The following is a 144,179-nucleotide window of genomic DNA, read 5'->3' as shown; positions in this document are numbered from 1 at the left end:
ATTCCTGGTCCTCCACATTTTATTCATCTCTCCAAATACTCAGTCACAGATTGGTCCTCACCATTGTGCATCACTTGTGGAAAGAAAGAAGTCAAACTGCTGATCATGAAGCATTCACTCTTTTTCTCTGCATGTTTCTGAAAAAGAAAGAGTATTAAGTTGTAAAGTATGTTATTCACCCAAATTCTCTGATTTTAACCCATGGAATGTTTGAGCAGTATATGACAACAATCATCTCCCTTCCTCCAGGTTTTCCTAATGTTTACAAAGTGCCTTTGTTCTTCACAGCATGAAAGATAACTCACTGGGATGAGGCCCCTAATGCTTATCTAAATAAATTACTTCCTAGAAGCCCCAAAAGGAGTTGATAATAAATAGTAGTGGATGAGTTAGAATTAAGCCCTCTTTTTTTGTTTTTTTTACAGTCTTAAAAATTATTCTGTTTTTTTAAGTTCTTTTTTAAAAATTACCATCATTATGTGAGTACAAAATGCATCCCTCCCATTCCAGGAATACAGAGGAAGCTTTAAACTCTTACCTATAGGAACTTCTATCTGTGCCATAGGCTCTCTGGGATTGATTAGCACATGCAACACACTCAATTATTTCTAAGGCTCTGCCATGTAAGCCTATTTTGTCTGATCTTCTTTTTTGTTCTTATTGTTAGTTATGTATCTTTATGGAAGGACCATGTTTTAATGGAAAGAGCAGTTAACTTAGAGTCAGGATTCCTAGAGTTCAGTCTGGGTCTGTGATTTACCAGCTATACAAACTTGTGTGTCATGAGCGTCATGAAAAATTGGTTAATCATACCCTCATTGGAGTGTTAAGATGATTAACATAACATACCTGAAAGATTTTGGTACAAAGGGAGTGCGCAGTAGAAAGTATGTCAGTTCACTCTGAACTCCTAAACTGCCATATTTTAATTTTCCAAGGTAAGCAGAAAATAATTTAAAATGATGTTCATAAATATTCAAGGTATTTCCTTCATCAAATAAACATATCCCATATTCTTTTCACTATTTTATTAAAAACTTACCAAATACAATAAATCATTCAGAATTCTTAACTGCTACATCCTTTTTGCTTTCTGAAAATAGCTCTTCCCAACTCTGCTATAATTTACCTCATTTAAATATTAGTGTAGGATTTTCAAATTCTCCACATAGAATAAATTACCTGGTTTTTGGGACTACAATCTTCAAAACAAATACGACATTGTAGACATAAGCATGGATATCACTAATATTCACTTCCTCTAGTACATCATTAAATTTTTCTGTTTGTATATTGAAGTATGAAGATACTTCATGGCTTCATGCTGAAGTATAAATTCAAGAATTAAGTAGCTATGATTGTTCCTCTTCATATTAGTTTTAAACTTATTTATCTTCTCTTTGAGCTTAATAATACCATAGAACCCATACATCAGAATCCTACAGCTCTTGATTAATGCTAGTAGTTGGAGTCAGTGGGAGGCAGATCAAAGCAAAGCTTTTATGTCTAATACAAACCCATTTCCTAAACTGGAGTTTGTAGTAAGTCAATCTGCCACCTAGGTACTCTCTAACCTCTGGGTTCCTACTATTTCCAGTGGGCCTATTGGTGCTTCTGGCAGCCAATTTAAGTCCATCTTTGGTTTCTTCTAAGAGACTCTATAATCCCACAAGTGATTTAAAGTTGAATTTAAATCTTCCTAATGGTAACAAATTGTAGAATACTAAAGATAATGTCTCAAAGACCTAATCATGTCTTCCTCATTAAATAGCATTGTTTTCTTCTTTGAATTAATTTTCTCTGATTTTAGATATAATATAAATTTATTGTGGAAAATTGATTTATTCAGAAAAAGAAGGAAATGAAAGTCATTTATAATTTTAGATATAAGTACTGAAATTTTAGCATATTTTCATGAATATACTTTATAAGGTATGGAGTATAATTGATAGCATGCTATCAATTATACTCCTTACCTTAAATATTTGCTGTTTTATAACCTTCTGTTTAAAGTTCTTTTTATAAGTTTTCTCATTCCATTTATTTATGGTACTGAGAATTGAGCCTAGGGAAACCACTGAGCTACATGCCAGCCCCTTTTATTTTTTATTTTGAGACAGGGTCTCACTAAGTTGCAGAGGGTGGCCTCAAAATTGTGAATCTGTTACTTCAGTCTCCCCAAAAGCTGGGATTTGAGTAATCTTATTTTTTTAGCTGTAGTCAGATACAATACCTTTATTTTATTTATTTACTTTTATGTGGTGCTGAATATCGAACCCAGTGCCTCTCACATGCTAGGTGAGCGCTCTTGTGCTGAGCCACAACCCCAGCCCCAGACTCATGTTATTTTTAAAGCAGGTGTTTAATGAAACCTATCATTTTCAAATGGAATATAGAGAGGAAGAAAACCTGTGTATTGGATGAGTAGAAATTATACAGGTTCCTCTTGAATTTCTTGGTACTTTCTACTTGTCTTCAGCATTAAGATGATTACAAGGTTGGAGGGCATTATTCTTATTCTGTGTTAATAAAATCTAATTCCAATTATCATAAATTTTGTAATGCCCTTTATATAGAATAGAAAATGAGTGAGTGTGCAATACATTTTTTCCTTGGTTGTGTGAAATAGATATAAGTGTGTAACAACCAAAGCTGTGGACATGTATCCTCCAGGGAATGAACAACAAACTCCTGCCATGGCTCCCTGGTAGCGTCCTCTTCCTCTACTTATCCTATTTCAACTTCCTTAACCCTGCCCACGCTGTACTAACTCCAGATTTTAATATTTTAATTATGTTCTTCTTGTAGTCTTTTGACACCTATGTAATCATGTAGGCCTTATTTAGAACAGTTGTTCTCAAGGACTTTAGCTCGTTTAAAGTAAATTCAATATCAAATGAGAGGATAGAACACATAATTTGAAAGAGAAGCAATCAATTACAGTTTAGTGGCATCATACGTGTTTCTCATTTCCATTTTTTCACCTCTGTTTGCCTTTAAAATTAAAAGGAAATTGTACCTATGTGGTACCCTTTGCTCAATTTTGATGGGAAATAGTCATTGTTGTATGGATATGCAAAATGATAAACAGAAGTCCTTGTCATAAAGATTAGTGTGGAATCATCAATAAGCAGGAGACAATCTAAATGAAACTATTAGAAAACTCATAGTAGATTTGGAGATTCAAAATATTTCCTCTATATGTAGCACTTCTGAAAATAAAAGTAGACACTGTTAATAAAATAACATCATAACTATTCAAGATTAAAATAGAGCATATGTGCAAAGAAAAAAGTAGTGACTTAAAGTAAGAAATTATTACCTTATCGGTCATGAGAATCAGGAAATATTTGAGATAGAATAGGCTCAGTGACAAGTTTTTCATGTCAGAAAAGTTTCCTTGGATGCAACTTAGGGAAAATGCAACCTCAAAGTGTATTATAAAGTAAAGCATTTATTAACTCACTTAACAAGAACTTAATAGATTCAAGACTCAGAGAGGTGATTATCAAGGACCCAAGGGTTTTTCAGGTTTTTTTTTCCTTTATTTTTTGGTATTTATTTATTTATTTATTATTTTTTGCATTACAATTCTTAATACACCTTTATACCACAATTTATCATATCTCTGATTGTATATAAGGTATGTTGACACCAAATTCACATCTTCATACATGTATTTTGCATAATGATGAGGGTCTCCTTCCACCATCCATGCTATTCCCATTTTTCTTGGTTATTGCTACTGTGCTGGCAGTGACAGAAATCAAATCCTCATACTAGAAAAGTCAGGAACATAGATCAGGTCCCTGCCTATTACTCTTCTTAAGGGCAAGAAGCATTCCCAGAAAGTCTGTCTCATTCACTCTCAGTCTAATTTTCGAGACCTGGGTCATATGCCTATCTAAAGGTAGGCGTACATACCATCAGTCACAAAAGGAAATAAGATTTACCATATTAGCCTGAAATAAACATACTTCTTCTTTCCCACCATTCCTGACCATGAAGCTGATAGTTAAATATAAATTGTGCTGGTGAGTTGGATGGGCATTCCTGTGTGGTGCTGTACTTCCTGAGATGAACAAGACTTAGGAAGTAGTTTGAGGATAGGAAAGTCAAAGCTTCTGTTTTGGACTGGTTATATTTAAAGTACCTATTATGCTAGATCTCAGGGCTGGAGTACACATATAGGACTCATTGTTCTTCATTTTAATATCTTTTTTTCCTGTTGGTTATTTTCAAGCTATAAGCTCAGTAAATTAGTGATTATTATTATTATTAGTGATTATGTCCATGTGTACCTGCATTAGTAAAACTATGCCAACCTGTTAACAGTCAATCTTTTGATGCCCAGAATTAAAAAAACAAAAACAAACAAACAAACAAAAAACTATACATAAAACAGGGCATGTTAATTTAACCAGGATTTTTGCTATAGTAGTTGTATGTGTTATATTATCACAGTCATGCTTCCCATATTCTATGAAAATGAAATTATGTTAAGTGAATAATCTTCATACAAGAAGGCACTATACAATGACACAGTTAATGTATTAATTGAAGCCCACTTTGTTAATAATTGTGGCATTACAATACCAGATAAGTCATAGACTTTTTTTGTATTCCACTGTCATATATTTAAAAAATAAAATCAATTAAATATAAATAAATAAATAAATAAATAAATAAATAAATAAAATTCTAAAAAAATTCAATCAATAGCAAGTTTATTGTCAAGAGAACATAAATCTTAAAATAATAAATATTCCAAAACCTAAATAGTTTGCTATGGAAATTTAACTTAGAGGAAGAAAAGGTAATAATTGTGCTAGGATTTTTAAAAAGGCTTTAAATAAGAGGAGACATTTTTGAGAGGTAGTTTGAGATTTTATAGGTATATTATAGAGAGGGCAATTTTAGTGGGAGTGAATGGCAATTGTAGGGATTATTTAGGCAATGGCAGATATCCTTACTTATTTATAGCATAAGAAAGGTAGTCACACACTTTATAATAAATTCCTTTGTTTCTGGATACCAAGGTTTCTAAAATAAAGATTAGTTTTATATCTTTCCTTGAGGAAATTCAGAGTCTATTGTAAGAGATAGTTGTGTATGGGTAATGGTATGAAGAATGTGTATTTTTAATTCCATGACAATTTTTTTAGCCTATAGAAGGATGTTAAATATAATGACCTTTATTATAGTTATTTAGGAATATTTCGTCTATTGTTTATGGGCAAAATGTACTGTTGAGAGTTTCAAAACTAAGAAGCACATAAGATTACCCAAGGAATGGTAGTAAAGTTTAGAATAATAGTCTGGGGCAAAACTGAAAACCAGAATGTAGGAAAATGTAAACACTGTTTAGAAATTATTGGTGGGGGGTGATTAGTGTATTTACCTTCATGTAAAACAGAAATTATATGATTATAATTTATTTAATGAAAGAAAAAAGAGAACCCCTGAGTGCTGGAGAACTTGGGACTACTTCAAGAATCTATCCCCACAATTTTGGGCTTCAAAAAATGAATGCAGAAGCAACAAAGGAATAATTAATCAGGACAATTAATCAGGACAATTTGATTGTACGTAATTAAGAATCCAATTCAAAGTTAGTTTTTTTATAGAAAGGTAATTTATTGACTCATAAAACCAAAAGAACATTTGTGAATTCGACTTTAGACACAGCTTGATCAAGGAGTTAAAACAACCTTTCCCACACTCCTTTCAACTTTTCTTTTACCTTTCAGTTAGGCTTTCTCCACATAAGGACAGTGATTGGCTCTAGATGAATACTCTACCTGTTTAGCAACTCTAGCAGAAAGAGTTCCCCTCTTTCTTCAAACTGGGACAGAAATCTTGGATTGAGTTTGATTAGCCTGACTTGGCTCACTTGAAATGCTGAATGAATCACTGTGGCAGGAAATATTTTGTTTTTAATCAATTAGGCCAATGTTCATTGCTTATACTATTTCCAAAATACTGGATTAACCCTGTCCAGAACCACACAAACTCAAATGGACGGACTGTTGACTCATCACAAGAAGAATACTCTTACCGAAAAGAGGGTGACAGACCAAAAAGACATACATGTTCAACTTTAAATAACTGAGAAAGGAGACTGAGAGGACAAAAGAAAGGAAGAGAGATGAAATAGATGAAGGAGGGAGGAGGAGAAGGACCAAAAGGAGAAGGAAACAGGAGCAGAGAGAATGAAAAATGAGGAAGAAAGAAAAATAGTAGAGACGAGATAGCAGAGGGCAGAGAGGATAAGATTCATATGATGGAAAGGTGTATAGGGACTAATTAGAGGAGCTGTGCACATACAGGGACTGCAAATAAGACAATATTCAGAAGCTTTATATGAGCATTCCAGATTGAAAAGAACGGAGTCCTATGTATGGCCTTACAAGCAGACTTTTTCTGTGACTATAATACACCTGATCTAATCCTGTATTGAGAGAATCACATGTTTCAAGGCCTTTCATATTTTTGTTAGATGCAAGTGTCTTTTCAAAATTTTCTTCAGAGCCTCTTTTACTTCCTTATTCCTCAGGCTATAGATGATGGGATTCAACATTGGGGTTATCACTCCATAGGACAGTCCAATGATTTCATCAGATACTTTGGTGTTCTTTGACTTGGGTTTCGTGTACATAAAAAGGGCTGACCCATAGAATAAGATCACCACAGTCAGATGGGCTGAACAGGTAGAAAAGGCTTTTTTTCTCCCCTCAGCAGAATCAATTCTTAGGATGGAAGAGAGAATGAAAATATAGGATACAAAAATTAACAGCAGAGGAACCACCAGTATAATAATACTTGCCACTGTCATAATAAGCACATTCATTGATATATCTGAGCACACTAGTTTTAGAAGAGCCAGGATCTCACAGGTAAGATGATCAATAACATTGTTACCACAGAAAGGCAACACCATTGCCATGACTGTTTGCACTAAGGAGTTCATGTAGCCTATAGCCCAGGACCACGCAGCCAAGTGCATGTATAACACCTTGTTCATGATGATGGGGTACCTCAGTGGGTTGCAGATGGCTACATACCTGTCATAGGCCATCACAGCCAGAAGGACACATTCTGTGGAGCCCAAGCCAAGGGAGATAACCATCTGCAGGGCACAACCAAGAAAGGAGATGGATATTCTCTCTGACATAAACATAACAAGCATTGGTGGAATGAATGGTGATGTGTAACAGATGTCTAAGAATGAAAGATTTCCAAGAAAGAAGTACATAGGGGTATGGAGGCGAGGATCCAGGATGCTGATGATAATGAGGAGACTGTTTCCTAGTAGGATAATCTTGTACATGATGAGGCAGAGCACAAAGAGAAAATGCTGTAGTTCTGGGTATTGAGAAAGCCCCACCAGAAGGAATTCAGTCACTGCAGAATAATTCCCTATCTTCATGTGTCCTTGTCATTTACAGAGTTCATATGAGGACATGACTCAGGGAAATCTGAATTTTTGATGTAGATATATCTAATCATTTCTCTTCCATTATTTATTTATTTTGATGTTTTAGAACATGGCCTGTAATCAGTAACAGCAGGGATATTATATTAATTTTACTAATGATGAAAGAGACACTGAAAGATAGGTAATACTATGTAGCAGCAAACAGTAGCAGAGATTTGGAATCGTGGTGAGAAGTGCCAAGCTTTCCGATGAACACATAATCTTAGGGCAAACTTCATTGAAATATGGACACATAAAAATCTTCTTATTATCAATATTTTGAAATGATACCATTCTAATAAAGCTCATTTTAATTTAAAGTACCATGTGGATTTTGTGGCATCCCATTTAGCTTTAGTGTGATCCATTTTAAGTAGCTTAACTATTTGAGTTTCAACTAGCTAAGCTACTAGTCTCAGATAGGAGAATGGGAGATTTTATTAATTCTTTGGTAGGTTTGTGTGAGAATTAAATTAGATATCATCCATTAGGTGGCAGGAACAGTAGACCATTTCAACATGTCATCTAAAACTATATGTAAGAATACAACATAATAAAATATAACAATATTAAATATATATTTCTATATTTATAACTGTTAAAAATGACAATTTTTATGTCTACATGTTTTTCTTAGAAGGAAAAGTTGATTTTAAAAAATGAGGATTTAAGTTGGGAATCATAATTGATGAACATGAATATTTTCTGATCTGTGGGACATGTCATCAGTTAAGATTCTGATAATCACTGGAGTGTGGTTTCTAGCAATTTGTAGGCACTAGAGAGTCTGGGCTGCCATTATGCACAGATTTTCTTTCCTTTTCTTTTTTTCTTTTCTTTCTCTCTCTCTCTCTTTTTAAGGGAGGATACCAGAGATTGAACCCAGGGGCACTTAACCAGTGAGCCACTTTCCCAGCACTTTTTATTTTTTATTTTGGACAGGGACTTGCTAATTGCTGAGGATGGCTTTGAACTTGTGACTTTTCTGCCTCAGCCTTTTGTGCTGTTGGGAATACAGTTGTGCACCACTGTACCCAACTATGCGCAGATTTTCTAGGACCTATAATTCACCGTCCTTCACTTTAAGTCACAAAACATTACCTTTCCTCCTAACTTTTACACATTTCCAGTTGATTTTAAGTATCTAAATTCTCCATTCTTTTTTCTCTACCACTTACCTTTTAGTTGCATATTTTATTTTTTTTCTAGGCATATTACTATCATTTCATATCTATTACTTCATTTTTTATATTTGATACTTTGGAAAGCATCCCTGGATCTTCCAAATTATTTTTATTTTTAGCCATAAAGTTTACATAAGTGACTAAACTGATTTTGGCTAACATTTATTGAGCACTTTGTTGTAAGCACATTACACTAATGTAAGTTCATTGAATATATTAACTGACTTAAACTCAGGGCAACTCTATAATTAGTACCATTTTAAACTCATATTTGATATGGAGCAAACAAAGATACACAAATTGAAGTAACTTTCACAAGGCCACAGATATAATAGATGATCAAACTAGAATTGAATATTTTAGTCATGGTTCTAGAATCAACCTTCTTAACCACCAGACCAGACTATATGTCACAGATTCCTATACTGATTTTAAGCAACAGAAACTATTAGAAAAAAATGTGTTACATTTATATAGGAATCATCACAGTTTGTTTTATTTTTGACCTTAAGTATTATGACAGAAAGCTCTGAAGGGTGGATTATAGCCTCCTTAATTTTCCACATATAGGAAGGAATTTCACAATTATGAGGATTAGAATAATCAGGAATAATGGCCTGAGAACCCTTACCATTTTATTTGCCTCTAGCAATCACACACCTGGAATTCTTAGCATTTGTCTTTCCTCTCAAAATCAGTATATACTTCAAGAACTTCAGTTATGTCAATTTTGGCCTTTTGTTTTCTTCTCTGAATTTTGTATTCTTTCAATTTTCTTCACAAATTAACTTTTTCCACATTTTTTATTGGTGCATTATAGTAATACATAATAATGAGATTTTCTCATATTTGGACATGCACACAATATAGCAATATAATTTGGCCAAAGTTTTGGCCTTTTCTGTCTTTTTCCTCCCAATTCATATTTTTTGAAGTTCTGTCTACTTATAACTTTAAACTATATCATTAGAGCTTAGTTGTGTTCCAATTGTTTCATACTTACTTTTAAGATGCTTAAACATGAGTGTAAACCTATTATATAAAGGATTTCATCTTTCATTATTTTATCCCTTCACTGTTGTAGTTGTATTCTCTGGATTGTCATAATAGAAAGAAAAATTATTTCTGATCATATCCATCCCATAACTATAGATTTCCTTTTGTCTTATTTGTATCCCAAGAGTTTGAAGATGTAGATGAAGGACTTACTGCTTGGCTGGTCACAGATAACAAGACTGTCTTCCTACAAGGGAACACAGGGCTGGAAAAATAATTTCATCTTCATTTTTTTTCTTTACATGTATCTTCCTTTTAGAGAGTATCCCTTGGACAGTGATTTTTTGGTGAGGCTAAAAAAAATTATAGTACCAATATCAGTATATTGGAGAATAATCCCTTCTTCCTATACCTTTCCTTTCCTATTGGCCACATGGACTTATTCCACAAAGGAAAGAGTTAAGACAGCTGTTTTAATTTGTTGTAAGGCATTAGTGGAAGAAGAGAGGGAGGATGGGGAAGAGAGAAGGAAGAAAAGTAGAAAAAGTGGTTATTATTTACTATTTAATAAAATACACTAAACATCTGTATTCAGGAGTGAGGTTCTTGGATAAAAGGGATAAAAATGGTTTTTCTTTTGCTCTATTCAAAAAACTTGCAGGTAATTGTGCATATTTTTTTTTCAAAATTAAGGATGAATAAGAGAAAGAAAAAACAGTCATGTTGTCAAAAACATAGTTAACCCATCATAAAAAGTCTATCTTGACTCCCTCAGTTTTCTTTCCTCCTCTCAGTTCTGATTTTTCTCCTCCCATGATGGTGTCCAGTAAGGAGTTACTGAGTAGGTTTGCCTTCAAATAATCTGCATCAGTATCCTCATAAAAGTTACATCGACAGAGGGATAGAGTCTAAGGAAAACAATGTGCTGCCTATGCAACACAGCTTAAAAGACCTACAGCTCATCCTCCAATCATTCTTTGGTCCCTTTGAGGTAACAATTCTGAAACCACTAGTGACACTTCCAGTGCTCTGCAATGACCAATCTGAGATTCTTTTAGTTATCCTCAAGCACAATAGTCATTTATCTTTATGCATTTGTACTGTTTTCTTAAACTGGAAGGACTTCTTTCAATTCAGATATTATATTTTCTAGGAAACTTTCTCACCTCCTGTTATGAGGGTTATGCTTCTGCGATGTGCTGTCACACAACCCTGTGCTTCCTGCTCTCATAGCATACTTCATTTACTTATTTGTTCAACACAAACCATGCCATTTATACTATGATATATAGTAGGGTTCCAATGTGATACTTTCAAAATGGGCACTGAATGAAGAATAAGTATTGTGATTTTAAGAAACAAATAATTTATATGCTATCTAACATTTTAATGTGAAAAATTATTGCAAATTATTTTATCAAATTAAAATATCAATTTTACCCAAATGTATTAGAGCCAAGAAAGTGTTGGTCAATCCAATTTATGAACATATTTACAAAGAATATAAAGTACACTCAACTTTACAATAAAGTGATGTTAATTATTTTTTTTTAATTCTTGGAATTCCACGTTAATTTCTGAAAATTTGTCAATATAATATATGAAGTGAATTGGTTACAAAAGTAAAATACATTGGCATCTAACTAGGTGTTCAAGAGCATTTAATAGAGCACAGTATTCATTCTTCATACAAACTTTTGGTAATCTAGACTTAGGACGATAAATCATTAAGATGATAAAAATCATCTCTCTCAGACTGTCAGTCAATATAATTTCAAGTGTTGGGATGCTGGAGGTATTTTTTTAGAAGTCATTAAAATGTATTATTTGAGTTTTTAATTGAAAGTTCTAACAAATGAGAAAATAAAAAATATTTGTCACTTATTTTTATTATATCATAGTTTAAATTAAATTATGCTTTATTAATTGCTATATGATTTCCTCTAAGATAGTGAAATTCTGGCATATAATGGCCATGGTATTAAGAGTGAAAAGACATGAGTCCCATGTTATATCACCAATGCAAACTGTAGTCTGAGAGAAGTGTTAAAGAAAAATGGAGGACACTGTCATGACATATTGCCTGAGAAAGGAAGTGTCTCAAAAGCACCTAAACCATTGCAGTTTTGTACACAAAACTGCAGTTTTATTAAAAAAAAAAAGCTGCCTAAAAAAATTATCCCTGGGGCTGTGGCTGTAGCTCCTTGGCAAAGTGCTTGTCTAGTGCTTGATCCTTAGCACCACATAAAAACAAACAAATAAAATAAAAGCATTGTCCATCTACAGTTACAAAAATAATTAAAAAGGAAAAAAAAAGAAATTATACTGTGTTGATTGAGGTTTTCTCTGGAACAAGGAACTTGGAGCATTAACAATTTAATCTCCATATTTTCCAAATAATTCTTAATCAGTCTATATTTATTATTATAAATATAAAATATGTACTGTTTCCTAATTTTTAATAATAATTTTAATAAATATAAAATATATACTATGCTATATTTAATAAATATAAAATATATACTATTTCCTAATTTTTAAAGGAAGGGAATAGTAGAATTGACACAAGAACTTTCACACCAGTGTTATTTCAAACCCAAGTAGGAAATAACACAGTCAATGGTCAGGAAATTGGAGAGAAACTTTTTGTTGCTTTGTATCATATAGAGAAATACAACATTTAGTGTTCTGATTTCAACCAGTAAATCTCACACAGATACCCACTATTAGCATACAGCCTGACATAGCCTCAATTATTGTAAAAGGATTCCATTTAGAATCTCAACATCATGTATATCCACAAGACTGGGATCCTAATTAGAATAAGATATACTCCATGTTTGTATAAATATGTCAAAATAGAGTCTACTGTCATGTATCTAAAAAGGACAAATAACACACACACACACACACACACACACGAATGTGATCAAGTTCGACAGTGCTCATAGGAGGCACTGTAAATCATCCTGTAGTCTCTCTCTCTCTCTCTCTCTCTCTCTCTCTCTCTCTCTCTCACACACACACACACACACACACACACACATACACACACACAAATGCAGAGATACTTGGTGGGCAAAAGTAGGCATAATAAAAAAAAAGTAGGCATCAGGAAAGATCAAGGGCTTCTCTTACTATCTTTTCTTTCTGTCAGAAAGCAGTAAATTTTGGTTATTTGTCCTCCACATTTTATTCATCTCTCCAAATACTTGGACATAGATTGGTTCTCAGCATTGTGCATCACTTGTGGAAAGAAAGCAAACTGTTGATCATGAAGCATTCACTCTTTTTCTCTGCATGTTTGCATGTTTATCAAGAAAGAATAGTAGTTGGAAAAGGATACATACTCACCCAGACTCTCTGATTTTAACCCATGGAATGTTTGAACAGTATATGACAACAGTCATCTTGCTTAATCCAAGTTTTCCTAATGTTTACAAAGTGCCTTTGTTCCTTACAGTATGAAAGATCACTGGCAGGAGGCTCCTAATGCTCATGTAAATAAATGACTTCCTAGGAGCCCTAAAAGGGGTTGATAATAATCAGTACTGGGTGAGTTAGAATTTAGCCCTTTTTTTTCAGTCTTAAAATTATTCTGTTTTTTAATTAACATCATCATGTGAGTACAAAATGCATCCCTCCCCAACAGGAATATCGTGGATGGTTTAAACTCTTACATTGTTGGAACTTCTATCTGTGCTATAGGCTCTCTGGGATTGATTAGAACATGCTAAACATTCAGTTATTTCTAAGGCTCTGCCATGTAAGCCTATTTTGTCTGATCCTCTTCTTTGTTCTTATTGTTAGTTATGTATCTTTATGGAGAAGGACCATGTTTTAATAGAAAGAGCAGTTGACTTAGAGTCAGGATTCCTAGAGTTCAGTCTGGGTCTGTGATTTACCAGCAATACAAACTTGCATGCCATGAGTGTCATGAAAAATAAGATAATAGTACACTCACTGTACTGATAAGATGATTAACATAACATACCTGAAAGATTTTGGCACAAAAGGAGTGCACAGTACATAGTATGTCAGTTCACTCTGAACTCCTAAACTGCCATTTTTAAATTTTCCAAGGTAAGCAAAAAATAATTTAAATATGTTCATAAATATTCAAGGTATTTTCTTTAGGAAATAATTATATCCCATGTTCTTTTCACTATTTTATTAAAAACTTACCAAATACAATAAATCATTCAGAATTCTTAACTGTTACATCCTCTTTGCTTTCTGAAAATAGCTCTTCCCAACTTTGCTTTAATCTACCTCATTTACACATTAGTGTAGGGTTCTCAGCTTTTCCACATAGAATAAATTACCTGGTTTATTAGGACTACAATCTTCAAAACAAGTAAGACAGTATAGACATAAACATGGATATCTCTAATATTCACATCCTCTAGTATATCATTAAATTTTTCTATTTATGTATTGAAGTATGAACATACTTTATGGCTTCATGCTGAAGTGTGAAGGCAAGAATTAAGTAGCTGAGACTGTTCCTGTTTTTTTATATTTTTTTTTAGATGTTGATGGACCTTTAGTTTATTTATTTATATGCAGTGCTGAGAATTGAATCCAGAGCCTCACAAATGCTAGGCAAGTGCTCTACCACTGAGCCACAACTCCAGCCCCTGTTCCTCTTTTTAGTATTTTTAACCGTAGCTATCTTCTCTTCACATGAGCTGTACTCATGTGTAGAATCCATACAGAAGAATCCTACACCTCCAGATGAATGCTAGTAGTTGGAGTCAGTGGGAGGCAGATAAAAAGTAAAGCTTTTATCTCTAATACAAACTCATGTCATATATTTGAGTTTGTAGTAAGTCAATCTGCCACCTAAGTACTCTCTTACCTCTGGGCTCTAAGTATTTTCAGGGGGGTTACTGGTGCCTCTGGCAGCCAATTTAAGTCCATCTTTGTTTTCTTCTAGGAGACTCTATATTCCCACAAGTGATTTAAAGTTGAATCTTTTAAACTTCCTAATGGTAGCTAATTGTAGAATACTAAGGACAATGAATCAAAGACCTAATCATGTCTTACTCATTAAATAGCATTTTTTTCTTTTTTAATTAATTTTTTTTTCTGATTTTAGAAATAATATATATTCATTGTGGAAAATTGGTTTATTCAGAAAAGGCCAAAGAGAAAAATGAAAGTCATCCATTATTTTAGATATAAGTATTGAAATTTTAGCATATTTTCATGAATATACTTCATATAGTATGAAGCATTATTGATAGCATATTCTACTTGCCATATTATATCCTTGTGGTTAAAATTCATGTATTTTACATATTTTTGATTTTATTTATTATGGTACTGAGGATTGAACCTAGGGGCACCCTACCACTGAGTTATATCCCAACCCCTTTTATTTTTTTTTATTTTGAGACAGGGACTCATTAAGTTGCTGAGGGTGGCCTCAATCTTGTCTTCTCCTACTTCAGTCTCCCAAGTAGCTGGGTTTTGGCTCATGCTATTTTTAAGCAGGGTTTTAATGAATCATATCATTTTAAAATGTATATATATAAAGGAGGAAAACATATGTAATGAGTGGAAGTAAAACAATTTCCTGTTGAATTTCTTGGTACTTTCTACTCGTCTTTAGCATTTTTAAGCTAACTACAAGGTTTGAGAGCATTATTCTTATTTCCTGTTAATAAAAGCTAATTCCCATTATCAGAAATCTTTGTAATGCCCTTTTTATAGAATGTAGAATGAATGCTATACATTTTTGTAGAATGTAAAATGTGCTATACATTTTTATCTTGGTGGTGTGAAATAAGCATAAGGGTGTATTAACCAAAGCTGTGGACATGTATCCTCCAGGGAATGAACAAGAAACTCCTGCCATGGCTCCCTGGCAGCATCCTCTTCCTCTCCTTACTGTCTTTTAACTTCATGCTATGCCACCTCCAGATTTTAATATTTTAATTCTATCCCACTTATATTCTTCTGGCACCTCCACAATCATGTAGGCCTTAATTACGAGAATAATTACTCTAGAGGACTTTAGCTCATTTATACAAATTTCCATATATATGAAAAATGGGAATAGAACCCATAATTTGAAAGAGAAGCAATCAAATACAATTTAGTGGCATTGTATGCATTTCATATTTCCATTATTTCACCTCTGTTCACCTTTAAACTTTAATGGACATACTACCTATGTGGTAGGACCTTTGCTCAATTTTGATGCCAAATACTCATTGTTATACAGATATACAAAAATGATAAACACAAGTCCTTGTCATAAAAATTAGTAGAGAATCATCAATAAGCAGAACACAATCTAAAATGAAACTATTAGAAAAGTCATAGTATTTTTGGAGATTCAAAATATTGCCTCTAAATGTAGCACTTCTGAGAATAAAAGTGAATATTATTAATAAAATAACATCATAACTATTCAAGATTAAGTAGAACATATGTGCAAAGAAAAAAGTAGTGACTTAAAGGAAGAAATTGTTACCATATCTGGTCATGAGAATCAGGAAATATTTGACATAGAATAAGCTCAGTGACAAAGTTTTGGTGTCAGCAAAGATTCCTTTGTATGCTACTTAGGGAAAAGGCAACCTCAAGGTGTATTCTAAAGTAAAACATTTATTAACTCACTTAACAAGAACTCCATAGCTTGATAGTTTCAAGACTCAGAGAGGTCATCAAGGACACAAATCTTTTCCTGTTTTTATTTCCTCTCTTCCTTGGTTATTGCTACTGTGCTGGCAGTGACAGAAATCAAATCCTCATACTAAAAGAGTCAGGAACATAGATGATGTCCCTGCTTATTGCTCTTCTGAAGGGTGAGAAGCATTCCCATAAGTTCCATCGTATTCATTCTCATTCTAATTTTCCAAAACTGGATCATATGCCTATCTAGAGGTAGGCATAAATAACATCAGTCACAAAAGGAAGTAGGATTTACCATAATAGTTTGAAATAAACATGCTTTTTCTGTTCCCACCATTCCTGAGCATAATGCTGATAGTTAAATATAAATCTCGGTTTTGTTATCAAGAAAGAAAAGAGATTTCTATTGTGTAGGCAATTGTGTCACTCAGCATTCTGGCAGGAAACAGATCATATACTCTTTACTCCTCTTTTAATATTGGGTAACTACTGTTATTTTACTTGCACTTTTTTTTAACATTTATTTATTATTTATTATTTTTAATTTTTAATTTGTTTTAATTAGTTATGCATAACAGTACAATGATCTTGACATATCATACATTTGAATCAAATGGGATATAATATCTCATTTTTCTGAGTTTATAGGTTGTAGAATCACATTGGTCATTCATTCATATATATACACACAGTAATAATAATATCTGTTTCATTCTACTATCCTTCCTATCTCCCCAACCCCTCTCCTCCCCTCCCATCACTTCTTTCTACCTAATCTAGGGTAACACTATTCTTTTTTTCTCTCACATCTTCATACATGTATTTTGTACAACAATGAGGGTCTCCTTTCACCATCCATACAATTCCCTTTCCCACCCACCCCTCTTCCCTATGTAGAGGTAATCTTCTTCCCATGCTCTTCCTCTCTTACCCATTTTGAGTCACCCTTCTTATATCAGAGAAGACATTCGGCATTTGTTTTTTTTGGGATTGGCTAACTTCACTTAGAATAATCTGCTCTAATGCCATCCATTACCCTGCCATGATCTTATTATTTTTTAGTGCTGAGCAATATTCCATTGTGTAAATATGCCACATTTTCTTTAATCCATTCATCCATTGAAGGGCATCTAGGTTGGCTCCACAGTCTAGCTATTTGAATTGTACTGCTATAAACATTGATGTGGCTGTATCCCTGTAGTATGCTGTTTTTAGGTCTTTTGGGAGTTGTCCAAGAAGAGGAATAGCTGGGTCAGATGGTGGTCCCATTCCCAGTTTTCCAAGGAATCTCCATACTGCTTTCCAAATTGGTTGTACCAATTTACAGTCCCACCAGCAGTGTATGAATGTACCTTCCCCCCCCCCATCCTCGCCAGCACTTGTTATTTGACTTCATAATAGCTGCCATTCTTACTGGAGTGAGATGGTATCTTAGAGTAGTTTTAATTTGCATTTCTCTGATTGCTAGAGATGATAAACATTTTTTCGTATATTTGTTGATTGATTATGCATCCTATTCTGAGAAGTGTCTGTTCAGGTCCTTGGCCCATTTGTTGATTGTGTTATTTGTTTTTTTGATGTTTAGCTTTTTGAGTTCTTTGTATACCCTAGAGATTAGTGCTCTATCTGATGTGTAAGGGGTAAAAATTTGTTCCCAGGATATAGGCTCCCTATTCACCTCACATATTATTTCTCTTACTGAGAAAAAAAACTTTGTAGTTTGAATTCATTCCATTTGTTGATTCTTGGTTTTAGGTGTCTTATTAAGGAAATTGGGGCATAGCTCCACGTGATGGAGATTAGGGCCTACTTTTTCTTTTATTAGACACAGAGTCTCTGGTTTAATTCCTAGATCCTTGATCCATTTTGAGTTAACTTTTGTGCATGGTGAGAGATAGGGATTCAATTTCATTTTGTTGCATATGGATTTCCAGTTTTCCCAACACCATTTGTTGAAGAGGCTATCCTTTCTCCAGACTTGCACTTTTTTTAACATCATCTTGACTTTGTTGTTAAACTTCCAGTGCTTTAAAAAAATTATGTTTTGTAATTTTCACTTACAGAATTTTCTTTTGGTCCTTTTTATAGTTAGTATTTTTTTTGCTAAGGTTTCTTGTTTGTTTATTCATATGAGCTATTGAAAAAATTTAATGAATAGTTATAATGTCTACTTGAAAATTCTTACCTGTTTTTTGCATCCTTTGAATTATCTCATGATCACTCTTCATTCATTTATTATCTTTTTCTTGAGTATGTCTAGTAATTTTGCATTATATCTTGAATATTGTGAATGGTACATTGTAGTAATTCGGGATATTATTTTTCTTTTATTTTTTAAAGTGTTTTTATTAGTGCATTATAGTTATACATAATATTGGGGAATCACTTGACATACTGATACATTCATTGAATATAAATTTGCTCTATTTCAGTCCTCAATACTTCCTCTTTCCTGCCCTTCCTTGTACACCTTGTTCCCCTTCCTCTGTTCAACTGTTTTTTCTTCTTTTTATTTATTTTTTTAATCATTGCTACATAGATATACATAAATTTGAAATTCACTGGTATATTCACATATGTACGTTTCATAATTTAGTCAATATAATTGAATTTAGTCAAAATAATTGAAATCCTCCCTTTCCATCCCTCTTAAGTCTCCCTATATTCCCTTCCTCTATTCCACTGTGCTCTCTTCTATTTTTATGGGATCCCCTAACCATTCTACCTTTCATATATAAGAGAAAACATGTGACCCTTGATTTTCTGAGCCTTGTTATTTTGCCTAACATGATGTACTCCATTTCCATCTAAAGACGCCACTGAGCCCACACTGGTGCCGAATTAAGCTTGCTATTCCATATCTTCACGTTCCATTTTTCTCTTTCCATTGCTGTATTTTTTTTGTATTTTCTGTAACAATATTATTTCAAGTTCTTCTGGCTTTTAGGAACTGGGTTGAGAAACAGTTCAAATCCCAATTGATTTATCTCCAAATGTGACTAGTTGTTATTCTCTTGCTGCTTAAAAATTCTATCCTTGGGCTGGGGATGTGGCTCAAGCGGTAGCGCGCTCACCTGGCATGCGTGTGGCCTGGGTTCGATCCTTAGCACCACATACAAACAAAGATGTTGTGTCCACCTAGAACTAAAAAATAAATATTAAAAATTCTCTCTCTCTCTCTCTCTCTCTCTCTCTATCTCTCTTGCTCTCTCTTTAAAAAAAATTCTATCCTTATCCTGTATATTAAGTATTTTAAATTATAATGTGTCTCAGGACCTTTTGTGGTCTTGCCTACTTGGGCTTTTATATGACTCTTATATTTGGACTTCTATCATATTCCTAAAGCTTATAAAATATTCAGATGAATGTTTTTGAAAATGTGTATTCCTCAAGTTTGCATATCAGTGCCTTCTTCTATCCAATGATTCTTACATTTGTTCTCCATGATATCTCAGATTTCTTATGTATCTTGGTCATAATCTCTTAACATATTTTATTTATTATTGATTTTTCTGTTTTTTAAATTTTTGTTTATTCTAATTTGTTATAAATGACAGTAGAATGTGACTCAATTAATATTACACAAATAGAGCACAATTTTTCATGTCTCTGGTTGATTCTTGATTTTAATTCTTATGCTATAGGGGTCTTATTAAGGAAGTCAGGGCCTAATCTGACATGATGGAGATTTGGGCCTACTTTTTCTTCTATTAGATGCAGAGTCTCTGGTCTAATTCCTAGGTTCTTGACCCACTTTGAGTTTTGTGGATAGTGAGAGATAGGGGTTTAATTTCATTTTGTTGCATATGGATTTCCAGTTTTCCAAGAACCATTTGTTGAAGAGGCTATCTTTCTCCAATATATGTTTTTGGTGCCTTTGTCTAATATAAGATAACTGTATTTATGTAGGTTTGTCTCTGTGTATGCTATTCTGTGCCATTGGTCTACAAGGCTATATTGGTACCAATACCATGCTTTTTTTGTTATTATTGCTCTGTAGTATAGTTTAAGGCCTGGTATAGTGATGCCACCTGCTTCAGTCTTCTTACTAAGGTTTGCTTTAACTATTCTGGGTCTCTTATTTTTCTAGATGAATTTCGTGATTGCTTTTTCTATTTCTATGAAGAATGTCATTGGGATTTTGACTGGGATTTCATTAAATCTGTATAGTGCTTTTGGTAGTATGGTCATTTTCACAATATTATTTCTGCCTATCCAAGAACAAGGGAGATTCTTCCATCTTCTAAGGTCTTCTTTAATTTCTTTCATTAGCATTCTGTAGTTTTCCTTGTAGAGGTCTTTTACCTCTTTTCTTAAGTTTATTCTCAAGTATTTTATTTTATTTAATTGAGGCTATTGTAAATGGGGTATTTTTCCTCATTTCTCTTTCAAAGGATTTGTAACTGATATACAGAAATGCCTTTGATTTATGGGTGTTGATTTTATATCCTGCTGCTTTGCTGAATTCATTTACTATTCTAGAAGTTTTCTGGTGAAAGTTTTTGGGTCTTCTCTGTATAGAAATTATATCATTGGCAAATAGTGCTAATTTGAGTTCTTTTCCTATACATATCCCTTTAATTTCTTTCATATGTCTAATTGCTCTGGCTAGTGTTTCAAGAACTGTGTTAAAAAGAAGTGGTGAAAGAGAGCATCCCTGTCTTGTTCCAGTTTTTAGAAGGAATGCCTTCAATTTTTCTCCATTTAGAATGATGTTGGCCTGGGGCTTAGCATAGATAGCTTTTATAATGTTGAGATATGTTCCTGTTATCCCTAGTTTTTTCTAATGTTTTGAAAATGAAGGAGTGTTGTATTCTGTTAAATGCTTTTTCTGCATCTATTGAGACAATCATATGGTTCTTATCTTTATGTCTATTGATGTGATGCATTACATTTATTGATTTCTGTATGTTGAACGAACCTTGCATCCCTGAGATGAACCCCACTTGATCATGCTGAACTATCTTTTTGATATGTTTTTGTATTTGATTTGTCAGAATTTTATTGAGAATTTTTGCATCTATGTTCTTTAGATATATTGGTGTGAAGTTTTCTTTTTTTGATGTGTCTTTGTCTGGTTTTGGAATCAGGGTGATATTGGCCTCATAAATGAGTTTGGAAGTGTTCCCTCTTTTTCTATTTCATGAAATAATTTGAGGAGTATTGGTATTAGTTCTTCTTTAAAGGTCTTGTAGAACTCAGCTGTGTATTCATCCTGTGCTTTTCTTGGTTGGTAGGCTTCTGATGGCATCTTCTACTTCATTGCTTGAAATTGATCTGTTTAAATCATGTATATCATTCTAGTTCAGTTTGGGCAAATCATATGAGTGTAGAAATTTGTTGATACCTTCAATATTTTCTATTTTATTGGAATACAAGTTTTCAAAATAATTCCTGATTATATTCTGTATTTCTGTAGTGTGTGTCATAATATTTCCTTTTTCATCACAGATGTTGTAATTTGAGTTTTCTTGCTCCTTCTCTTTATTAGCATGGCTATGGGTTTATCAATTTTATTTATTTTTCAAAGAACCAACTTTTTGTTTTGTCAGTTTTTTTCAATTGTTTCTTTTGTTTAGATTGCATTGATTCAAGTTCTGATTTTAATTATTTCCTGTCCTCTACTGCTTTTGGTGTAGATTTGTTCTTCTTTTTATAGGGCTTTGAGATGTAATGTTAGGTCATTTATTCATTGGGTTTTTCTTCTTTTAAGGAATGAACTCTATGCAATGAACTTTCCTCTTAGTACCATTTTCATGGTGTCCCAGAGATTTTGATATGTTGTATCAGTGTTCTCATTTACTTCTAAGAATTTTTTAATCTCTTCTTTGATGTCTTTTGCAACCCATTGTTCATTAAATAGCATATTATTTAGTTTCCAGGAATGAGAGTAGATTTTAATTTTATTTTGTCATTGATTTCTAATTTCATTCTATTATGGTCTGATAGAATGCAGGGTAGTATCTCTACTTTTTTGTATTTCTAAGGTTTACTTTGTGTCATAATGTGTGGTCTATTTTAGAGAAGGATCCATGTGTTGCTGAGAAGAAGGTGCATTTGCTCATTGATGGATGAGATATTCTATATATATCAGTTAAGTCTAAGTTATTTATTGTATTATTGAGTTCGAGAATTTCTTTCTTCAGCTTTTATTTGGAAGACCTATCCAAGTGGTGAAAGAGGTGTGTTAAAGTCACCCAGAATTATTGTGTTGTGTCTATTTGACTCTTGAACTTGAGAAGAATTTGTTTGATGAATATAGATGCTCCATTGTTTGGTGCATATATGTTTATAATTTTATATCTTGTTGATGTATGGTTACCTTAAGCAGCATGAAATGTCCTTCTTTATCCCTTTTGATTGACTTTGGCTTGCAGTCTATTTTATTTGACATGAGGATGGAAACCCCTGCTTGTTTCCACAGTCCATGTGAGTGGTATGTTTTTTTTCCAACCTTTTACCTTCAGTCTGTGGATGTCTTTTCCTGTGAGATGAGTCTCTTAGAGGCAGCATATTGTTGGGTCTTTATTTTGAATTCAATCTGCCAGTCTGTGTCTTTTGATTAGTGAGTTTAAGCCATTAACATTCAGGATTATTATTGAGACATGATTTGTATTCCTAGTCAGTTTTGTTTATTTTGGGGATTTAACTTGACTTTGTTTCTCCTTTGATTAGTTTTTCCTTCAGTGTAATACCTTCCTCTGCTGACTTTCATTGTTGTTTTTCATTTCTTCCTCATGGAATATCATTTCAATATGAAAAGTAATATCTATAATATCAAGATTAAAATTAGAATTATTTATGAAATCCATGCCCATGTGGGGAGATTTCTAATTGAGTTTTCCTGATTTTATTCTTCTCAGGATTTGAGACATTTAGAAGATAACCACTTCCTGACTTTTCCTCTAACTTTTCTTGGGTTGGGGTTAGTGATCATACCAGCTTACCTCTGATACAGTTCTAGGGAGGATCTTTCCAATCTTTTGTGTGTCTCAGTACCTACTAATTTCTGTTGGGTCAATGGAGACAGTCCCTGATTGTGACTTAGTGGCCAAGTTATTTCCTTTTTTGGAGTACAGGCTTATGTTCCCTTATGAAGAGAAGGTCCATGTTTCCGGGCTGTCACACCCAATGTGGGCTACCTGATGCATATTTTGGAGTCTGCAGGGGATGGAAATTTTAAGGTAGAGGTATTGAAATCTTTTTGATGTGGTGCTGGCTGGTTTGTGGATGGGTGCTATCTCCTCTTGAGTGCAGAGGTCACAGGTTAATGGGCTTATATCTGGGCACACTGAATGGTGGTTGGCTGTGGAATGCTCCTTCATAAGCCTATTTGTGGGGTATACTGCTGTTGTGTATGTGCACAAGGTTCTCTGCTGGCTGTTTGGGGTTATCTTTGGAATTGCCTTCTGTGGATCTGTACCTTTGAATGATAAATGAATTAATGGCAACTCTGGGATTCACAGCTGTGGATCTTCCTAGAGGTGCTGGGGCACTGGAGTTACTTTCTATTGCTGGGGTTTTTTCTCCAGCTAATGCTTATTCATCAGCCCAGGAGACCAAATCTGCATGCCTGGAAGATGCTGCAGCTGCTGGCTGTTTCTATTAGGTGTGAGGGCACAGGACGCAGGGCTGAGGGGTGCCACTGATTGCTGTGAATGCTGTGCATCCATTGCTTCCACAGAGGCTTCTTTAAATTGGCATAGAGCTTAGTGGCTGACTGGTCAGCTGTTCTTTCAGTGCTTCATTTCTGGAGTATGGAGAAGTTGAGGCTTGTTGCCTGGATCCACTCCATCATCTTCTGTTTCTTCAGTATTGCCGCAGTCTGGCTGGGCACAAAATAACCGAGCCGCCACACAGCCTTGTAGGTTCAAAACAGGAACTCCTTAATTCTCCGCACTCCTGCAAATGAACTCCATGCACAAGGCCTTCTTCTTCTTCTTCCCTACCAACTGGAAATCCCTCCTCCCCAAATCCCTCCTCAGGCACTTCCCCAACCAACGTGAACTCCCCAGGAATCCCCTGAGAACTCCAAAGTAGCAGGCCAAAAGGACAGCAGGGGTCTAATATACAATTGAATACACAGCTTAACATAACCATCATCATCTCAATGGCTTGCTGGCATCACCTCTCAACCACTCTGTTCTGGCAAAAATGCCATGTGTCATCCCTACTTGGCTGTGGCCCTCAACAAGTATTTTCATGGTAGCATCTTGTCCTTTGGTTTGTGCAAAGAATCGCTGCAGAGGTACTACTTTTTCATGGTATATTCTTGTGAGCACATTCAAATATTTATATTAAGTTTTTTAAGTGGTAAGAGATAGATAGGGGTCTAGTTTCATTCTTCCATATGTGGCTAGCCAGCACTATTTATCAAAATGATTATCCTGGGGCCAGGGTTGTGGCTCAGTGGCAGAGTGCTTGCCTACATGCATGAGACACTGGGTTCAATCACTGGCACCATATAAAAATAAAAACAAATAAAATAAAGGTATTATGTCCATCTGCAACTAAAAAAAAAAAAAAGAAAAAAGAAATGATTATTCTTTCTTCAGAGCATGTTTTTAGCCTCTGTTTTGAAAATTGTTATGATTTGGACATGAGTTGTCCTTGTGTGAGACAGTGCAAGAAGGTTCAGAGAAATGAATGATCTGACTGTTAAAAGTCTTAACCCAGTTAGTGATTTAATCCCCTCATAGGCATTAACTGAATGGTGGCTGAAGTAGTAGGGTATAGCTGGAGGAGGTGGGAATCAGGGTGTGGCTTTGGTGTATATATTTTATCTGGAGAGTTGAGTCTCTCTCTGCCTCCTGGTCACCATGATGTGAGCTGCTTCCTTTGGCCACCATCTCCTGCCATGATGTTCAGCCTCACCCCAAGCCCAGAGGAATGAAGCTGGCCCTCTGTGGACTAAGGCCTCTGAAACTGTGAGGCCTCAAATAAATTTTTCCTCCTTTAAAATTGTTCTGGTTAGGTCCTTTAGTCACAACAGCAAAAAAGCTGACTAAAACAAAAATCATTTGGCTTCAAATGTGAGGGTTTAATTTTAAGCTCTCTATTCTGTTCTCTTGCTCTCAGTGTCTGCTTTTCTGCCAGTATCATGTTGTTTTTATTACTACAGCTTTGTGATATATTTTGAAGTCAAGTAGTTTAATGTCTCCTGCTTTGTTCTGTTTTGTTTAAGATGGCTGTTGCTTTTATTTTTTATTTTTTTGTGGTACAAAAAAAGTTGCTAGAAATGAGAGTAGAATGGTTGATCATCAGAACCTGGACAGATTAGAGGGATGGGGTGGGGAAAGGTTGATGAGTGGGAAATTAATTATAATTAGATAGAAATGTGTAATTCTGATGTGCTATTGCACAGTAGGATGACTATAGATAGTGGAAAGATATTGTATAATTTAAAAACCTGAAAGAAAAGATTTTAAATATTGTCACTATAATTTACAAACATTTGAGGAGACAGATAAGTGTAACCTGATAGAAAACATTATACAATGTGCCCATGTATTGAAACATCATTTGGTACCTCATAAATATGTACAATTTTTATGTTTTAGTTAAAAATAATAATAAAAAAGAATTCCACCATTCCAGGCTATCATGGGTAATCTCAAAGGGAACAGACTAAAGGTAAGTCTTGCTTAAATGTTCTACCTTGAATTTGTATCAACAGCAAACAATATAGGTTTACTCTGACATTTGAGCCCTAATACTTTCCAGAGAACTAAATGGAGACTCCAGTAGAGAATATAAATCCTTCTTTGCTTTCTTCAAAGAGACTCTTGTAATCCCAGAAGTGATTTAAAGTGATATTTCTCATCTGTGTGGGAAATAGTAGGTCCTAAAAGTTTAATAATACTGTCTCAAAGAACTAATTGTATCTTATTTATTAAGCAATAGCTTATTTTTTAAAAAATAAACTAAATTTTTATAATTCAATAATACATATTAATTGAAGAAAATCTGGGAAATTTGGGAAACCCTAAATGAAGAAATCAAATTCATCCATAATTCCAGACATGGTAACTATTATTAGTTTAATATGTTCATAGGCATATGGTAAATAATAGGAAAAACTATAATTCTCCTATTGTATTTTCAACACAGAACACTCTGTCAACAATTTACTTCTGACATGAGATAACCAGATGTGTATTTTCTCCACATCAAGCAATTTTCTGACTTCACTGGATTGTCCTACAATTTATTTCAATTCTGACACTACCTACGTGGAGTTTGCATCAGATCCCACAGGTAAAGGGCTCAGTGCCACAAGATTGTCCCGTACTTTAGATGCCAAAAGCAAATCTGAGCCTCAGGGACTTCTGACCAACTGGGTGCATGTTGAAAGTTCCTTTTGGTATTATGTTTTTTTGAGTTCTTTATATATCCTGGAGGTTAGTTCTCTATCTGATGTGCATATGGTAAAAATTTGCTTGCATTCAGTAAGCTCTGTCTCTACCTCATTGATTGTTTCTTTGGCTGACTTTTGATTTATTGATTTCTGATTTATCGATGATTAAATATTTTGATTTATTGATTCTTGATTTTATTTCTTGCACTTTAGGAGTCTTGTTAAGGAAATTGGGGCCTAAACTGGCATGATGAAGATTTTGGCCTTTACAGTGGCCACATCAACCTACTTAATTCTTCTGTTCATTGAACATTGTTTAGAGTGAAAAATTCTCAACAGTTGCATTATGAGCCAGTATACTGAGCATGTCTTTGCATATAGTTAACAACTCTGAGAATTGATTTTCAAATTTTATTTATTGAAGAAAGTCATAACATCTTTCATGGCATATGTTGCTTTTCTATGCTGTATTTCTTCCTCAATGACATTTAAAAATATTTTTCACTGACAAAAATGAATCATATTGTCAAATTTTATTCTCTTTTTTTTAACACTACACATAGTGATTCCATTTAATTTCAGAATTTGAAACAAAAAGTATATTTTGTAATATCCATGTAAAAGAATTGAATTTTCATGAGTTAACATTCATTTCAACAGATAGTCAAGGCAAATGTTATTAATTATAATAACATTTAGTTAATAATTATTTCAAGTCAGAATTTATTTTCCTGTTCTAAAGTAAACTATGGTTTTTCTCAGCCATTGAAATTGTTGCATTTCTATTACTTTTTGTGCCAGGCCATTGTGAGCTTAAGTAAAGGAAAGGTTGGATAAGTTTGGGACCTTGTGTATATACTTGAACAGAGACATGGATAAGCAAAATTAAAATGACTGTGCTTATAGTTATGTCTGTTTAGAGGAACCAATGATACCAGAATGATGCTTATGGGATCTGGGACTCTAGTACTGAAGGTCAAAGTAAAGATAATTGGCAATTATCGAGAGCAAAGTATCATTTTGAACCAAGTGTCACAGATTTCTGACATATCTCTCCATTAAATATTGTCCATTCTAATTTCTATCTCTTGATCATTTTACCTGGGTAGTAGTCATTTGCTCTTCCCAGAGAGTGTGAGCTGGAAAAATTATTGCTGGTTTGCAAGTTATACAATTAAATTGTACTAGCTACTTTGTTTTAATTGCTTCTGAGGGACTTTATCCCAAAATTACTAGGAAGTGAACTTTAAATTACTTTGGGGATTAGAAACATTCTCAAAGCAGCAAACACTTTAAGTTGCTTTGGTGTTCCATTGGCTGATCCTTTAAAGGATCCTCTAGTAGTAAAGAAGACTGTGAAGAGCCCCAGCTTTCATCATTACTGGAAGTCGTTTCTGTTTTGCCACTGGTTAATTGGTTTTTCCAATGCCAGCAACTTGATTTTAATGAGAACTGGGAAGTAGATAGTTCTTATTTATTTTGCTGAAATTATTGAAGTGGAAATTATGAGACTAGCAATCTTGTAAAAATGCAGGACTTCTGGTTTTGGCATTTTAATATAGAAACACTCCATATTCCAATGTAATGGGGATACAAATAATTATAGAAAATTGCTACATTAAGAATTTTCTAGTGGCCTACTCCTTACTGTCATAAGTATTGCTAAATATGCAGGGAGAAGACCCCAGCTCTGGTGTTAGAGCAGAGGAAGCTGACATCTGTGCAAAGAGGAGGTAATACACATTTTCTCCTACCTGAAGGTAAAAGAGTAAATCTCTTGTTACTGAAATTTTGTAATTTGTACATTTATGATTGTAGCTTGACACTGGGCACTAGTGTTTTCCTGAGGTCAATTTATTATTCATTGTGTGCATCAGGCAGGACAATATAATGTTTTACAGATACTTCCTGATTGTTACTCAAAGACAGAAAGAAAAATCGTTCTACCTAACAGTGTTTCTTGTTTTGTTTACCAACATGCTGTAGTTAATATTCTTAGGATGTTGCAGGCACTTATAGTTCCCCCAAATTAAAAACAACCAAAAGTCCTTTTTCAAAAAATACGTCTTCTTTTCTATTTGTCCTTTGAGCTCCAAAACTCTTCTGAAACTGAGGTTAAATTACCTTTGGAGCAGGATTTACATATGCTGCTTTGCTTTAATAACTGAAGAGCAGTCATTTTTGTTAAGGATATCATATTGGTTATTCAGAAAAAATTGTTATGACATACATGATTTTTAAAATGGTCAAATGCTTGTTGGCCAATGTTATTTGATACATTTTAGATTTATTCTGAATTATTTGGTCAAAATACTAATGTGACATTACATTAAAGTAATTTTAAATTCATAATGCAAATGAGTTGCATAATTCTAACCCAGTTGCATGTATTCTTAATCTATTCTCTAAGAAGGACATTTAATTTAGAGCTAAACCTCTTTTATGAGATATGAAAGTCTAACTGATCTTAACTTCAAGGATAGTAATGTATTCTTGTGTTATTTGTATATTCAATTATAGGTCTTTATTGCCCATGAGGGAATCCACTTAAGAAGGTAAACAGTTCTTACAGACACTCCTGCAGCAGATCACATGCATTCTAGCTGGTATAGAATTCCTGTCGGTGAAAGAAAATATTAACATGGGAAAATACAATCAATCTTCTGTGACAGAATTTGTCCTGCTGGGGCTTACAGGTTACCCAGAGCTTGAGGCCATTTACTTTGTGCTGGTCCTTTGCATGTATCTGATGATCCTGTTGGGAAATGGAGTCATCATCACTGTTAGTGTCTGTGACTCCCACTTGCACACCCCCATGTACTTTTTCCTCAGTAACTTGTCATTCTTGGACATCTGCTACACTAGTTCTTCTATTCCCTTATTTCTCAGCAGCTTCTTAACTTCAAAGAAAACCATCTCCTTCTCTGGATGTGGAGTGCAAATGTTTCTCTCCTTTGCTATGGGAGCCACAGAGTGTGTCCTTTTAAGTATGATGGCATTTGATCGCTATGTGGCCATCTGTAACCCTCTGAGATACCCCATCGTTATGAGCAAGACTTCTTATGTGCCCATGGCTGCTGGGTCCTGGATCGCAGGGGCTGTCAATTCTGTGTTGCAGACTTCGCTTGCAATGAAGCTTCCTTTCTGTGGTGATAATGTCATTAATCATTTTACTTGTGAAATCTTGGCGGTCTTAAAATTGGCCTGTGCTGATATATCCATTAATATTATTAGCATGGTTGTTGCTAATGTGATTTTTCTTGTGGCCCCAGTACTTTTTATTTTTATATCATATGTTTTCATTCTCTCCACCATCCTGAGGATTCCTTCTGCAGAGGGAAAACAGAAGGCCTTTTCCACGTGCTCCGCCCACCTAACAGTGGTTATTATATTCTATGGGACCATCCTCTTCCTGTATGCAAAACCCAAGGCTAAAGACTCTTCAGGGGCTGACAAAGAACAAGTCACAGACAAAATCATTTCACTCTTCTATGGAGTGGTAACACCCATGCTCAATCCCCTCATCTATAGTTTGAGGAACAAAGATGTGAAGGCAGCTGTGAAGAATATACTGTGTCGCAAACCTTTTTTGCAAGGAATGTAAATGCTACTCTATTTTTTTATTGTTTTACTCTAAATGCAAGGGTAGTTTTTACTTGGTGGTTCGAAAATAAATATAAGGACTAGTGGTGCCACTAATTTTTCAAATTCTTAATTTTTTGTGCCTGATATTTAAATGAAAGAGAAATGTAGGGATAACCTTTTCCCTTCACAATAGGTTGAAGAAGAGGAGAGACAGAAATTTATGAATAAAAAATTCTCATCCAAATCTCCCTCTTTCTCATGGATAATGAAGTTTAGTTTAACTCTGAAATGATGAGTTCTATAATCTTATGTAAAGGGAAATAACATTTTAATAACTTAATCTCTTCTATGTGAATCAGTTTTATAGTCACGTCATTCTTAGAAAATCTAGTAGGAAGGGTCTTGTTAAGGGTCAGAGTACTATATAAATTCAAAATAAAGTGACCCATAATGAGATAGATATGGTCATATAGAGGGGATGGAGGAACACTTGGGTATTGGGTACCTTGACTGGACATATGTCATTTTCATTGAAAAATATGAAGCTATATCCCCTAGGTCTGATTTCCTTTTGGTTACTATCTGGCAAGCACCCCACCTACCATGAAAAGACACCTGGGGCAATGTCACCTTTTGTTTATCCAGCTGACAGTGAGTTTTGGTCTATCTTGTGTTTAAGTCAGTGAGCAGTGGTATCTTCAAATAAGAAATATTGTTATTATCTTTTAACATTGTTATTGTTTAATGGCTGAAAAATTAGTTTCTAAAGAATTTGACAAGGTTCTCTAAGAACACAATAGTAATTTACTAATGATAATTTAGTATAGTTTAACAAATTAGCTATTTCTGCAGTTACATGAATTTCCTGTAGAATAGGAGCTTTCCTTTCATTCATTCAGTTATTTGTTACTTATTTAATCAACAAGTATTTATTGATACCTGTATTGTCTCAGGCACTGTTCTAACTATTGAAAAAAATAACACAACTAAACAACCTGGAAAAACAAAAATACAGAACATGAGGAAGACTTTTTTTTGTTTTTGTTTTTTGGAATATAGACTAACATTAATTAGGGACAAAAATATAAAAAAAAAATTACTTCTCCCCAGTTGGTCTTGGGTCTTGGTTGGGCTGAGCAGAGTAATGGGTAGACTTGGAGCGATTAATTAATTAATTTATCAAACCCATTGAGTTACACTCCCAGCCCTACTGGGAGTAATTTAAACGTGGTCATATGCTATCTTCATATGAAAGTATTTGAACCATCTTTGAGAAAGAAAGAAAGGGGTTCAGTGAGAAAGAGGGGGCAGTGGAGTAAGGAAGAAAGCAGTGCATACTAGAGATTTCAAAGACAGAGAATGAGATACTGCAAAAATGGAATTAGGGAAAAAGGAAAATAACAACTAAATAGAATTTTGGGGAAGTTTAGATGCTGGTTTTGTGTGGCACTACCTCATTGAGTCTTAGTAATCTCAATAAAGATGAACAATATTCTTTAAGACATTTTGTGATGGATTCAGTTTCTTTTTGCAGTTTTAACATTCTAAGACTGGCTATAGATGAGCATAATTTGGGTATGTAACAGACTTAAGGGGTGATGGTGGTGGTGGTGGAGATTCTCAACTACAGTGTAGCATGTGAAGAGTTTTTGAAGGGAGTATGTAAAATTTCCCTTGAAGTGGGGGTGGTGTCCCAGGAAGGAAAGGGCGACTTATGCTTAGCTGAGTTGGGAAATATCTCAAAAGACATTTCAGAAGGACAAGAACGTAAAAGAGAAATTGTTATAAAGCATCAGAACAGTTGTTTTGCCTCATATGCATGCTGACATTTCTCTGAAGGAGAATTAATACGTTGATTCTGAATTTTGTTTTTGAATCAGGATTTTTCATGTGCTGCAAACTGAATTTCCTTCGAAAGAAACATTTACTCCAAAGTATTTTTAGAGTACAACATTTTCTAAAAGGTCAACCTACAATATTTGGAATTATTTTAAAGATTTTTATTAAATTTTGAATATGAGTTTGTAGTAACATTGGGGCAAAATACAAACCAAGAAGAGTGATGATATATTAAGCAACAATAGCATATATTGCACTTCATTAGCCACCCAAAGTCAAGATTTTATGAAGAGAAAATATTTAGAATAAATTTACATATTTGCTTATGAATGAGAGTCAGTGATTTTTATATATATATATATATTTTTTGCCAATTGATTATCAGAGAATATTGTACACTTCTATGCTTTTTGTCTTGCCCAGACCAGATGACTTTTTCAGTTTGTTTTAGTCAGTCTTTTCTTACCTGTTTCCTCCTATGTTTTAAGGTAAGCTGATATTTTACCAACAGTGTTTGGAATTGTGATTTTGGGGATGGAATGATATATAATATCCACTTTTCTTATTTCAAATACCTGGACTTGTATTTTTACTATCCTTTTTCAATTTTAATTAATTAGTTCATTCAACAGTTAATTACCGTCAACCATTTATTTAACTTGGCATTGGACTTTATATAATGAACACTTAGCCATGGTTCTGACATTGAGATTTCAGAAGCTAACAAATGGTTATAGCATAAAAGAAAAACCATGGTAGTAAAGGTAAGGGTCAGAGCAGCACAGAGTAAGGAATAACCAACTCGAGGGCAATATTAGAAGGCTTTGCAGAGATTGTGACATTCTACCTGTCCCTTCTGACATTGCTAAGATTTCACTAGGGAAGGAAAGTGACAATACAGAGGAAATAGCATTTGTTATTATTGTCCTTAGGTGTGAAAGAACGTGGAGTAATTATAAAACTACATGGTGAATGAACACAGTATGTGTGAAAGTAATGGGAACAAACATGGTCATGAAAAGAAGATGAAATACCTAGCCAGAAACATAAATTGGAACTAGATAAAGTCCCTGGGTAAAATATAAAAATAATGGTAAATAAGTTAATGTATCAAAGATTTTCCAAATGGAAGAGGCCAACAAATATAATTTGCTCAGAAGCCATATGTGTTGGATTTTCTTGGATAAGATTAATTTCACTTTTTTAAATCTTGACCTTGTAAGTTTACTTGTTTGTACTACTTAGACAACTTATTTCTACATTTTGTGAGATCATTTTCATAAAGTGATGTAGTTAGATTAATACTAAAATTTCTAACTCTAGCATTGTTTCCACACATATCTTCCTTTCTTTGCTCTGCTTGTATTTAAAATTTTGCCTCAAAATATGTCAGCTTATTTTATTTATGAACTCAAAGGTGTCAGTTTCTCATCATTTCTTCCAGCACCAGTGTCCACTCATCAATTTTCTTCATATATTCAAGCACCTTATTCCTTAGGTTACAGATAATAGAATTGAACATGAGGGTAACTACACAATAGACCAAGTCTATTAGTTTGTCTGAAAGAGATTTTTGTATGTTTGCTTCATTTACATAAAACATATTTCATAAAACACAATCTCCTCTCTCATGTGGACTGAGCATGCAGAAGAAACCTTTTTACTTCTTCCAGCTGAATTGATTTCAGTATAGCATGGGTGGTAAAAATATAGAAAGCAGAAATTAGCAGTAATGGAGTAACTGAAAACATTCCATTGCCCAACACATACTATCGTTCTAGGAAATATGTATGCACACTACTTTCATTAAAGATACTATTTCAGAAAAATGATCAATGAATGACATTTCTTCCACAAAAGGACATTTGTAATGTTAGTACATTTATGCCAGTTTGTTGAAAAAGCCTAATCCATGAAGAAAAGCTGCCTTCTAAATACAAGGACTCTTATTTATGATGATGGGAAAACTTAGATATTTGCTGATGGACACATAGAAGTCATACGCCATCACTGCCAGAAGCACAGTATGAACCCCATGAACTGGAAACAGACACTTACGTATTACATCCCGTGAAAGAGTCTTTTTCTCTGATAAGAAGTTTATCAGTATTGCAGAGACAACAGGGATGAAACCTAGATGTTCAGAAAGGAGGGGTTATATACTTAGGTAGGAGGAAGTAGAAAACCTAGATGCTGTTCCAGGGAAGGATTATATGATTCCAGTTACATCACTAAACATATGACAGAAAAAAAATTTTTATTTAATTCTGGGTATTCAGAAAGACCTCACAGGATGAACTCAATTTCAATCGTCCAATTTTTTTTTCATTTTATTTTTCAAATCCAGAGTAATTCAGAAAAGGAAACAGTGTGTGAATTAAATGAGTGATTCCATATCATGTGAATTGGTAATTGAAGTAGGAGGTCAGTCCTACAACTATGCTATCACTACCTGGAACAGTGATAAAAACAGAGAGATTAGTTCATGAGGTTCTCCTAACTTATGAAGCAATTGAGCTGCTTTTGTAGCTTGCTAAATGTACAACTTCTGTATTCTATTTTCGGAGACTGTGATGCATGAGATTTAAAGGAGGGAAGAACCCTTTGTATTTTTATTTTATGCTTTTGTTGGTGCATTTTAGTTATAAATAATAGTGGGATTTATTGTAATATATTTGTACATGCACATAACATAATTTGGTCAATTTCACTTCCCAGTACCCCTTTTTTCCCTCTCACCTTCCATTCCCTCAATTACCTTCCTTTATTATCTGTTTTTGTTGATTTGGTTGATCCACAAATTCCACTTTGAGAATAAATATTTTAGAGAAGGCAGGTCTGCTGCAGTCTGGCTGGGCACAAAATAACCAAGCCACCACAAAAGCCTTGTAGATTCAAACAGCAACTCTTTATTCCCGAACTCTCACCGGCACTCTACACGCACGTTCTGGGAAAATACACTCCCTCCACTGGGCTCTGCATACCAATACTCTCAGAACCCCGCAAGAACTCAACGGGAACTCTAGGAGTGGGCGCCTGAGGCAGCAGGATATGCCCTAATCCCAGCAGGATCCGCCCTAAACCTGGAGCCACCCTATTCCAGCAGGATCCACCCTAAACCCAGAGCCACCCTAATCCCTGAGCAGGGTCACCTTTCAACCCAAAAATGCCATGCGTCATCCCTACTTGGCTATGGCTCTCAGCATCTCCCCCGTTCTGTTTAAATAAACAACAAGCAATGTGGCTTAGGGACCGTGCCTGTTAGGTTGTCCAATTCAACATATGGTCCTTACCCGTCATCGGATGAGCTGACCTCTAGGCATCAGCCTCCTGTCTTAGGTTGGTACCACTGCAGTTGGATCATACCCGTCACTGACTACCGGTCCAGCATACAGCCATACTTGTGGATAGGCCTATGCACCAGTGCGGGGGTGAGGTTCTTTGCCTCACCTCTGTTGGCCCCCAAATTTGGCCTTGGTGCCAGTGGGGGGGTGAGGTTCTTTGCCTCACCTCTGTTGGCCCCCAAATTTTAGACCATCACTAGCAGAAGGGAGGAGGATACAGAAATGCCACGACACCAAGCCATTGACGGCTCCTTTGGAAAAATTGTATCACTGGTGACACCATCAGCAAAGATAGGCCAGCACTACCACAATTTGCTGCACCAACAGATAGTTCACAAAGCATACAAGTGATACATAGTCCAGGCAAGTTCTGCAAGCAGTTCAAAGCGGAGGAATCTATCAATATGTCCATTTCCTCCCAAAGTAAATCAACTCCTTGATTGAGCATTACTTGTTGAGTTATTATTCACTGATGCATCAGTTTATACAGTTTACTGTGATAACTATCATAGAAGCTGTAGTTTGGTTTTATCTTTGTCTTCACCGGCACTGGGATGAAGATAGGAATTCTGGCGATGATGCTAAAACGAAATTATGTAACATTCCAACAGGTACTAAGAAAACAATTTTCTGAACAATTTACATTATCCTGAACAGAATTATTAAATATAATGAAAAGGAAAGGTGAAAGTAAACAAACAGATCTGTTAACCTCCTTATTTGTACACATATTAAAACAATCCTCAACAGCTGTTTACCCAATTTAAATTAAACCATTAAAATCATGTGAAATAAAAAATATTCGGATCCATTTTTCATGAGCGCTCCTCATATATGATATATGGACATACGCACATACAGACATACAACACAAAACACAAGTGTGCACAGAAACGTACAACACATAAGACAATAGTAAAGTCCTTGTAGCTTTACACAGGTGAAATCTCTATTGCAATGTTTAAAAACTCCATAGTCAAAAAATAAAACTGATCAGAAAAACATTAACCTAGGTCTGTATGAGCTCAAAAAATAAAATAGAACTTTATGATGTGGAAAAATGCAATAATAAAATAGATATTGAAAAAAGCATCCTGGTTAATCACTGTCACAGATGTAAGAATAGCCAAGCTGGAGCTCTGGATATCAGCTGTTATGGATTTGAGTCAAATCATCTCCTTTTTGGTCTGTAGAAATCACTTTGGTTAGTCTCTCTGGAATCCAAATTGGCTGCTGTTCTCCCTGTGGAAACACACAAACAGAACCCCGACTCCAGACAATCACTGGGTCAGGACCTTTCCATTGTCCTGTTAGAATATCTTTCTAAAGTACCTTAGGCTTATGTACATTTTTTGGACACATATGCCTTTCCGCAGCACTGAGCCCTGATGAATCCAAATTTAAAAGTTTAGAGTAAAAAGGGTTATTTTAAGTTTATCTTTGGGGGATATATACCCCTTCCCAATTCCCTCTTTTTGCTTTAATAAGTACATTTTAATAGTTTGACGAGCTCTTTCAACTATGCTTTGTCCCTGTGGATTGTATGGGATTCCTGTTAAGTAAAACATTAACTGATTTTTCTTCAGGGATGATGTTCCAAAATATCCTATATGCATCCTTTGGAAATTTAAAGATCCTTTTAAATTTAAGTCTTCCAAAAGCATTTTGCCTTAGTTTTTAGAATTACTTTAGTCCTTTTAATTTTTTGATGTGGTTTTAAACCAAATTCCTTCTAGTTTAATGTTTTCTAAATTGGCTCTTGTCTGCAAATTTTAACACCCTCATCTGAGACTTCTAATTTCTGCACCACCAGAAATTAAAGTTGATGGGCTTCTTGAAAAAAAATACTAATAATCTCCTTGGTCTTCTATTTTATCCAGTATTTGACTTTAAACTTCTCTCTTCTACCTTTTTCTGTCTTGAATATCAGTATCTAATAGTTGTCTTAGCTTTTTGCATTTTTTATCTGAAATACCTTTATTTGACATTTTTAACCATTTTTTATCTTGTTTCTATCTTCTAGTTTTCTTTTAAGGTTTTTACATTCACCCTTAGTTGCTTTTTTTCCTCCTAGTTTTTTTTGTTTGTTTCCTATTTTGTGGGTCTAAAATTCTTGTCTTCCTACATCTTTTTTATCTTCCTACATCTTCTCTTTTTTTTCACCTTTCTGTACTTCTGTCTTCAAAGTTTTTCACTTCAAATTTCTAATATTCTTTCTTCAAATTGCTTTTATCCTATTATCTTCCCATTTTCATGTTTTTTTTTAAGTAATGCTTTTAGGATTAACTAGGCTTTGAATGACACAATCTTTCCTCCGTCATGAAGGCATCTTAACCACCTTCAATTTAACCTTTTAAAGCCTTTTGTAACTTACTTAGACATTTTACAACTTTTTACTTTACCACACAAAGATTATCTCATCTAGAAACATTTCTTTTTCTTTTAACCTTCCATATTAAAATATATTTCCACATCTTGAATCTTTTAATATCTCTTTTCTAGCCATTAACCCTTTTTATAAATTCACATTCTGAAACAACTCTTATAAAATTTCTGATTTGGACAAATTACTAAAAAGGATTATTTTAAGTTTATCTTTGGGGGATATATACCCCTTTCCAATTCCCTCTTTTTGCTTTAATAAGTACATTTTAATAGTTTGATGAGCTCTTTTAACTATGATTTGTCCCTGGATTGTATGGGATTTTTGTTTTGTGAGTAAAGCAATTTTTTTTCTGCCATGAAGGTATCTTGACCACCTTCATTTAACCTTTTAAAGCCTTCCAATTATCATCTATACTGCACTTTTAAATGTACTTTTTCACCACCTACAGCTTCACTCTTTTAAACGAGGCTTAGATTCTGTTTAAATCGCTTTAATGTTAGTTTACATGGCTGCCCTTCAACTAAAGGCTTTTTTTTTTTTACTCCATTAAGAATCTTTGTCTCAATCTGCCATGTACAAATACCTTTTTCTTCTTTCTTCCTTTCTCAACCTTTTAAAGTAAGTCTAGTTTCCTCAAAATCTTTTTAAATGGCATTTTACAACTTTTTACTTTACCACACAGAGATTATCTCATCGAGAAACATTTCTTTTTTTTAACCTTTATATTAAAATATATTTCCACATCTTGAATCGTTTTTAGCCGTTAATCCTTTTTAAAAATTTACATTGTGAAACAACCCTTATAAAATTTCTGAATTTAGATAAATTACTCTAAATATTTTCATTTTTTTATGGTACTATAATACTATAATTGAAACCCAACTGAAACTTCTTCTACTCTTTGTATATAAATTATACCTGATAGAATCTTAACTCTTAGTAACCTTGTTTCAGCAAAGATACAGACACAAAGCAATATTAAACATTTTTCCATTCACCAATTTATGAAAACACACATAATGTTTAAATATATTACCTTATTTAATAAGTAAAGAGTACTTGATTTTATATTTAGTGGTTGATATTTTAACACTTTAGCTTTGTAAATTAATCAAATGTCTGTAAAAACCAAGATCTTAGACAAATGTAGTAAACAGAACTAGCCATCTCTTTCTTGTTGAAGAAAAATCCTTCTACAGGATACCATGATGGTCCCATTGATATACTTAATAACTCGTCTTTAAAAAGCCAAGGGCTACATTTTTGTATTGTATCAACATATGCCCTTATTGTTCTTGGTCTTACTGGGGTGCCTCCTTCCTCTCACAATTTCTCTTCCTCGGAGGCGAACAACTTCAAACCTTGAGTCAACCATTTTCCCCAGTTTGCCTGAGAAAGTTCTAGGGACAGGCAACTTGAAATATAAACAAAATAAATCAAAACAAGAACACATTGTTTTTTGAAATGGTCACCCATTCTTTCGCTCTTCCTCAGGGACGAGCAATTTCACTTACCTCCAAGCTTCAGGCGTTCCCCGTACGGGCCACCAAATGCTGCAGTCTGGCTGGGCACAAAATAACCAAGCCACCACAAAAGCCTTGTAGATTCAAACAGCAAATCTTTATTCCCGAACTCTCACTGGCACTCTACACGCATGTTCTGGGAAAATACACTCCCTCCACCGGGCTCTGCATACCAATACACTCAGAACCCCGCGAGAACTCAACGGGAACTCTAGGAGTGGGCGCCTGAGGCAGCAGGATATGCCCTAATCCCAGCAGGATCCGCCCTAAACCTGGAGCCACCCTATTCCAGCAGGATCCACCCTAAACCCGGAGCCACCCTAATCCTTGAGCAGGGTCACCTTTCAACCCCAAAATGCCATGCATCATTCCTACTTGGCTATGGCTCTCAGCACATGTCTTAATATGTTAAAAATATTTACTTTATTCTATATCATACCAATCATTAACAATACCATTGATTTAGGGGTTTATAGTTTACAATATTTTCATGTTTTACTCATTTTATCAACCCTGTAATTCTGTGAAGAAAATGAAATCCAGAGAGGTGAAGTTTACTTAAAATCATAGTGAGTAGGCTGTTATTAAAATTGCTTTTTCTGATTTTAAATCTTGTGTATTTTTTAGTGCATTGTAGTTATACATAATAATATGCTTAATTTTGACATATTCATAAATGCATATAACAGTTTTCTCCATTTAATACCTGGTACCACCCCATTTCTTCCCATCCTCCCTTACCCTGATCCCCTTCTTCTACTCTACTTATTTATAATTGATGCATTATAGTTCTATATAAAATTATAATGAATTGTGGTATATGCATGCACTTTTTATAATCTAGTTAACTTAATTTTCCCCCTTTTCCTCTCCTTCTCCTTTCCCCTTAGTCCTTCCTTCTACTCTATTGATTTTCCTTCTGTTTTCATGAGGTTTATCTTTTTAAACTCCTTTTTTCCCCCTCTAACTTTTGCATAGGAGATAAAACATTTGACCATTGATCTTCTGAGTCTGGCTTATTTCACTTACCATAATGTTCTACATTTTCATCCATTTAACAGAAAATGTCATAATTTCATTCCTTTTTATGGTAGAATAGAACACCATTGTGTATATACAATAAATTTCCTTTATCCATTCATCGACTGATGGCCACTTAAGCTGATTCCATAACTTGGCTATTGTGGATTGTGCTGCTATAAATGTTGGTATGTATGTATCACTATATTATGCTGATTTGAATTATTGTGGATAAATACCAAGGGGTAGAATAACTAGGTTGCTGCCCCTGACCTGCACAGACAGCTGAACTAAGGTCGCTCGTGTGAATTTCCAGGGACACCAAATAAAACACAGACACACACTTTACCTTTAAACAAGCTTCAGGACGGCTTCTCTGCTCTTGGCCTCAGGCTCCCCAAATGGGAGAGCAAGAGAAAGTCATGAGAGGCTGGCAAGAGACAGTGAGCACATTTGGAAGTGGGCTTTTATTGGGAGCACCCTTGTTCTTAGAAAGTTTCATCCAAAAAAAGGCCAGAGGGGCAGGGTTACAAGGGACAAGTGAGTGTAATTCAGCCCAAGGGGCATTGCCTACATCTGAAGACACACCCTCAACTTCCTGAACCAGGACAATGTCCAGATGACTATGAAATGTAGTGCTGGTCAAAGCCTCTGGCCTCAGGACGGAAGGCACAAGTCATTCAGAGTGGCTCCCCACACTAGGTCATATAGTGGTTCCATTCCTAGTTTTTTGAGAAATCGCTCTATTACTTTCTAAAGTGGTTGTAATAATTTGCAGTCCCATTGACACTGTGTAAGTGTACTTTCCATGCACCCCTGATCCTTGACAGCAATTGTCATTATTCATCTTCTTCATGAATGTCATTCTAACTCAAGTGAGTTGAAACCTTAGTGTAGGTTTGATCTGTATCTCCCTAATTGCCTAGGATGTTGAAGATGTTTTCACATATTTGTTGGCCATTTATATTTCTTCTTTTGAGAAATATCTCTTTAGATCTTTCACTCATTTATTGAGTCGATTATTTATTTTGAGTTCTTTTTATATTCTGCTTATTAATTCCCTATTGGAAAAGTAGCTGGCAAAGATTTTCTCCCATTCTGTAGGTTCTCTTTTCATGCTCTTTTTCCTTTGCTGTGGAGAAGCTTTTTGTTTTAATGCATGCATTTTTTATTATTAGACTTTATTGTTATCCAACAATTATGGATGGTGCCTAAGGGCTGGGAATCAGGCATCTTTTAAAATAATATTCTCCAGGTGATTCTAAAGGGCAACCCAGGGAAAAAAACATGGATATGCTTGAGTGATTCTTAAACTTTAAAATTTCTAGCAATCACTTGGGGAATCTTTGAAAATAATTCTGATTCAGTGGGTCTGATGTCAGTCCTGAGATCTTCATTTATTAACATGCTCCTGGGTGATGTTGATGCTGCTTGTCTTCAGAACACGATTGCGTAGCAAGGCCTTTCAGACCATCTGTCTCCTATGTCTTGGAAAGCATCATTGGTATGTTATGTGGATGGCAATTTGTATTCCAAGTGAAAGAACATTCTGGTGACACTTGGAGGTGAGACTACTGTGTGGTTTATTTTGGTTTTGTGTTGCTAGATTCAAGGAATAGAAGCAATCACATTGCTTTCCATGGAGCCTGCATTCTGTTCCTGTCCAAGAAAGTCATTCTTTGTGCACTTGATGAATTGTAGTTAGAGCCATCATTTTCCTAAGGAAGGAATTTTGGTTTGGCTCAAGTACCTGAGATGTGCACCCACCAGTAAGGAGCAAATGATTTTAGTCTTTAAAAACTTAATTGGTAAATGTTAGCAGTTGACCTTCCTGTTTATAGTAAATGAATCATAGAATTGTATTCTACCTCTGCTACAAAATATAGTCCTAGATAAATAAATTAACTCATTCAATGGATGATTAATGAATCAGAATCTTCAGACAATAGTTTTGGTTATTATGTAGGATTTGCTATGTTGGTCATTTGTTGGCAGGTTATGCTACTCCCTAATTAAATCATGGTCCACATAAAAGATGATTTCTTATCCTAGTGGTTCTTGAAAGGACTCTTATCTAATTTAAGTTTTATTTAACTATTCAGGCTTTATAAACAGAGCAGTGAAGAATGGAAAGGCCAAGATTCACTCCTATTTGGTACTGTTTGTGACTGGAATTTGATTGACTGTAAGTCACAACCAGCCTACTATTAGTGTACCCAAAACACTGAGGCTTTGAATGAGCATCAATAGTTAGGTTTGTACTGAAGCTAATAAGAGAAGGTATGAGTCACGTGGGATTTCTTTTCATGTAATTTCTCCAGAATGTTTGGTCCTATTTACTTTCAGACAATAAACAATTATTTTATGCTGATAAGGTTGTACATTTGGCACTCTAACATCCTTGAAGTAATTGCTGCCAAAAGATTTTACTTGAAAACATCCCTATGGGATCCACCCATCTCTTTAGGTGCTTTTCAGAAAAAGATAATTAATTGCACAGAGGCCATTAACTGTATTTCTTTTGCAATGCTAGAATAACTCTGTTAAAAACCAATTGATTGATTCCAAATGTTTGACCTTTCAAAAGAGCATAGTGTTGAATATCTTTTTGCTAGAAACCTTCTCTACATTTATGTTTACTTCTCTAAGTTGGAGTCACAAAATTTGTTTGGATAAAGAGAACAAAAAAATATTAGACTAGGGATAGTTACTAATAAATGATTTCACATAGGCTTTAGGGTATTGGATAACTTGGCTATCATTACATGTTACCCTTCTATAATCATTTGATGATGGAGAATTATGAAATTGTCATAGTACATTCACTTAATGGACTATTTGTAATTACTAAATAGATTTTTTGAAGAATTTATATCATTGAAAAAATACTTATACTAGTATAGTTAAATAAAAGAAAGACAAAAACAGAATTCTGCATTTTTATCCAGAACAAGATTTATCAAAAAAATTACCATGGTATCTTTTCTAAAATTTCCTAACTTTGAAAATTAACACAGACACATTTAGATAGAACAAAACAATTCCACATAAAAGAAACAAATGAAGATGATACCTAATTACATTAGAAAAATTGATTCAGTAAATAACGTAAAAACCTTAATATAAATGATTAGGCAATTTCTTCACATTTGTGTATGTTACACACTGAGGCTGTGTTGCACTTCATGCTCATTGATGTTTCCCACATCCTAGATTGTGGCAGAAAGGATAGTATACTTTAAAATACTTGTTATCGAGGGGCAAATTTGCTTTATAAAATTATCACCTGTGTCTAGCTTAAATGAGAGATTGATAAAAGTATAAGTTTTATTTAACTATTGAGGCTTTATAAACAGAGCAGTGAAAACTGGATAGGCCAGGTTTCACTCCTATTTGGTACTGATAAAAGAACAATTAAAACTTTGCCAAAAAACTTGATTTTTAAAAGTAAAATAGATTCTAAAAAAGAAAACCACAATAATTGGTTGTTGTTCTGTTCCTAAAAAGAAAGCTCAGCCATAAGGTGGAGAGACTTGAGAAGATGGCCAGGAATCAATTCGTGTGATCAGGTTGATCAATAAACATTACAAACAATGAGGAACATTCAGTTTTAACTTATTTCTTCTTATGTGCTGTGATTTTAGTGTTTTGTGGTTAACAAATTATATTCATTATTTGAGTGGAGTAATTCAATGAAGGGGGATCATTACTGCAGGAGTAGAGATCAGATGGCCAAGGGGCGCAGAGTGTCTGGAACTTACACATATTTACCATTGCCAATGTATTAAATATTAATTATGCCAATGTGATTAATATAGGTGATACATATATCCCATTAGGTAAATTTTTTGGAATACCCAATTAGAATGAAGTTACAAATTACCTTTTAAAACACTATAAAAAACTGAATAGCTTGATATCTTTTAGGTTTCCTTCATACAGTTCAAAAATTTCTTAATTTGTTGTGAATTTCAAAATGCCACCTACATTTACAATCTGTTTCAGAGCCAAATATTATTAGTATAGTAAAACCATTTTCTTCTTTTACTGATTTATCAAATATGACTTAGGTACAGCTAGGTGTGGTGGCACACACCTGTAATCACAGAGGTTGGGAGGCTAAAGCAAGGGAGGATTGTGAGTTCAAAGCCAGCCTCAGCAAAAACAAGGCACTAAACAAATCAATGAGACCCTGTCTCCAAATAAAATACAAAAGAGGACTGAGGATGTGGCTCAGTGGTCAAGTTCATTCCATGAAAACCAAAGGGGGAATATACAATATGAACTCTCTCTATATATATGTATATATTATATATATGTAAAAAATTAAATAAATTAACATATATAAAAATTTTATGACAATGCATAAAATATGTAAGATATTATTATTATTAATAACCAAGAATTAATAAAGAATTCATGTAGCCTAATAACTTCCATTTACCAATAGGACATAATAAGATAGATGAACAAATTCATTTGGAATAAGAATCTGAGGAGTATATAGAAACTTGGGAATGGGGTAATGAATGTCCTCAAGACTTCTTATTTGTTATTTAAAATACAGTAATGTGAGCAATATAATTAAGTCTTTAGGGTATTATTCTTGAAGTTTCAAAAAGTTTTGAACATCTTTCCCCTGAAGCAATTTAACATTTTGGCTTAGAAAATTGCAGAAGTCCCTAAGAGCATGAAATATTTAAATTGCCTTCCTGAGCCTAAAAAGATTCTTTAGAGAATTTACTGGGCCTTCACGATGTGCCCCATTCTCAGACTGAACTAGTGAATATTTGTTCTCCCTTCCCTTCTGAACTAGTGAAATTAAACTGTACTTCCTTTGGAAACACTTTTGACTGTAATGTACAGAAAATTTTGAAATAATTTGGAAATGGTAACTTTGTCATCAATATTTTCCAAATTCTATGTCCATCTGGCTCTCCAAAGGTAACACTTTTTTTTAATTTTTTTTTTTTAGAAACCCATCAGCCTCATAGAAACTTTTGTAGACTAGCCTGAAAATCAAAGATCAAGGAAAAATTTAACTATGTGTGGCAGCCTGACTAGGTAAGACTATCCCTTTAGAGATAATTGCTGAAAAAATACTAATAACTAACAAATAAAAGAAAGAGTCAGTCTTTATGAACTGAGTTGAAAGAACACATATGTTGTGAGGCTGGACTATTTTCTACTAGAAATAGTGTGTAGGGAATAGGAATAAAGATTCCAAGAGAAAGGTCTTAAATAATAGGTAGAAAATTGGGGGGGGGGAGGGAAAAACAACCAAAAGAATAGTTGTAAATCCAAAGCAATATGAACTTCTAAAACAGATGGTTGTTTAGGTCTAATAGGGAATAAAGATTTATTTGGTCAGAATGTATTTCCTACTCCTTGCTTCACTACAAGTGTCTACACTTCAAATTTATCATTTTCTTTGGTTCTATGAGGTCACAATAGTTTGCAGATCTGAACTCTTGATCAAAATATAAAGCAGGTTGTTTTCACCAAGGTCTGATTTTGTAGCTATTTGCCACTTAGCACCAATTCAGCTTTGTTGGGTTCACTTTAGCAAATGTTTGTCCATAGTAATCATGAGTAGACAATGTTTTACCTTGTTCCTGTCCTAGAACCTTTACATGGGCAGTTTGGAATGTGTCATTTCTTGTTCTTGAATACATCATTGGATTTGTGAAAAAAGAAAATGAAGAGAAACAATGAGTCATTATCTAACATGAAGAAATTCTGACTTATGTTTGCATAAGTATTTGGAAGCTTGTTTTGAGTATTTCATTTTGCTGTTGTTAGTGATGCATTTCTATGATAATTTTAGATATTATATTTGTATTACACATACATTTAGATTTTAGATGAATGAACTGCAATAGTGTTTATTATCAAATGTCAGTCTGTGAGTTCCTTGTTTCAAACTGCCGTGGACTTTTGTTATAATAGTATAAGATTATTCATTGCAAAGTGAGTAAACTTTTGCTATAGTGTGCATCCATCTCAAATCATAGATGTGATGAAAAATAGTAGATTGGATTGGTTAAGGAGAGATGCCTGACAAAGCGTAACTGAGAAATAATATTTGAAGATACTCTTGTAGAAGGATGATGGAAGAACAAGTCACCAGAAGATGAAGGAAATCAAAATAGTACTTGCCATGTGCTATGTGCTTTACATACATTACCTAATTTATTTTCGGAAGGATCTCATAATGAGGCTATTAAAATCTCCCTGTTATGCATGGGAATATGGAGACTCTGGGAAGTAAATTACCCAAGACCATGGGACTAATGACTGACTAAGATAGTATTTAAATGCATGTTTTTTTTTCTACTAGGAAAAGTGGACCTGACATGATAATAAGTTGTATGGTGGCAGTATTTAGAAGAATGATTCTTAAAGTAAAATTGCTTCTTAGCCACCATGTATCAAGGAGTAGGAATTTGGGTGGTGTTCTCTATAACATAGAATTAAGAAGGCAAATCTTGGCTTGAGATAAAAAAGAAATATTCATATTTAGTGTATAAAAAAATCTCAAAGCATAAAGGGTAAAGTAGACTGAAAGAAAAAGACTCTAATAATGGCTAAAGGCAGAGCAGTGTGGGTAGTTAGAAGAGGAGTGAAATAGGTGAAAGCCCTTAATTCAGACTTTGCTCTTGTATAAAGTTTCATTAGGAAGGGGAAATGTCCTGTGTTAAGTGCCTGTTTGATTCCAGAAATTACTTTTTGTTTTGTGAATTGATTGGATCACTTTCAATGGATTCTGTGCTGAACAAGGATATAACTGGAAATTCGTATGTGTTTATGCATGTATATAGGATCATTAGGAAGGGGCTATTTTTGAGAAAAAATTCACTGAGGTGGTTCATGACCTTCTGAAGAAGGATTTGGAGGTGATGAACACCATTCCTAATTCTTGGGTGATATAATGGGTATTTTAGTAAAAACATTCAAAGTGAGAAGTTTATAGAATTGCCCTGTTGGAAGATATATTCTTAGTGAAGAAATTATTATTTAAAAAATTCTTTGAGGGATGTGGGGATAAGAAAGAATGTAGAATGAAACAGACATTATTACTTTATGCATGTATGTGACTGTATGCCCAATGTGATTCTACAATATGTATACTCAGAAGAATGAGAAATTATGTCCCATCTACTGTCATATATAACTAATTAAAACAAATAAAAAATTTTAAAAAGAAGAAGAAAAGTCCTTACTATAAAAAATAAAACATAAAAAATTCTTTGAATTCTTACAGGTGAAAGAGAGATGATAAAATGGGATGGGAAAACCAAACCATTCTGGTGGAATTTTTTCTGAAGGGACTTTCTGGTTACCCAAGGCTTGAGGTACTCTTTTTTGTACTCATCTTATTAATGTATGTGGTCATCCTTCTGGGCAATGGCACCCTCATCATACTCTCCATACTCGACTCTCGCCTCCACACCCCTATGTACTTCTTCCTGGGGAACCTCTCCTTCTTGGACATCTGCTACACTAGCACCTCAATTCCTTCCACTCTGGTGAGCTTCCTCTCAGAAAGAAAGACCATTTCCTTCTCTGGCTGTGCAGTGCAGATGTTCCTTGGCTTGGCCATGGGGACAACAGAGTGTGTGCTCCTGGGAATGATGGCCTTTGACCGCTATGTGGCCATCTGCAATCCCCTGAGGTATCTCATCATCATGAACAGGAATTCCTATGTGACCATGGCAGCTGGCTCCTGGCTTTCAGGGGTTGTCAACTCTGCAGTGCAAACTGCATTTGTGGTACGGTTGCCTTTCTGCAGGAATAATGTCATCAATCATTTTTCTTGTGAAATTCTGGCTGTCATGAAGTTGGCCTGTGCTGACATCTCAGGTAATGAGTTCATCATGCTTGTGGCCACAACGTTGTTCATTTTGATGCCACTGCTCTTCATTGTTATGTCTTACTCATTAATCGTTTCCAGCATCCTCAAGATCCATTCCTCTGAGGGGAGAAGCAAAGCCTTCTCTACCTGCTCAGCACACCTGACTGTGGTGATAATATTCTATGGTACCATTCTCTTCATGTACATGAAACCCAAGTCTAAAGACATACTTAATTCAGATGGTCTGGATGCAACAGACAAACTTATATCCATGTTCTATGGGGTGATGACTCCCATGATGAATCCTTTAATCTACAGTCTTAGGAACAAGGATGTGAAGGAGGCATTAAAAAATTTATTGAGCAGAATATTAATTTGCAAGTGAATGTATATATTGTGCTGTGAACTAATTGGACATTGTTCAAACTTGAGAATTACATTGGAATTTTGGTTACTTTAACTTTGCTGTTTTGTGTATTATGTTAAAATTATTAGATGCTCATAAAGATTTTTCAAGGTACAAGACAGTAACATAAGATGTAGAGAGAGGTCACCTGCCATCAAGATATGGGTACTTGCAAACTTTTTGTTTTCTTAACATTCTGTAGGTTTTTGCAGTATCAAGGTAGGAAGTTGTGTACCTTTTTATGTTTTTTTGTGCATAAATACAGTATTTCATAGGCAATAATGCATCAAATCCTTAAAAATTAACATAGCTCTCTATTGTGAAAAAAAGTCCCAGAGAAAATACCCAAATGCTTCACTCATATTTTCTATTAGAGAGCTTCTATTGCAGTTTTGCATTAATCTACAAATCTACTTTAGCCATCACATGCTATTTATTTATTTATTTGGCACTGGGTATATAATTTAACTCAGAGGCAGTTTACCATTGAGCTACATCCCGAGATTTATTTTTTTATTTTTTATTTTGAGACAGGGTTTTACTGAGGCTAGCCACTACCTTGCAAGACTATGTTGAAATATTTAAACCTTCAGTTCAAGTAGTTCTTCTAGTTGATAAATTTATTTCTTGTTCTTCCAGTAATTTACCTCTAAACCAGAGGTTGCTTTATAGACTGTAAAATTAATAGCTCGTTGTGTCTCTTATACTTATAGCCAGTCTTCACATATCCTCATTAGTAACTTAACCTCCAAAAAGGCAGTTACCAGTAAGTAACCACTTTGTCACAGAAATTTATTGACTCCTTGATATGCACTGAAACACAATATGTGGATATGATTTCTAGGTGTGAAAAAATGATTACTAAGATTAAGTGTAATTCAATTCCTCTTGTTCAGATAAAGTGTCATTACATTTCTTTAGTTTAACATTAGGAAGAAAACTAATATTTAGCAATAAATTTTAGGAACAGGTCAAATTAAATTTTCCCTGAAAACAAAGGTTGAAATACTGCTCATTGTGGAGATACACAAGATCCTAAAGATCTGCTTCAGGATTTAGAAGGCAATTTAAATATTCTGCTATTAAAGACTATTCTGAACATCTGTGCACAACTTTAAATTGCCTCAGAGATGAAATATGAACAAAAGTTATGAAACTTCAGAAATAATGCCCTGAAGAGCTAACTACAAGAGGTCTATGACTCTATTTCAACTCTAAAATCAGAAGGAAGTTCATGTATTTTCATCGAAATTTCCTCAGCTGAATTCTCTCAATCTTTACTTCCCTCTGTCTCCAAATCCTACACAAATATTTTGGAAGTATAATTATTGACTGTATGAACATAAAATTTTCATTCACTTTATAGATTTAGTTTAGAGTAAAAGTTAACATTTCGAACACTTATTTTTGTTAATTGTAAAGGTAATACATAGTGTAGAAAGAATGAACAATTAAAAAAATTTAAGGAATGGAAGAAAGTAAAGGAAGGCAGGGCGGGAGAGAGACAGGGAAAAAAGGCAAGCAAAGAAGTTATCTTCTAGCAACACACAAAGGTAAACAACAAACACAAAATATTATAATTGAATAGCTTAGTAATTACCACAGCTCAAAAAGATCACCAAGGTCACAGATCTCATCAGAAAACAGATAAGACATGAACAGGGGTAATCTCATTAAAAAGAAGAGCTTGGATGCTCTAATAAGATTTGGATAGCATTAGAGCAGATTATGCTAAGTGAAGTTAGCTAATCCCCCCAAAACAAATAGTCTTTGAAACCCTAGAACAATTAGACAAAAGAAATAATTTAAAGTGAATAGGAAAAGCTCAAACTATCCCTATTTGCCAATGACATGATTCTATATTTAGAAGGCCCACAAAACTCTCCCAGAAAGCTTCTTTAACTCAGAAATGAATTCAACAAAGTGGCAGGATATAAAATTAACACACCTAAATCAATTGCATTCCTATACTTTAGTGATGGATCAGCCAAAAGAGAAACTAGGAAAACTGTCCCATTCACAAGAGCTATCCCATTCACACATAACAAAAACAAAACAAAACATTCCAAAACCAAAACAAGAAAACTTGGGAATTAATCTAACAAACAGGTGAAAGACCTCTACAATGAAAACTGTAGAACACTAAAAAAGAAATTGAAGAAGACCTTAGAAAATGGAAAAATCTCCCATATTCTGGGTTAGGCAGAATTAACATTGACAAAATGGCCAAGGTACAAAAAGCACTATACAGACTTAATGTAAATTGTATTAAAATTCTAATGATGTTCTTCATACAAATAGAAAAAGCAGTCATGATATTCATTTGGAAAAATAAGTGACCCAGAATAGCCAAAGCAATTCTTAGTGAGAAAAGTGATGCAGGAGGCATCACAATACCAGACCTTAAATTATACTACAGAGCTGTAGTAACAAAAAGCCATGGTACTGGAAAAACAGACATGAAGACCAAAGGAATAGAATAGAAGACACAGAGACATACCCACATAAATTTAGTTATCTCATTCTAGACAAAGGCTCCATAAACATACACTGGAGAAAAGATAGCCTCTTCAACAAATGGTCCTGGAAAAGTGGAAATCCATAGATAGTAGATTGACATTGAACCCATGTCTCTTACCTACATAAAACTCAACTCAAAGTAGATCAAGGACCTAGGCATTAGATCAGAGACCCTGTACCTACTAAAAGAAAAGTTGGCTCAACTTTCCATTGTGTCAGCTTAGGAACCAAATTCTTCAATAAGACTCCTAAAATGTAAGAATCAATAAATGGGATCACATCAAACTTAAAAGCTTCTTCATAGCAAAGGAAAAAATCAAGAACATTAACAGAAAGCCTACAGAATGGGAGAAAATCTTTGCCACCTGCACATCAGATAGAACATTAATCTCCAGGATATATAAAGAACTCAAAAAACTTAACACCAAAAACAAACAAACAAACAACCCAATCAATAAATGGGCAAAGGAACTGAACAAACACTTCACTGAAAAAGAGAGATGAGTGGTCAAAATATATGAAAAAATGTTCAGCATCTCTAGCAATTAGAGAAATGCAAATTAAAACTACACTGAGGCTGTGGGGAGAAAGGTTCACTTATACATTGCTGTTAGGACTGCAAGTTGAAGTTGGTACAATCACTATGGAAAGCAGTCTATATAGAAGGTTCCTTAGAAAACTTGGAATGGAATGACCATTTGATCCAATTATCCCACTCCTCGATTTGTATCCAAAGGACTTAAAATCAGCATACAGTGACACAGCCACATCAATGTTTATAGCAGCTCAGTTCACAATAGCCAAGCCATGGAACAAACCTAGGTGCACTTAAACAGATGAATGGGTAAATAAAATGTAGTATATATACTCAGCCATAAAGAAGAATGAAATTATGGTATTCACCAGTAAATGGATGGAACTGGAAAATGTGCTAAGTGAAATAAGCCAGTCCCCCAAAACCAAAGGCTGAATGCTCACTTTGATATGTGGATGATAACCCACAACAAGGAAGGGTAGTGAGGAGAAGAATAGAAGTTCATTGGATTAGACAAAGGAGAATGAAGGGGAGGAAGTGGGGATGGGAATAGGAAAGGCAGTACAACGAATTGAACATATGAATGAATCAAAATGAATGCTCATAAGTGAATAGACAACCATAAATGAATAGACAATTCCACATCATGCACACACACACAAGAATGGGATCTTAACTGGAATGGGTCATACTTTATATATGTATAATATGTCAAAATACTCTCTACTGTTACTTATATCTAAAAACAACAAACAAAAAGAACTTTAAAAGTGATTTTTAAGTCAAACTCTGTTATTTATAAGTAGTACTTGAAACAAAGAAAAAGTTTAAACTAAAAAGTTGTAGAGAGATAAGCAGAAGGAATCTAAAAGAAAGTTCTAGTTAACTTTAAAGTATCAAATAAGATTATATGTTAATCAGTGATAACTGTCATAATTCATAAAGAAGATATTTCAGTAATAAAGCCATATACACAAATCAACACAGAAGCTAAACTCATTTAAAAAAATGATTCTAGATTTACAAGAAGAATTGAATTACAAATATTTATCCAGAATTGATTAAATTAGGGTGGCAGGAAATTAGAATTATTGAAAAGATTGTGATAATACAAAATAAACTTATCATATGTATACATGTTGTGTGTATGTATGTAAAATTATATGTTTCTGAAAGAGAAATCACATTTTTTGGTAGCATTTACAAAATAGCATAAAATGAGAGTTGCCTATGTATGTGTTCTTTTCTCGTGATGAGACATTTCTTTTCCATTTTTTAACTTTTAAAACATATATCATGTAATTGACTGTCAAAAAGTTCATAAGTAGAGAATTATAAGTCCCATTTTCTTGTAATAAAATGAATTATAGGTTCCCCAAAGATCATTTTGTGTATTCTTTCATGAGATAATTAGTAAGCTGCAGCTATAGAGACACAGAAGACACTCAGGAAAATAAAGTTTATTGTACTTACAGGTCCTAGCGACCAAAGAATGACACATCATGCAAGACACATAAGGAAGACACAGGCATGGTCAGGAGGCAGAAGATAGGAGAAAAGGGAAGGTCGATGTCACAGCCTTTATTAAGATTTCCATAGAAAAGTCAAGATTTCCTGTTCAGGGCAGGGTGAACAGCACAGACAACTTCAATAATCTCTTCAGGCTTTAGTGCCAAGGGGAAATCCCTACTTGACTGGCACTTGGTCCTAGAATGACTGAGGCAGAGGGATATTGCTTCCTGGGTATATGGGACAGATAGAGGAGTAATGGCTCTAAACTAGTTAGTTTGAAAGGCATGTTCCCAGCTGGGCCCATTACTATGTCCAAGAATTGGCTAGACACTGGAGGGTCTCCAGCCAGAAAGTTTTTCTTTAAGATGTCAAACATCTTAAACATAATGAAAAGAAAAATTTAAAACCGTGGTTACAGCATGGTATTCAATTTGATTCATTCCTGTTGCTTAGTATTTCCTTAGCACTGTTCTAGACACAGTTGAATTGGTGAACAGAACAAACACTCTTGCTCTCCTAGAGCTTCCACCTGATCCAGGAAGCCAAAATACATAAAAACCAAACCAAACCAAAGTTAATATTGAGTGTTAGCTACACTGGAATAACTAATGTCTAAGAAATTTATAAATGCTGGATAAATTAAACAATTTTTAATGAATTTTACTATTTTTAAGGAAGTCAGTATATGAAGAGTTAAATTTCTAGAGAAAAAGGATCATTTAAATGAGCTAAATATTTTGTGCTCCTCTTCTTCCTTCCTGTGGATTTACTGTTTCTTAATTGTTGCCTCCTAATGGGTGAAGGGCTGATGATAAGAGGGAGAAAAGTGAAAATAGATTTTGAAACTATCTGAAAAGCTAAAATTTGGATTTTGTATCTGCCAACATATGCTGTCCTTGAGAGCCCAAGTCCTTTAATTGAAGAAGGGTACAGGTGAGTGATCTCCAAGTTGTCATTGGTTTTCCTATATAAAACATTTGCTGATTCTTAGGGTAGTCAGAGTAAGAGGTCAGAAAATTGAGCAAAAAATGACTAAAAATATCATGAGATTTTGGCAATCTAATAGTGTTTTTGAGTTGAACATTGGAGTCTGGGACCCATGAAGGAGAAAGCTTGTTGATAAAATCTCCAGGGTCTTTGTTGGGGCCATGAGGGAAAAAAAATTTAAAAAGGAATTAACTCAGATTTCATATAAGACTTACCAAGTCTTAAGTCCAACAAAATTGTTTTAATCCATTTTTGACATAAGGAAATCTTCCCTAGTGTAGGTTTCTTCTGAAAAACACTGTGAATCCTCTTCCAGCAAATAAAACATTGCCCAAAGACTATCTATCTATCTATCTATCTATCTATCTATCTATCCACACATACACACATATGTCAAATTACATGTATGTATATATATAATTTGACATTTAATAAAAAATTGTAAGAAATGTTAAGAAACAGAACCTGGAGACAAGGATGGACAATTAAATGTTCCCAGATGATCCAAATATAAGTGCTATCACCATAGTCTCTAAAATAACTGATGCTACATGTCCCTGAACATATATAACCAGATGATAAGTGGAACACATGTATCCAGAGAACTAGAAAGTATGTTGAAAAAGAAAATGAAACTTATAGAGCTGAAAACTACAATGACTGGAATTAAGAACTAAATAGATGGATTGATCAGCAGATTAAACGAGTTTGCAGAAAGGCTTAACAGGTTGGAAGGCAGATCTACAGAAAGATTACAAATATATATGAAGAGAAAAAAGGAAGGAGAATAAAAGACTCTAAACACTGTAGGTGGCATAGTAGAAAAATCTAGCATATGTATAACTGGATACTCAAGAGAGAGAGAGGAGAAAGAAGATAGAAGAAAGGGGTTAGAAGAAGAAAATTACTAATACTGAATAATTTCCTGAAATTTAAGAAAGATATCAAGCCACAGATTCAAGGAGATCTATAATGTGAAGAAGGGTAAATAAAAAGAAAGGCACATATAAGAGTCTCAGCATAAAATCATGGAAACCAACAATCAAGAGAAATAATAATAAAAAAAAAAAAACAGCCAAAGGAAAAAACAAACACCTATTTCCTCATGAACCTATTTTCATGAGATGAATAGTAAGCTGCAGCTACAAAAGTAGACACAGAAGAGGCTCAGGAAAACAAAGTTTATTGTATTCACAGGTCCTAGAGACAAAAAGAATGACACATTATACAAGGCCACATAGGGAGGGCAGTGGGATGGTCAGGAGGCAGAAGATAAGAGAAAAGGGAAGGTAAGTGTAAGTTGGAGGTCACATCTTCCTCAAAGAAGCAGCAAAGAAACAGAGAGTGACTATTCATCAGAAACAAGGGGTACCAGAATATAAAAAAGAGTTAAAAGAAAATGTTGAAGGAAAATAATTGCCAACCAGTAAGTATTTACTAAGTGAAAATATTCTTTAAAAATGAAAACAAAATTCAAACATTTTCCAGACCAACTCCTCCCCTAAATTCCCCATAATACATACACATGTTTGGCTTTGGTATCAGGATGATACCATCATAGAATGAATTTGGAAGTTTCCCTCCTTTTATATTTCAGGGAGTAATTAGAGGAGTATTGTTGTAAATTCTTCTTTGAAGGTCTGGTAGGACTTGGCTGGGAATCCATCTGGTTCTGGGATTTTCTTTGTTGGTAGGCTTTTGATGGCATCGTCAATTTAATTGCTTAAAAATGATCTGTTTAAGTTTTTTATTTCCTCCTGATTCAATTTGAGTAGGTCATATGTCCCTAGAAATTTGTCGATGTCTTCATGATCTCATAAATGAATTCAGCAAACCATCAGGATATAAAATTAATATCCATAGATTAATACATTCCTATACACCAAGGATGAATCAATTGAAAGAGAAATTCGGAAAACTGTACCATTCACAATAGCCTAAAAAAATAAAACACTTGGGAATTAATCTAACAAAACAGGTGAAAGAACTCTACAATGAAAACTACAGAACACTAAAAATGAAACTGAAGAAGACCTTAGAAAATAGAAAGCTCTTCCATACTCTTGGATAGGCAGAATTAATATTGTCAAAATGGTCACACTTCCAAAAGTACTAGGCAGATTTGATGCAATTCCTTTTAAAATTCCAATGATGTTCATTATACAAATAGAAAAATCAGTCATGATATTTGCCGCAGTCTGGCTGGGCACAAATGCCGAAGTCTGGCTGGGCACACAATCACGAGCCACCACACAGCTTGTAGATTCAAACAGCAACTCTTTATTCCCGAACTCACACCAGCCGTCTACAATCACGTTCTGGGGAAATCCACGTTCTCTGCCCAAATCCACCTGCACTGGGCTTCTATCTCCAAAATATACTGTCTGAATCCCGTGAGAACTCAAGGGGAACTCAGGCAGCAGGATACGCCCTATTCCCAGCAGGAATAATCTTAAACCTTAAACCTGGAACCTAAACTGGGAACGCCCTAAACACGATTATCTTAAAACCGGGAACACCCTAATCTGCCTTGGTCCTTGAGCAAGGTCACCTACATTCAATGTCACTGCAACATGTCAGCAACATGGGGTACGCTGGCAAGGAAATTGTCATACCTACTTGGCTAATGGCTCCCAGCATCTCCCCCCTTCTGATTAATTAAACAACAAGCAATGTGGCTTAAGGACCGTGCCTGGTAGGTTGTCCAATTCAACATATGGTTCTTACCCGTCATCGGAAAACTGACCTTTAGGCGTCAGCCTCCTGTCTTAGGTTGGTACCACTGCAGTTGGATCATACCCGTCACTGACTACTGGTCCAGCATACAGCCATACTTGTGGATAGGTCTATGCACCAGTGGGGGGGTGAGGTTCTTTGCCTCACCTCTGTTGGCCCCCAAATTTGGCCTTGGTGCCAGTGGGGGAGTGAGGTTAATGTGGCTTATGGACCGTGCCTGGTAGGTTGTCCAATTCAACATATGGTTCTTACCCGTCATCGGAAAACTGACCTTTAGGCGTCAGCCTCCTGTCTTAGGTTGATACCACTGCAATTGGATCATACCCGTCACTGACTACCGGTCCAGCATAAGCCATTGGCCCCCAAATCTTAGACCATCACTAGCAGAAGGGAGGAGGATACAGAAATGCCACGACACCAAGCCAATTGACGGCTCCTTGGGAAAAATTGCATCACTGGTGACACCATCAGCAAAGATATGCCAGCACTACCACAATTAACATGGGGTGCGCTGGCAAGGAAATAAAAATTGCATCACTAGTGACACCATCAGCAAAGATATGCCAGCATTACCACAATTCGCTGCACCAAATGATAGTTACATAGTCCAGGCAAGTTCTGCAAGCAGTTCAAAGCAGAGGAATCTATCAATATGTCCATTTCCTCCCAAAATCCGTTTCCTCCCAAAGTAAGTTGACTCTTTGATTGAGCATTACTTGTTGAGTTCTTCACCGGCACTGGGATGGAGATAGGAATTCTGGCAATGATGCTAAAGAGACATTATCCTGAAAAGAATTATTAAATATAATGAAAAGGAAAGGTGAAAGTAAACAAACAGATCTGTTAACCTACTTTAAAAACAATCCTTAACAGCTTTTTACCTAATTTAAATTAGTAAACAAACAGATCTGTTAACCACCTTTAAAAACAATCCTTAACAGCTGTTTACATAATTTAAATTAAACCATTTAAATCACGTGAATAAAAAAAATAATAATAATTCGGATCCATTTTTTCATGAGCGCTCCTCATATAAGAAATATGGACATACGCACATACAGACATACAACACAAAACACAAGAGTGTACACAAACGTACAACACATAAGAAAATAGTAAAGGCCTTGTAGCTTTACCTAGGTGAAATCTCCATTGCAATGTTTAAAAACTCCACAGTCAAAAAATAAAACTGATCAGAAAAACATTAACCTAGGTTTGTATGAGCTCAAAAAATAAAAATAGAACCTTATGATGTGGAAAAATGCAATAATAAAATAGCTATTGAAAAAAGCATCCTGGTTAATCACTGTCGCAGATGTAAGAATGGCCAAGCTGGAGTTCTGGATATCAGCTGTTACGGATTTGAGTCAAATCATCTTCTTTTCGATCTGTAGAAATTGTTTTAGTTAATCTCTCTGGAATCCAAATCGGCTGCTGTTCTCCCTGTGGAAACACACAAACAAAACCCCGACTCCAGACAAGCACTGGGTCAGGACCTTTCCATTGTCCTGTTAGAATATCTTTCCAAAGTACCTTAGGCTTATGTACATTTTTTGGATACATATGCCTTTCTGCAGCACTAAGTCCTTATGAATCCAAATTTAAAAAGTTTAGAGTAAAAAGGGTTATTTTAAGTTTATCTTTGGGGGATATATACCCCTTAAAGATCATCTTCTAGTTTTCCTTTAAGGTTAGTACATTCACCCTTAGTTGCTTTTTTTTCCTCCTAGTTTTTTTTTTTTCTTCCTATTTTGTGGGTTTAAAATTCTTGTCTTCCTACATTTTTTATCTTTCTACATCTTCTTTATCTTTATTCTTTTTAACTTTCTATACTTCTGTCTTTAAAGTTTTTCACTTTAAATTTTTAATCTTCTTTATCTAAATATCTTTTATCCTATTATCTTCCGTTTTTTTTTAAAGTAATGCCTTTAAGATTAAGCTTCTTTCCTCCATCATGAAGGCATTTTAACCACCTTTAATTTAACCTTTTAAAGCCTTTTAATTATCATCTATACTGTACTTTTAAATGTACTTTTTCACCACCTACAACTTCACTCTTTTAAAAGAGGCTTAGATTTTGTTTAAATCGCTTCAATGTTAGTTTACATGGCTGCCCTTCAACCAAAGGCTTCTTTTTTTTTTTTTTAACTCCATTGAGAAACTTTGTCTCAATCTGCCATGTACAAATACCTTTTTTTTAATTTCTTCTTTTCTCAAGCTTTTAAAGTAAGTCTAGTCTCCTCAAAATTTTTTTAAATGGCATTTTACAACTTTTTACTTTACCACACAGAGATTATCTCATCTAAAAACATTTTTTTTCCTTTAACCTTTTATATTAAAATATATTTCCACATCTTGAATCTTTTTCTATCTCTTTTTTAACCATTAACCCTTTTTATAAATTCATATTTTGAAACAACTCTTATAAAATTTCTGATTTAGACAAATTACTCCACTTTAATAAGATGAAAGACTTTCATGTTTTTTATGATACTATAATACTATAATTGAAACCCAACTGAAAATTTTTCTACTCTTTGTATATAAATTACACATGATAGAATCTTAACACTTAGTAACCTTGTTTTAGCAAAGACACAGACACAAAGCAATATTAAACATTTTTCCATTTAAAAACTCCACAGTTAAAAAATAAAACTGATCAGAAAAACATTAACCTAGGTTTGTATGAGCTCAAAAAATAAAAATAGAACCTTATGATGTGGAAAAATAAGAGGTCCAAAAGCAATCCTTGGTGAGAAAAGTGGAGCAGGAGACTTCAAAATACTTGATCTTAAATTATACTACAGGGCTGTAGTAACAAAAATATCATGGTATTAGCACCAAAATAGACATGAAGACCAATGGAAAAGAATAAAAGACACAGAGACAAATACACATAAATACAGTTTTCTTATCCTAGACAAAGGCACCATAAACATACATTGGAGAAAAGATAGCCTCTTCAACAAATGGTACTGGGAAACATGGACATCCATGTTTCCCAGTACAATTGAAATTGAACACCTATCTCACACCTGCACAAAACTTAACTAAATAAAGTGGATCAAAGACCTAGACATTAGACCTGAGACCCTGCTCCTACTAGAAAAAAAAATAGGCCTAAATCTACATCACACTGGCTCAGGAACTGAATTCCTCAACAAGACTCTAAAATGCAAGAAGTAAAACCAAGAATAATAAAAAAAGCGCATCAAAGTGAAAAACTTCTTCACAGCAAAGGAAAAAATCAAGAACATTAACAGAAAGCCTGCAGAATGGGAGATAATCTTTGACATCTCCACATCGGATAGAGCATTAATCTCCAGGATATATAAAGAACTCAAAAAACTAAACACCACCCCCCCACACCCTAAATAACACAATCAGTAAATTGGCAAAGAAACTGAACAGGCACTTCACAGAAGAAGAGATACAAATGAACAACATGAAAAATGTTCAACATCTTTAGCAATTAGAGAGATGCAAATCAAAACTACACTGAGATTCCATCTCACTCTCATGGGAATATCAATTATCAAGAATACAAGTTCAAAAAATGTTGGTGAGGATATGGGGGAAAAGGTACATTCATACATTGCTGGTGGGATTGCAAATTGGTGCATACACTCTGGGAAGTAGTCTGAAGATTCCTCAAGAAACTTGGAATGAAACCACACTTGACTCAGTCATCCCACTCCTCAGTATATACACCAAGGACTTAAAAAATCAGCACACTACAGTGACGTAGGCACATCAATGTTTATAGCACTCAATTCACTATAGCTAGCTATGGAACCAACCTATATGCCCTTCAACAGGTGAATGGATTAAGAAAATGTTTTTTATATACACAACGGAACATTATTAAGCCATAAAGAAGAATAAAATTATGACATTTTGCTAGTAAATAGCTGGAACTGGAGACTATCGTTCTAAGTGAAATAAGCCAATCCCCCAAATCCAAAGGCCAAATGTTCTCTCTGATGTGTGGATGCTAACACTCAATAATGGGGGTGGGGAATAAAAGTTCATTGGATTAAACAAAGAGGAATGAAGGGAAGGGATGGGAGATGGGAATAGGAAAAACAGTAGAATAAATTGGAACCGAGCCTTCCTATGTTCATATATGAATACACAACCTTGTGAAACTCCACATTATGTGCAGCCAAAATAATGGGATCCTAAATAGAATGTTGTACTCCATGTAGTTACTTTATGTCAAAATACACTCTACTTTCATGTATATCTAAAAAGAACAACAAAAAAGAGGATGTTTGAAATCCTTATAACTGTTCAAAATAGTCATTTTCTATAGCCATTCTACCATGCAATAGCACACCAGAACTTCTTATACCCATCTTACTATAATTTAGTGCCCACTGATCAATGTCTCCCCATCCCTATACCAGCTCTAAGAATCACCTCTACAGAATCAAGTAACAGTTTTTTCTCCTATTTCATAAATTGCCTGTGTATCCAAACTGGCCACTCAATGTCTCCCTCATGATATCTCATAGTTCCTTAAATTCAACAGGCTTACTTCCTACAAATTTCTCAAATTCCTTCTCTTTCTCCATACTCCATCTTGCACAGTTTTGAAGTCTTCATAAAAATATTCATGAAAGATAAGATTGGAGGTGAGAGGGAAGGAAATTTTAGGTTACAAATTATATATTAAAGTTATAGCAATAAAGAATGGTAATGCAAAAATGAGGAACCACAGTTGGTCGCTATTTCAGAGCAGAAATTGTGTGTGGAGATGGGAGGTATAGTGTTGGGAGATGAACTTGGAGAAGTAGAGAAGAGAGAGAATGCAAGCCTGTGTACTTGATACTGTGTTTCAACTCTGTCTTGTACAACCAGGTTTTTAAACATGTCTCCATATGTGATCAGTCGTGAGATATGTTGTAAATAATTTGATTTAAATAATAACATAGTGAATTTTAAAAGCGATTTCATTTCTAATAAAGCAGAGTCAAGATAATTTCCATATTCAAAAGTGCCTTCTTGAGGATAAAAATTGGGTCATATGATAGTGACTGAGATATTGCCTGCTTCCCTAGTCTTTTCTGATATTGGTCAGTATACAGAATATTCATCTGTCATATTAAGTAGTCTGCATGTTTATGAAGTCACTTCTTATTTCAACTTAAATGAAACAGCTCTTTGCATAGCTAACTCTCTATGGTCCTAATTAAATCCAATAAATTTTTGGATTAAAATAAGTTTTAGAAAAATTTCCGAAGCAACTGCCTGTAACATAGAGTTACATTTCTTAGTTTGTATTCATCTAGTATCACAACACATAATTACATCATAATATTATAATTATTTATTTACTTGACTGTGTCCTATATTTCCTTGTACGTTGCCCAAGAGAAGATTTTGTGTAATTCAGCTATAGATATTCAGCACCCTAGAGTGTATTCAATAAATATTGGATGAATGAGTTAATAATTAATGTGATATTGCCAGGACAATGAACCCCATAAAGCACTTCTAATAAAAATTCCTGGAAAGTTCATGAGGTTTAAATTTTTAAATATATAAAATATACACTTCTCTATTCACTACTCCAGATTCAGGCTGGATAATCATTTCAAAATGTTTTTCCTGGGATTTTTCCACTGTCCCAAAGTTGAGGTCTAATAATGCACCTGAGCACCTTGCTGGGCAGTGTAACTTTGATTTCCATTACTATCCTGGATTTCCACCTGCACATCCCCATGTACCTTTTCCTCAGCTCCTCAGCAACCTTTCCTTTCTGGGCATCTGGTACACATCTTCTGCTCTCATTCCGATTCTCATAACTTTGTTTCATAGAAAAATATCATCTTGTTCTCAGGATGTGCTCTTCAGATGTACTGCTCTCTTGCCATGGGCTCCACTGAATGTGTGCTCCTCTCCTTGATGGCTGATGACTGGTACCTGGCCATTTGCAACCCCCAGAGATATCCTCTCATCATGAACAAGAGGGTCTGTGTGCAGATTGCAGCTGGCTGCTGGGTGACAGGCTGTCTCGCTGCCCTGGTGGAAACAGTGCCTGTGCTGCAGCTGTCTCTCTGTGATCACAGTATCATCAGTCATTTCTCCTGTGAAATTCTGGCTGGCCTGAAACTTGCTTAGTTAGACACTTCCGTGGTACAGTTAATTATGCTGGTGATCAGAGTGCTTCTTCTTCCCATGCCAATGATGCTCATTTGTATTTCTCTTTTCTTTGTGGGTAGGGTGAGGTACTAGGGATTAAGCCCAGAGGTGCTTAACCACTGATCCACATCCTCAGTCCTTTTTATTTTTTATTTTGAGACAGGATCTTACTAAGTTGCTTAGGGCCTTGCTAAGTTGATGAGGCTGGCTTTGAACTTGCAATCCTCCTGCCTCAGCCTCCTGAGCTACTGGGATTACAGGTGTGCTCCACTGAGCCTGGATTTTTTTTATCTTATATATTTGTCCTCTCCAACATCCTGACAATTATCTCAGTGGACTGCCTAGGCAAAGCCTTTTCAATCAGGTGTAGCCCACCTGATTGTGGTGGTTCTATTTTATGGGGCATCTCTCTGCATGAACCTAAAACCCTTGGCTATAAATTCACAGGAAATAGGTAAATATATGGTTTTATTCTCTATGATTTTGACTCCCATATTGAAATGCAGTCATTCACAGGAGAAAAACAGCTGTGAAAAATTGCTTATTAAAACTGTCTTTGTGTTCTCTTAATCCCTGGTGATAAATAAAATTGATAAAAATTAATATAAAGGGGGTTTTGTGGTCAATGTATCCCAAAACATTGACATAATTGGAGAAGACACTTATTTATTGATTTTATATATTTTTAGTTGCCAATGGACCTTTATTTTATTTTATTTATTTATATGTGGTGTTGAGAATTGAACTTAGTGCCTAACATATGCCAGGAAAGCACTCTACCACTGAGCTCTGACCCCAGTCCCCAAAAGACACTTAATTAAAATAAGATGTGCAATTTCCTTAGTCCCTTGTTTGACTATTAAAACTCTTAGATGATGTAAAGCCATCATATATACATCTATCTGAAATTTTTATATAAATAATCTAATAACAAGAAATTCTTTTTTGTTGTTATAAAGAATAACAAATTAACTTTAAATATTGTTAGTAACTGTTGATTCACTCAAACTTTTACACATGTAATATGAAAATGTAATTACTCTAGTAGGTAATTGACTGATTTATAATTAACCTGCTTTTCAGAATGGCTAAATTTAATAGAAACGATCACATATTCTATGAATGGGTGGCTAAGTTTTACAAGTGTGAATCGTTTTTTCCTGGAATGAATATGTGTGATGTGAATGCCTTGGAGTAGAGGAGGGCCTAGCAGGAAAACAAAATCAGAGTTCAGCAGTATGTTGCTGATCTCAAGTTGACATTATATTATATGTTATGCTTTGAACTGAGGCATCATTAACCAAGCAATAAAGCCCTGATCATGTATTTCCACAGATAAAAATACCGACATGCATCAACAAACAATAACAGGCAGAAGAGTGAACAAGATGAGAGGGTTGTAAACTGCAGAACAAGGATGAGGAGGATATTTTATTCTTTTATCGTTTTATTTTAAGCTTAGGTCAAGAGCTTGACTGTTTCAAGTTTCTGGAAGAAATACCATGTGTAGCCTCTTTGAATTGAAAAGGTACAAGTTCATTTAGGAAAACCTTTGTTGAAAGAGCTTTTATTCATTCAAAAAATGTTAAATGAAACTTCTTTATGTGTTGGTGTATGATGCTAAGGTACAGAAGAGGGCATTTTGTGAGATGGAACTCTGAACATATATCTGTCTCTCTGTCATGGTGATATAAAAAAAATTAGAAAGTTTTCATATGATCTTTAAATTGAGCTATAAAGGGGTAACAGATTTTGGTATGCTGAAAAATGAGTAAAACTTATTTTTGTTTGTTAACAAATTCACAAAAGGAAGATCTTTTTAAGACTACTAACATTTATTTAGGGATAAACGTGAAATGGCTTCTTGAGGCCAGATTGTTGAGTTTTGTAATACAGACAATGCAAGTTTAGGTTTTATTTTGTTGATAATAAAAGCTAGTGGAGATTTTGTCGCACTCTAGTACATAGATCACATTGTGTTCTTAGGCTACAAAGACTGATCTTGTGATAAATACTGCTTTTATGGTAGTATGGAATATTTGTCAAAAACAGGAGAGATAAGTTAGTGTAACATTGCAAGAGTCCAAAAAGGGCTAATGACTAGTTAAACAAATCAAAATCTCACAGTTTTGGATGCTGACGGCCTGTGAACAAGTTCTTGGCAAGGTTATGATCCTTTAGCAGGTGCTAGGGAAGGGACTGTTCCAGGCCTCTCTCTTAGGTTTTGGTAGTCCTTTGAGTTACAGAAAATCCATTATGATTTCAGATGACAGTTTTGTTTGTTTGTTTTTTAGTGCTGGGGATTGAACCCAGGGTATCACAATCTGACATAATGGTGAGAAAGAAGTAAAATATGACTTCTATTACTGTGAACTTTATGGTACTATCTTTTTTAAAAATAATTCCTAAAGGCCTTTTTAAAATTTAATTATTTTTTTATTTATATATGACAGCAGAATGCATTACAATTCTTACTACATATATAGAGCACAATTTTTCATATCTCTGGTTGTATACATAGTATATTCACACCAATTCGTGTCTTCCTACCTGTATTTTGAATAATAATGATCATCACATTCCACCATCATTAATTACTCCATGCCCCCTCCCTTCCCCTCCAACCTTTCTGCCCTATCTAGAGTTCATCTATTCCTCCCACGCTCCTGCTTCCTATCTCACTATGAATCAGCCGCCTTATAAAAAAAAAAAAAATTCAGCATTTGTTTTGTTGGGATTGGCTAACTTCTGTGATACTATCTTTAATAGTTAACTTTATGTGTCAACTCAGTTCTGGTTCTTTAGTGGAGATTTGTGTTTAGAAACCAAGATTTGGTACAAGGTGCATAATAGTTGTTGGAATGGCATTCCTCTCAGGCCATATCAGTGAATCATATTAAAGTCTAGGGAATAAATTTATTTTATACATATATACATACATGTACAAACACATATACATACCTACTGATAGGCATAATAATTTCCATAGTTTTATCTGCTATAGTTTCTCTATTATCTTTCTCCAAAAGAGAAAAGCCATACATTTACACTGATACTTTTAATTCTAAGTCAATACCACAGTTTTCTTCCTTTCCATATTTGTATCTCCTCCTCTGACAGTGAGAAACCTGTCATTAACCTAGTATGTTTACTTTGTTGCTCATTTGAGTCTCTGTGTGTAACTGACTTACCATTTCTTTTGCATCCCCATGAGGGTGTCCTTCACATTCTTCTCTGCCAACACTGACCTCAATCTCAACTTGCTTGTGTTTTGACACTTCAGTCAAGGTTGTCCCACTTCACTCTTATCTGGTTCTGACTGCCTTGACTGACTGGAACAAGTAAGGATCTCTCCTCTACACCATTGTGTTACGAAAGCCCTTGCTAAGTGGTCTTTGAGCATGGAGGCCCTCAGCACCCAGCTCAGGCTGGGACACTGTGCCAGGCAGCTCAAATTTATTCCATAAAAACATATGACATGATATAGTTTATAAAATACAATTATATATTATTACTCAGTAACCATTTTGAAGGTTTTTTTTTTAAATGAAAGGAAAACATTTAAAATGAGACAATACATTGCTTCCAAAAGAATGAAATTGTCGGTTTCCTTGAAGAATTTATACAATTGATTTATTTTTTTAGCAGTTGATAAATAAAGAAAAATATACACTTTGACTTTTGTCTTACCCAGCCCAGATGACCTCTTCAGTATGTTTTATTCAATCTTTTATCTTTCCCTATATTTAAAAATTACTTGAAACTTTATGTTAACTTTTAAAAGTATAGTTTTTTGAAAGAAATAATATCTAAAGTCTAGTTCTCTGAACTCTTTGTGTTAAATCTGATACTTAGATTACATTTACTGTCCTTTTAAAATTTTAATTGATTTATTTAATAGTTAATTACTGCCAACTGCTTTTAATTAATTGACATTGGACTTCATACAGGGCACAGTGGGCCATTGTTCGGCCTTTGGGAGGATTTCAGAAACTAACAAATGATTATAACATGAAGGGAAAGTCTCTGTAGTGAAGAGAAGAGTCAGGGCAGCATAAAATAGGAAATAAGTTTTGGATATTGTTGCAGAGGATATGACACAGCCTATCTTTTCTGAGATGTTCAGTATTTTATGGGGGAAGGAGAACTGTGAAAATGCAGATGAAATACTATGTGCAGTTGTCTTTAGATGTGAAAGAAGATGATGTAATTGGGTAACTACAAAGTAAAGGGAACCTAACATGTGCATAGGGGGTTGTGTGGGACACTAACAGGGAAAGAGAAGGTGAAATATAATGTTTCAATTAAGACCAGGGTCAGATCAAGTCACTGGATAAAATAAAAAGCAAGAAAAAAACCAAACCAAACCAAACAAAAAGCATTAGTTTTCTAAAAAAGAAGTCTGAAAAAATGTGGCTTAATTCTTAAGTAAACACATGGGCTGGATTTGCTCATGATGATGGAGTACCATAGGGAGTTGCAGATTCCCAGGTCACTGTCACAGACCGTCACTCTAAGAGCAAGAGAAAAAACACATCTAGCAAAAAGCTTAATTAAATTTTTTATTGTCTTCACATATCTATTCTTACTTCTCAGACCAATTATTCTTGTATTTTATGAGATCACATTTTCATAAAGTAATATAATTAGATTATTAATCACATTTCTTTCTAATTGCAATTCTATGACTCAAGAGGCAATCTTCATTTCTTTTGCTTATATTCATAATCATTGCTCTGAATTTATGATCTTACTTTGTACATAAGCTCAAAAGTGTCAGTGTGTCATTATTTTCTCTAGAATCACTGCCTACTCATCAATTTTCTCATAGCTCCATGCACCTCTGCATTCCTCAGGCTATAGATGATAGGATTGAGCATGGGGGTGACAACGCCATAGAACAGGGCAATCAGCTTGTTAAAAGCAGAGTCTTTTGACTTTGGCTTCATGTACATGAAGAGTATTGTCCCGTAAAACACAATCACCACTGTCATGTGGGCTGAGCAGGTAGAAAAGGCTTTTTTCCTTCCTTCAACTGAATTGATTCTTAGTACAGTAGAAAGGATGAAAATGTATGAGATACATATCAGCAATAATGGAGAAAACAAAAATATTATATTGCCCAACATTATAACAATCTCATTCAAGGAAATATCTGTGCAAGCCAGTTTGACAAAGGCCAGTATTTCACAAACAAAATGATTAATGATATTTTTTCCACAGAATGGCAACCGTATTGCAAGAACAGTTTCTATCAATGAGTTGAGAAGTCCTAAACTCCAGGAGAGAGCTGCCATCTGAATACAGAGTGCCTTGCTCATGATGATGGAGTACGGCAGTGGGTTACAGATTGCCACATAGCGGTCATAGGCCATCACTGCTAAGAGAACACACTCTGTGGATCCCATAGTGTAGGAGACAGACATTTGAATAACACATCTAGTGAAAGAGATCGTTTTTTTCTCTGATAGGAAGTGTATCAGCATTGAGGGGATAAAGGAGGATGTGTACCAAATGTCTAGGAAGGAAAGATTACCAAGGAAAAAGTACACGGGCACATGGAGGCGGGAATCCAGCAGAGTTAGGATGATCAAGGTGCTGTTCCCCAGAAGGATTACCAGGTACATCACCAAGCACAACACAAAAAGAAGTTTTTCAATTCTTGGTTATTCAGAAAGTCCCTGCAAAATAAACTCAATCTCTGTCCAGTTGGTCCTTTCCATTTTACTTTCATATACCTGGAGTTTAACAAGTCTGTATAGGATTATCATATGAAGTGAGAGTTAATAGGGGCAGGAGGGGCAACAGGTGTATCAGCACCAATCGAAGTGGTGGTAATCGCCGTGATTTTAGCTTTTGGGAGGGATTCTTCTTCTAGTTCATAAATCAGTTAATTGAAGACACATGAGAATTACATTGGTAGCTTATTAAAAATGCAGGCTTCTGTATTCCATTTCCTGAGATTGTGACGCATGAGGATGGAGGCAGAGAAGAATCATTTGCATTTTTAATATGCATCTGTTATTTCGGATGCAGTTGATCCACAGACCCCACTCTGAAATTAATATTTTGGGGAGAGTATGCTTCAATCTGTTCAACAAAGATTCATTTACTTGATTTTATACCATGCCAGTCATTAAAAATACTTTTGGTTTAAGATTCAATAAGTTACAAATATTCATACTTATTACTTATTTTATCATTGCTATTGGTCTCTGGGGAAAATACAGCTAAGAGAAAAATTTATAAAAAGTTATACTGAGTGAACTGCTATATAAATCTTCATTTTCTGATTTTAAGTCCATTTTATAAAACTATAATATATTGTCCTCCCGATAGTTTAAAAGTTGACTAAAGGGAGGAAATTAGCTATTTGGAAAATAATGCTCTTCAGGTGATTTTTAAGGTGAAACTAAGGAAGAGATCTACTTATCCAGTGGAGTATTTCCAAACTTTAGTATTCATACGTGTCACCTGGGGAATCTTTTAACTGATTCTGATTCAGTGTATTTGAGGTAAGTCCTGTGATCTCCATTTATTAACATGTTCCCAGGTGATGTTCATGTTGCTTGTTTACAGAACATACCTGAGTATCAAGCCCTTTTGGACTGTCTTTCTCTAATACCATCAGAGTGCTGTTGCTGCTTCAGCTGTGTGTAAGCAGCTGGATAACAAGCACTGCTAAACTGAGCACTGTGGTAAGACTTCTGTCTGGTTAATGATAATCGATTCTGTGTTTTTTAGATTTCAGATGTACAGACAACCAAATCACACATTGATTGCAATCAAATTGCCTTTTATTTTTGTCTGTATAAAATGTGTTATTTTTATACTTGTAAAATTTGCAGCTAGGTCCAGTATTTTCCTAAAGAAGGAATTTTTGTTCAGCTTAAGCACCTGAGTTGTACACCAAAGAACATGGAGCAAATTACTTCAATTTGAAAAAAAAATTAAAAACTAGTTATTAGCAGGTCATCTTCTTTATAATAAACAAAGCATAGAAATATCATTTTGAAAGTACTTGATCATCCTCATGATATTCTACCTAGCTTTCAAATATATTCTAGAGAGTAAAAAATTTTAATGGATGAGTTTTCACTTAGTGTTTTCAAAACCTGGCTGTTTCTGGTAGAGGATTGTCTCAGATTGTGCTGCTTTCTTTCAGTTACAGTGGTTGGGCAATTTAATCACCAGAAAGGATGTTTGTATTTGTGTTGACATTGAAATGAGGACTCTCCTCCAATTCAAGCTACAACTTATTTTAAGCACATACATTGTAAAGAGGGTAGGAAGTGTTGGGTAGGGCAGCATATACTTCTTTTAGAAGTAAGATTGGAATTTGATTGATGGTATCTGCATATATCAACCTACTCTGAATGCCCATGAAATTCTGACAGAGGTTTTGACAGAGTATTAATTGTCTGGCAATTGGAATGAGGTTTTTGCAAGGAAGATGTAAATTAAGTAGAATGTCCTCTCTTTTCTAAGAACATCTCCTAAAAGTTGACTCCTATTTGAAAATTAATTTAAAAAATAATTACAGTAAATATTTAGTATTCTAGCAGTCCTGAGATTGTTAGGGCAATAAAAATTTCACTTGTGAATATATGTAAAAGAAAACATTGGTCTGCTTTGATGGTTTCAATGGGGGGGGATAATAATAGTATAGAGAAATGATTTGCATTACTCTTGCAATCCTTGGATAGCTTTTAAGAAGTAACATTTAACAAACACTCTGTTGAATAGAATTGTTCCTAATTTTTTATACTGAATTTAAATTTACTTCTCTAAAATGGATTCTTAGAATCTGTTTGGAAACAGGAATTGAAGACTGTTAAGAGTCTGGATAGTTTCTAATAGATCACTTTCCTCATTACTTGTAGCATTAGATAAATTCATTTTTACCAGACCTTTGCTATTGTTGGATATTATCTTTCTCTCTCTCTTTCTTTTTTTTTTTTTTTTTTTTTTTTTGGTTAGGAGGATTGATCCCAGTGACGCTTAACCACTGAACCACATCCCCAGTCCTTTTTTATATTTTATTTAGAGACAGGGTCTCACTAAATTGTTAGGGCCTTGTTAAGTTGTTAAGGCTGACTTTGAACTTATGATCCTACTGCCTCAGCTCCCTCAGCTGCTGAGATTAGAGGCATGTGCCATCATGCCCACCTGGTTATTACGTCTTAAAATATCTATTTTTGTATTTTCCTAACTCTAGGAGAATTGTTACATAAATTAAAGTTCATTTGTGTTATGGGCCACATTAAGCACTTGTTTATGACATTTGTTTGGACTTTGTATTAACACAAAGGTAGTTTAGCTTAAGTTAAAATGATTAAATAAAAACAGAAACTAAATGACAATATAAAGTATTGTTTACAAAACACAATCCTAGACCGAGATAACTTAGGATACAAAGGCTAGAAAGAAACATCTAAAAAGCTAATGGTTATCTTAGCGTTTTTCCACTTTTCTGAAATATCTAAGATTTTAAAATAAATATACATAAAGTAAAAATATATCAAAAGAAGACACTGAAGCAAGTTTATAATTGTGCTTGAAAGACTAACTCAGAGTACAAAATGAAAAAAAAAATTTAACATTAGAGAGATTATTTTAGAAGTCTAGAGATTGCACATTGAGGCTGAATTATACTGGTGTTCTTTTTCCAGTTATCCAAAGAAGCCCATATTTCTTTGTACTGGACCTAAAGCATTTGTAAACCATATCCTCAGAATCTTCCAGGTAACAGTCTTCATTGTTTTCAGGGGGTACATCCAAGATAAAGAATTGAGTTTCTCAACTTAAATCATATGATCTCAAAAAGGTCTACAGACCATTGATGCTTAGACCAGAATTATCACTAGAAGATGAAATTCATATTTGTAAAACACTCTGAACTGGCCTAATCCTGGGCATCCTCTAATCCCTTCTTCCCAAATCATGATATTTGTAAAAAAATTTCAATGCTTTGCTGCTGTATCTGGGTACTTCTTTAATGTTGTAATAGATCTAAGCAAAGTTTGTGACTTGTATGCAAGCCAGATGTCAAGCTCTCTATCTTATAGGACTTCTAGTTTTCTATAAGTTGTTTGTTTTGTTTTAATTTAACTACTTGAAGTTCTAGTATTTAAAATGTTAAGATTTTTCAGTTATCTGTAACCTAATAGTCAATATGGCAAACAATCCTGTAACCTTCTCTGACATTCTAAATAGATTAATTAAGACAACTGATATTGTACAAAGTTTCATAGTCATGCCAATTTTCAATTTATAGATTTTATAGACTTGAAATGTCAATATACCATGAATAAAGACATTATTTTAGTTCACAAAGGGAAGAGTAATTGTCAATATGTGGGGTCTTAGTACATCTTTTTCATTTTGTAGAATTTTTTTTTTATAATTTAATCTTTAAAATAACTCAAATGCTACTATGACATTTTATGGATAAGAGAATTATATTGAGATTTCAACAATTAAGTAAAATTTTAATTTTTTTGGTGGTAAGTGCCAGAATTATGGTTTAAACCCATATCTTCATGATTTCCAAGTTACCATTTTCACCACTGTACTACACACAATGTGTACTTATTTGTACAAAAAAAAATCTATAAAAACACAATGTAATTAGATAAACTTGACTTTCAATGATGAACCGTATGATAAATATACACATGAAATATATATTTTCCCCTTTTGAAAGCCATCTGTGAAGATATTATCTTTAAAAATTAATTCAAATGAAAAACTACCCTGAAAATTCTTTCAGGATTTTTTTTTCTTTCTTTTTTTTTTTTTTTTTAGAGAGAGAGAGAGAGAGAGAGAGAGATAATTTTTTTTTAATATTTATTTTTTAGTTTTTTTTCGGCGGACACAACATCTTTGTTTGTATGTGTTGCTGAGGATCGAACCCGGGCCGCAAGCATGCCAGGCGAGTGCGCTACCGCTTGAGCCACATCCCCAGCCCATCTTTCAGGATTTTTTTTAAAATTATTTTTTAGTTATAGGTGGACACAATATCTTTATTTTTATTTTTATGTGGTGCTGAGAATTGAACCCTGTTCCTTACACATGGTAGGCCAGCGCTCTACCTCTGAGCCACAACCCCAGCCCAGGTGTTTTTTTTTTAATTAATTTTTAAAAAATTTATATATGACAGCAGAATGCATTACAATTCTTATTACACAATTAGAGCACAATTAGAGCACAATTTTTCATATATCTGGTAGTATACAAAGTATATTCACTCCAATTTGTGTCTTCATGCATGTACTTTGGATAATAATGTCCATCACATTCCACCATCATTTTGGGGATGATATCTTCCACAGTGGAGTTTATTTATCATATGAATGAAAGTACACAAAAGAATCTTAAAAGTTCTTTTGCCTTTGGCTGTCTGGGTTTCAGATTAACACTCAATTATGATTACATCTCCTCCTTCATATTACTTGTTTCTAATTTTGTTTTTATCATTAACACCTTTAATTATATATTTTCCCAAAACTTTGTTGGGCTTAATTTAAATATTCAGAATATTAAAATCACCACATTCTTCTTCCCCAGATAACTACTACTTAAGATTTTAGTAAACCAGATGCTTGAATAAAACAACTATTTGGTTATTATTTATAAGGTCTATTATATTATAATCAACTTTTCCTTCCTTAAAAGATTTACTCATACGATTTCAAAAGAGATTGCAGATCACTGAATTATTTGGAGATTTTTCAAAAAAATAAATAAATGAAATATCCTGGTTTGGTAGATGATGCCTGGGTTTTTGTATATTTCCTTTATGCATATATTCATATTTTAAAAATCCAGCAAGCAATGGCACCTCGACTAGAAAATATATTTATTCATAGGATTGTTTTTGAAAAAATTATAATAAACTAATCTCTTTTTATCTTACCTCCTGACTGGATTTAAAAATCATCCACACCATTCCTGCTATTAAGTAATAGGAACATTTCCCAGCAATTTGAATTTCATTTGCAATTTTCTGATGAGAAGAGAAAATTCTCAGTTTGAAAGGCTGTAGCTTCTCTTTCCTGAAAGGAAATGTGAGAAAGAATAGCCACAACCAGGCTATTTATCTGTAACTGAATCTTCTTAAGAGGGTATCAAGGAAACAAAACATATTAAGCATAAAGATCAATGATGCAATTGTAGTTTTCTCATGATTTGTTATAAAGTTGACACTTAATTAAGGCCCAGCTTCTTTTGGAGGGGAATTTAACACTTATTTTCACAAACTTTGTTAGTCCCTAAGGTTGTAAATCAGAAATTGAGGATTCCCTAAGGATTAAACTTCCTGACTTCCATGCATTCTAAGGACCCAATTATATTAACTTCAAGAGAATCTTTCCCAGTCATACATTTCTTGGAGTATTCATTAAGTATGTTTGTATTTGATGGTGTCATCATAAGTTGGTACTAGAAACAGAATATCCAAAATTTCTCAGAAAAGTTAAACTTTCCTCAGAAATATATTTTTCTTTTTATTGAACAAAAAATATAGGATCAACTCTATGGAATACTAAATAAATCATTCCGTATCTTCAAACTTTTATTTTTCATATTTTTCTTAATTATAGGTCATATACATTATTCTTGAGACTAACATAATTATAGGAAGTTTTAGTTGCATTTGACACTTTCTATCAATGATTTTTTTCATAGTAACTATAATGCTATTTTTAATACTTGAAGACTATTCCATTAAGTGTAATTGCTCTAATCTAGCCTACTATTTTCACATTATTGAACACTTTGTTTCTTTTTTTTTGAGATGTATATATAATGATCATCAATATCTATGCTTCTTGCTAATTTGGTTTTCCTTCTACTAGAAATAAGATAAACTTCTAGAGTTGCAACTATAGAAGAAAGAATATGGAGTCTGAGATACTTCTTAGTATACATACAAAACTTTTCCCCAAAAACTTAATGTTTTAAGTAGCTGCTAAAATATTTGCACAGACTATTTTCTGGAATCAGAGATACTTATTCTTTTCTATTTATATAAAACATTACCTTGTTTTACTTTTCATTTCTGTAAATGCTAGTTAGATTGAACATTTTCTCTGTGTTTACTTATATTTTCTCTTATATTTTCTTTTCAAACCCATCACTTAACTATCACAATTTTAATAGTTTTCCTCTCAGTTTGTGTGAACTCTAATAAAGTATATGTTTAACCTATCTTTCAAATTTTCTGCAAATACTTTTCCAACAGTGGCTTTCCTTCTTATTTTTAAAATATTCTTTTTTTTCTGCATTGAAGTAAGACTTTAATACAATCCTAAAAAAGTGAGCAAAACTTTTTTGTGATTTGATATTTTGTTTCACCAATATGATAACTATGTTCTTATGTGTCTAAAGCATGAAACAGATGGATATTTTAAAAATATTAATTATTTTTTCAAATGCTTCATTAAAGCTATGTCTTATCATTTCCCCTTATGCATTCACAGAAGACTTATTGAATACCTGTTATATATGGGCTAGGCACTGTGATCATCTTTGAAGTGAATTTGGAAATAATTTGTAGAAAAATATGGGTTCATAAATTTTAAAACTAAACATGAAGAGCATTAGGTTATAGGTCATAACGTTTCTGTTATTTACATCCTTTTATGCTCAAAATTATATCATAATCAATTTTTCACATTTATAATAGCTACATTGTATTTTACTTTTGTTTCAAGATATACTTAATTTATTTTCAAATAATGGGCATTTATTTTTCTTATTATTATATAATTTCATATTATATAATAAATATTAATATTATAATATATAATAAATATTACTATTGTAAAAATTATTATAGAAATAATTATAACATTCTATAAGGGGTATGTTTCTATTTTATTTTGAAATAATCTCAATCACTTTAATAATTAATTTAAAAAGTGAAGATAAATATGATTAAAAGCCTATTCATATGGAATCACACTAGTGAAATAATCAAATTCTAAATGGTTAGTTTTAGGGGTGGAAATTATTTAAAATTAGTTCTAATGAGATGAGATAACAGAAATACACCTAGAGTATGACTAATGGTCAACGTACTTCTGCCCCTAAGCCCATTGATTGTTAGAGCACTTTATGAGGCCACATGAATTATTTTTTTATCATCATAATTATCAGAAATTTGTTTGTATGCAACTGTAATATTCGAAAGACAGAAGAATGAAAGTGTTAAAATCATGCTTTCTGGAGTTAGGTCAGCATTGTCAAGCACTACCTGTATAACTTTGAGGATGTCACTGCACATTTGTAATCTTCAATTTACCTATCTATGAAATGAGGAACTTAAGAATTTCTACCTGATATTGTTAATATGTGAATTAATGAGGTAATGCATATGCAGAATTTGACATAGCTATGGAGGCATAGTAGATAGTTAATAAAAGTGCTTTCTATTCTTCTAATGGTATAGCCATTGTAAATATATGCCTTGTTTTTATAGAAAGAGATTGGTTTGAGGATAGATACACATAAGTTAGGGTCTCACTTTAGAAAATCCTATTTTATTAATCTCTAGTAAGCTATTTAAGCTGTAAAATGAATATTATAACTGCCTTTCAGTATTGCTATATGATAATATTTTAGTTGTGCTTATCATGATTCTTGGTGTTTGACAGATAGTCCATAAAAGACTGTTAACATTTTTATTATGAATGAGTGAATTGGATAGATTTTTCCTAATGTTGACACACCAAATAACCACTTTCAGTTGGTTTTGGTAAGTCAAAGGGACATGTAATCATTCTACTTCAATGTAAAGATATAAAAATCAATAGAAAAAGAATTAAAATAAATCACTGCCACCAAAATATGGAATCTCTTCCTTGATTAGATAGGGAAAATACAGATTGCTTCTGTGAGACAAAATTATAAACCTTATTGAATGTGATTACATAAATTCTTCACAAATTGCTTAAGATAATTGTGTCAAAATTAAAAGAGACTCATTTGTTTTGGTAAGTGTATGGAAGTCAATTTATTTCAGGAGGCACATTGGTAGACCCAAAAATGAGGAATGCACAGCTCTGACAAGTTGGGTTCCTGCTTATGATATTTCTGTCAATCTCATAGTAGCACAGAGTAGAATGGTGGTTGCTAGAAGCTAGGGGTGGGAGAATGCCGCGTCCGGCCAAGGGAGCCGAGTCCGGCGAGGGACGGCGAGGTTAAAAGACACACAGGACACCAAGGTTCTTCATCCAGGAGTCAATAATAATCTTTATTGCTAACACACCTTTTTTTATACCCCAAGCAGCAGAAGTGGAAAACTACCCAAAAGCAGGAGGGAGGGGGGAGAAATTTAGTTTCAACATCTATTATTGTCAGGTACTGAAACCTCCCTTAACAATAAGTCCATCAGACCAGAAAAGGTCAAGGCATTCCCGTGGGATACATATGTCTCAGACGGACAAGCAGGAACAGAAAAACCGCAAGTTCGCCATGGCCTTGTGAGCTGGCCACACTGGCATGCAGAACAAACTAGTGGAGGTAGGGCTCCAGGGGCCAGGGTGGACCTGCTGCCAACAAGTCCCCCTCTTTTGTTTTTTGCATGCCAGTGGGAATCAAGTAGCCCCTGTCTTAGGTCGTTCACAGCCCTTGCGATGCTTACCCGTCTCTGGGAAGGCCCCGATTCCCTGGCTTAGGTCGCACAGCAAGCGTGAAAGTTGCCCGTCACTGGGTACTACAAGATCAGCTCAAGGTGTGATGACCTATCAAGACACTATTGCGGTAAACGCTTAACCGTCTCCACCTACGGGACCCATGACCGTCACCGCCGAATGGCAGATGTGATTGGACCGAGAGATTAGACAGCAAAGATCCTAGTACAGGAAGGCAAGAGGGAGAGGTATGCATAGAGAAAAGATATGGCAGGAGTTCTTCTTTTAAGGAGGACACTCATCTTCGGATAGGTCTGAAGTATATCTCAGAGGGGCGATCATCCATCTTCAAGCGTTGATAGTGAACCTGTATTGGCTTAGAGGCTAAGATATTAATTTGATCCTTAATGAATTGTACTATCTTATTTACAATGTAGGGTCCTATTGCCACTACTAGAAGGAGGCCTAACAATGGCCCCAATAAGGGAAGAAGATAAGGCAAAAATCCATTAAGTCTAGTTCAGAGAGGGTTCTCAAATAATTCCCTCCTCCTTTTTTTTAGGTCTTCTTGGAGTTGTTTAATTTTTGTGCGAACTATGCCAGATTTGTTAGCATAAAAACAGCACCTCTCCCCAAGGGCTAAACAAATTCCCCCTTGATTGGCAGTAAGCAAGTCTAAACCCCGCCTGTTCTGAAGAACTACTTCTGCTAGGGAGTCTATCTGGTCTTATAAGTCTTTAATGGTTCCCGACAGGGTTTGCACATCATCTATAAGCTGTTGAGATAGGCGGCGGTAAGAATGTATAGCCGTACCCAATCCTGCCGTGCCTGTACCCACAGCAGCGGTTATTCCAAGGCCAACAAGGAGTGGTAAGGCCTGCACAGCTCTCTTGTGTCTTCTAACTAAGATGTCTAGGCTAGGAATGGGTAGGGGTTCATCTCCTGAGATAATCGTGATATCAGGAAGCAATAATGCCAGAACGCAACCACCAGTCCAATTTGCTGGGAGCCTGGGAAAAGCTAAATTTCCACCACACATAAAGACTGTACCATTAGGGGGACAAATGGGCGGAGTAGGTGAGGAGTAATTCTTTACTAATGAGCAGTTTCCAAAGGAAGAGATTCCAACATCAACATCATAGGTATTATTTTGCATCATGCCCAGAAGGCATGACATAAAACCACCTAGAGGCTGCACCTTAAAGGGTAGCCCAGATTGACATGTGTTGTCATCATCAATGGTATAATTGATGGGAACCGCCAATGGCATGACTGCACCTGCCGTCATGCAGAGCCAGCAATCACCAGCAAGGGTAGGGTTGGAACTGTTAAGTAAAGAAAAGGTAGTTTCTAGGATATCTAATGTATTGGCATCTAAATCAGGAAACTGGGATTTGGGCAATATCAAGGGGTGGTATGTAGGCTTAGGGATCTCCAGCTTTAAAAGCTTAATCACCTGAAGGTGTTTGATAGCATCAGTGGGTCCCCCTCCATCAGAGACTCCGATGGGGGCCTGCATGGGCCAGCAGGAAGGTTTACCCACGACACCCTCACATCCCGCCTCCATTAACCGAGTCGTGATGCCTTCCCCTCCCCGGTCACCAAGAAAAGGAATATAATTATAAGTGGTCCCCCATTCTCCACGGGTGTTAGTTAGGATGGCCTCAAAATACTGTTTTCCTTGATTATTAACACAAATTGAGGCCGATGTATAACAGGAGATGTGCATTGCCGGGGTGTAATGACAAGTGGCGGAACAGCTTCCAAGAGTCTCGGTCGGATTAGGGACAACAAGTCCGGGCTTATTAACACATACCCATTTTGGTTGCTTAAATCCTCCGATGTTTTCATTGAGTTCAGCCGCCATGTAGGCTACTTTAGTCCCACAATCAATGCTCTGGATATAACCAGAGGGGGCCGAGTGCCGGGGCCCTCCCTTACACTCGCAAGGGGCTCCAAAAAGATATTCATGAATATTCCCAGGTGGGGGGTCAAGCCCTCCTTCAACAAACCTGTCCAGAAGGAATGCCACAAGCGGGGTCCAGCTCATGAGGTGTGTCTCGGCACTCACTTGAAGGGGTGAGAACAACAGCGGCAGGATCAGCCATCTTGGGAACTTCATTTTGTCTTGAATTTTCATTCACCGGTCTGGTGCAGCGCTCCGGGATCCAAATGGGCTTCTCAGTTCCTGGGGGAAAAACACATACAGCTCCCTTCACTCTAGCTAAGAGTGGAGCCGGGGGTTGCCACTTTCCGGTGGATAAATCTTTCCACCTTATTTGAGCATCTTGTACAGTGGGAGGGGAAAAGTGGCGTTGTGCAGCCGTGCGCCCTCCAGTGTCAGTGAGTAAAAAATTTAAAGTAAATAGGGTTATGCTTAGAAGTGCTTGTGGTCCCTGACAATTCCGGTATATCTCCCCCTCTTTTGTTTTTTGTAAATAAGTTTTTAAATGTTGATGGGCTTGTTCCACGATAGCTTGTCCCTGTGGATTATAAGGGATTCCAGTCTTATGATTAATTTCCCATTGGGTGCAAAACCGTTGAACCGCCTGGCTTACATATGCGGGACCATTATCGGTTTTGAGGCATCGTGGGGTGCCCATGGAGGAAAAGGCTTTTAGAAGATGACTGATTACGTCCTTAGCCTTCTCTCCAGTATGTAAGGTGGCAAAAATGAAGCCAGAATATGTGTCAGTGGAAACATGTATAAAGGAGAGCTTACCAAAGCTAGGGAAGTGTGTAACATCAGTTTGCCAGACATCATTAGGTTGTAGTCCTCTTGGATTAACCCCAAGGGAAGGAGAATGAATAAATGGTGCACAGGTTGGACATAATGAGACAATCTGTAAAGCTTGGTCTCGTGAACATCCTGTGTGGAAGCGTAAAGACTGTGCATTTAAATGAAATTTGTTATGGAATTGTAAGGCCTTATCATATTCTGTCATCACACAGGAAAGGCCAACAGCATGAGTAGCAGCGTCTGCTTTTGCGTTGCCCTCTGACAAAGGTCCAGGGAGCCCTGAATGGCTTCGGATGTGGCCAATGTATAAAGGATCTCGTCTAGCCCAAATGAGAAGCTGAACTACCTGTAGTTGTTCTGTGATGGTGGATTGCTTTCCAATATATGATGCTGTTTCTATGACTAGAGCCAGATTGGCTACATACAAGCTGTCAGTATATACATTAAGAGGAATAGAGCTATAGACTTTGAGAGCTATGATTAAAGCTTCAACTTCTGCCTTTTGGGCCGACTGACCTGACACAGGTTGTCGGAGAATTTGAGATCCATCAAAAACGACGGCAAATCCATTTTTGGCCCCATCTGTATATACAGTTTGGGCCTTTGGAATAGGTTCCCTTTTCATAATCTTTGGGAAGATAATGGGACACCTTTTAAAGCTCTCCAAAAGTCTATGTTTAGGGAAGTGATTATCAATCTGACCCTTGAAGCTGCACAGGAAAAGACACCAAAGGTCTTGTTCTTGTTGTAACTTGTGTATCATATCTTGAGTGTAAGGTTGAATAAGTATGTCAAAGGTTTTTCCAAACAATGCGTCACCCAAATATTTAGCCTTCCAAATTAAGTTAATAACTAGCTCATAAAAGGGAGTCAGTACCCGGGGGTTAGAAGCCGGCAAGTGGACCCAATAAATGGGACCCGTTTGCCAGAACACTCCTGTGGGAGTAATTTTAGAAGGTAGAACTATAAATGACAGGGGCAGAGAATAATCTATCTGCGTAATCTGCATGTCCTGCAGAGCCTCTTCTATTAGCCTCAGTGCTCGTAAGGCTTCTGGTGTAGGTACTCTACACGACGTAGGAGAAGGATCTCCTCACAAGAGGTCATACAGGGGTTTGAGCTCTCCAGTTGGAATATGAAAGGATGGGCGCAGCCACTGTATTTCTCCGAGGAATGTCTGCCACTGATGTAAAGTTTTGAGCTGATTTATCTGTAACTGGGGTCTCTGGGGAAAGATTCCTATGTTATTAATGATATATCCCAAATAATTGTAAGGGTGTTGAAACTGCACCTTTTCGGGTGCTATGACCAGCCCTGCCCCTTTTAGAAGGGATTGGAGGACTTCATAAGATTGAAGAAGCCTTTCTTTCTTGGGCCCTGCCAGTAAGATGTCATCCATATAATGAATGAGGTACAGCTGTGGGAACTGCTGTCGAAAGGGTCGCAAAACCTCAGCTACAAAATATTGGCACATTGTAGGACTATTAGTCATCCCTTGAGGTAGGACGGTCCATTCATACCGTTGGTATGGTTCCCTAAAATTTGTGGAAGGCAAGGAAAAAGCGAAACGCTTTTGGTCTCGTGGGTCTAAGGGGATAGAGAAGAAACAATCTTTTAAATCTATGACAATAAGATGCCAATCCTTTGGGATGGCAGTAGGAAAGGGTAGCCCTGGCTGTAAGGGTCCCATGGGTTGCATAGTTTTATTAATAGCCCGTAGGTCCTGAAGAAGTCTCCACTTCCCAGACCCCTTTTGTATAACAAAAATAGGGGTATTCCAAGGGGAGGTAGAGGGCACCACGTGTCCTAACTCAAGCTGGTCTTGAACTAATAGGGAAGCGGCCTGTAATTTGTCCTTAGTTAGGGGCCACTGTTCTACCCACACAGGGTCATCTGATAACCAAGTAATGGACAGTGGAGGTGGCCGCACTTCAGTGGCCCCTAGGATAAATTTCCCAGTCCTCTCCGGTCTCTTCCCCGCCGGGTAACCTGTTCTGCTGGATCCACAGGTGATATTCTGCCCTCATGTCTCTTTCCTAGTCCCCTTCCAGGGATCCATCCCATGTCTAGCATTGCATCATTAACAAAGTCATTATTTCCTTTCAAAGTCTGGGTAGTGAGAATAGCCCCCATTTGATGAAGCAAGTCCCTCCCCCAAAGGTTCGTGGGGAGTCCAGTCACTACATAGGGCTGGAAATGGCCACTATGTCCTTCGCCATCTCTCCATTTTAAAAAGGAAGCACTTCTTTTTGGTCGGGTTTGTCCTATCCCCTGTAATATGGCCGAGGGACTCTGGAGGGGCCAGGCAGGTGGCCATTGTTTTTCAGAAATGACAGAGACATCCGCCCCCGTATCTAGTATTCCCTTGAAAGCCTTGTCCTGTATCTCAATGGTCAGGTTGGGACGCGAATCCAAATGAGCTACCCAAAAGGCCTGGGGAGTTCCAGTGGAGCCAAAGCTGCCGTCGCCCCGGGACCCACGGAGGGTGTGCCCAGGAATAGAAGCTAAAGGTAGCAGCAGCAATTGAGCTATACGCTCCCCGGGGGGAAGAATAACAATTCCTTGGGTAGCTTCTACTACTATTTTTATTTCTCCCTGATAATCAGCATCAACAACCCCCGTAAGAATCTTCAAGCCCCATTGAGTTGCACTACCTCGTCCCAACACTAGTCCCACCGTCCCCTCTGGCAGGGGTCCAAAAACCCCAGTAGGCAGCATCTGAGGTCCCATTTGGAGAGTTAATACCGCTCGGGAGGTGGAACTGAGGTCCAGTCCTGTGCTTCCTGGTGTTCCCCTGGGGAGTTCCCAGATAGAAAGGGGTTGGTCAGTGGGAGGTGTTGGAGACGCCCACTCCCTGGGGCACTGTTCTGTCCCTGCACTGCCCCGTACACTTTGGCTTCCGGGGCCCGGGGCGGGCCCCTGCTCCCGTTTCCCGATGGTATTGGGTTTCCCTGGATGTCAAATTTTGACCTGCACTCACTGCTCCAATGATTTCCTTTATGACACCGAGGACAAAGTCCAGGCATCCCTCTGCGAGCACCCTCGCTCCTTTCCGGGCAGTTTCTCCTTATATGTCCCTCTTTCCCACACTTAAAACACCCCTTAGAGCGGGTTCCCCTGTTATCAGCTTTTTGCATTCCAGTCTTAAGGGCAGCAGCCAAAACCTGACCAGTAATATGAGGCCCATCTATATCTTTGCATGGTCGAATCATGTCATCTATACTTTTGGCCCGGGAGGACTTAATAGCATTTTGGCAGTAAGTGTTAGCGTTTTCATATGCCAGTTGTCTAATAAGTGGCATAGCCTGTTCCAGATTAGGGAATATTTTTCCAGCAGCCTGCATTAGGCGGGCTATAAAGTCCGAATAAGGTTCAGAGGGTCCTTGAGAGATCTTGGAAATTTTTGCTTCAGTCTTAGAAACAGGCAGGGCTTTCCAGGCACGGACTGCAGCTGAGGCTATTTGAGCATAAACACCTGGGTCGTAATTAATTTGTTGGCCTATGGTGGCATACTGCCCAGTTCCTGTCAACATTTCAGCATTTCGCCGTTGATGGCCCGCATTCAGGTTAATCTGAGCCAGCTCGCGGCACCTTTCATGATATTCACTTTTCCACAATAAGAAATCCCCTCCAGATAACACAGCCCTGCAAAGTTGTTGCCAATCATTAGGTATCAGTTGACTGGCTGAGAAAGACTCAAAGAGGGTCAATGTGAAAGGGGCATGAGGTCCATAATTAATGACCGCCTCCTTAAGCTGTTTTATGTCCTTGAAGGCTAGGGGGACATGGGCTCTGGCCGGCTGTCCATCAGCATCGGCGTTTTCAATCATTGGAAAAACCTGAGCCGCTCTAGAACCCCAGTGGACCCCCGCCCGTCTAGTAGGGGCGTCCTCATTCCAATCAGGATTATAGAGAGGAGGTGCTGCAATTGAGGGGGCTCTAGGCACCCTCACATTTGCCCTTTTAAGGCGATGTTCTAGTTCCTCTATCTCCCTTTCTAATCCCTCCTCTTCCTCAGAGAGAGAACTGAGGTCCTCAGGATCCTTTTTGGGCTTAGAAATCTGGAGGCGTTTCCTACCCTCCGAGCCCGAGTCCTCAAGGGGACCCTCATCCTTTAAGGATTCTGCCATTTGCTCCTCCTGCACCTGATTAAGGGCCTGTTCACATTCAGCAAGCTGATCCTTGATCTTTACTTTATCTGTTAATAAAGCATCCTTTACCAACCTCCATAAGGAAAAGGTGGCAACTGGGACACTGTCCGAGCCCCGGCCCCTCAATAATTTCTGAAGGTCATGTCTGACCAGGTCCCAGTCACTATTATTAAGAAATCCTCCTGTCAGAAACCAAGGACAAGCCTGGGCAATAATTTCAACGAATTCGGTTGCAGTCTTAGTTTTTATTCCTGTTCCTTGTGTATTTAACAGCTCTTTCAGTTCGTTGGCCAGACGAACCTTCGCTGTTGAGTTACCCATGGTACGTACCCTGTCTCTTTAAATTATCTTTAAACCAATCCTCCCCCTTCTTTCTTAGAAGGTGAGCCCCGTCCGCTTACCCCTGCTTTCCGGATCTCGGTGGGAACCTCCAATTTCCGCGTCCGGCCAAGGGAGCCGAGTCCGGCGAGGGACGGCGAGGTTAAAAGACACACAGGACACCAACGTTCTTCATCCAGGAGTCAATAATAATCTTTATTGCTAACACACCTTTTTTTATACCCCAAGCAGCAGAAGTGGAAAACTACCCAAAAGCAGGAGGGAGGGGGGAGAAATTTAGTTTCAACATCTATTATTGTCAGGTACTGAAACCTCCCTTAACAATAAGTCCATCAGACCAGAAAAGGTCAAGGCATTCCCGTGGGATACATATGTCTCAGACGGACAAGCAGGAACAGAAAAACCGCAAGTTCGCCATGGCCTTGTGAGCTGGCCACACTGGCATGCAGAACAAACTAGTGGAGGTAGGGCTCCAGGGGCCAGGGTGGACCTGCTGCCAACAGGAGAAATTCTGGTCAAAGGGTACAAACTTTCTCTTATATGAGTAAGTTGTAGATACCAGTGTAGATGGTGATGGTTGTATTAATTAGCTTGATTGTGGTAATCATAATACAATGCTTACGTAGACTAAATCATTATGCTGTATACCTTGAATATATTCTATTTGGCAATTAAACATTTTTAAATAAAAATAAAATGGCCTTTTTGCAAGAGTTTCCTATTAGATCTCTCAGCTCACATTCTTTTCTTCCTTCAGTATATTCTATAGATAGTAGCATGGTGGATCTTAGAATGTGATACAGGTCAAATCACTATTTATCTTACTAATATTTAATACCAGTTATATTTCTATTCTGAGTTGTTGTTGTTTATGCCTTACATGAAATTTATTTTGAATATCATCCCAGTATCATATTCAGGCTGAGCCAGGAATGGCTGAGCCAGGGAATGGCTGCACTTGATATCTCATGAGGAGTCTTTTAAACAGTTTTATTTGTGTTTAAATGAGAGAAATGCTACAATCTCACTACTAATGCTCTTTCACTTGTAGCATAGGTTTTTCTTAGACAAAGTGAGAAATAGGTTTGGGAAGCAGGGCTCATAGTTTCAAGGATCACATCTGTCATGATAGCAACATTCACTAGTATGTCCTTGAGCCTCAGCCCCGGAAGACATGAGCTCTGTCAAACTACAGCACACTCATCTTTGGGTGTTTCATCCTCTGCTAGGACTGAGCTAGAGCATCCTGCTTTTGCTGGAGCTGTGTGTGGAGCAAGGCTGGGTGAAGAGCACACTATGGCAGAAATACTGGATGTCCAATACCCTTCGCTATAACTCGCTATAACTATAGGGCCCAATGCTCTCAGATATTAAAGGGACAGACACTGATCAATTTTTAGTTGTGATTAGTACTAGATAATATTTTATTAGCACATTATAGTTATACACAGCAGTTGGTTTCATCCTGACAAAATCATTCATGCATGGAATTTGATTTCAGTTCACATCCCCCAATAGCCCTGCTGTTCTTTTTGTTCTACTCTGCTGGTTTTCCTTTCACTCATCTGTTTATTTATTTTTATTTTTTATTGGTTGCTTCTCCCTATACATAAAGGCGAAATTCCCTCTGGTACATTTATAAAAGCACAGAACATGATTTCTTGAGAATTCATTCTGCATTTCCTCCCCTTCCTGCCCCTCTTCTCTTCCTCTCAATCTTCTATATCCTCCCTTGATATCCAGTTCTCCCCTCTTTATTTACTTTATTTTACTCTAACTTCCGCATATGGGAGAAAACATTTAACCTTTGATTTTATAAGTCTGGCTTATTTCACTTAGCATAATGTTTCCTATTTCTATCCCTTTACCAGCAAGTGCCATAATTTCATTTTTCCTATGGCTAAATAAAACTCCATTGTGTGTGTGTGTTTGTGTGTGTGTGTATCTCAATTTCTTAATCCATTCATCTGTGGCGTCTGTGTTGATTCCATCATTAAATGACTGTGAATTGTGCTACTATAAACATTGAGGTTGCTGTATCACTATAGTATGCTCATTTTCGTTCTTTTGGATAAATACTGAGTGGAATAGCTGGGTCATATTCTTAAGTGTTTTGAGGAATGTCTATAGTGCTTTCTAGAGTAGTTGTACTAATCTGCAGATCCACCAATGGTGTACAGGTCTATCTTTCCCCCATATCCTCACCAGCATTTATTATTGTTTGTGTTCTCATAATTGCATTATGATTGGATTGAGATGAAATTTAGTGTAGTTTTGATTTGTATTTCCATGATTGCTAGACAAGTTGAACATTTTTTATATATTTGTTGGCCATTTATTCTTCTTTTATAGTTTCTATTTAGTTCATTTTTGCCCATTTATTGATTGAGTTATTTATTTATTTATTTGGTGTCAAGTGTTTTGAGTTTTTTGTAGCTGGCAAACATTTTCTCCCATTCTGCAGGCTCTCTCTTCATCCTCTCAATCATGTCCTTTGCTGTGCAGAGGCTTTTTAATTTGATGGCATCCCACTTATTGATTGTTGGTTTTATTTCTTGAGCTTTGTGCATCTTGTTAAGGAAATTGATGCCAGCACCAGTAGGATGGAGTGTTGATCCTATGTTTTCTTCTGACAGTTGTGAGGCTTCTGGTTTAATTCCTAAGTCTTTGACCCATTTAGATTTGACTTTTGTGCAGGGTGAGAGATAGGGATCTAGTTTCATTTTTCTAGACATAGCTATCCAGTTTTCCCAGTATCATTTGTTTAAAAAGGCTGTCTTTTCTTCAAAAAAGACAACTTGTCAAGTATCAGATGGCTGTAAATATGTCAGTTTGTCTTTGTGTCTTCTATTCTTTTCCATTGGTTTTCTTGTCTATTTTGATGTCAATACCATGCTGTTTTTGTTACTGTAGCTCCGTAGTATCATTTTGTGATGAGGCATTGTGATGCCTCCTGCATCACTCTTCTTGTTCAGTATTGTTTTGGATATTCTGAGGTCTCTTATTCTTTGAAATGAATGAAGTATTGTTTTTCCTAATTCTTGAATGTCATTGGTATTTTGACTGGGGTTGCAGTGAATCTGTATATTGCTTTTGGAGGTATGGCCATTTTGACAATATTAATTTTGCCTATTGAAGAACCTGGGAAGTGCCAGGTACAGTGGCATATACCTGTGATCCCAGCAGCTCGGGAGGTTGAGGCAGAGGATTGTGAGTTCAAAGCCAGCCTCAGCAAAAGTGAGGTGCTAAGCAACTCAGTGAGACTCTGTCTCTAAATTAAATATGAAGTAGGGCTGGGGTTGTGGCTCAGTGGTTGAGTGCCCCTGAGTTCAATCCCCAGTACCAAAAAAAAAAAAAAAAAGAACCTGAGAGGTCTTTCCATCTTCTAAGGTCTCCTTCAATTTCTTTCTTCAGTGTTCTATAATTGTCATTGTAGAGATCTTTTGCCTCCTTGGTTAGAATAATTCCCAAGTATTTAAAAATTTTTTGAGGTTTTTGTGAATCAGGTGGTTTTCTTGATTTTTTTTCATCAGCAGAACTACTGTTGGAGTGTAGGAAAGATATTAATTTATGGGTTTGATCTTATGTCTTGGTAGTTTGCCAAATTCATTTATAAGTTTTAGAAGTTTTCTGGTGGAGTTTCTTCAGTCTTCTAGATATAGAACCATGTCATCAGCAAACAGACATAGTTCTACTTCCTTTTTCTGTTTGTATCCCTTTAATTTCCTTCTCTTGCCTGATTGCTCTAGTTAGTGTTTTGAGAACTATACTGAATAGAAATGGTGAGAGTGCACATCTTTGTTTTATTCCTGATTGTAGAAGAAAGACTTTCATTCTTTCTACATTCAGCATGATGTTGGCTTTCAGTTTGTCATAAATAGCTTTTAAAAAGTTAAGGTGAGGTCCTTCCATCCCTAGCTTTTCTAGCATTTTTAACATGAATGGATTTTATCAAAGTTTTTTTTTTCCTGTATCTGTTGAGATGATCATGTGTGATTCTTGTCCTTAATTCTGTTTAAGCAATGAATTACATTTATTGATTTGTGTGTGTTGAACCAACCTTGCATCCCTGGGATGAAACCCATTTAATCATGGTATAGTATCTCCTTGATGTGTTTTTAAATATGGTTTGCTAAATATTTTAGATGATGTGTTTATTTGAGACAAATTTGAGTTCTCCAAAATCATATCATAAATTTGAGCAATTATGATAAATCTCCAATGAAAGGTAAAGCAGCATGATCAACCCTGAAACCTTTGCTGAAATCTATGTGATACTTAATGTAAATATACTCTCAGTGTGTCATCTCATGGATACATGATCATATAGCCACTGTCTGTTAGAAAGATTGGGCATCCACATCTTCAAATATCAGTAATGCTCACATTTCAGATGAACAGTTCGTTCTTTGGTGGCCGTCATAACCATTTTACATTGATTTGTATCAGCAGGATGAATAATCCTAACAGAAAGGTGCACTGATTATCATGAACATCTTCATTTTGTACTGGTCCTGATTTTTAACTTTGTGCTATCTTTAAATGTCATTGTAGTTATTGTGAATCAAAGTTAGAAAAAAAATCTTAATACTTATTGACACATATACTAGCTTGCTGTGGAATTCCTCCTTTTAGATTCCTGCCCCATGATTTCCTTATATTCATGTAAACATTGCAGAAAAACACTATTTCACTCCCAAAGTTGGATATACTGTATTCAAATCAACTTTTGTTCTTTCTAAATTGCAATGGTTATGTGGATTCTGAATCAATTTCCTGGGATCAAAATGAACTATTTGCATAATTTAATGTCTCGGGCGGGAGTCACAGCCCACCCAGATCTTTACTATTATGTGATTAATGTATTTGAGTATAGTAGACTAGATTTAAAATGAGAAGGAGGGGTGAGAACTGTGACAATCTCTAGTTCCATGTGACTAAACAAAATGTGGTGTTATCATATTCTCTTTCTCATTGCTTTAATCACTCTGGCTCTAAATATTTTTACCGAGATATCTTATTTAACCTGTCTAACTTACTATTATTATTGTTTTTGTACTGGGTATTGAACCCAGGAAACTTAACCACTGAGAGCTTTTTATTTTTATTTTGAGACAGGGTATCTCTAAGTTGCTTAGGGGCTTGCTAAGTTACTGAGGCTGGCCTTGAACTTGTGATCTTTCTGTTTCAGCCTCTTACGCTACTGGGATTACAGATGTGCACCACTGTGCCTAGCCTGTGTTTTAAAGTGACTTGTTGATGGCAGTAACACAGAACTACTTTCTTTTCACAAGTGATTACACTTTTAGAATCTTCCACATGATGATTTCATACACCTTTTTTTCCTGTTTAATTGTAACTGAGGAGGAGACATCAGTCTTGAGAAACATCCCCAGATTCCCTCTGGAAAACTTGTGGAGGAATGAGTTTGTTAAAAAAGTTACAAGTTTACTTTAACAAGCTTGACTTTAGACTGCTAGCAGGCACATGGGACCCCTTCCCTGTGTTGCCTATTTGTGCCTTGACGTTAGAGAGAAGTAGGTCAGTCAACTTTTAATAATGTCCTCTGAGACATCCCTGCTTAGATTCCCTGCTTAGGTATAAATATTAGACTGTATTTTATATTCCAGTGAGATATGATTACCAGGCTATGGGATAACAACTAGAAAAGAAACAATGTCTTTCTATGTTGGTTGGCCTCTTTGGAATTGCCCTGTTTTACATGGTTAAAGGTCATCTAGAGCTGAAAATTGTTCTTATATATTTGCTAAAAAGGTGGATAGGGAGGTCTTGACAGGTCTTTTAGCAATCAAAATAAAATGGAACTCTATGGTGGGGTAATGGGTATATGAATTTTGGATTCTACTTAGTAGTGCTCCAACTGAACTATTTCCTAGCTGCGGACCTAGAGCAATTCATATGCTCTTTTGTGATCCTACCTTATTATATAAAAACATGTATGTCTTTGTTTTTAATGACAATTAAATGTATCTGCAGCATAATGTGTTTGGTGGATTCTCTTTCCTGAGTTATAGAAAACACTAATCACTGAAATGATTACTTCATTAATCTGCAACAGGTATGTGCTAGTTTTTTATCACCGAAACCAAGATACCTGAGAAGAACAACTTAAAGGAGGAAAAGATTAATGTGGCCCACAGTTTCAAATCTTTCTCCAATGCCAGAATCTGAGTTGAGGCAGAACATCATGGTGGAAGAAACCTGCTCAGTTCATGGTAGTTAGGAAGGTGGGAGGGAGGAAGGAAGAGAGGGGGGGGGGAGGAGGGAGAAGGAGAGAGGTAGGAGGAGAGAAGGGGAAGAGAGAGAGAGAGAGAGAGAGAGAGAGAGAGAGAGAGAGAGAGAGAGAGAGAGAAAAGAAAAAAAAGAGAGGAACCAGGGATGAAATACAATCCCCAAGGGTATGTCCTCCCTATGCCCCCCCTCCCTATGGTTACCACCCAGTAGTTCGTGATGAGTTACAGCTCTCATAATCTAATCATGCAACTCTGAACCTCCCTACATTGGCTATCACGTTTCCAACACGTGAGATTTTAAGTAATACTTCATATCCAAATTATACCAAGGGAAAAGGCCTCTCCCTTTCCCAATTCTCTGAAAATATCTTTTGTCCAGAGATAGACAAAAGAATTGGTTTTATCTAGTATTAGTAAAATTATCACTGTTTTATATTAGTTTAGAGCCCAACAGATCCTTTACAACTTTGGACTTCCTACTGGTGACTCTCCAATATGCCTGAGAAGGAGCCATTGCTGAATTCATTGGGTCATGGTACCTCTTCTTCTGAATAATATCCCGGAAATCTTTGATGCTGGTATCTTCCATTTCCTTCCCTAGATAGGCTAGTTCCTTTTTGAGTTTTTAAAGCTCTATTTTTTTGTGATCTCTGTGCCTCTCTTCTGCCTCTTGGATGGCTTACTTCCCTCTCCTTTTAGTGACTTTAAAAAGTGGAATGAGCTTAGTAATTAGTTGCTCTGCTTTTATCATATAGCAAGAAGACATGGCCTATAATTGCATCAAGAATCTTGCTATCTGTGTATCAAATCAAATGTCCACCATTAGTGTTTAAATTTGTATCTCCATATGTTGGCAGATGCCATTAACCTGGTGATCCATTATCACCCCCAGCAAACCTGTTTTTAATTGAACTCCCTTTAGACCTCTGGGTTTTTGGTTTGCTGAACTAAGCACTCTTTGTATAGAGTGAGAGAAGTGCTATAAAATGTGGATGAATGAGCTACTATGTTTAATCCTTACAATAATTGAGAAAATTGAGGTTCTGAGTGTTCAAATCACTTGCCCCAATTTACATATTAGTAAGGTATATGTGGAGGGGATATTCCAATCTAAGCAGTTTGACTACATATACAGCCTCCTAACCAGGAAGGTTTATTTATCTTCCTAAAAAACTGAAAATTCTTGAACCCTTCTATCATCCCTGTAGTATATTACACTGAAAGCCCATGATCTTAAGTTTATTTAGCAGTTTTATGGTTTGTTAAAATCCTTGGTGCTAATACTTACTGTCTATTACCTGTGAGTGAAGGTAAAGGAGGATGTTACAGTACTGGGATCAAGAAAATGTAAAATTATTCATATTTGTTCATGGCCTTTGATACAGTCATTCAGTCATCACAGTGATTGGTCATCATAGTCTCTTAAATTCAACCAATTACACATTAACAGCTTTGAAAAAATGCCAAGGTAAAATCCAATTGGGATTTTGTAACTCATCTGACCTCTAACAACTGTTTATTAGTAATCAATATTAAGACTGTGAAGTACAAAAGAACAATTTAGTGTCTTCAGAATTACAATTCAGGAGACAAAAATCTGAGTAAAACTGAAGATGTGTTCCAGAGAGAGAACAAAGAGCTTAGGCTTAAGAAGGAAAAAACTTACAATAATTAATATAGGCAGACATCCAAGTTCATGAATCCATACCTAATGATCAACTTCTGATTATAGCTGCAGGCCTATCTAAGTGTAGCCTGTCAGATGATCAGAAGGCTCCATTTAAAAATGCTCTCTCTCTCTCTATGCCCTGATGAAAGTAATTCCATTTGGGGTGATTTTCCATGAATTTACATACCTTTGGGTTATCTTCCCAAACTTTGGTACAATTAGACTGTAGGATATTTCCTTCCTGACCAGTAGGCCTCTAGAGGAAAGAAACCTAGTTGTATTACTTAACCTGTCTTAACTTATGTGAGTCTTAGGTTCTTCATCCTTGAATTATGCATAAGAAGATATATCTTAATATTCAAGAGTGTAATAAGAAATAATGTCCTGTGACTTATAGCACATAATGCCTGGCCTTGTGGCCTGAATTTAAATTCTCTAGATAGTGTGTTTTCATTTTTCCTTTGATGATTGTTTTCTTCTCTCTGCTCTATGAAGTCAAATTCTCTATAAGGAGTTGAACATTTCCTGCTGAAAGCACTTTTATGTTTCCATTAAATTTTAACATGTATTATTCAATTACATTTGATTTTTTGGCAGAATTGATGATGAAAATATTTTACAAAGATGGAACATAGTTACAAACCACTCAGAATAGACATTACTATACAACAGATATAGTAGCTATAATCTCAGACCTGTTTTTTGATGTTTTAATATTTTGGTTGGTACACACACATATTTATGTATATAACATCTCTTTCTATCTATGTATGTATCTATCCATCTATTACTGTTTTCTCTGACCTATAAAAGGAACAATATTTAGCTGGCATAGTTACTATGGCCACATTGGGTATTTATGACAGGCTTTCATTTTGATTTATTTGAGCCCTGGCTATACAATTGTTAAGGGATCTGAATATAACTGCTATTCATTAGTTATTTAGAATTTTGTTTTAATAGTCTCAGGTAATGGAAATTTTGTATTAACTCTTTAATCATATGTAAGAAAAAGAACATGGACTAGTAAATATCATTTCTTTAAAATTTGATGAATCTTACCTGCTGCCTAACGTAATATTAATTTTTGCCTATGTTCTACATGTGCCTTAAAAGAATGTATATTCTATAATAGTTGGGTTGTAGCTTGTTAAATTTTTGTTCAAATATTTTACATCATTATAAATCTTTGTGTGTTGGTTCTTCCAGTACCTGAGAGAAATGTATAGTTATATCAAGTTTTCTTTTACACACCAAAGCTCTTTTATTAGGGAAATAAAGCTTGAATTTATATACCTTCCTGGTTAAATGAAAATTTTATTTTAATGTAACTACCCCTTGTATCTCTAATAATGATTTTTTTTGATCTTAAATCTACTTTGTCACATTAATATAGAAATATCAGCAACTGGTTAATTTGCCTAATATATACATTTTCCATACTTTATTTCAACTTATTTTTTCTTATGTGTTATATCTGTCTCTTGTAAACATACAGATTAAAACAATCTAAAAATCCTTTTAAAATAAATGTTATATATCTAGCATAATCATATTTCTCTTAAATACCTTCCCTCCCCACTCCAAAATGAACTGACAAGCACATTCAGGATTTGCAAAAAATCTTTAGACAATCAACCAAATGAACTGATAGAGCATTTACAATTTTTTTTTAAATTTTAAAACTATTTTATTTTAAACTAGATTTTAAAAATTTTTTTCTATATATATTTGAACTACTATTTAGTATTATTTATTTTCACCTGAAGAACTTGCTTTAATATTTTGGAAGATGGGTTTGTTTATAAAGAATCTTGTCAGTTTGATATACAGTTTTGCTTGACAGACATGAGTAATAGTGTGTTTTGTTTTATTTTTTGTTTTTCTTCTAGGTTTTTGAATATGTTACCCTACTACCTTCTTATAAAAAATGACAAGTCATTATTTGATGAGAAGTCAGCATTTAATCTGATAGTGATTCCCTGGTATATGATGAGCCAGTTTTCTCTTAATACTTATGAGATATTTTTTTTGTCTTTCAGTATTTTAATTTTGATGTGCCTGAGTATGGATCTCTTTGAATTTATCTTGAAGTTTGTTGAGCCTCTTGTATGTGAAGGCTAATGTTTCATCAAATATAACATTTTTTTTCTGCTCATCCCCTTATGCTACTCCCATTATGTATTTGTTGGTACGCTTAGCAGTGTCTTGCTCCAAAGTTCTGATTATCATATAATTATAAGGTTATTATGATTATGCCTTTTTATAGTATACTAAAGTGACTTTCATAAGTTCCATTTTAGAAACAAGAAAGCAAGCAGAAGAAATGCAGTATCTTTCTCAGTAACTTCTGTTGTTTAGTTGGGTTTGGAAATGATAGTTAGACCAATCTATGTAATTAATTAATTTATTTTTTAGGTATGGGTGATTGAACTCAGGGACTATTGAGCCATATTCCTAGCCCTATTTTGTATTTTATTTAGAGACAGGATCTCACTGAATTGCTTAGTGCCTTGCTTTTGCTGAGGCTGGCTTTGAAGTCATGATGCTCCTGCCTTAGTCTCCTGAGACAATCTACTTTGTATGCTCTGACTTGCTGTATCTCTCAAGCAGATCATTTTATATATTATTGCTTTTAAAGACACCGTAAGAGAACATAAAACTGTGGCAGGGCTCTTACTTTACTACATGTAAAAGCAAGGGATAGTAGGCTCTGAGGAGACAGCACTGGTAGTCTGCTGGGTGTGGGGAATGGAGAAAAATAAATAGAACTAAAAGTAATATTGGAGGCACCTAATTGCCATGGTGAAGAACCAAAGCTGGGGTGATGCTGACAGGAACAGGAAGCAAGTGACTGAGGGGTGCAACTCCTTTATCTTCATTCAACATTCTGTTCTCCTTCTAGTGTTCTTTTGGTGAAGTCTAATGGAAGCTGGATATCAAGGGAGAAATGGGGTTTTCAGTGGCTAATCCTAAATTACAAAGTAGAAGATAGAAAAGTCTATTTGAAGCTCAGAGACAATAGTTTAATGGCATCAAAATTGTTCCCTAAAAAGTGAGGATGAAAATCTTGTGCCAGTTCAAAGACTAGGACCTAATAAATTATACCCAACACTAAAAGTTATAAAATAATGAATTGGGAGTGTGCATTTAAGTTTTTCCAGGCACTATTAAGTGATGTTCATAGATTACCTTGTTTAATATTATGATATAACAATTATTATCTATTAGCAAGGGAAGAAGGTGTTATGATAGGCTAACTGTTACAACTTATAGGAATCCATTGTCTTTCAATTTATATTAATGTCCTATATTCAATTACCTCAAACTCTTAAAAGAGCTGGGAAAAGTGATGTTTTTCTCTGTTGACCACATCAGACTCAATTTTGTGAGTTTAAGTGGGGCTTCCTCTGTAAACATGAGGGCTGCTCCACCTGGCTGCACTCTTCAGTAAATAATCTCAATTTTGGGCCATCTCTGTCTATCCCCCAAAGCTCCAAACCTTTTAGCTCCTCAGTCCTTCAAACAATTCGACCTGATCATTCATGCCACTTATTTTTGTATTGCGATATTTGTCAGTTGGGTTCTGTGTAGTTCTACTGCTTAGAAGCTGTGTGATCCAGTGAAGAGCAGAAAAGAAATCCTTCTTCCAACCTGAACTCCTCTCAAAAATCCAGCAGGAATACTTTGCCACTATGTCATCTGTATTTTACTAATTTAAATCTTAGGATTCATTATTAGGGAATTTTTTCATCTATTGTGGTCTCATTATATACCAAAGCCCAGAAAAGTTATGGTAGATGGTAAGCACATATGTATAATTCCTGTGTGTTATAACAAAGAAAACAAAAGGTAATATGTTAGCTATTAATAAATTTTAGTGACAAAATGCCAAGAGTATTTATTCAGAATATTTCATGTTTTCTTCTTGAATAACATTTGCAACCTCAGCTGTGACAGACACACATTTCTGGTTTTATACATCAGGTAGTTCACTTATTTATTTAAAAATATTTATTGGGCATTTATTATGTTCCAGGCTTTGTTATAGGTCCTTGGGATGCTGGAGGTTAATAAATACTATCCTCAGGGTGCTTATATTTGTGGTTAACAAATAATAATAAATGAACAAATTAAAAATGAATGCATAATATATATGTGCCATTTAATATTTACTTTGCTTACTAATAAAGTGCCTATTATAGGTTACAGAGTGCTTTTTAGGATATCTTTGGTTATTATTATTTTCTCAATGTTGAAGAGTGATTTCTTTTTGCTGAGTATTCCTAAGAGATTTTCAACAATTTGCATTTCTGTATTAATTATGTTTTAAACAAGGAGCATGACTCATTTCTATAGTTAGTACAAAAAATTGTATAACAGCTATTGAAATATTGCTATCACATGGTTTTGAATGATACATGGTAAATTTGTTTTCATGTGGTAATTTTCTGTTTCTGAATTTTGAGTCTGTAGCTACTTTGAATACTAAGTCATATAGTAAAAATTAGTATTCATATTTCATCAGAAAATTTTCCTACTCAGCATATTCTTAACAGCAGCCTTTACATCCTTGTTCCTCAGACTATAGATGAGAGGATTGAGCATAGGGGTCATTACTCCATAGAAGAGAGAGATGAGAGCCTCAATGATGTCTTGATTATCTGTACCAGTGGAAGTTTTAGCCTTGGGCTTTGCATACATGAAGAAGATGGTTCCATAGAATATAATCACCACTGTCAGGTGGGCTGAGCAGGTGGAGAAGGCCTTACGTTTTCCTTCAGTGGAAGGGATCCTCAGAATGGTAGCAACAATAAAAATGTAAGAGATCAAAATAACTAGCAGTGGAATAACTAGGGCAATCAGATTTGACCCTGCCATGCTGATCACATTGATTGAAATATCAGCACAGGCCAGTTTCAATACAGCCAGAATTTCACAGACAAAATGATGAATAACATTATTAGTACAAAATGGTAATTGTATTGCTAGAGATGTCTGTATCATGGAGTCAACAAGTCCAGTGACCCATGATCCAGCTGCCATGGGCACATAGACACCTTTGGTCATGATGGTAGAGTACCTCAGTGGATAGCAGATGGCCACATAGCGGTCAAGTGCCATCATGCCTAGAAGCACACATTCTGTGGCTCCCATGGCAAAGGAGAGGAACATTTGCCCCATGCACCCAGGGAAGGAAACTTTTTTCCTTAATGTCAGAAAGCTGTCAAGAATTAGAGGGACAGAAGAACTTGTGTAGCAAATGTCCAGGAAGGAAAGATTACAGAGGAAGAAATACATGGGGGTGTGTAGGTGAAAATCATAGATGATCACTGAGATGAGGACTCCATTTCCAAGCAGGATTATTAGGTACATCCACAAAACTAGCACAAAGAAAACTGTCTGGAGTTTTGGGTGGGCAGAAAGCCCCACCAAGACAAATTCTGTCAACACAGAATCATTGATTCTTTCCATGTTATACACTTTCTCCAACAGAACTCTGTGGATGATAGAACAGAAATCTGTTAATATAATATCTGCAAGAGCTGTTTTTTTTTTTTTTAAAGAATCATAGTCTGGGTTACTGAAATTTTGTATTTCGGTGCAATAGTGTAACTCTGAGAATTTTTTTTTTTTTTATTTACTATAAATCTGGCTCACTACATTGAGGATCCCAACCTGACTTTCTCAGACTTAAGAGACAGGAGCTTTGGATCCCGAACCATTTTCTTGTCATTTCTACAAGTTCTGCCTCTTGCAAAGCAGTGGCTGACAGCCTGGATTCAGCAGACAGCTGTGCTTGGTTTGGCCCTGGGTGTCTGCACTGTGTTTAAAGTGTGAATTAGAGGTCAATATTTTAAAATCATCAGCTATGGTTAAACATCTATACTTCCAGCTTGGTTCCAAATAAATGAGGATTTTTGAAAATACTGAAGCAGTTTCCATCATAAAGTTGTTACAACTGACCCATAGTCTTTGAAGCATGTCTCTTCATTCTGCTAGAGTACTCTCCTCACTCTCTTGTGTCTTGTCACTGGAGGTGAATATAGGTTGCTAATGAACATGTTGTACTTAATTGGTCTTTAATCATTTATATTACCCAACAGAATCTTATATCTATTTGAAATATTAACACAAGGCTGTCAATGCAGCAAGCCTGTCATACGGTGAGGAGCCTAGGAAAATGTTTTAAAATCTGAAGAAAAAGTGAACTTTTCAGTTTTAGCATATAATATTAATATATATCTTTATACTGATACAGAAATAAAATATAACTTTTAACTTTTTAATGGAAAAAAGGGCCCACAAAGACAAAAATTGATTAGGTTCCATCAAAATAATAGTATGGCCTGTGTGACTGAGTACCATTCTAATCTTAGTCTGTCTGCTGGTGAGGAGTGACTGTAACATATAACCTCCTTGAGTGTTTATGAAAAATCTCATTGAGGAAAGTACCTTCCTCGAGAAAAACAACAAATATTTACATTTATCCACTCTCTTCTTCAATGTAACAAGGGCTTTTATGTTTTAACAAGTATTTTTCAAAATTGGAATAATTTGAAAGTATTAAAAAAGACAATTTTATTATTGGTAAAGAAAGGTGACATTGTACATTGTAGTCTTCTCTAATTTGTTTATTTACACCTCATGCAAGAACTATCAGGTGAGGATCATCTATAATGATAGTGTTTTTATTAAAAATATATACATTTAACAATGTCACTGACATCCAGTCATTATTTTTGGTAAAGAAAATTCACACAGGAACCTATAAAACACCCAAAAAGGACAGTTTAGAAAACCAGTATTGGCAGTTATACTTGTTTTTCTTTTTCTTTTTTTTTTTAGATTTAAAAGTTAGTTGTTATATTGTTGAAAAACAAACATGCCAGTTTTTTGTCCATCTAAAATCTATTTTTTTATTGGTTGTTCAAAACATTACAAAGCTCTTGACATATCATATTTCATACATTAGAATCAAGTTGGTTATGAACTCCTAATTTTACCCCAAATACAGATTGCAGAATCACATTGGTTACACATCCACATTTTTACATAATGCCCTATTAGTAACTGTTGTATTCTGCTACCTTTCCTATCCTCTATACTTGTTTTTCAAGTGAGAAGAATGCACTATTCTTTCAGATTCTTATCACTCTTCTGTTTTTTTTTCTTAAAGAGAATTCCGAGGTCATAGTTGAAAAACTGCCCAGTGAAATAAGTAAGAATTAATATTAAAATCTGTATTTTAAATAATTTCAATGATAATAAAATAGTGTTTGTGTTTTGGTAACCCTCTGCTACATACATTTCTAAAGAGACAGGATTGCTATTTTGTGAGACATAGAGTGCCCTTCCTTAAATATTTGGTAACTATCACTGCAAATCATGGTATAAAAAACCTGAATAAAAAAATGTTATGATTTTGGAGATGTGAAAACACATTTAGTGAAGTTCAATTCATAATTTTCATATAATTTATCTGAAGTTCACAAAGCAGAAGGTAACTTCCTAAATTTGAAAGAAAGCCCATATCAAATTACTATTTGCTAGTAATTAATGGAGATAGCTATTTCATTCTTATTAATATTTGTTACAAGGTTAGAATGTCCATTCTTACAGCCTCCATTTAACATAGGCTTAGCAATTTCTGGTAAAAATCATTAGACAAGAAAATAACAGAAGTAATGTTAAATAAAGGCTAAAAATCTATATGACCTAGGGGGAAAAATAGTAAAATTTATGGCTATAAGATCAATGGAAAAATCAACAGTTCTCTTTACATTTATAAATTAATGATTAGAAAACTTTAGAAATGTAATAACAATAATAAAAGAATAAAGCCCCTGGACCTTTTAAAGTCTGAATGAGATCTTTCAATAAATCCTTTAAAATTATGATATAGAGAATAACAAACTATGAATAATTGTGAAGGTATAACTTATTAATCAATGATATAAAAATGCAATAGTCTGCCCCTGCCAACCCCATTACATCCAACTGAATCCACTCATAATGTACCCAAATTTTTATTTTAAGGAATGTAAGTACTCATTTAAAAAGTTGTATGGAAGAATAAAAGTACACAATTTAACATACACAATTTTATAAAAGAAAAATAAGGAAGAATCTGTATTTGGGATACACTACAAAGCCCCAATAATAGAAATAGTATAATAATAGTGCACGTACATTGAAATAATCCAAGGTTAAAGAAAAGAGATCATAGATAGAGACACATGTACATATGGGAGCTAGATAAAAATTGTGAAGGCAAAGCAGCAATGGAGTGAAAATTTAGTAGATAATGTTAGGAAAATGTCTTTTATATTAAAAAAGAGATTAAATTAGAATTTGGGTTACCAAAGAGACAAAATTAGACATTTGGGTCATCATACGTACATAAAATTGGAAACCAAATGGATTACAGATATAAATGTGAAAAATGAAAATTTTCAATTAATGAGCTAATATAGTATATCTTTGTGAACTAAACAGTCTTTCAAAATCTCAAATGTCATCAACTATAAGCAAAAGTTGGTGGTTTTAATTATATCAAAATAAATAATTTCTTTTCAATGAAGTACATTAGATATAAAGTTAATAGAATGTAGAAGCTGATTATAAGGGATAATCATACAGGGGATAACCGACAAGGGGTCAATATTATAATGGATAAAAAAATCTTGATAATTGAAAATGTAAAACTTTAAACCAAAAGAAAATTGGTCAAAGGGTATACAATAGCAGTTTACAGAAGTGGTTTCCTAAATGGCTGACAAGTATATGGAGAGATGCTCAAACTTAGAAAATCTGAGAAATGCTTATTAAATTCTCAGAAACAACATTTTATAGTAATGTTACAGTAGAAAATCTGAAAATGTTTATTAAAGGTTCAAAAGTGATCACTTAAACAGGCATGAAATATTACTTATTTTTATTGGAAAAGTAAAATCACCCCAAAATGGCAGACATGGGGGCAGGTAGGATTCACTGATACAATGGAAAGTTTTCTGGCTAAATTAAAATTGGGTAGAACCTAGGGATTCCAGTCCTGGGAATGTTTCCTAGTTTAGTCTGTCCTTGGGCTAAAGAAGACAAGCATGATGTTAATCATTGCACTTTTTGTGGCAAAAGAATGTCAGAGGCAAACTGTATTTTCAGAGTATTGGTTCTACCACATGTGAATATGCACAATGGTACACTCTACAGAAATTGGAAGCAAATGGACTATTAATACAGTAATATAAATAAATTCCTGAAAAAATAAGCAGCAGTGTGATCTACATCACTGTAAAATTATTAAAATTAAAAATACATATTTTACCAGGATACATGCATGTATAGAGACAAATCAAACACATCACTGTGAGATGGGAGAGAGAATGTAAGTGGAATCAGTGATTGTGGGGAAATATAGGAGGCTTTGTAAAGACTGAGGAAAATAACATAGGGAAGTAGGAAATAAAATACAGAGGTGAATGATTAATTAAAGCCTAAATATAAAAGAAAAAGACAAACAAAAGTACATGCATAAATCAAAGAGTATATATATATATATATATGGCATAGTCAACAAAGAAATGCTGATAAAAAACAGTAGTTTAAATGGAAGGAGGTATCATAAAAATTAAAATAAAAAGAATTGATTCATGATGCCATATACAAATAATATTTAATAGATTAAAAGGGAAAATGAGTCATTTAAAAGAAAAAAAATAAATCAAAGCTTAGTTTGACCAAACCTTTTTTAAAGTCAAACTTTTTATCTAGGTAAATTTTTTTAAAAAGTCATAGAGTGATTGGTCAACAATAAAGGAGAATGAAAAGAAAATTAGGTCCTGTGGTCCCACTGGAAAGGTTTTTCCTTAGTGTGACTCAAATAAATCTGGCATTGGTATTAGCCCTGATTAATGGAGGAGTGTTCATCAGGATCATGTATGTTTCTCATCAGTACTCAACTTTGACCTGTGTTTTGTAGATTTGTAATCATTGCTTTTCAGGGAAATCATGGGCTCCTTCTTTAGCTTATAGAGAACTTGACTCATAATTCATCTTCCTTTGGAAATAGACACATGGCAGTTCATTTTAGGTCAAATTGATATCAAAAAGTTTTTATTTTCCTTGGCAAAAAGAAAATCTTCCTGTTTCCCCTGAGTTTCCAGTTCACTTCTGTCCCTGGTGACTAATGTACATCTAGTTTAGCTTGAAGAAGTGGCTAAAGCTTTTTGGGTCCTTCATAGGTAGATCTTGGGTGCTTCACTTACTAAAGTTATTAAGTGCCTCTTTCTGCCTGGATTTTCAGTATCTTTCACTTCTGAGTGTGAAAGTCACTTCACCAGAAACTCAGAATAAAAGAAAACCAAAAACCATATCAGTTAATAAGTTACAGGATTGGTGCTGGGGGATGGGGTTGTGGTGGGAGTGTGTGTGTGTGTGTGTCTGCACGAGCGAGTGCTGTTTGAACCTTTCATACACATTTTTTTTTTTTTTTTTTTTTGCTAAAGACAGTCTTCTTTCCTCCTTTTCCTCTGAGAATTTCTCTTCTAGAAGTAGTAAATTCATTGAGACTTTGTTCATAGTTTGAAACAGTACACATTCATTTTGTCTATGGTTTTTCTATATGGACCCCCCCAGGGTGTATTGAACACTATAGGAAATCATCCTCAAACACATATAAACTGAAAAGAATATTTGCTGCCACCTCCTGGGAGCTTTGTGGAATTGCGCTAATGTTCTAGCTTCTGGCTTTGGGAGTTCACTTATGTATTGGGACTAACAGAGGCTCATTAGTTGGATCTTAAGTTTCATTGTTATCACATATGTTAAAATTATGGTAGAGAGTAGGAACATAAAACCCATTTCGTTCTTTCTTGGGTCATATTTAGTTACAATTAAAAGGTAACTCAAAGTTACTTTCTTGGTCAATGAATAAGTAAAAGATAAAGAAGCACTGATTATAGAAACTTGGTTCAAGGAACTTCCAGAAAGGGTTAATAGAAGAGGAAGTTTACATCCATTATTATTTACAGAGAATTATATATAATAAGAATTGCATTTATATTAGGTATAGGAATCATCATAATTGTCTCTTACAAAGTTTGAATCCCACAATTTTTTAATATGTTATAATATAACCACACGGGTGATATGATATCTGAGCTAACACATGATATCTCAGAAAACATTTTAAAAATCTTTTCAAACATAGTTCCCATAGTTATGGCCATATTATTTGACCACAAGATGGTCAGATTATAATATTGCAGTTCTATATATTTGGGACAGAGATTTTAAAAAAAACAGATTACAGGTACAGTAACAGTGTTCATATTGCTTGTCTACTGAAGAAGATGAGGGATAACACACCAATTTACATTGATATTTCTAGGTTAAAGCACCACAGAGGGGAATCCAATGTACCTTCTATCTTAAGAATTGGTGGTGGGTGGGAGAGAAAGGAATAGATGCTTTTCAAGAGGCAGATGTGACATTAGAAGAGAACACTGAACTTAGAGTACCTACATTTGAAACTCAAAGACTTGGAACCATTTTTCCCCCTCTTCTTTAAGTAAGGGCAGTTTGTACCTAAGAGTTTTGTTGTGAATGGTACTCAGAGGATGGTCTAAAATATAATACAAATCTCCATGACGCTACTGAAAACTCAATAGATGAAAAAGTTAAACCATATACAATTAACATCCATAATTTGAGGAAGAGTATTTACATAACAAGAAGATGACTTTGATGTCATTTCTGTACCCCTGAGTCTGAGGAATGTTTTTTTTTCCCTTTGGTTTGAGACTGGCTTTCTTCCTTAATAGCATTTCCTTTGTAGCCTTAAGAAATGCTTTCCATTTTATGTGATAGTTGGCAGGATAAAGCAAGGGGGTTCAAATGAGAATCAGTAAACAGTGTGCTCCTCCTATTATTTTCTTCAAGTTTCCACTTACCTGTAGTGTATCCTTCAGGTAATACCAATAGGTGAGTCTGTCTAAAATATTCTAACTCACAGGCCCAGTATTCTAGTTCAATCTCAGAAAAAAAGAAAATGGTGTAAGATGGTCCATGGTTCATTGAGAACTTTGTGGTGATATAAATATTTCTCTACATTCTGAGCTCCAGAAATATCTTCCAAAGGACTAGCTATTAACACAGGAAGGCAATTTAAATTCTTTCTTGGAAAAGATAGGGAGGGGCCTAATATTTGCAACAAATTAAAGTCAGGAATATAAGCATAGAAAATTAAAAACTTTTCAAAACTCTAGGGGGAATGTTGTCAGACCTCATTATGTCCTATAATTGGTACATTTTTGTGTTGACAAAATTCAAATAAGGAATATATTGCAACCCACATTACCACAGTATTTGAAGACTTTACGGATGATCTATGGTAAAGTATGCCATTCTTTATGAGTTAAGTCCTCTTCAACCTGGAGGAGTAGAGGTAATAAATACCATCAGTGTGCAGGGGTTATTGTGCATATTTCCCATTCTTCTGCCCTAGGATGTTGTATTCCTATCTGTTAAAATTTTTCCCCATTTTTTTCTAAATCTCTGTTATCTGTCCAGGTCTATTGTCATTATTTCCTATCCTAATGAACCAACATCCCTTTATCATATATTTTTTATTGGTTCATAATAGTCATACATAACATTAGGCCTTATTTTGACATAATTATAAATGCTTAGAGTATAGTTTGCTCCAATTAAGTCCTCAGTACTTATCTTTGCCCTCCCCCTCCTCCAACCTCCTGTTTCCTTTCCTTTATTCTACCTATCTTTCTATTTATTTACATTTTCTTAAAAAATTAGTTTCTTGTGGATAGACATGATGATATTCACTTAGTATATTCATATGGTACACTGGAAAGTTAGCTAAGATTAATTCAATTATTTTCCCCTTAACCTGTCAATCTTCCCTCCCTATCAATCCCCTTCTTCCACATCCTTGATCTTTCTTCTATTGTACCAAAATCTGTTTAAAGCAGTTAATGTGGACCAATAGGCCAGTAAGTTGATTCATGCTAAGGCTCATAGATCTATGTTCAAGTCCTTTTTAGAATGTTTTGGTCCAAGTCATCTTATACACAAACTTGTTGTTGCCTTTAATGACATATTGCTTAAGTAGAGTTTGAATCCACATTTTGGACCCCAATGTTGACTTCTTCAGGATACTATCATACCTCCAAATACACTTTAGATTGACATGCCAAAGAACTTCCCATAGATCCCTCAGAAAACAGTGGTCCTATCAGTGGTAGGTTTGTAAGCCCAATAAGTTACCTTAACCTAACCATGGCTTCCTCCCTTCTTCCCTCCTTCTCCTTTTGTAATGGGGTCTTGTTATGTTTCCCAGGCTTGCATCCTCAAATCTCCTGGGCTGGGGGATCCTCCCACTTCAGTCTTCCGAGTGTTTGAGTGTTTGGACTATAGACACATGCTACCATGCCTTGCTATCTGAGAAATTATAAAAATGTATACCATGTTATTATAAAGTTTTTCTGAAAGTAAGAAGCACTGCTAATACTCATTGAGCAGATTTATCTTTCTATTTTCAAGGGGCTATTGTAAACAAGTGAAAAGATTGTTTCCTTTGAGGTTGAGCGTCTGCTTTCTCTACTTGAGTAGATATGACGCTGCTTCTTTAGCATCCTTTGTAACTGATCATGGGGAGAGGCCTATTTTTCTATGGGGTAAGAAATTCCTCGGGGAGATTAACATAGGGACCAAACACATGGCAGGCCTTTTTATGTATGCTATGGACACCTCCAATTATCCTTCATTTCATATTCTTGAATATGCAATTTCCATTTAAAAGTGAACCCTGTGTGCATTTCTGTATTAGAATGTTCTTTTCATATACTTCATAACATGCATATTTCAGTTCCAAAGTAATTTTCCATATTTCCATAATAGAAGAAATCTAAATTAATGCTCAGTTGGCCAACTATTGTCTTCCAAAAGGCATAAAACTTGAGGCTTCCTCCAATAATTATCTATGAAAAGTCTCAGTGGTATTCCCAGGATAAAAGTAATGGAATTTGGTTAAAAGCTTTCATCAGTGTGATGACATATTGTGGACACTTCTGATTATATTTGAGAATTGGGATTTCATCTCCTGGGACGTACATTTGAATATTCTTTGGAGCTCCAAGAGTACCTGCTGCTATTCAGAGCCCCACTCAAATCTAGCTTTTCTCAATCTCCTGGCAGCTTCATAAATAAAGAATAATAACGTTTCTTGATATGACATATGATTTCTCTACAAATCAATCAACCTGATCAATTAAGTGCTTTTGATTTGGAGGCCATAGAACAATACCTTACTTGGATTGATAAAGGAAGAAATAATAATAGACCAAATAATTCCTAAGACAATATTGCTGTTTGCTTGGCCTTGTATTTTAGCAAGTTTAATCAGCCAGTCCCCTGGTGGTTATATTATTTATCATCGCTTGTAATTCAGTCTTAAATATTCAGATTAAGATATCAGCATTTTGTCATCAGAATAATGAACAGTAATTTACAATTGCTTGAGTGTGCCACCTCAACAGAATGTGGCAATAAACAGGAGAATTTAAATGTCTTCTGGGAGCATAGTAATTATGTATTGGAATCCACTCATACTGGATTTAAATTTCTTCTGAAATAGAAATAAAGAATATGCTATTAAAATAGATCATAAAATAATAGTACATATCTTGAATTGTTAATGCCATGTCAGTTATGGCTAAGCAACCACATTATTTAGTCCTCAGTAGCCAATCATAAACCTCATTGGCTACAGGTCATACTGGATGATTATACAAAAAAGTTGTGGGTACTAATACATACATTTTTTTTTTTTTTGTATATCCAGGATTGAACTCAGGGGCACTCAACCACTGAGCCACATTCCCAGCCCTATTTTGTATTAGAGACAGGGTCTCACTGAGTTGCTTGGTGCCTTACCATTGATTGCTGAGGCTGGCTTTGAACTCATGACCCTCTTGCCTCAGCCTCCTGATTAGAGGCATGTGCCACTGCGCCTGGCATACATACATCTTACAGAGTTCCTTGATGTATATTATGAATTTGATTGTATTCTGATAGTTCTTAAGTTCCCATGTGGCTTATTCTTTTAGAAAAGAATAAACAGAAGATTTGTATGACCCAATGGTTTGGCTAAGTGAAGTGTCCTCCACTCAAACATATAATACATATCCAGTAATAATTTTTGGTAGAGGTGATACAATATACACACATTGCTTTCATTTTTAAATTAAGACTTTGAGACATTTTTATATCTCTCAAAAGAAAAGCCTAAGTCTTGATGGCTTCAATGGTGAATTCTACCAAACATTGGAGAAAGAATTAATGTTGATCCTTTATAAATTTTTCCAAAAAGTTGAAGATGAGGGACCCCTTTTAAAATCATTTTAGGAAGCCAGCATTGCACTTTAAATTAATCTACTTTCAATTAATAATACTAGTAGACTAAATAATCCTAATAGACTCCCCTCCCCATCATTAAATGGCATTTTGGAAAGTTAAGCTAGAAAATCTATGCATTCTCTTGTTCTTCTACTTCACCTTCCTCTCAAATGAGTACATGAAATGACCTGAGCAGTTGGAGAAGTTGTCTGTGTCATAAGCATAATATTAGGGGACACTTCAGTGTCATTGTATAATCAATCCAAATTTTCTTGCATTCTCAATGTCTTTGGAGCTTCAGAAAGATGATTGCATTTAGTCTCTAATGGTGGAATTTGATTATTCCATCTTTAAGGTATTCTTTGTGTAGCTCCATCTTTATCCACCTCATCAGATTGGAAGTTTTTCCATCTACCTAGATCTTTTAAGGTTGTAGTTAATTTAGTATCCTGAGTAAGTCTGCAATAAATCTTTCTCTTTTTTTAAAGAAAAAAATTTGTAGTTGTAAGTGGCAGAATGCCTTTATTTTGTTTTTTTAATTTTTATGTGGTGCTGAGGATCGAACCCAGTGCCTCACGCATGCTAGACAAGCACTCTGTAGCTAAGTGACAGCCCAGCCCTGTAACAAATCTTTCTATTCAACTATTCTGAAAGTAATGGAACTATCTCCCTCTATGCTAATGCATAAAATCCAAGTTAATATTGGGTTAGCTGGAAGTTGATGACATTCATTTACAGTATGATCTAACTCTTTGAATAATATCCCTGCATCTCTAATGTCTCTTGATTTTCAGCTCTTACAATATATATTATCTTAGTAGTGACTATGGATTAAATGGAGGTCACAATCCAATCAAAGAATTATCTTCCTAACTCCGTGTTAGTGCCTGTCCTTCCTCATTTCAGACAGGCTATTGTGGACTTGGCAATCTTAGGATCACTCTGGTATTTTCATTTTTGGTAAAGCAGCCCAGGTAACAAATTGGCTTAACTTCCATCCATCTGAACTTCCTGTTAATCCATTTAGTTCTTTTCTCAGCTTTAGATCTATCAGCCACAAGTTCCACTGATATGTATTTCTTCTTCTCAATGCTGATAGAGCTACTGTGACATTAAGTAACTGGTGGCCTTGGAGCTATATATTTTTAATAATTTTAGTATATTAACAAAACCATGTTACTAATGGTTTCTTCCCCACCTCCCCACAATTTACCTTTTTTTCTTCTGAATAAAGCCTTAACTCTCATTTAAATTACGGAGATGAAGGTGTTTCAGATATCCTCATGTCACCAATTGCAACAGTTAACAGATTTTTATGTAGGTTTGAGTAATTGAAGCTCCACAGGGTATAGTCACATAGATTTTAATAGAGATAAAAGATACAACATCTCAGCAAATGAAATAGCAGTCACAGTGAGGTCCAAAATCTTCCAGTAGCAGTTCCAGGATTTTCCTCATTCTCACAGGATATATTTTATTTTTGGATTGTGAAATGCCAAGATATGTACCAAAATGGTTTGGTCCCTAGAGAGACAAAGCTCAAGTTTGGTAAGAGGTCTTTTATACTCCACTGTTCCTGTATTTAAAATATGGCATGTAAAAAAGCTATACGCAAATCATTATCATAAACAATCTAGTACAGTGTACCTCCAGCAGAGTTTCAGACTATAAATAGTATGTTATTATTTAATAGGATATTTCATTCTTTTCTTGACCAGGCATCAGTCCCCAATTTCCCAGTGTTCGTGGAGGTAAACATAGACAACTAACACATTCATGAAGCTCTTCATTTTACAGCAAACTTGATTTTTTTTTACCAGTCTCCTATATTCTATAGCTAATGTAACATAATAAAAAAGAAAAACTGCATATTTCCATTAGTTTTATAGAATGCATTGGATTGGAATAGAGTTTCAAATTTCTTTTCTTGCTTGATAAATTATAACACCTAATCAGATTAGTGAACTCCCAGCTTTGTCTCTGATACTGCTTAAACTACTCTTAAGTACTATTTCCGCCATCTTTTAAAAAATATTTTCCCTCCCTCCTCCATTTTTGTTCTGTATCTCTCTTCTTTATAACTCACCACTACAGCAGGTGTTTGAGTTGATGACTCAGTTACAAAAAGGACAATCTAGCTTTTTATTGATATTCAATTTAAAATTCACTATTGAAGAAACAAATTGCTTAGATGATTTGCTTCACATTAAAGCAATGGTGAGAAGGCTTTTAAAACTCCAATCTTGTTAGTCTTTGCCTAAGTAAAACAAACAAAAACCTCAAATTAAAATGAGGATAAAAAATTATTCCAATGTCTGAATTGAGATAATGTTGCATATTGAAGAAAATGAAGCTAGTAGTGTTTTGGGAAATTAATCAGGTGATAGGTTGGAAAGATGATCATAGCAATATTGTGAGTCTTATCTATCAGACTCTGGTATAAGAATATGCAGTTCTGCTAATAAGTTCTATTTTGAAGTGCCTTATAAGGCATTACACTCTAATGAACTTTTTGTGATCTTTTAGAATTACTAGGCACATTAAATTGGAGAAGAGGAAATTACTGTAGAAACTCAATGCTATTATATCTTACATCATTTTCAACTACTCATCAAATTGTAATACAGTCATTACTTTATAGGTTTGTTTACTCCATATGTTCAAATCTTGAGGAAAGGGAATGTAGCAATTTCCTTCTCTTGCAAATAATGTTCAGAAATGTTGCTCATATGCAATAGTAGATATGAATATGTTTTATGAACTTCAAGATTCTGTAATATTTACTATGAAAAATATAATTCATAAGAAATAAAGATAAAAATACTGTTTTAATAAAATTGTCTCTTAGAGTCCATATAAAACTGGTGAAAACTAGTTAATATATTATAATATATATTTATTTTAAAAAGCTTGTTATTCTCGATATGGAGAAGAAAAATATGCAACTAATTTTAATTTTTATTATTTCACTGATGAAGATGTTTATTAAGTATGTCATGGATCAATTTTGATTGTAAAATCTTAAGTAAATCCATTCCAATAAAGTAATAAGATTTTTCTAAATAAATGAAAAAAAAAGTTTAACATCCTTAGTGGAGAGATACAAATCAAACTACACTGAGATTCCATCTCACTTCAGTTATAATGGCAATCATCAAGAATACAAATAACAATAATTTCTGGTGAGGATTTGTGGGAAAAGGTATGCATTGTTGGTAGGACTGAAAATTAGTACAGTTGCTTTAGAAAACAGTATGAAGATTCCTCTAAAGATTAGAAATGGAACCACTATATGACTCAGCCATCCCATTCCTTTGTATCTATCCAGAACACCTCAAATCAGCACACTACACTGATACATGAATACCAACATTTATAGCAACACAATTCACAATGGCTAAATTATAGAACCCACCTAGGCCTCTGTCAACAGATGAGTGGGTAAAGAAAGTACATACACACTCATAAAGGAGTTTTACTCAGCCATAAAGAAGAATGAAATGATGTCATTTGTGAGTATATTGATGGAACTGAAGAACATTATGCCAAGTGAATTAAGCCAAACTCAGAAAGTCAAGGGTTAAATGTTTTCTCTCCTATGTGGAAGCTAGAGAAAGAAAGAGGAGAAAAAAGGATTAATAAAAATGAATCTCAGGAAAATAGAAGGGAGACCAATAGAGTAAGAAAGGGGACTTAGTAGGTAGTAAGGGGAGGAGGGGAAGGCAAGGGAAACTACTGAGAAAGGAAATCTACAATTTACGTTATGTCCATGTACAAATAGACCAGTCACACATACACACACACACACACACACACACACATGATGGACTAATTAAATCACAATAACAATAATAGAAGGAAGATAAATAGAGCAGAGCAAGTGGATTGGAGAAGGAGGAGAGGAGGGAAAGGGAAGGTACTGGGAAATGAAACTAATCAAATTATATGCCGGTACAAATATGGTATAATGAATCCCACTATTATGGAGAATTATAGTTTACCAATAAACAGAACTATTTGGAATTTAAAGAATGTAATGAAGTTTTCTAAAATTGTACTTAAACTATATTCATTGAAAACCATGTTGTTAGTGGTTTCTTATCCCCTTGAATTTACCTTTCTAATGTAAGAGTTGTCAAAAGTATTCTTTCCCTTATGTAAATAATGTGACCATTATATGTTACGTAGGTTTAGTGCAACTCTTTTCTCAGTCCTTAGTTCCTTGTAAAATTCTCAACTGAACATTGTATCCCCAATGTCCAGTAAAGGGTTTGTACATAGTGGTATTCAGCATATATTTTTGACTAAATTAATTTATTAAGTAGGACACTAGAAGAATTTCTCAATTCTTTTTTTAAACTTTAATTTGTTATATATGACAACAGAATGCATTATAATTCATATTATACATATAGAGTACAATTTTTCATATCTCTGGTTGAACTCAAAGTAGAGTCACATCCTTCATATCTTCATACATGTACTTAGGGTAATGATGACCATCACATTCCACTGTCTTTCTTACCCTCGGGACCCCTCCCTTCCCCTTTCTCCCCTTTTCCCCTTTGTCATATCTAGAGTTCATTTAATCCTCCCATCCCCACCCCAAAGCATATTATAAATCAGCATTCTTCAATCAGAGAAATCATTTGGCATTTGGTTTTTTGGGACTGGCTAATTTCACTTAGCATTATATTTTCCAGCTTCATCCATTTACTTGCAAATGCCATCATTTTATTCTTTTTTAATGCTAAATAATATTTCATTGTGTATATACACCACATTTTCTTTATTCATTCATCTACTGAATGGCATCTATGTTGGTTCCACAGTTTAGCTATTGTGGAGCAGGTGGCATCACTATACTGAGCTTAAACTATACCACAGAGCAATAGTAACAAAAATGGCATGATGTTGGCACCAAAATAGACTTGTAGACCAATGGTGCAGATTAGAGGACACAGAAACTAACTCAAATAATTACAGTTATCTTATATTTGACAAAAGCACCAAAAACATACATTGGAGAAAATATAACCTCTTCAACAAATGGTATTGGGAAAATTAGAAATCCATATGCAACAAAATGAAATTTAACCCTTATCTCTGACCATGCACAAAACTCAACTCAAAGTGGATGAAGGACCTAGGAATTAAACCAGAGAACCTGCACCTAATAAAAGAAAAGGTAGGCCCAAATCTCCATCATGTCAGATTAGGCCCCAACTTCCTTAATAAGACTCCTTTAGCGCAAGAATTAATATCAAGAATCAATAAATGGGATGGATTCAAATTAAAAAGCTTCTTCTCAGGAAAAAAAAAAACAATTAGTGAGGTGAATAGAAAGCCTACTAATTGGTAAACAATTCTTATCACACTCACATTAGACAGAGCACTAATCTTTAGAATATATAAAGAACTAAAAAATCTTAACACCAAAAAAACAAATAACCCAATCAATAAATGGGCCAAGGAACTGAACAGACACTTCTCAGAAGATATACAATCAACAAATATAAGAATTTTTCAATTCTTAAAACTAGAAACAGTAAACCCTGATTTCCAAAAATAAAAATTGTTTAAAAATATATTTTAAAGAGATTTGTCACCTAAAATATTAAACTTCATAGTTTTTACTAATTAAAATATTAATAATGACATTGTGACTTTGAACACTTTCTGAGTTTTCTCACATATAGAAAGTGAAAACTTAATTGGTTTCTGTCATGTTCTTTAGCTTAAAACTTCTGTGATATTAAATTAAAACATAAAAAAATTCCAGGCATTATTTTAATTTGTATTGATTTAAATTATCTTGATATTTTGGAATATTTTAGATTTATACACAAGTTGCAAAGATAGTGAAAGAGTTTTTATACTTGTAATCTTGATGAATGGGATTTTATAATTGATAGTTATTCAAGTACTACTGTGTAACCTTGGAACATTATTTTATTACTTCATACCTTAGTTTACTCATTTATAAAAGGATAAATCCTACTATATAATTTCTACAGAATTTCCCAGCTTTAAGATTCTCTGGCTTTAAATATAAAACACAGTGCTGACATGTTCTTTTTTGTATTTTAATGCTAATATATTGTGTTTTCTAGTATGTATTTGTGTCTCTGTGCATGCATAAGTACCACTCCTGCTTTGTTTAACAAATTGTTATTTCTCAGAAGCCCAACATTGTATGACAAATTTCAGTATATCTACCCTATAGCTTAATAGACTTTCCTAAAACACTTTAATTCAATAATGTGTTATCTACTTACCTGAACTTATTCCCAGAATAATTCATTCTGGATTAAATTTTTTTTTTATCTTAACATATGGGTTTACTTTTGTCTTGTGGTTTTTTACTTATTGTATAGTTTGGCTGTTTGTCTTCATTCCAAACAAGGTTGGGGATGGCATTCAAAAAGAATAAAGATGCAGTAAGGTAAAAATTGAATAATAATACATTTAATTCACAGTGATTAGTTGCTTTATTTCAATAATAATACCTAGTTCATTTTTTTTCAATAATGACATTACATCATTTTGCCAATTATAGTTTGAATTATTAATCTCTTTGAATTAACTTTGCTTTGGTAGATATATTTTAAGCAAAAAAGCTCTCACATTTCAGAAAATATCTTAGATGAACATTTGCCCTGTTTCCAAAAGGTAAAGGGCAGAGGAATGTTATTTTTGAGCTTTAGTTCAGTCTCAACCAACACATTCACAACACCAGATTTAATTGGGTGTGTGGGAAACTGTCCCTAACGCATCAGAAGTTTCTCCATTGCACAGATCCTTCACTCCAACTTCAAATTGTTTGGGGAATTGGGGAACAATTATAATCACTGTTGCATAATAAATATTTACTCTCCTGCCTGGGTGGTATCAAGCATGGTTTATTGAACTTGACTTTAATTCAGACTGCTGACATAAACACTATGAAAAAAGTCCTGGTTCCTATAGGAGGTGGAAATAATTTATCATGATCCGGGTGAGTCCTGCATACTAGAATCTGTACCATAACTCAACCAAACTCTATCTATAATAAATGTTATTAATATGAATCTGTACTATAAATAACCTGAAGCAATACAGGCAGGCTCCATTTTATTTTCTCCAAATGCAGCTGCAAATTATTGTTGTATTTTTATTTGCATAATATCTGTTAATTCTAAAAGTAATCTCCGTATACTATCTTATCATTTCCTTGCCATATTCTTACAAGAAAATTAAGGTAGGTGTTTTTCTCAATGATATACAAATGAGAAAATTGAGGTCATCAATTACAAAGAACTTCAAACCAAAGGCTGATTCTAGTCTGAGGCACTATTCCATTTTGCTAGATCCATATCATAGATAGTCCAATGAGCCCCATGTACTTGCAGTCCATGAACTGGTGATTGCATACATAGTAAGGCAACTTGTTAGTACTGATGGAAAGATGATTAAAACCTTTTGCAGGTGAACAATTCGGACATTATTAAGTTGCCCTGAATTAGAATCCACAAGTACCACACAGGGAAATTGCTCAAATGTCAAGAAAATAAACATTGATGTATTCAGTCAAAACCCATCTGCTGTGTGTAGCCACTCTGTTAGAGTTGGGTATAGAGGGATGAATAAGGAAGGCAGTGATTCCCTATTTCTCTTGTAATCTCCTAATAAACATGGTAGCCAATTTAAAGTGCTAGGAGCAAAAGAAAAACAAAGACAACAAGACAGGCCTGGTTTGAGGTAGATTTGAATTGGCAAGACATTCCAACTCCGGAAAGGAAGGCTTAGAGCACATGGCAAGGTAAGTTCCATTAGCTTAGGATGCACTGCTGTTAAGTGTGTCTGGAAGTGGAAGACAACAGGCTCCCCAAGCCTGAACCCCAATTTAACCCTAACCCCTAACCTTTCAGGTTAGGGGTAGGGTTATGGTTAGAATATCTCGTGACCTTTTGGAATATCTCTGTGACTTTGTCAGTGCCTTGTTGTTTTCTTTTTGCATTTGTGACTGGACTTACCAAAATTCTCATGCTTCTTATCCAATGTATCCCCCTGGTTAATTTCTGAATCCCACTTGAGAATTTTGATGTACCATAAGAATTCCTGTAGAATCAGTGGAGTGTCATTGGATCCTTTCTCTGGGCATTGTTGAATGAGTACAGTTAATTAATTATTGTGACCCTAGTTTCTCTATGGTTCTCCGAGCACTTTCTGATGTTGACATATAAATTCTCTAGACTTTAGAGATACCATTTGGGCATGATAGTAATGTAAAAGGAATGGACTTAGGATCTTGCCTCTGCCCATTATTATCCATGGGACCTTGGCCCAGTGAACTCTTTAAACACAAAATATAGCACATAGGATGCTCCATTAGGCTGAATAAAATAAAAATTGATAACCTTTTTTGGTCTCACCTTTTCATCTCTAAACTTATATATATTTCCTGTCTTTCTCTTCAAAGTTTAAATGTTATATTTATTTTTAACTAAATTTTTCTGTGAAGAGAGACTATTCCTATTCAGTTGGATTTCTGACTCTAAGCAATATTTGTTCTAGTAATTTTCCCAAATACTATCATATAATGTGAATTGTGATGAAATTCTCAAAACTATCACTCCTTGCAGCAATTAAATTTGGAATTTTTATCAGAGTCAAATCCGTGATGATTTACAGAGAAAGTAATATTCACATCTAGTCAGCTTTTAGTGAACTCCACTAATACAAATATCTTAGTTCATATTGTTACATTTCTGCTAAAAACACCTCATATCATACTGTATGATGTCAAGCTTGGAGAGCTGCTAATGTCAGTTGTGGGCTAACACTTGCCCCTTGCTTTTTTGCTTTCTAAACATGAACCCTTTCCCCTCCAAAAGAAGTGTCACAGTCTCTCCCTGGGTTTAGACTTTTGACATACTAGATTCATTTTCCTTACTGGAAGGACTTGCCACCATTCCTCCTTAGCATCCTTAGCAAGTACCTTGTGCATAGAAGACATGCTGCCGATTTGCCTACTCCTAATTTTGGCTCAACTTCTCCCTTTTGGGTTATATCCTCCTCTTTTCTTAGAAACCTGCCTAATTCTTTCCATGCTTCTAGATCCAGCCTAAGTCTTAAACTACTCCTGAAGTCTTCCTTGTAGGATAATTTCTACTTCTGGGAAAAATCTATAATTTTAATCCAAAGTATAATATATAAATATAGTTATAAAATACTTCCATATGTACCTTTTCTAGATTCCTAATTGAATGGTGAACTTTATAATAACAATATGTTATTTATTTATTTATCTTTACTATACTTGGAACAGCTTCCAAGCTAAGCTGTTAATGATATCCTAAACATTTTATAGTAGTTTGGAACAAGTTTATTTTCCTTAAAAATGTGTCCTTCAGTAATTTTGAGTGCTGCTGTCCTCTCATCTCTGCTCTCAGCTGTGCCATTAATTTAGGGAAAAGACCCTGGAAGAGGGGAATGGGGGATGAAGAATAGGCAAATAGACACCAAGAGAAAAAAGCTGGGGCCAGGGGGAAGGCAAACCATGATGGAGTTTGACTGACCCAGAGCTAGCTTAGCACATTTATTTTATAGGTTTTGTCATTAAAAGATTATTTGTGAGAAAGTTTCAACAAAGCAGGCAATCTGGAGGACACAGGACTGACTACCAAGACGTAGGGTTATCTTGTTATGTTCAGAATTCTCTATCCCTGGAAGCTGGTGGTGCCTGAGCCAAGGTCCCAACTGATACAACTCTGTGCCTTTGCCCAGTTTCCTCAGGGCTGGCATCACCCTAGCAACTGGGCCATCTTGACCTGCACCTTCCCGTTGGAAGTTCCCAGCCCAAATGCAGCCACAAGGCAGTCAGACCACGATTCCCATCACTGCTCTCTACATTCGAGTATTTAAAAATGAAAGAAAGAAAAGAAAAACTCAACTCATTATTAGCTAAATAAACAATCCATTGCGAAGACTTAAAATATAATTATTATTGAAAATAAAAGAAGAGATCATGGGGAATTTATTACTTGATTTTCAAAAGGTATGACACTTTCGGTAGGCCTGATAAGTGTAGGAGGAAGCCTTGTTTCACTATCCACTCTGTCTCTGTGTCTGATAAAAAAAAAATCCTTTAATTTCTGATTGATGTAGCGCTATGTTTATATAACATTTAATGTTGCAGAGAGAAATTTGAAAAAGAAATGTGTCAATGTGGAGTTTTCTTTAAACACAAAAAATTATGTTCCTGAATTTTTCTAGGTTGTTACTCTAATCTCTTATAATTAAGCACTCTTTTGTCCCCCACCAAAATTGGTTTGAATTAGGAACATCGAGATAAACTGCAAACTCAGTGTAGTTATAAACCTTGCAAGTCAAGTGCTTTGGCATACAATTGCAAAAACATCACCTGGGATACTTATGAGAAATTCAGATCTCAGGATTTGCCCTGAGCACTAAAATGTGATCTGAATATTCCCCATTTTGAAAATTAGTGAATCCATGAAACTGTACTTCAAACTCAATTATTTCCTATCTTGGTCAAGTCCAATCTTTTATATTTGCCAAAGAATAGGGATACTATAAAGAACATTATACTTTGTAAAGCATATTAATGATAGTATAGATGCACACATATTTGTATAAAATATTTAAACATGCTTACAATTTTTAGGTTGGCTTAAGCAAAATTTCAAACTCTGAAGCTGCAGAATGAAATAAGTGAAGATACTGTGTAATGTTTTCTGAAGATTCTCTATCACATTTATGTGGAACTGGTCAACCCAATGGTCTTGTCATAGAACAATCAAACAAGATAATAAGAGTCAGCTGAAATATAGGATCAACTCTAGCTATGTTTTGAGTCAGATGTTATACTTCAGTTTATGTTATTTAATTTATTATGATAATATGTTGATAAAATATGCAATTAAACTGATTAATACAAGATATTGATCACTATAAAAAGAAGCAAATTTAAAAGTATTGGTTATAAAAGAAATGTTTAAAAAAATCAAAACTGCTACAAAGTTTTGACTACTTCTAAAATTCCAGCCCTGGAATTTTAACCTCTCTATTGCTCTTTCACTAGTTCAAATGACATAAAGAAGTCAGGCTTATAGGTGGTACTTAGCCAGGGACTGTAGAAATACCAATGCAGAAAGCCGTTTTAACAACAGAAAAGATTACTTCTATATGTGTATCTGGCATACATATAGATTTCCTTCCTTTGTTAGCTTCTTTTTGATATGATACACATATAGTAATACCTGTGAGATAATTGATATGATACACATATAGAAGTATCTGTGAGAAAAAAAAAGTATTCTCTTGCCATGCGACTATCTTTCTGTGGGAAGAACATTATCAATCATTTTACATGTGAGATAGCTGTCCTCAAGCTGGCTTGTGCTGATATATCCCACAATATTATTACCATGTCAAAATCAAATACGGCCTTTCCGGTTCTCCCACTACTGGTCATTTAAAAAAATATTCTCACAGATACTTCTATATGTGTATATGGGTAAATATCTATGTATTGTCAATGGGATATAGTTTTTTCATTATTCACTATTTCTTTGTTTTTTAGTAATACATATTATTGAAAATAATGTCCAAGCTTCAAGAAAGAACTCCTTCTAACATTCTAAAAAAAATGATTGTTCATGTACATTGTAATTTTGTTTCTTGGAAATATATGTATATTATGCTGGGTCATATTTGATATTCTGAAAATGAGTGAAAAGGATAAAATTAACCTGACATTTGTGTCAGAATTTCTTCTTCTGGGTCTTTCTGGATACCCAAAGACAGAACTCATTTACTTTGCTCTGATTCTAATTATGTACCTAGTGATTCTCAGTGGCAATGGTGTTCTAATCACAGCAAGCATCTTTGATTCCCATCTTCACACTCCTATGTACTTCTTCCTGGGCAACCTCTCCTTCCTGGATATCTGCTACACATCTTCTTCTGTACCCTCAACATTGGTGAGCTTAATAACAAAGAAAAGGAATATTTCCTTCTCTGGATGTGCAGTACAGATGTTCTTTGGATTTGCAATGGGATCCACAGAATGTTTACTTCTTGGTATGATGGCTTTTGATCGCTATGTGGCCATCTGTAACCCTCTGAGGTACCCCATCATCATGAGCAAGGGGGTGTGTGCACTGATGGCCTCTGTATCATGGCTGTTTGGTGGAATCAATTCGGCTGTGCAAACCTCTCTTGCCATGCGACTGCCTTTCTGTGGGAAGAATATTATCAATCATTTTACCTGTGAGATCTTAGCTGTCCTCAAGCTGGCTTGTGCTGATACATCTCTTAATATTATTACCATGTCAATATCAAATATGGCCTTCCTGGTTCTCCCACTGCTGGTCATTTTCTTCTCCTACATGTTTATCCTCTACACCATCTTGAGAATGAACTCAGCCACAGGGAGACACAAGGCCTTTTCTACCTGCTCAGCTCATCTGACTGTGGTGGTCATATTCTATGGCACCATCTTCTTTATGTATGCAAAACCCAAGTCCCAAGACCTGACTGGGGAAGAAAAATTGCAAACTTCGGACAAACTCATTTCTTTATTTTATGGGGTAGTGACCCCCATGTTGAATCCTATCATCTATAGCTTGAGGAATAAGGATGTTAAAGCTGCTGTAAAACATATGCTAAACCAAAAACCTATTCAATAAGAACATCAGAAATCCAAGGTGTTTTTTTTATAAGAAGCACAAGATGGACTCATAGGTAAATCAATGAGAAACATTTGGTAGAAACTAGGAAGAAACATTTTATTCTCTGTCTTCATTAGCCTTGTTCAGCAAGAATGGTTGAGAAATACAATTTGCTACAAACTCCGTTTCCAACATGTCATGATCCAAATCTTACAAACACCCTGAATCCCATTTGAATCCCATTCTTGGTGATGCATGAAGAGAGTATTTAAAGTGAACTGTGTGGGTCAGTGGAGAACAGTCACACATAAGCTTTGGAAACAGGGATACAAGAGTACAAATTCTCCAATTCCCCAAACTAGCTAAAGGATATTGGATAAATTATTCATTTTTCTCTGTCATAGTTCTCTTACCAAGAATAAGGAAAGAAAGAAAGAAAATGCAGTTGTTAGTGTCATTTAACATTTCAATAAGTTAGAGAAAACAACTACCATAGTGCCAGTAACATTCTGTCCTGAAATTTCAGAATTGAAAATAAAACTATATTAAGCACTAAAGATTAGTACTTAGCATCTCTTTACTCTAGTAAATAATGGTTAGAGTCAGACATCTCCCTGCAAAACTTACACCATTCATAGAAATCACACCATCCTTATTCACAAAGAGGAGATTGATCAGGCCAGGAGAAGAAATAAGAAGTGTGAAATGAATGTTGGGAAGCATTTCACTATTGTCCCAGTGACAGGAGAGAAACTGTTCCTGTTCCCATTTCGGTGAGGAGGCTGATAAAAGCCTCTTAAAATTTTGAGAGCTAACAAAGGAACGGAATATGGCATCTGGCTTGATGAGTGGAGGCCTTAAGAGTTCTCAAGGATGCAGACTTGCAGAGTAAGCTAGTCAGAAGAGAGAGGAGGGTAGGTATTCTACACAGAAAACAAACAGAAGCATTTCAAGATGTTCTCACAAGCTCACAATGAGGGATGAACAGTTAGTGATTGGAGAAAGGAATCAATTCTTGTTATTTTCCAATGAGGGGAAACTCCTCAGTAATCTAGAATGATATTTTCTTTTTTGGTATGTTACTTGTTAGAAGTCCAATTTTGAGCACAGGCTAACGTTGGGCTGTAACATCCCGATTTCCCATGGTCTCTATGATACCTGGGTTTTGATTTCATTTTCCTACTCAAGTTTCCTTTTCGTCATCTTTATTAGAGTTACAACTTTATCCTCCCTCTTCTACTCAGATCTTCACTTTTTTGGCCAATCCTCTTCTTTCAGGTAGGCTAACTTCTACCTAAGTGTTCAAATACTACTGTGCTATGACTATCTGCACATAAGTGGATATTACTGCAGAGCACCTAGAGCTGAACATCTGTGCCTCTCCTCCATCCCCTCCATAAGTCCTACATTTACATCTGATCCCTGGCTATCTCCCTTTACTGTTTGATCTCTTTAAATAGGTTTTGGCCTATAAAATATTATTTCTATTGTTTTAGCCAACTCCTTAGCACCTAACCTTAATTTCCTCCACAATACCAAAATAGTCAGCATCTTCTGTGTATGCTTCCATCATATTGAACTCATCATCATCTGGCATAATACCAATAGATATGTATGAGTGGATGTAATCTAGCTTTGGTATAGACAAAATGTGCCCATGTTAACCAGTGGTCAGAAAACCAATAGATTAGATAACAAATTGTACTCTCTGGAAAATTGGAAAATCTCTAACAGATTTTAAGTATATTAAATATTAACTAAAATTCATGTTCTTTAAATTTCTAAGAAGCATCAATAATAAGAAAGAAAAAGTGCTGTATTTTAGCCATCTCCCCAAAATGTCACTTTTAGTGTTTCTGCTATTAATTACTAGTCATATATTCATCATGTTTTTTATTTTGATTTATCAGTGATGTAGTATAAGCACTTTTTTAATGTATGAGTTTTATAGGATGAATCCAAGAAGTAACAACAATAGTCCAGATGATATGAACATTTCTATTTCTGGCAACATTACCCTTATAAATGTCATATTATCTATGTTAAACACAATTACAAGAATTTACTCAAACATGTTTTTAATTCTTATTATATTCATACAAACATATTTATGTATCTCTATATTATTTCATGTATGTTATATGTATATTAATTTTCTCTAAGTATAATGCACTTAATATTTTTCTTTAAAACAGTTTTTAGAAATGTTAATTTAAAAATATTTAATAGAAGATCAAGAATAATTTAACAAAACCCCATGTACATGTTATACAGCTTAAATAATTATCATACATGGAAAATCGTCTTTTATCATGTCTGTGCTCATTAATTTTCATCTTCAAGATTATTTCAAGGCAAATCCTGGCATAATTACATCATAATATATTTTATATTCTATAATTATACTCAGGATATTAAATTGTGTGGAAATACCATAAATGGCAACAACCCAACAACCACCATTCACATTGTAGTTCAAGGGAATACACCTTCTGAAACACGTAAACTCTGATATGAATGACACCTCCAATACTGAAGCAAATATGAGGACTGGAGTCCACCATATGGGCACATGAGCCATATAAAATCCATCATTTGTCATTCTACTGAAAAGTTACTGTAAGATAATGTGGGCCATATGTTGATTGATTTTCTAAATTCCAAGAGAGGACTTTTTTTTAAAAAAAAACACTGAACACTTGCCCAGAGTTGGATATTTTACAAAGCACTTGCAACTTCAGAGTGTACACTCATGCAACTTCAGTGTGTGTACTCATACAACTTCAAAGTATGTACTCATGTGAAACTTTGTTAAAAATATGACATGGTCCTGGTGTAGGAAGATATTTCCGGACCAAAAAAATTCTAAAAGTTTATTTTTACCTCTCAGGAGAATATAGTAGAATGTTTTTGTCACTGTTGGCTTATACACCAATCATGTTGTCACCATTACTGCTTATTCCTTGCGTAGAATTTGAATATGTGTCATTGGTCCCAAATGTTCCTCAGGAGACTACCATACATGTACTAGTAACCTCCAAATACACATTTATAGTTTGTTTGGGTATGCCAAGAAGCTGTCATAGGCTCCATTTCTCCCATCACTTGCTTCTCCTTTTTTCCACTTTTCATTTATTTATTTTTTCCAGATTATCCTTCTTGGAGTAGGACTGTTATAATCACCCAGAGAATGATCCATAAAATTGGTAGCAACTGTGGTCAATATTTAGCCCTTTATTATTCTCAGTTATGTGAAGTAGGGTTGGGTAGGTACAAGTATAGTGATTAGCATTATCCAGCAGTTTGGAAAAAGACCAAAACATTTATTTTTTTTTTAATCCTCATGAAACATGTGTCAAACTTCTTTTTTTTTTCAGGTAAATTATTTATTTTTTTCTTTGAATAATTTATTTTTTTACTTCCATATTTATTTATTTTGTTCTTTTTAATTGCTTTTATTTTTAAATATATGACAGTGGAATGCATCAGTATTCTTATTACACATATAGAACACAAATTTTCATATCTCTGTTTGTATATAAAGTATGTTCACACCAATTCATGTCTCCAAGATACCATCTCACTCCAGTCAGAGTGGCATCTATTATGAAGACAAACAACAATAAGTGTTGGCAAGGATGTGGGGAAAAAGGCACATTCATACATTGCTGGTGGGACTGCAAATTGTGCAGCCAATATGGAAAGCAGTATGGAGATTCCTTGGAAAACTGGGAATGGAACCACCATTTGACCCAGCTATCTCTCTCCTTAGTCTGTACCCAAAGGACTTAAAAACAGCATACTACAGGGACACAGCCACATCAATTTTTGTAGCAGCAAAATTCACAATAGCTAAACTGTGGAACTAAACTAAATGCCCTTCAATAGATGAATGGATAAAAAATTGTGGCATATATACACAATGAAATTTTACTCAGCAATGAAAGAGAATAAAATCATGGCATTTTCAGGTAATGGATGCAGTTGGAGAAGATAATGCTAAGTGAAGTTACCCAATCTCCCCAAAAAAACAAATGGTGTTTTCTCTGATGTAAGGTGACTGACTCATAGTGGGGTAGGGAGAGGGATCATGGGAGGAATAGAAGAACTCTAGATATCACAGAGGGATGGGAGGGGAAGGGAGGGGGCAGGGGTTTAGCAATGATGGTGGAATGTGATAGACATCATTAATCGTGCTTTAAAAAGCAGAGAACTAAGAATGATCCATATAGTCATTCTTCTGGTAATTTAGACAGTAGTAATATTTAGATATACTATTGTGATATCATGTCCAACAAATGATCAGTCTTTTGGAGTTTATAAATGCAACAAATGTCCCACTAATATAAGATCAGGGAAAGAAAAAAAATGGGAACAGAGAATTTTCTATGAGCACCTATTTCAATTATTGCCATCTTCTCTCTATCTTCTCCTACAGGCTTTCAATAATATATCCAAGGCTTAGTTCCCTTTAATTCTTTGTATGTTAGGTTTTAACACTCTTCATGTAGTTGTGAAAGCCATACCTTTAGTCTCTTAACACACTCTAGTATTGTTAGAAGGACTTTCAAATATCCATTTCAATTTTCACTAGTCTGCAATTTTGTGGAATGGGAATAAAATTAAATCTATTGCTTGTGCTACTTTGCAAATCATTTTTAAATATCACATGCTATACCTTAATTATATAACCAATATCCAAGTTAAAAAAATATTTTTGCACCAGGCCCTGATATTTGCAGTAGTAATTACTTGACTTGCCATGTACGCAAATCCAAACCCAAAACAAATGTCTCTCTCAATCAAGATTCACAGCTATCCACCTGGAAACAAGGGTAATGCGCCAATGTAATACACTAGCCACCTGTAGCTCTTCTGCATATTTTCTGTAGAAAGACCATAACTGTTTTTAGTCTCTGACTTTTCTAATAACAAATGAAACAAGTTGGGGGAATATTTTCAACTCTAGAGAGAAGAGGGACACATAATTTTTTTATAGTTTGTTGCATTGGTTGAAGACCTCTATGCCCTCTTATCTTATACCCCAAACAGGCTACTTTCAAAGAGAGAATAAAAGCTCCCATTGTTGGTTTTAGTCCTTTCCTGAATTTGGAAGGGAAGTTTTATAATAAGACATGAACATGCCCCACTTTGATAATCTCTCTTCAGGTTAATAAATTAAGGTATCTCAGAATTTACATGCTAAACAGGAATCCTATGCTGTTACATAAGGCCTGCATTTTCAGGCTATACTACTATTCCATTAGCTATCATCTGAAAATTGGTAAAAATTCATGAGTCATTATCTCATTATCTAGTTCCTCTGATTCATAAGGAAGACTGTTCTTAATTCTTCCTAAATCAAATGCTATTATTACTTGGGGACATCATTTTTTCATATTTATTCATTTTTATAATATGGTTCAAGTACCTATTATAGTAAAGAAAAAAACATGGACACATATCTTTTGTATTTACTATACATATATTATGGGTTATGGTATATGTTTTGGTGTGTGTTTTTATTTGTGCATGTTTGTGTCTGTGCATGTATAATACAATTCCTACTTTCTTAAGTATATTGTCATTTTTTAAAGTTCAGTTATTTTACAGTAAAACATGGCATCTAGTAGTAAATTACTATAATTATCTAAGCATTAATATTCATACTGTACCTTAACAGACTTGACTAAAACACTTGAAGTCAATAATATGCTCTTTACTTATCTGAATTTATGTCCCAAACTATTCATCCCAGACTTTTAAAAAAAAACTTCTATGGCCTTAACGTATGAATTCACTTTTGTTCTTGGATTTATTTATAGTATGGTTTACAGGTTATATACTTCATGGTATATTTGTATTTTTTCATCCTGAAAACTTGGTGATTTCATTCTGTATGAAATTAATTTATCATGAAGAATGAAGAGAAAGTAAGGTAAAAGGAAAACAATAATGCGTTGAATTCATAGTGTACTTGTTTTATGTCACTCATCTCTATAATTTTTTCAGGTATGGTTTCATTTATATAGTTATTATTTGAATTATTTAATCTCTTTGAATTAATTTTGCCTTAGTAGACATCTTTTAAACTAATGATTGTTTTGTGTTTCATAAACTTTGGTTTGTTGAACATTTCCTGTTATCAAAAGTAACAAGGACTGGTGTATGTTATGTTCATATTGATATTCAGTTCAGCCTATATTCTCAGAATCACTCTTTATTGGCTATGTGAGACACTGTAACTACTCTCAGAAGTTTCCCCATTCCACAGATCTTTCACTCCAACTTTAAATTGCTTTGGGTATTGGGGAACAATTATAATAATTATTGCATGACCAATGTTTACTCTTCCACATGTAAGGAATTGAGCATCACTTGTTAAACTGAGAGCTTACTGAAAATGAACATTTGGACCCATTAAGTTGTCCTGAACTTAAGTCCACAAATACTGGTCTGGTAACTAATTTGATAATCTGGAAATCAACCTTCCCCAATTCAATCAAAACTCATCTGTACGTACAACAACTGTGTTTGGACATAGTTGTACAGGGATAAGCAACAGAGATGAGCTGCTTTCCACGTCCCTTGTCTCCCAATATACATATTAACCAAGTTCACTTGCTGGAAGTAGAGGACAACCAAAGGCAGCAATTTAGGTCTGGCGCAAGGTGAACTGGATCAGTGAGGGAGTTTCTGCCTGGGAGGGGATGGCAGAGCAGGCGCAGAAGTGGTTTAGCATCCTAACATGCATTGTAGTTACATTTTTCTGGAAAGGGTAGTAAACTAAGGCTTCTTAGTCCTGGATCCCAGAAGGGCTGGGTCTGGAACATTGCCACCATGCCCTGTAGGTCAGTTTCTTACAGTCATCTTCCTTTTGCATTCATGGTGGGTTGATCAGAGTGCTCATGTCCCTCATCTGTGGCATCTCCTGACAAATGTGTGATCCCCACTTCAATAGGATATTAATTTATTCTAACAAGTTTGCAGGGTGAGTGATTTCACAGCCAATGTTTCATAGTCTGAGGCAAGTGATTATTCCCACAACCTGGAACATTCTTTTTTTTCAGTTCTTTTTTTATTCTTTTTTTTATTATTAGTTGTTCAAAACATTACAAAGCTCTTGACATATCATATTTCATACATTTGATTCAAGCAGATTATGAACTCCCATTTTTACCCCGTATACATATTGCAGATTCACATCGGTTACACATCCACTTTTTTACATATTGCTATACTAGTGTCTGTTGTATTCTGCTGCCCTTCCTATCCTCTACTATCCCCCCTCCCCTCCCCTCCCCTCTCCTCCCATCTTCTCTCTCTACCCCATCTACTGTAATTCATTTCTCTCTCTTGTTTTTTTTTCCTCTTTCCCCTCACTTCCTCTTATATGTAATTTTGTATAACAAGGAGGGTCTCCTTCCTTTACCATGCAATTTCCCTTCTCTCTCTCTTTCCCTTCCACCTCTCAACCCTGTTAAATGTTAATCTTCTTCTCATGATCTTCCTCCCTATTCTGTTCTTAGTTACTCTCCTTATATCAAAGATGACATTTGGCATTTTTTTTAGGGATTGGCTAGCTTCACTTAGCATAATCTGCTCTAATGCCATCCATTTCCCTGCAAATTCTATGATTTTGTCATTTTTTAATGCAGAGTAATACTCCATTGTGTATAAATGCCACATTTTTTTTTATCCATTTGTCTATTGAAGGGCATCTAGGTTGGTTCCACAGTCTTGCTATTGTGAATTGTGCTGCTATGAACATCGATGTAGCAGTGTCCCTGTAGCATGCTCTTTTTAGGTCTTTAGGGAATAGACCGAGAAGGGGAATAGCTGGGTCAAATGGTGGTTCCATTCCCAGCTTTCCAAGAAATCTCCATACTGCTTTCCAAATTGGCTGCACCAATCTGCAGTCCCACCAGCAATGTACAAGTGTACCCTTTTCCCCACATCCTCGCCAGCACTTGTTGTTTGACTTCATAATGGCTGCCAATCTTACTGGAGTGAGATGGTATCTTAGGGTGGTTTGGATTTGCATTTCTCTGACTGCTAGAGATGGTGAGCATTTTTTCATGTATTTATTGATTGATTGTATGTCCTCCTCTGAGAAGTGTCTGTTCAGGTCCTTGGCCCATTTGTTGATTGGGTAATTTGTTTTCTTATTGTTTAATTTTTTGAGTTCTTTGTATACTCTGGATATTAGGGCTCTATCTGAAGTGTGAGGAGTAAAGATTTGTTCCCAGGATGTAGGCTCCCTATTTACCTCTCTTATTGTTTCTTTTACTGAGAAAAAACTTTTTAGTTTGAGTAAGTCCCATTTGTTGATTCTAGTTATTAACTCTTGTGCTATGGGTGTCCTATTGAGGAATTTGGAGCCCGACCCCACCAAATGTAGATCGTAGCCAACTTTTTCTTGTATCAGATGCCGTGTCTCTGATTTGATATCAAGCTCCTTGATCCATTTTGAGTTAACTTTTGTGCATGGCGAGAGAAAGGGATTCAGTTTCATTTTGTTGCATATGGATTTCCAGTTTTCCCAGCACCATTTGTTGAAGATGCTATCCTTCCTCCATTGCATGCTTTTAGCCCCTTTATCAAATATAAGATAGTTGTAGTTTTGTGGATTGGTTTCTGTGTCCTCTATTCTGTATCATTGGTCCACCCGCCTGTTTTGGTACCAGTACCATGCTGTTTTTGTTACTATTGCTCTGTAGTATAGTTTGAGGTCTGGTATCGCTATACCGCCTGATTCACACTTCCTGCTTAGAGTTGTTTTTGCTATTCTGGGTCTTTTATTTTTCCATATGAATTTCATAATTGCTTTCTCTATTTCTACAAGAAATGCCGTTGGGATTTTGATTGGCATTGCATTAAACCTATAGAGAACTTTTGGTAATATCACCATTTTGATGATGTTAGTTCTGCCTATCCATGAACAGGGTATATTTTTCCATCTTCTAAGATCTTCTTCTATTTCTCTCTTTAGGGTTCTGTAGTTTTCATTGTATAAGTCTTCCACCTCTTTTGTTAGGTTGATTCCCAAGTATTTTATTTTTTTTGAGGATATTGTGAATGGAGTGGTTGTCCTCATTTCTATTTCAAAGGATTTGTCACTGATATACAGGAATGCCTTTGATTTATGCGTGTTGATTTTATATCCTGCCACTTTGCTGAATTCATTTATTAGCTCTAATAGTTTCTTTGTAGACCCTTTTGGGTCTGCTAGGTATAGAATCATGTCAACTGCAAATAGTGATAATTTAAGTTCTTCTTTTCCTATTTGTATGCCTTTAATTTCTTTCGTGTGTCTAATTGCTCTGGCCAGTGTTTCGAGAACTATATTGAATAGAAGTGGTGATAGAGGGCATCCCTGTCTTGTTCCAGATTTTAGAGGGAATGCCTTCAATTTTTCTCCATTCAGAATGATGCTAGCCTGAGGCTTAGCATAGATAACTTTTACAATGTTGAGGTAAGTTCCTGTTATCCCTAGTTTTTCTAATGTTTTGAACATAAAGGGATGCTGTACTTTGTCAAATGCTTTTTCTGCATCTATCGAGATGATCATATGGTTCTTATCTTTAAGTCTATTGATGTGGTGAATAACATTTATTGATTTCCATATATTGAACCATCCTTGCATCCCAGGGATGAATCCTACTTGATCATGGTGCACAATTTTTTTGATGTGTTTTTGCATCCGATTCGCCAGAATTTTATTGAGGATTTTTGCATCTAGGTTCATTAGAGATATTGGTCTGTACTTTTCTTTCTTTGAGGTGTCTTTGTCTGGTTTCAGAATCAGGGTGATGTTGGCCTCATAGAATGAATTTGGAAGAGCTCCCTGTTTTTCTATTTCCTGAAATAACTTGAAAAGTATTGGTATTAATTCTTCTTTAAATGTTTTGTAAAACTCCTCTGTATACCCATCCGGTCCTGGGCTTTTCTTGGTTGATAGTCTTTTGATTGCTTCTTCTATTTTATCCATTGGTATTGGTCTGTTCAAATTGTGTGTATCCTCCTGACCCAGTCTGGGCAAATCATATGACTTAAGAAATTTATCGATGTCTTCACTATCTCCTATTTTATTGGAATATAGATTTTCAAAATAATTTCTAATTTTCTTCTGTATTTCTGTAGCATCTGTTGTGATATTGCCTTTTTCATCCCGTATGTTAGTAATTTGAGTTCTCTCTCTTCTCTTCGTTAGCATGGCTAAGGGTCTGTCGATCTTATTTATTTTTCTGAAGAACCAACTTTTAGTTTTGTTAATTTTTTCAATAGTTTCTTTTGTTTCAATTTCATTGATTTCCACTCTGATTTTAATTATTTCTTGCCTTCTGCTACATTTGCTGTTGTTTTGCTCTACCTTTTCTGCCGCAGTCTGGCTGGGCACAAATCACGAGCCACTGAAGCAGGAACAAACTTTATTTTTAAACTGCAGGAAAACACTTCACACAGCTCCCGAGGAATCCTCCCGAACGCGCCAGGAGGCTTGTCCAGGAACCCCCAGCTGGAAATATCTCTCCCGGAAATCCCTCCTCCTGCACTTCCCCAACCAATGGGAACTCTCGGGGAATCCCCGGAAATCCCCATGAGAACTCCAAAATAGTGCGAGAACTCAAAAGTTGCGGCAGAGGCGGATAGTAATGCCTCGCCTGTCAATCAGTACTGTTGGCAAAATGCCAGGGGCCATACAGACTCGGCCGTGGCTCTCAGCACTTTTCTAGGGCTTTGAGATGAAGTGTGAGCTCATTTATTTGTTGGTTTTTTTCTTTTTTTGAGGAATGACCTCCAGGCGATGAATTTCCCTCTTAAAACTGCTTTCATTGTGTCCCATAGATTCCGATATGTTGTGTCTGTATTTTCATTTATCTCTAAGAATTTTTTGATTTCCTCCTTTATGTCTTCTGTAACCCATTGATCATTCATTAAATATTGTTCATTTTCCATGTGATGTAGGATTTTTCCTTCCTTCTTTTATCATTGATTTCCAGTTTCATTCCATTATGATCAGATAAAATATATGGTATTATCTCCACCCCTTTATATTTACTGAGGGTTGCCCTATGGCATAATATATGGTCTATTTTTGAGAAGGATCCATGTGCTACTGAGAAAAGAGTATATCCACTTGATGATGGTTGATATATTCTATATATGTCAGTTAAGTCTAGGTTATTGATTGTGATATTGAGTTCTATAGTTTCTTTATTCAACTTTTGTTTGGAGGATCTGTCCAATGGTGAGAGAGGTGTGTTGAAGTCACCCATGATTATTGTGTTGTGGTCTATTTGATTCTTGAACTTGAGGAGAGTTTGTTTTATGAACATCGCAGCACCCTTATTTGGTGCATAAATATTGATAATTGTTATGTCTTGTTGGTGAATGGTTCCTTTTAACAGTATATAATGTCCTTCCTTATCCCTTTTGATTAATTTAGTCTTGAAGTCGATTTTATTCAATATGAGAATGGCCACCCCTGCTTGCTTACAAAGACCGTGTGCGTGGTATATTTTTTCCCAACCTTTCACCTTCAGCCTGTGTATGTCTTTTGCAATCAGATGTGTCTCCTGGAGGCAGCATATTGTTGGATTTGTTTTTTTAATCCATGTTACCAGCCTATGTCGCTTTATTGGAGAGTTTAAGCCATTAACGTTTAGAGTTACTATTGATACATGGTTTGTACTGCCAGCCATGTTTGATTATTTATCTTTTTTTTTTTTTTTTAATTTGGTTTGGTTCTCCATGATTAGCTTTACCCCCACCCTCTGTCTTTACTGAGGTACTTCCCACTGTTGGTTTTGGTTATTGTTTTTCATTTCTTCCTTGTGTAGTGTTTTGCTCAAGATGCTTTGCAATGCTGGTTTTCTGGCTGCAAATTCTTTTAACTTTTGTTTATCATGAAAGACTTTTATTTCGTTGTTGTACCTGAAGCTTAATTTTGCTGGATACAAAATTCTTGGTTGGCATCCATTGTCTTTCAGTGTTTGAAATACGTTGTTCCAGGATCTTCTCGCTTTCAGTGTCTGTGATGAAAAATCCGTTGTTAACCTTATTGGTTTACCCCTGAATGTAATCTGCCTCCTTTCTCTTGTAGCTTTTAATATTTTCTTTTTGTTCTGTATATTGGATATCTTCATAACAATGTGTCTTGGCGTTGGTCTACTGTGATTTTGTATGCTCGGTGTCCTGTATGCATCTACAATTTGTACAACCGTTTCCTTTTTTATTTCTGGAAAGTTTTCTATAATTATTTCATTCAGCAGGTTGCTCATTCCCTTGGTTTGAACCTCTATACCTTCCTCTATCCTGATGACTCTTAAGTTTTTTTTTTTTATGTTATCCCATATCTCTTGGATGTTTTTCTCATGATTTTTTACCAGCCTTTCTGAGTTGGCTAGACTCTTTTCAAGATGATATATTTTGTCTTCATTATCTGATGTTCTGGCTTCTACTTGCTCCACTCTGTTAGTGATACTCTCATTTGAGTTTTTAATTTGGTTTATAGTTTCCTTTATTTCTAGAATTATTGTTTGATTTTTTTTTATAATCTCTATCTCCTGATAAAGATGCTTATTTGTTTCTTTTATCTGTTTATGTAATTCATTTTCAATATGTTCTTTTATTGTTTGAATTTGCTGTCTCATATCCTCTTTAAGATTCCATTCCATCTGTCTAAGGTATTCCTTGACTTCTTTATTTGACCATTTTTCTGATGCCTCTAGGTCCTCCTGAGCATTTAGGCTGTCCTGCATTGTTTGTACTCCTTTTCTTCCTTGCTTTTTTATGCTGCTTATGTTACTTCTTGTTCTGTTTGACTGCTGAGTTACTGTTTACTCATATAAATTTATTTGATGCTTGGGAGGAAAGGTATTAGAAGGGAAGGGAAGAAGTCACTAAAGAGAATGAGCATAAGCATGTAGAATTCAAGGAAGGGGGAATAAGGAAATTGAAAAGAAATGAAAAGACAAAAGAAAAAAATAGAAAAATAAAAAGAAAAAAAATTAAAAAATAATAAAAAAAACTATTAAAAATAAAAAAAATTAAAAAATAAAAAAACCCAAATAATAAAAAAAAAATTAATAAATGCAGTCTTAGAGTTTGATTAACTTCTCTTCCATTAGGTGGAGCTGTGCCCACAGGGCCAAGCTTCTCCTCTCAATATGTGGGAACCAATCACTGTGCAGCATCTCCTCCTCCCAGACTGGGCGGGTCTCCAATCCTGAGTGCCTAGGGCCTTTTCTTGTGTCTAGTCACTTCCCCACTTTTCCTCAAGCCAGGCCCCATTCACAGGTGACGCTCACCACAATACTGGCTATACACCAGGTCTGCTGCTCCCTGGAGCCCTATTTTCTTGAACGACTGGACACACTTTCCCTGTTTGCCATTCCCTCAGACCCTAAGTTTGTGGAGCTTGGGGCTTAGAACCCTCAGCGTATTTTGCTTGCCCTCTGGTAGCCACACCCCCGGTAGCTGGTGCAAGAGACCTCAGTTGTCAGCACTGGTGGGAGCGGTAGCCGGGGGTTCCACGCCATGGGTTCCACGCCGTGGGTCCCGTGCCACTCCTGATTCGCTTGGTCTGACTATCGTGCTTACAGGAGAGCTGGGAGGGGCCCTTAAGTTTTCCCTGCTGTGTGGACAGGGAAGGCTAGGGGGTTACACACCTGTCACTGCCAGTTTCAATGAAGTTATCTCCTCCACCGCATTCTGGTGACGTCAGTTCTCTGCCATGGTGGTATCCCATGCAAATTGCGACAGTTCGTTTCCTTTGCCGGGTGACCAATGCAACGGGTGTGTCCTGACTGGCTCTCCCAAGCCCCGTCTCAATCCTGTGGCCACTGCCTATGAAGGCTCGGTTGGTATTAACCTCCGCAGGTTCAGAAAGCCTGACCAGTTGTTTCAGCGGGATTGTTTAGTGCTGAGTCACAACGGTTTGTCTGCAAGACGCAGGTGAACAGGAGCTTGAATTCAGCCGATCCGGGCTCCGTGTATGTTCTGAGAGGCCCAGACTGTTCGCCCCAGATCCACGTCAGCTCAGCATTGCCTAGTGATCCTGAGCAAACAGCATTTAGACGGTTTAAGACTCCCTATGCCCGCGCAGCTGAAAAGGTCAGAGACTTGATCTCTCCGCGCGGGCCACCATGTTGGATCCAAGTTTTGGAACATTATTTTGATTAAAAATTTATACCTAACCATTCTCTTTCCACTGATAACTGAGTACAGTTAAGTTTTTCCTATATGATCTCAATTTATTTGTGGTACTCACCAACCATTCTGTTATTTATACATGGTTTCTGTGTAGATTTTAATGCTGCCTGTTAGTCATGAAAGTAGTAGAAAGAGAATGGATTCTTGATTTTGCTTCTGCTTAATTTTTGGTAATGTCATCGTAGGCAAGTAAAGTAAGATCATGCACAGTGTGGCACATAGGAGTTGTGATCTACGTTATCTCAGTGAATTTTTTTTCACTTATAATTTTGAGGATCATTTTGATCTTAAGCTGAAAGGACATAAACTAAAAATTGGTTTGAGGCTCAATTTTCTCACATCTCTTTTGTAACTTTGATATTTTCTTGTGTGTGTCTCTATTCAAAGATGAAAATTTCTACTTGATCTCTTTAAATAATTTCTAAAGTGAGAATGTCTCTGTCTAGTTTGACTTGTGGCTTCACCACAATACACACTGCAGAGAAGTTTTCCTACCTCTCTGTATGATAAACTGAGTGTTAGAGTTTAAGTTGAGCTGGTTATCCTGAAAATTGGTGGTGATTATGAAAGATGATTTATGTGTGCATGTGGCAGGAGGGAATTGCTGATTACCTAATTAATATGAACATCTTTGTTTCACTTATCTGGTCAAAAACTTTAGAAATTACATTGCATGGTGTCAGAAGGACAGTGAAAGCCACTGTGTCTAAGCACTCACTGTGTGCTTTTTTTCTAATAATGGGACGTTTCTTCTAAAGAGGACTATCAGTTTCTCTGCCTGACCTTCAAGTCCTTAGGTATACCTTCCTCATGCTTCTCTTCAATGCCAGCTTTTCACACAGCAGTTTCTATCTGATAAGAAATCACACAGCAACACTTCCATACTTAGATATTGTTCAAACTGTTTTCTTTTTGAGGACATTCCATTTCTCTCTTTTTTTGTTCCAAACCAAGCTCATTTTTTTAATTAGAAATTCAGACTCACAGGCCCTGATCCTAGCTAAATCTTCAGATATTAGAAATATGACTGAAAAACTCTCAATATCTTGGTATCATATAAATATCTTGGTACAGGGCCTTCCAAAAGAGAATTATATTAACAAGGTCCTCAGGACATTTATATGCATACAAATATTTAAAAGAGTGGAATAGTTGATTCTTCAGTTTTCAAAGCAAAAACATTCATCTTGTATTTGGTATGAAAACAAGGTGTAATAATTTTTGTATAGTTCATAGAGCTCTAGTAGACTATTGCCAAAGAAATGAGCTTCAGCTGGGGAAATGATATTGGCCAAATTTTATTGTTCTATTTTATTTTTATATTTGTGCAAATAGGATTTCTTTTAACCTATTTGTACATGCACAAATGTAACAATAATGTACCAATGAACATATGAAAATAGAAAAACAAAACAAAAATACAACTCTGAGCTACATATTTCACTTACTATCTATAGGCCCAATAACTTTGGACAGATTTTGTCTTTCAAATTAAAAAAAAATTATTGTACATTATAGTCATATATAATAGAGAGGTTTATTTTTACACATTTATAAATGCATACAACAAAATTTTCTCCCAATTCCTATTACTTCCCCTTTCCTTCTACTCCTTCCTTCCCAATATGCATTCACTACTCTACTGGTCTTCTCTCTACTTATTTTCTGTTTTTAAATTTTTTAAAAAATGGTATATTATTGTTTTATATAAAAGTAGAATCCATTGTAATATATTTACATATACACATAGTATAATTTGATGAACTTCATTTCACAGTTCTTCCATATTTCCATCCCTCCTCTCTCTCCACAATCTTTCCCCTCCATTCTACTGTTTCCCTTTTTATTTTCCCAAGATTTCCACCCACTCCCCCCTTTTTAATAATTCCTTATTTCTCTCTAATTTAGGATATGAGAAAAAATTCAGCCCTTCACTTCCTGAGTCTGGGCTATTTCACTTAGCATGATGTTCCCCAATTATGTTCATTAACCTGCAAATGACATATTTCATTCTTCTTTTTGGCTTAGTAAAACTCCATTGTTTATACACCACATTTTGTTCACCCATTTGTCTGGTGACAGGTACTGCGGGTGGTTACATAACTTGGCTATTGTACATTCCACTGCTATAGATATTGATATGTATGTATCACTATAGTATGCTGATTATATTCCTTTTGGATAAGTACCAAGAGTGGGATAGCTGGTCATATGATAAATTTGTTTGCTTTTGATAAAGTATTATGTTCAATGCACGCATATATATATATATATATATATATATATATATTTAAGCATGATAACCATTTTCTTAGGTTTATATAAACAAATAAATCATCATGGACAACACTTAAGTCACAGAATAAAACAAATGAAGAGAGACTATGTTTTATTCTCCATCACGTATGCCCAGAGCTGATCTATGCAATGATTGCGTTCAAGAAAAATGAAAGAGTAAGAGTGGGATGCTTCTATGAGATCAACAGTTAACTTCATCTTTGAACAGATGTTAAATTGCCAAATATGAGGTTCAATTTGCTGTGGTTAAATGGTTGCCCTATTAAAATACACATTTATCTGATGGAAAAGAGAGTAAAATTTTAGGTAGACAAATAAATATACTTAAATTTAACAAACCTGCTTTAAAATTTTGAATGTTGCTTTTATAAATTTTCTTGGAATTCTATTCTTTATTATAGTTGGCCTTCCCCACTGTTCTCACTGGGATTGACGAAATGAAGTAGTCAGGTTCGTTGTCTGTAATATTCTAGGGCTTTTGAAAAGTCAACAGACAGTGTTGTCCATAGTAAGAAAAGTTGCTTCTGAATTTGCTTCTGATCCTAGATAAATCTTCAGATATTAGAAATATGACAGAGAAACTCTCAATATCTTGGTATCATATTTTAGGTACTCTGTGGAAGATAATTGAATGACACTATTGAAGCACTCTGTCACCCTAGAAAAATGATTCTAAAGATATATTTTATATTTTTGCTTGACCCTGAAAAGAGTTTGTGTTGGAAGTTCCTTTGACATTGTGAAAGCTGGGACATGAATAAGATAAATCAGACATTTTTGACAGAATTCATTCTTCTGGGACTCTCTTGTTATCTGAAACTAGAGCTCATTTTCTTTACTCTGATTCTAATTATATACCTAGTGATTCTAAGTGGAAATGGTGTTCTGATCACAGCAAGCATCTTTGAGTCTCATCTTCACACTCCTACATACTTCTTCCTGGGCAAGCTCTGCTTCCTGGATATCTGCTACACATCATCCACTATTCCTTCAGGATTGGTGAGATTGGTCTCAAAGAAAAGAAACATTTCCTTCTCTGGATATTCAGTACAGATGTTCTTTGGATTTGCAATGGGATCCACAGAATGTTTTCTCCTTGCCATGATGGCTTTTGATCCCTATGTGGCCATCTATAACCCTGGTTGTCTGGTGGAATCAATTCAGCTGTGCAAACCTCTCTTGCCATACGACTGCCTTTCTGTGGGAAGAACATTATCAATAATTTCACCTGTGAGATCTTAGCTGTCCTCAAGCTGGCTTGTGCTGATATATCCCTCAATATTATTACCATATCAATATCAAATATGCCCTTCCTGGTTCTCCCATTGCTGGTCATTCTCTTCTCCTATGTGTTTATCCTCTACACCATCTTGAGAATGAACTCAGCCACAGGGAGACACAAGGCCTTTTCTACCTGCTCAACTGACTGTGGTGATCATATTCTTTGGTACCATCTTCTTTATGTATGCAAAAACCCAAGTCCCAAGACCTGAATCGGGAAGATAACTTGCCAACGTCAGACAAGCTTATTCCTTTGTTTTATGGGGAAGTGATCCCCATGTTGAACCCTATCATCTATAGCTTGAGGAATAAGGATGTTAAAGCTGCTGTAAAACATATGCTAAACCAAAAAGGTATTCAATAACACTATCTGAAAATGCAAGAGGTACAAGATGGACTCATGGATAAATTGATGGGAATATTTTGGTAGAATCCCAGGAAGAAATATTTTATTCTGTCTTCATTATCCTTGTTCAGCAAGAATGGTTGAGAAACACAATATGCTACAAACTCTGTTTCCAACATGTCATGATCCAAATCTCATAAACATCATGAATCCCATTTGAATCCCATTCTTGGTGATGCCTAAAGAGAGTTTTCCTAGTGGACTGTGTGGATCAGCAGAGAACAGTCACCTTTAAGCTTTGGAAACAGGGAGACAAGAGCACAAATTCTCCAATTCTGGCTAAATGAAATTGGAGAAATTATTTATTCTTTCTAAACCATACTTGTCTTACTTATAGGAAATAAATAAGTAAAATACAATTCTTAATGTCATATAATTTCAATCACTTGGAAAAAAACAATTGACATAGTACCAGCATCATACTGTCTTCAAATTTCCGAACTGAAACTAAGACTGTATATCAAGTACTGAAAATTAATAGTTAGCACCTCTTATTCTAAACTAATAATTACTAAATTCAGGTTGCCCTCTGTAAAATTTGCCCTATTAATATAAATCACATCCTTCTTGATAACCCTCCAATATCTATGTAAAGAGATCAGGCCAGAAGAAATCTGTAGTGTAAAATGAATGTTGGGAGCTATTTCACTATTGTCCCAGTGAGAGGAGAGAAACTATTCCAACTGAAGCTTAGTGAAGAGGCTGAGAAGAGCCTCTTAAGATTTTGAGAGCTTACAAAGGAAGGAGAGTCTGACTTCTGGCTTGATGAGTGAAAGCCTAAGAAGGTCTGAAGGATGCAGACTAGCAGAGAAGCTAGTTTAGTGGAGAGAGGTGGGTGGGTACTGCAGACCAGAAATAAACAGAAGCATTTCAAATCTGCCTGACATATTCTCTCAGGCTCAGAAAGAGTGAAAAAAGGTGTTAGTGAATGGAGAATGAAGATCAGTTCTTGTTATTTTACAATGAAGGGAAATTCCTTGATAAATATAGAATGATTTTATTTATTTATTTATTTATTTATTTATTTTTGGTACATTGCTTATTAAAAAGTCTGATGTTGAGTACAGGCTAAATTTGGGCCATGCTATCCAGATTTCCCATGGCCTCTTAGCTCATTATGATGGCTGGGTTTTGACTTCATTTTCCCATTCAAGTTTCCTTTTTGTTATTTGTGGGAAGAACACAACCTCTCTATATCTCCTACTCAGATTCTCTGCTCTTTGCCAACCCACTTCCTGCAGATCAGTCCTGGTTTCTACCCACTGTGATCCCTAAACCCTGCTGTGCTGTGACTGTCCCACAGAGCTGAATATTGTTACTGCAGAGCACCTTTGGCTGCTGGCTTCTCTCCTCTGTTGGACTTTGTTGGTGTTGACCCACAAGGCGTGAAGAAGAACATGTAAATGATGGCCCTAGAACATCTGGTGCCCCTCCTCCATCTCTTTCGCAGGCCCTATATTTACATCTGATCTTGTTTAGTTGTGTTTAATGTTTGACCTATTCAAATAAGATTTTTGACCAGTAAAATAATATTATTTCCATTGTTTTAGCCAACTCCTTAGCACCTAACCTTAATTTTCCCCCCTAACACTAAGAATCTGCATCTTGTGTGCAAGCTTATATCAGGTTGAACTCATCACCTTCTGGGATATACCATAGATATGTATGAGTGGACGCAATCTGGCTTTGATATAGACAATTGTTATCATGTTAATCAATGATCAGAGAGCTCACAGTCTGGAAAATAAATCATACTCTGGAATATCAGAAAATCTCCAGTAAATTCATATTTTCTAAATTACAAAAAAATCAATGCATAAGAAAGAAAAAGTACTGCACTTTTAGCCATCTCCCAAAACACTCATTTTTAACATTTTGTGATTAACTAGGAGTCATATATTCCTTATGTTTTCATTTTGATTTATTAATAGCTGTATTATAAGCACTTGGGTTTGTTTATCTTTTAAATGTACAAATTTTATCAATTCTAAGAAGTGAAATGAATAGACCGGATAATATGAACATTTCTATTTCTGGCAAAATTATGTCCATAAAGGTCATATTATTTACCTTAAACACTGTAATATGAATTTACTCAAAGATTTATGTCACAGTCTCTCTATTTTTTTCTGTATATATAACACAGAAATATTTACATTCATATGTACATTTTTCTCAAACATCTTGGTAATGTTGATTTTTAAATATTTTGCAAAAGAACAATTTAATAAACTCTGTACAGAGATTTACAAATTAAATAACTACCAACAAATGGTCATCTTGTCATTAATCATACCCACTTATCTCCTTTCTCTAGGTTATTTTGAGGCAAATCATTGACATAACTACATCATATTATACATATTATTTGCCAGATTAGTGGTGTATGCCTGAAATCCCAGCCACTTAGGAGGGTGAGGGAGTGCAATACGAAGTTTGATGCTAGTCTCAGCCACTTAGTGAGACCTTCAGAAACTTAGAGAGACTTTGACTAAAAATTAAAAAGGACTTGCAATGTAGCTTAGTGGTAAAAGCACCCCTGGGTTTAATTTCCAGTACCCAAACCAACCAACCAAACACATTATTTAATGTAGTTATATCCTGAATATATTAATTATGTGGATTTACACTATTTGGCAACAATCCAATGGCTACCATTCACATTGTTGTTCAATAGAATACATTTTCTGCAACCTGTAAGTTCTGATATGAATGATGCCTTTGCCATTGAAGCAATAGGACAATGATGGAAAAGACTGGTATCTGCCATATAGGCACATGAGCCACATGAAATCCAACATTTCGCATTCCACTGGATAGTTACTGTAAGGTAATGCAGGATAGATGTTATTTGATTTTCTAAGTTTCAAGAGCGGTCACATTTTAAAAGTAAGCACTGTATATTTGCAAAGAATTGGATCTTTTTTAAAAAAAACTTTATTAATTAATTTATTTATTTTAATTAGGTATATATGACATCAGAATGCATTTTAATTCATTGTACACAGTTGCAGCACAACTTTACATTTCTATGGTTATACACAATATATAGTCACACCATATGTGTACTCATACATGTACCTAGGGTAATGATGTCCATTTCATTCCACCATCTTTCCTTCCCCCATGCAGCCTCCCACCCCTCCCTCCTCTTTACCCAAATTCCTCCATTATTTCCGAAGGCTTTCCCATCCCTGTTATGGATCAGCATTCACTTAAAAGAGAGAACTTTTGGCCTTTGTTTTTGGGGGATTGGCTTTTTTTGCTTAGCCTGGTATTTTACAACTCCATCCATTCACCTGCAAATGCCATAATTTTATTCTCTTTTAATGGTAAGAAATATTTCATTGTTTATATATACTACAGTTTCTTTAACCATTCATCTATTGAAGATCATCTAGGTTGCTTCCATGGTTTAGCTATTGTGAATTGAGCTGCTATGAACATTGATGTGGCTGCATTGCTACAGTATGCAGATTTTAAGTCCTTTGAATATACAGACTGAGGAGTGGAACAGCATGTTGGTTCCATTCCAAGTTTCCTAAGAAATCTCCATATTGCACCAATTTGCAGTCCCACCAGCAATGTATGAGTGTGTCTTTTCCCTCACATCCTTGCCAACATTTATTTGTTGTCTATATTCTTGATAATTGCCATTCTGACTGGCGTGAGATGAAATCTTAGAGTAGTTTTTATTTGCATTTCTCTAATTACTAAAGATATTGTCTTTTACAGAGCACTCGAGATTCCAGAGTGTGTACTTGTGTGAGATATTAGTAAAAATATAGGACATGGTCCTGACAGAGGAAGAAATTTCAGAACTAAAATGAGAATTATGAAAGTTTAGTTTTTATTTCCCAGGCCAGGCCAATTTTTTTTTTGTACCAAGGATTGAACTCAGGAGCACTAAACCCCTGAGCCACATGCCCAGCCCTATTTTGTATTTTGAGTTGCTTAGTGCCTCACCTTTACTGAGGCTGGCTTTGAACTCATGATGTTTCCTCCTCAGCCTTCAGAGTCCCTGAGATTATAGGTATCCACCACTATGCTTGATCCCAGGCCAATTTTAAGCAACTCTTTTACAATGTTTTAGTCGCTGTTAGCTTATACATGTATCATGTTTTTGCCATTCGCCTCTCATTCCTTGAATAGAATTTGAGCATATACCATGTACCCCAAATGTTAATTTCCCCAGGAGAACACCAGGTATGTACTAGCACCCTCTAAACTACCTTAGATGGAGCATGACAAGGATCTCCCCAAGATTCCACTTTTAGAGGCAATTGCTTCCCATTCTTTCCATTCTTCATTTATTTTTTCCCAGATTATCCTCCCTTGGATAGAAATGTTACGCTGAACCACAAAGTTCAACATATACAATGTTGATTTCCTTTTAATTCCATGTATTCCATATAAATTTTAACATTCTTCCTTCAGTTTTAAAATGTCTTCCCTTTAGTCTCTTATCATTTTCCAGTTTTTTTAAGATGGGCTTTTAATTTTAATTAGCTTACTTTTTTTGTGGATGGGCATATATGATAAGTCTATTGTTTGTGATGCTTTGCAAGCCCTTGTTGAATTCCATATGGAGTGCCTTAACTAGATAAGCAACATCCAAATTAAAATAATACTCTTGCTCTGGGCCCTAATAGTGGCAGTCACTCAACTGGCCAGGTATGCAAATCTAGATCCAAAACAAGTGTTACTCTCAATCAAGATTTATTGTTGTCCACCTGAAAACAAGACAGTGGCCAATGTAATGCACTAGCTAGCTCTGGCTTTTTCTGGATAGTTTCTATGAACAGCTCTTAACTGCTTTTAGTCTCTAACCTTTCTACTGACAAGCAGAACTTGCAGGTATGTTCCCAGCTCTTGAGGAGACAGGATACCTATTTTTTTTCCACACATGGCTGCACTGTTGAATGCCTGCATGCCCTCTCATCTTATGCCCCCCAAAGGCCACTTCCAAAGAGGGAATAAAGGCTCCCATTTGTTGGTTCTAGTCCTTCTCTGAATTTTGAAGAGAAGTTTTATGATAGA

At 35.2% G+C, this 144,179-nt stretch overlaps 6 protein-coding genes and 3 pseudogenes across 7 annotated transcripts; 5 read left to right on the top strand and 4 right to left on the bottom strand.

Moving 5' to 3' along the window:
* Positions 1 to 6,484: 6,484 nt before the first annotated feature.
* Positions 6,485 to 7,429, bottom strand: LOC124097191 (olfactory receptor 13D1-like). Its single transcript, XM_046451503.1, has one exon. It carries the CDS (start codon positions 7,427 to 7,429, stop codon positions 6,485 to 6,487), a length of 945 nt encoding a protein of 314 aa, XP_046307459.1.
* Positions 7,430 to 26,524: 19,095 nt separating this feature from the next.
* Positions 26,525 to 53,052, top strand: LOC124097382 (olfactory receptor 13C9). Of its 2 annotated transcripts, XM_058581595.1 has the most exons (5): positions 26,525 to 26,559; positions 28,334 to 28,392; positions 29,180 to 29,214; positions 45,332 to 45,420; positions 47,621 to 53,052. In XM_058581595.1, the coding sequence occupies exon 5, from the start codon at positions 47,640 to 47,642 to the stop codon at positions 48,594 to 48,596; it is 957 nt and encodes a 318-aa protein (XP_058437578.1). In that variant the 5' UTR covers positions 26,525 to 26,559; positions 28,334 to 28,392; positions 29,180 to 29,214; positions 45,332 to 45,420; positions 47,621 to 47,639; the 3' UTR covers positions 48,597 to 53,052. The 2 variants fall into 2 exon arrangements, with proteins under 2 accessions (XP_058437578.1, XP_046307798.1); XM_046451842.2 differs by lacking the exons at positions 26,525 to 26,559; positions 28,334 to 28,392; positions 29,180 to 29,214 and adding an exon at positions 37,963 to 42,541.
* Positions 29,208 to 37,957, top strand: LOC124097190 (olfactory receptor 13C7). The gene has a single exon (XM_058581594.1). It carries the CDS (start codon positions 29,301 to 29,303, stop codon positions 30,261 to 30,263), a length of 963 nt encoding a protein of 320 aa, XP_058437577.1. The 5' UTR covers positions 29,208 to 29,300; the 3' UTR covers positions 30,264 to 37,957.
* Positions 53,053 to 59,641: 6,589 nt separating the features above from the next.
* Positions 59,642 to 63,483, top strand: LOC131424453 (olfactory receptor 13F1-like; annotated as a pseudogene).
* Positions 63,484 to 67,859: 4,376 nt separating this feature from the next.
* On the bottom strand, positions 67,860 to 68,780 carry LOC124097424 (olfactory receptor 13D1-like; annotated as a pseudogene).
* A 9,448-nt stretch (positions 68,781 to 78,228) lies between these two features.
* LOC131424432 (syncytin-1-like) lies at positions 78,229 to 85,088 on the bottom strand. Its single transcript, XM_058581592.1, has 2 exons — positions 84,986 to 85,088; positions 78,229 to 79,881 (listed from the first exon to the last, which is right to left on the bottom strand). Exon 2 carries the CDS (start codon positions 79,831 to 79,833, stop codon positions 78,421 to 78,423), a length of 1,413 nt encoding a protein of 470 aa, XP_058437575.1. The 5' UTR covers positions 79,834 to 79,881; positions 84,986 to 85,088; the 3' UTR covers positions 78,229 to 78,420.
* A 12,282-nt stretch (positions 85,089 to 97,370) lies between these two features.
* On the bottom strand, positions 97,371 to 98,324 carry LOC124097423 (olfactory receptor 13C8). Its single transcript, XM_046451912.2, has one exon. It carries the CDS (start codon positions 98,319 to 98,321, stop codon positions 97,371 to 97,373), a length of 951 nt encoding a protein of 316 aa, XP_046307868.1. The 5' UTR covers positions 98,322 to 98,324.
* A 21,671-nt stretch (positions 98,325 to 119,995) lies between these two features.
* Positions 119,996 to 120,958, top strand: LOC124097291 (olfactory receptor 13C3). Its single transcript, XM_046451738.1, has one exon. It carries the CDS (start codon positions 119,996 to 119,998, stop codon positions 120,956 to 120,958), a length of 963 nt encoding a protein of 320 aa, XP_046307694.1.
* An 11,829-nt stretch (positions 120,959 to 132,787) lies between these two features.
* On the top strand, positions 132,788 to 139,097 carry LOC124097435 (olfactory receptor 13C3-like; annotated as a pseudogene).
* Positions 139,098 to 144,179: the final 5,082 nt, after the last annotated feature.

This window comes from Marmota monax, unplaced genomic scaffold (genome assembly GCF_021218885.2).
Source record: "Marmota monax isolate L192 unplaced genomic scaffold, Marmota_monax_Labrador192_F-V1.1 WCK01_AAM20220418_F8-fsc00020, whole genome shotgun sequence".
NCBI classification, from domain to species: domain Eukaryota; kingdom Metazoa; phylum Chordata; class Mammalia; order Rodentia; family Sciuridae; genus Marmota; species Marmota monax.
Note: the sequence above shows the minus strand (reverse complement) of the source record. Positions and strands in the feature narration are given on the sequence as shown.

Excerpts from the sequence above, each read along its gene's own strand:
- LOC124097191 (XM_046451503.1), bottom strand. The coding sequence starts at position 7,429 with ATGAAGATAGGGAATTATTCTGCAGTGACTGAATTCCTTCTGGTGGGG.
- LOC124097190 (XM_058581594.1), top strand. The coding sequence starts at position 29,301 with ATGGGAAAATACAATCAATCTTCTGTGACAGAATTTGTCCTGCTGGGG.
- LOC124097382 (XM_058581595.1), top strand. The coding sequence starts at position 47,640 with ATGGGATGGGAAAACCAAACCATTCTGGTGGAATTTTTTCTGAAGGGA.
- LOC131424432 (XM_058581592.1), bottom strand. The coding sequence starts at position 79,833 with ATGAAAATTCAAGACAAAATGAAGTTCCCAAGATGGCTGATCCTGCCG.
- LOC124097423 (XM_046451912.2), bottom strand. The coding sequence starts at position 98,321 with ATGGAAAGAATCAATGATTCTGTGTTGACAGAATTTGTCTTGGTGGGG.
- LOC124097291 (XM_046451738.1), top strand. The coding sequence starts at position 119,996 with ATGAGTGAAAAGGATAAAATTAACCTGACATTTGTGTCAGAATTTCTT.